Genomic DNA, 144,179 nt, shown 5'->3' with positions numbered 1-144,179 from the left:
TCTGAATAGTTTGTTCCTTATGCTAGGGTCACCAGTACAGTATTTGTACATTGATATCATATCCCCCCTCAATCGTCTCTTCTCGAGAGAGAATAGGTTCAGTGCTTGTAGTCTTTCCTCATAGCTGATGTCCTCCATTCCCCTAATTATTTTTGTTGCCCTTCTCTGGACTCTCTCCAGTTCCAGCACATCCTTCCTGAGGACCGGTGCCCAGAACTGGACAGCATACTCCAGATGTGGCCGGACCAGAGTCTTGTAGAGAGGGAGAATAATCTCTTTATTTCTGGAGTGAATCCCCTTTTTATACATGCTAGAATTCTTTTGGCTTTGCTTGCAGCAGCTTGGCATTGCATGCCACTGCCAAGCCTGTTGTCTACTAGGACCCCCAGGTCCTTTTCCATCCTAGACTCACCCAGAGGTTCCCCCCTAGTGAGTAGCTTGCTTTCGTGTTTCTGACGCCCAAGTGCATTACTTTAAATTTTTCAACATTAAACCTTTCAAAAGACTGAGCGCCATGACAAAGACCCTCTGTGCCATTGAACAAAAGTCTCTTAACACACTATGGGCTCCATTTACAAAGTGGTATCTTACAGCATCCGTGTATGTGTGATAAGATACCGCACAGCGTTTTTCAAAAAGTATTTTGGCATTCACTTAAAAATACTACTAAAATGCCGCATGAGTTTTTTTAAAGTCATGCGGTATTTAACCACTTAAGGACCAGGCCTATTTCGGACACTTGTTGTTTACAAGTTAAAATCAGTATTTTTTGCTAGAAAATTACTTAGCATCCCCAAACATTATATACAAGGCCTTGCGAAAGTATTCGGCCCCCTTGAACTTTGCGACCTTTTGCCACATTTCAGGCTTCAAACATAAAGATATAAAACTGTAATTTTTTGTGAAGAATCAACAACAAGTGGGACACAATCATGAAGTGGAATGAAATTTATTGGATATTTCAATTTTTTTAACAAATAAAAAACTGAAAAATTAGGTGTGCAAAATTATTCAGCCCCCTTAAGTTAATACTTTGTAGCGCCACCTTTTGCTGCGATTACAGCTGTAAGTCGCTTGGGGTATGTCTCTATCAGTTTTGCACATCGAGAGACTGAAATTTTTGCCCATTCCTCCTTGCAAAACGTCTCGAGCTCAGTGAGGTTGGATGGAGAGTGTTTGTGAACAGCAGTTTTCAGTTCTTTCCACAGATTCTCAATTGGATTCAGGTCTGGACTTTGACTTGGCCATTCTAACACCTGGATATGTTTATTTGTGAACCATTCCATTGTAGATTTTGCTTTATGTTTTGGATCATTGTCTTGTTGGAAGACAAATCTCCGTCCCAGTCTCAGGTCTTTTGCAGACTCCATCAGGTTTTCTTCCAGAATGGTCCTGTATTTGGCTCCATCCATCTTCCCATCAATTTTAACCATCTTCCCTGTCCCTGCTGAAGAAAAGCAGGCCCAGACCATGATGCTGCCACCACCATGTTTGACAGTGGGGATGGTGTGTTCAGGATGATGAGCTGTGTTGCTTTTACGCCAAACATAACATTTTGCATTGTTGCCAAAAAGTTTGATTTTGGTTTCATCTGACCAGAGCACCTTCTTCCACATGTTTGGTGTCTCCCTGGTGGCTTGTGGCAAACTTAAAACAACACTTTTTATGGATATCTTTAAGAAATGGCTTTCTTCTTGTCACTCTTCCATAAAGGCCAGATTTGTGCAGTATACGACTGATTGTTGTCCTATGGACAGAGTCTCCCACCTCAGCTGTAGATCTCTGCAGTTCATCCAGAGTGATCATGGGCCTCTTGGCTGCATCTCTGATCAGTCTTCTCCTTGTATGAGCTGAAAGTTTAGAGGGACGGCCAGGTCTTCGTAGATTTGCAGTGATCTGATACTCCTTCCATTTCAATATCATCGCTTGCACAGTGCTCCTTGGGATGTTTAAAGCTTGGGAAATCTTTTTGTATCCAAATCCGGCTTTAAACTTCTCCACAACAGTATCTCAGACCTGCCTGGTGTGTTCCTTGTTCTTCATGATGCTCTCTGCGCTTTAAACGGACCTCTGAGACTATCACAGTGCAGGTGCATTTATACGGAGACTTGATTACACACAGGTGGATTCTATTTATCATCATTAGTCATTTAGGTCAACATTGGATCATTCAGAGATCCTCACTGAACTTCTGGAGAGAGTTTGCTGCACTGAAAGTAAAGGGGCTGAATAATTTTGCACGCCCAATTTTTCAGTTTTTTATTTGTTAACAAAGTTTAAAATATCCAATAAATTTCATTCCACTTCATGATTGTGTCCCACTTGTTGTTGATTCTTCACAAAAAATTACAGTTTCATATCTTTGTTTGAAGCCTGAAATGTGGCAAAAGGTCGCAAAGTTCAATGGGGCCGAATACTTTCACAAGGCACTGTATATATAAATATGCAGTCAAGCACTAGAAAATCACCACCTAAGCAGCGGTAAACAAATATCATAAAACAAATAAAGAAATAATGAGTCCAAAATAGTATGTGTTAATGTGCAAGGAAATAGAAATCCTCCACCACAGTTGTGAAATTCTTCCTCCACGTTGTCAGAGTGCCAAGATCCCGCTAATGCGCTTATCAGATGGAATCTGCAATCAGGCGTTGGCAATAAACCATGGGGATTATGAATCCAATCAGCTCCAATGGATCCCTATCGCACCTCCACTGCAAGTCAGACCAGATGGTATACACCACGATGTATGGAAACAGCCCGGGCAATCAACTCTCTCGCAATTCACCATAAAAGGTAAGGGCCACCATAGTGAAGTATGTAATAAAGGCGTTTATTAAATGGGTGTAAAAACTCACATGTGTACGAACAAACAGCGCTTGTAACCGGCAGAATCCACAGGACGCAGCCGCCCGCCTTCCAGGTATCACGTGGTGACGTCAGCACGCCTTCCTGATGCGTTTCGTCATAGATGACACCTTCCTGGGGACCTGGTATTGCATACTTCACTATGGTGGCCCTTACCTTTTATGGTGAATTGCAAGAGAGTTGATTGCCCGGGCTGTTTCCATACATCGTAGTGTATACCATCTGGGCTAACTTGCAGTGGAGGTTCGATAGGGATCCATTGGAGCGGATTGGATTCATAATCCCCATGGTTTATTGCCAATGCCTGATTGCAGATTCCATCTGGTAAGCGCATTTGCGTGATCTTGCGCTTACCAGATGCGCTTACATTAACCACTTAAGCCCCAGGCCTATTTCGGACACTTTTTGTTTACAAGTTAAAAATCAGTATTTTTTCCTAGAAAACTACTTAGAACCCCTAAACATAATATATATATATATATATATATATATATATTTTTTTTAGCAAAGACTTTGGAGAATAAAATGGCGGTCATTGCAATATTTTTTGTCACGCGGTATTTGCGCAGCGGTCTTTAAAACGCCATTTTTTGGGAAAAATTACGAAAAATCACATTTCACTGCATTTAAAAAAGACTAAACAGTAAAGTTAGCCCATTTTTTTTTTTATATTGTGAAGGATGATGTCACACTGAGTAAATAGATACCCAACATGTTACGGTTTAAAATTGCGCACACCAGTGGGATGGCGACAAACGACGGTCAATAGAAATCTCAATAGGCGACGCTTTCAAATTTTTTAACGGTTACCAGTTTAGAGTTAGAGTGTAGCTCTTTTTTTAAAATTATTGCTCACTCTCTGGCCATTTCATTCGCGGCTCGACTTCCATATGTGTTTTCTTTCGTGCGCGAGCTAACGGCGACGGCTAAAAATTTTTTTTTCCTATTTATTTTATTTTTTTTTTACTTTATCACAGGTTTAAAAAAAAAAAAAAAAAATCTGATCACTTTTATTGCTGTCACAAGCAATGTAAACATCCCAGTGACAGGTACTCTTTATGGAGGGATCGAGGGTCCCTAGACCCCTCCACTACACTTCCATGTATTCAAAACGCCGCAAATGGCATTTTTGGATACACTCGTTTTTTAAATTTGCCGCCTTTAGCAGCAGAGTAACCTGGACTTGACGTCATGGACGTCGCCTCCGAGTTACGTCATCGGAGACCCAATCGAAGCTGCTAACGGCTTTGATCGGGACTCCATCCAGGCGGCGGACATGCCGGCTGGGTGCTCAGGTCTCCCGGTGGGACGGGAGACCCTGGCAAAGCCGTGGAAGGCGGCGGGAGGGGGGACGTCCCATTCCGCTCTCCGGGGTAACGACCGAGCGGCTCCCAAGCCGCATCGGTCGTTACCGCCGGAAAGCCGACCGCTGGCTCTAAACAACAGAACTGGGGTGATGCCTCTAGCTAGAGGCATCACCCCGGTATAACATCGCAAAGTCAGCAGACGTAGCCCTACGTCACGTTGCGGTAAGTGGTTAACAAGTGCCCAAACCGGCACTGAAAAAAACAAGGCGGTCGAATACTAGTTGCACAGCGCTGCTGCTCCACTCACTCCCCAGAGCCAGCATGTGTTATGTGTTGTGCAACCTCCTCAATGGTCCCCGGAGCAATAACCAGTATCCACTAAAACCAAACCCTGCTTTATGCTATGGACCAAGGGATCAATATTTGTTCAATAGGGCGCACATAGACATTGCACAAATATTTGTGGTTGGGTCCATTGCAGTCCATAAAACAGGGTTTGGTCCTGGTGGATAATAATATGTTCTATATACATATTCATTGTGTAAATTGTGATCTTGCAGATCTACTATCTTTATTGTACCTCCTGAAGAAGCAGATATAAAATGCATGTTCCCCTAAATATGGATTATGTTCTCGGTTTGTGATCACTATGGGCTGTGTGTTCGAGTCGCACGTAAGAACACACAAACAAATGAGAAGTGCGGCCGCCGATGAGCGCCCAGTGTTGCCAACCCATTAGATTAAAATTTTCTGACACGACACCCAAAATTTACTGGCACAACCAAGTTTTTACTGGCATTTCCAAAACTTACAAAAATGTAATTTTTAAGTGCAAATTTCAGTATTTATGTTACAAACACATACAATATGCAATTAACAATGTGATTTAGGGGAGATTTCAAGGTAAAAGAATATGTATGTTATTTTTGATATAGTAAGAGCGGGTTAATATAGCCCATCATTTTTGTCACCTGCAGTGGTTATAGAAAAGAATCACCCCCCTTTTAAAATAATCACATTTTGTTGCTTTGAAGAATTAAATGAAGACAGATGCAACCCTTTAGAGTTCCCCTTTACATTAAAGTTTCCTCTTACACCAGTCTTCCCCCAGTAGCATCCCATACACTGGTTGTTAGTGGAGAGCCCCAGCAACATCCTCTTACATTGGTTGTCAGTGGGGAGGGAGCCCCAGTAACATCCCCTCTTACATTACCTGCCAGTGGGGAGCCCCAGTAACATCCCCTCTCTTCTAACCTTCAGACGACTCACGCATCTGTGGGTTCCAGGGTTGTTGTGGCCCTGGACACTCACAAGGCTTTTGATTCAGTCGAATGGCCTTACTTATTGGAAGTGCTGGCGAAATTTGGTTTTGGGCCTGGGTTTATAAACTGGGTGCGACTTTTATACTACTTACCCCTCGCTCGTATTAGAGTGAATAATTTTGTATCGGAATCTTTCCCCATTTTTCGTGGTACCAGACAGGGATGCCCCCTATCCCCGTTATTTTTCGCCCTTGCCATTGAGCCACTGGCTGCACAGATCCACCTTTGTGCGGGCATTGTGGGCTTTGTGATCAATGGCTTGGAGGAAAAGGTCTCTCTATACGCGGACGATATGTTAATATATCTAGTGGATCCCTATCAATCCCTCCCCAGTTTATTAGCAGTAATTGAACGGTTTGGGAATTTCTCGGGCTTCCGGGTGAACTGGAGTAAGTCTACTCTGCTCCCCCTGGATCCCCAGGCCCTGCCCCCTTCTCTTGCCTCGTGTCCTCTTCAGGTGGTGGATAGGTTTCGATATTTGGGGATTGAAATTCAACTCCCCTTGTCTCGTTTCTTTCCGAACAATCTGGATCCCCTGATTGCCCACCTTAAGACCTCGCTGAGGCTATGGTCTTCGCTTCCACTTACGGTATTGGGTAGGATTAATATTTTTAAAATGATCTTCCTCCCACGCTTTTTGTACGTACTGAGTCACTCTCCGATCTATGTCCCCAAGCATCGCTTTCAGGACATTGACTCGCTCCTGCTGACCTCCTTTATCTGGGGGGGGATGCCTTAGAATTACCGGTTGCCGCGGGGGGGGGGGGGGGGGCTTGCGGCGCCCAATCTTCGCCTTTATTATTTTGCCTCTCAATTGCACACTGGTGGTTCCATCCGGAGGATAATAATGCTGCGGCAGCTTTGGAGGCGGCCATTCTTACCTCCTTTGAATCTCTGCAAAACTTAATACACCGTAGATCTACCATGGGCAGGCCGAATACTACTATTGTTTCTGTCACTTTGCGCTTTTTTGCGGCTGCAACCCTGAATGGTTCCGACTCTCCAGGGGTGTATTCCCCTAATGCCCCCCTTTGGCACATTCCCAAACTGCGGTCGTTTTTTCGGCGGGATGATGGTCTTTTCTGGGCCCGACTTGGAGTGAAATCTATTTCCCATTTGTATGGCCGGGGAGCCTTTCGGTCCTTTGCGGACATGCAATCTTCCTTTAACTTGCCTTCTACTGCTTACTATCATTACTTGCAGTTGAGACATATGGTGGCCGCGCAATTTGGCCTCCGAGATGTCTCGCTGGAGCCGTCCCCTTTGGAGAATCTCCTTTCTGACTCCTCGCACGAGAAGCTGGTCTCTACATACTATTCTAGGCTTCTACATTCTAAATCTAAGCGTTTGGCTGTGGTTGAGTCTCAGTGGAGAGAGAATGTTCCGGACTTGTCGGAGGAGGTGTGGCACGACATCTTTCCTGAACAAATACCTGTCGTTATTTCCTCCAGGGATAGGGTTATACAACTAAAGTTCCTTTATAGAGCATACTTTACTCCTCAATGTTTGCATAAAATAGGTAAATTGCCTTCTCCACTGTGTTCCAAGTGCAATGTAGCAGATGGCTCCTTTTTCCATATGTTTTGGGAATGTCCCCCCATTCGTACCTTCTGGTCGGAAGTCACGGCCTTTATTACTAATATCTCTCAGTTGTCCAATGTTTGCAGCCCCCTCCTTTGTCTAGTGGGATATGTAGATGATGAGGACCCTCCTGCTCGTACTAAATTGTTTTTACGATTGACTTTCTTCTACGCTAGGAGGGCCATAGCTACCCGTTGGAAGTCTTCTGCTCCCCCTGACATTCCATTCTGGATTTCTCTTGTTAACCAAGCTTTGCCTTTGTATAAAATGACGTATGAGGCCAGAGGCTGTCCTAAAACGTTCCGTAAAATTTGGTCTTTTTGGGTGGACTCTGACCTAACTGCATCTTCGGTTCCTGACTCTACCTAAGCAATGATCAGTGCAGATTGTGTTGTTCTGTGTATGGTAATATGCTATATCTGTTGATGTTTTCTTCTCCTCTCTTGCACTGGTTGTCAGTGGGGAACCCCAGTAACTTCCCCTCTTACACTGGTTGTCACTGGGGAGCCCCAGTAACATTCTCTCTTGCACTGGTTGTCAGTGGGGAGCCCCAGTAACATACCCTCTTACACTGGTTGTCAGTGGGGAACCCCAGTAACATCCCCTCTTACATTGGTTGTCACTGGGGAGCCCCAGTAACATTCCCTCTTGCACTGGTTGTCAGTGGGGAGCCCCAGTAACATACCCTCTTACACTGATTGTCAGTGGGGAGCCCCAGTAACATACCCTCTTAGAAGATGCCATCCAAAAACACAAACATGTTACCAAAAAATATCAAAGAGAAGCACTGAGTTGTAAAAAGAACCACCCCTTTGTGTCATTTTGTTGGACCCCTTTTGCTTTAATTCCAGCCTTTAGTCTGTTGGGATATGTCTCTCTACTAACTTTGCACATCTAGACTATTGACACAAGGGGGTGTGCTATTTTTTCCAACTCACTGATTCTGTTTTATTTTCGGACATGCTGGTGGTATATCTTTCACTTAGATGCTATAAGTAAATAATACAGCTGGATACAACAAAAACTGACTGTATTCAAAGCAACAAAAATTTGATTTTTAAAGAGGGGAGATTATTTTCTATACCCACTGTATGTCCAACTGGAGAGATTTCCCCTTAATTTCTGTTCCATGCCATGGCCACCGCAGAAAGTGAGGTGAAATCTCTGGTAGCCAACGGGATCACCAGTATTTATGGCCACAAATCTGTGAAGATTCACCTCTATGTCTGTTCTGGAATCAAGTTTGCTTTTGGTGATAAACAGGACAAAAATAGAGAATAAATCTCCCTAATCTGGGTCACAGACAGCAATAAACACAAACAGTCTTTTCAACATATCAACTTGCAAAAGTAATGCGTTTTTAGAAAAAAAAGCAAGAAATCATAGGTGTGCGCAGCCTATTGCATTAGGGTGTGCACCCCAAAGCTCAAACACATATGAGTGCCACCTGCTTTCACAGGGAGGAGGTTCTGGTGGTGGGAGGCAGTTGATTAGGAGCATATTACTTTACCCCCTAAACACTGGTGTAACATGTTCCTAAAGTTGAACCTAGCCTTTAATATAATGGGACATTTACACTGGCCACTGGCACCCCCAACCACCCACCTGGTGCCATCCCTGGATAAAATTAATGCACATGGGGTGATTAGGGTGTGCCCAGGCACACCCTGTGCGCACGCCTATGCAAGAAATAATGTACTTTCTACCTTACAGCAGTGGACAATGGAACAGGTGTCCCCATGTGAAGGTTTTCCTTCACCTCCTGTTCCACTGACAACTGCTATTTTGTAAATGTGTGATTTTTGCCCCTTTGACAAAAGAACAAAGTGTGAACTTTCCTAACATAGTGACAGATAACAGATAACTGCTTCGAAAAACGGAAGCAAAATTACTTGTTTGCAAAGACACATTTAGCAGCTTTTGTGGAGACAGTTATGCCTATAATTTGTACAATGTAAACAGTAATCCATGTTTGAAAAAATGTAACAGAACAGAATATTCCTGTCTTCTAAAATGTGTTGTATATCTGAAAGGAATCAAATGGATCTTCTTCTGCAGTCATCCTTCTTCCTCCACCACCAAATCTTTGTCCTTACCAGCAGCAGAAGACACACGCAGTGGCTTACGTTTACGGTTTAATAAAGTGTCAACCTTGTGGTCATACATTGTGACGTCAACCTTTTCAATCATGTGTTGAGTAATCTTTCCTGGGTGACTCTTTACTGACAGCAATCCTTCCAACATTGGAGTGGAAAGTGTTATTCCTGTGATCAGTTTTCATTAACTTTACAGATGAGAACACACGTTCTATCTCAGCTGTCCCATGGGAAAGGAAAAGCAGAGGTTTTGCAAATGTAAGCAGATGTGGGAATTTAGGTATTTTCAGACTGTCCGGATCGATACTACAGCTTTGTCCTACCATGACTGTGCCAATAAGAATCACAAGTGTGAGTGTCAGGATCATCACTAAAATCTGTCGCTTGGTATTCTATAAATTTAGTATGCAGTGCATCAAACTCAGATGGAGGAACAATTTGTGGAAAATACTTTGCAAGTTCTAAAATGTCTCCAGAATTTACAGTAGACCTGTTTGAAGGTTTTAGTAAAACCAACAGCTGAATGATTCGGTTTCGAATGGACATCCGTTTTTTAAGTGCAGTTACAGCTCTTGTGTAAATCGTCATCACTTGCACCACGAACAGGTGAACAGCTGACAAATCATCTACTGTAGATAAATGTTCTCTTGTTTGGTATCCAATAAAAATGTTTGCACTATTAGTGTGGTCAAACTGAATCAGTGCATCATTTTGAATGGAAACCAACAGGCCTGGCCTGATAAAGCAGCCCATAAGACTTTTCAGCAGTTGGCAGTAAAGTACTTAAAGCGGAGTTCCACCCTAAAAATTTTTTTTAACAAAAGATACCATTAGGACAGTCAGGCCTAGTGCATTTAAGCAACGATAGCCTCTGAACTGTCCCCTGTTTAGCTTACCTGTAAGAAGAAAAACGTACCTTGAAAATGTCTTGTCCAGCGCAGCCATCTCCAGTGTGGGCAGCTGAAGCCAGTGCGTCCCTCTTCATGTCCTCTTCCATGATGTTGGAGTCCCAGAATGCCCTGCTCGTCACTTACGGGGCAGGCGCGTCATCCCGCAGCTGGTTCTGCGCATGCCCAGAAGCTGTTCTAATCCATCGGCAGAGAATGACGCGCCTGCACCGGAAGTGAGGCGCATTGACTCCTGGGATTGATGACGCTCATCTCCCAGAAGTCAATGCAAAGGATGAAGTGACGTTGGGGGCCGCGGCCGTAGAGGGAGGAAGTGGAAGGAAGGTGAGTTAATTTTCAGAAAAAATAAGGTAAGTGAAACAAAAAAAAAAAAAAATAACTATCCAATTCTTTTTCAGGATCTTTTAATCTAACAGAAGGTGCAAAGTTAAAAAATAGGGTGGAACTCTGCTGTAAAGTACAAGTCAGGTAACATAGGTAAACTGCTCTGGGAAATTTTATTGAACAGTGTGAAATTTGGTAAAACTGCTTGAAGAAACAAAAAGTAGCACTTAGTGATTGGATCTTGTAGCTTAATGCTTATTCTGTCCACAGTTATCAAGCGATCAGTATCATCACTTGACTGAAAATAACTAAACAGGGCATCATATTGATTCAGAATGCGGTTGACACAATCAAGCATTGAAAGCCATCTGGTAGAATAAAGCTGTAGAATCTTTAGAAAATCTGCATCTACAAATTCCTGAAATTCATGATACAACTCTAAATGTTTACAACTATGTGCAAAGTGGCTATGTATGTCTCTGGAAAGTTGCTCAACAGTTTTTGGTATGACTTTACAGGCATCTGCAGCACACAAGGCAGCAACATGAAATGTACAGTGAATGTGAAAAATATAAGGCTGCTCTACTTTGAAGCGGGATAGTACAGAGTTTCTTGGACCAACCATTACACTTGCACCATCTGTACCAAGAGCTATTACATTTCTTAGGGGTATACCATCTTCCAGAAAAGATTGTTTAACATGCTCAAAAATAGCATTAGCAGTTGCTTCAGTGAGATCAAGGAGGCGGTAAAACTGGTATTGGGTTCTACCAGCTTCTTCATCAAAATAAATGACAACCATAGCTATTTTTTTGTAATGTGTTTACCTCCTAAATAAACAATGCTGGTAAACAGCGGCACATGACAAACTGACACCCGTGCACAGAGTGATAAAAAAATTAATAACTGGATAAAAAAAGTCCAACAATAAATGTAATTAACAGTTCATAAAAGAGCCTCTTCTGAGTCAGGATATCCACCACTCCACGTGAATGTGTAACACCGCTCCCTTTTTGTTATTAACTCACCAGATGATTATCAAATGATCGCATATCCAGTAAAAACAGAATCACTTCTCACAGATTTACTGATTCTCCAAAATGATAATCACCCAATTTCTTGATTGCAGAAATCTCTGATAACTCTCGAGTGACGTTACAGATGTTTGTAGAGAATTATTGGAGACACGGAGATTTCTGCATTTGTCTCCACCGCAACCACGATCTGTCAGCAGCATCTGTGGAATCTTTTCTGCTATTTTATCGTTCAAGAAATTGGGTTATCATTTTGGAGCATCAGTTAATCTGTGAGAAGTGATTCTGTTTTACTGGATATGCGATCATTTAATAATCATCGGGTGAGTTATTAACCAAAGGGAGCGGTGTTACACATTCATGTGTTGTGGTGGATATCCTGACTCAGAAGAGGCTCTTTTATGAACTTTTATGAACTGTTAATTACATATTATGTTACTTCACGTTGTCTATGTGTTGCCCATTTTCCATAAAATGTGTGTGGTGTTAGTATAATACAAAAACCACTTACAGTTTAGTAGATCATTTTCTCTAATTTGGTGGTGGTGGTGGTGGTGTCGGCTATAGAGCCATACAGTTGACTATGTTGTCAATATGTTGATCTCTAAAAAAAAAAAAAAAAAAAATCAACACAAATTGATCGGTGTGTAAACCAAAAAAAAAGGCTTTCAAATTGACATGCCAGTCCACCAGTCCAGAAGACGGCGTTGGGAGTCAATAGCAGAGGTCATGGTGGTGGATGAGAGTTCAGTTAAATCAACCTATACAAAACCGGAAGGGGAAAAACCTGAAATGTGACATAGCAACTAAATGCTAAAAACCAAAACCAAAACCAAAACGAAATAGTGTACATACCATAAGATGTAGCTGTAGTGTATGCCCACGAGAGTGTAGCTGTGGAATTTGTAGGCAGGTAGCCAACTCTAACTTGGTCCAAGATGGCTGGAAGGAGCAGGCTGGTCCAAGATGGCTGGAAGGAGCAGGCTGGTTGTCCAAGACACCTGGAAGGAGCAGGCTGGGGGTCCAAAATGCCTGGAAGGAGCAGGCTGGTGGTCCAAGACGCCTGGAAAGAGCAGGCTTCTGGTCCAAGATGCCTGGCCTGGAAGGAGCAGGCTGGTCCAAAACAGCTGGCTGGAAGGAGCAGGCTGGTGCAAGATGGCTGGAAGGAGCAGGCTGATGCAAGACGGCAAGTCTAGTAAAATTTACCTATACAAAAACAGGAGGGAGAAAACCTAAAATGAGAATATATCACCTAAATGATAAAAAAAACACCCCCACAAAACAAAAAAAGACCGGCAATTTTGAAAAAAACAAAACAAAACAATATTTTATATTTTCTTCTATAAAACATCCAATATAAAAATGTAAAAACAATAACATTTCTTCATCAATTTAGGCCAATATGTATTCCACTACATATTTTTGGTTAAAAAAAAAATCCCAATAAGCGTACAATATTTGTTTGGGCAAAAGTTATAGTGTCTACAAATTATGGGAATTGTTTTTTTATATTATATATTTATATATATATTTATTTATTTATTTATTTTTTACTAGTAATGGCGGCAATCAGCGACCTATAGCGGGATTGCGATATTGCCCTTCACCCCTGGATTTTTCCATCTCCACACCTCTGTAAGCTGGGCAGCAGAGATCCAGAACACAAGGTCTGAAGAGGATGTCCTCAAGGGGTCAGAGGTGTCCAAGTCTCCATCCAAAATGGCATTATAATCTCTAGCCAGGAGTAGAGAAAGATGCATGTAAGGAGCCAACTTCACCGGGAGATCATACCAGATCTGCGAGTGGAAAGGTGGGGGTATATATACAGTATATACATACAATTACCATAGTGACATGTGAGATGTCCAAAACCACAATAAGATATCTCCCTCCTGGGTCAGAAATCACCCTCTGGAGGGCACAGGGTACACCTTTGCCAATCAAAATGGAGACTCCCCTGGCATAGGACGAAAAGGGTGCATGAAACATGCGCTGTATCCATGGCCTGCGAAGGGCCAGGACCCTGCTCCCATCCAGATGGGTCTCCTGTAGGAGAACAATATGTGGCCTAGCCCCCTTTAGATAGGTAAACATTGCAGCTCTCTTAACTTTATTGTTAGGGCCCCTGATATTCCAGGAAATTTTTTTAACCGACATAGCCATAATAATTTCCTACTTCATGTAGACGACCCCGAGGAGTCCTAGATGTGTAATACTGTTTAACTCTATACTTCGAGGGACAATATAATAGCAGATATACATGATAAAAAAGAGACATTGCCCTGGACACGGGGGTGCCTGAACCCCCACTAGAACCAACCCTGCTGTAATACCTAAACTCAAAACAAAAGAAAAACTGGCATCCAGCTTTTACCCAAAACCTTTAGCCAAAGACTTTGTAGCATAGCTAGTACTGTACATGGAAGTTACCTGATCCAAAAAGGAACAAAAAAAGAAAAAGAGAAAACAGGTCTCCCCCTTAGGGAGAAGTCTTTCAAGTTGTAGGACCATTGTGTACGGTCAACCCCGGAGCTCCTGTCATGTAACCTCCGATATTCGGGGGCAGGCCTACCACCACCATTTGGATTATGAGGGAAAGGGTCAGTGGGCTTATCCAGATACACACGGGGAGCAACAGAAAAGTTAAGCAGGATAAAGGGTAACAAAGTAAAAATGAGCAATAGATGAAGAAGCTCACGAAAACCAACTCACAAAAGACTGGTATCCATATCCCAAACAGCGTAGCCAATAGCAACAAGGGAAAGGATAGTGCATGTAGACAATGCTAGATGGAATCGAGGCAATCATCAGCATCTCCAGAGGACTCAAAAAATGTAACTGTGCCTTGATATTCCACCCGCAACTTGCTTGGTCATAACATACTGTATTTCAGGCCCCTGTTGCGCAGACGCTTTCGGATCTCGGTGTAGGAACGTCGCTTCTTCTGTGTCTCCACAGCAAAATCAGGAAAAAGCAGCATAATCTTTGAATGTTCATAGTGTAACTCTTCCTTCTTACGCGCCTCTGCCAGGATCTTATCCCTGTCACAGAAATTTAGGAAATGCACCAGAAAAGGCCGTGGCGGTGCCCCTGGCGGCCTGGAGCCCGTCGGGACTCTGTGGGCCCTCTCAACCACATATGTGGGAGAGACATCCAGCAGTTGTAGGAGATCTTCAAGAATTGCCCTGCAAATAACGTGGGTTGAGTCCCCATCACCTTCTCAGGTTGGCCCACCACTCTGATGTTGTTGCGGTGCTGCCTATTTTCCGCATCCTCCATTTTTGCTGCCATCACGCTCACCTGGGATTGAAGCTCTACTATTTCATGTTCTGTTATGTATAGCAGCAGCATCTTCCACCTCAGAAATCCTTTCCTTAGCTCCCGTTAGACGGCCTCAAATTTTATCAAGATCATGCCTGATGAGAGTGTACAGATGATCTATGCGGAGCATCAGGGCAGCCTTACAGCCATCAATAAACTCCAGAATAGGTTTTGTAATATCTGCAACCTGTGGTTCCCCCTCTCGAGGAGCAGACACTGCAGCAGAGTGCGAGGCCGGATGAGAGGGCTGAGCAGCACCTCCAGGAGACTGGGCACCGACCTCCATCCCCGCAGCCTGCTTACCAGACGTGGGGGAGGGCAGCCCACGTCTTGGCAAAATGGCAGAGGACTCACACGCTCCCCTGGTCTTCTAAATCCTCTGCTGGCGTGGAGGCTGCGGAACGGACACTGATTTCCGGCCCGCCATGAGCCCGCTGTGTTCCCCTGTCAGCGGAGAAGTGAATGTGCTGCTTCGGGTGAGTATCTACCCCGATCTGGAGTCAGATATTGACCGGATGAAGAGGAGCTTTGAGGGAACACATCCGATCTCGCTAACATCCTGGCCACGTCCCCTGTGGTTTAGTAATCTTCTCTCAGCATGGCTCCACCCCAGCCTCTAACATGAAACACTATTTTAACCTGCTCACTGGAAGCCAGCCTTGCCCGAGCAACAATTGTGTGAAGGCTTCCCTGGGTGATTCTTGCTGTGTTCTCTACGTCTGATTTCCGTGTACCCACTTTGGCTTGTTCGCCTGACCATCTCTGTCTGCTTGTTGCCCCAACCTTTGGCTCGTTCTTCTGACCATCCCTGTCTGCTTGTTGCCCCGACCTTTGGCTTGTTCTCCCGACTATCCATTGTTGCCCTGGACTACTGCTTCCTGGCTCACCAGAGCCAGCCGTGAGCGTGAGCTGGGAGACCCTGGGGGGCCGCGACTTGGAATCAGCTGCAGCTCCATTCTCACCATCAGAGGTCCTGGTGAAAACCTGCTGGATCTTAGACTCCGCGCCCTGGGGAATATTATGCTCTAGCTCCCTGTCCAGGACCGTGGCTGCGACCCTGTGTAGCTGCTTCTCAGGCCCATCGACCTTCAGCAGTCAGCCATTGGGTCCACAACCTCCGCGGTGTGCTTCCCGTCACTTGGTCCCACAGGTGACCTAACACCACAATAAATGGTGTCAGGATAGAGAGCGGAAGATCAGGGAACGTCGGATCTATAAACTCAGAAGTGCTCAGCTCTGAGTATTTCCAGGTTAATTTCTGTCAGAATCCTGACTAAACAGTCCCGTTCTTGATCATCTTGAGTGGGGATTAGGGGACACTTTATTGGCTTAACCACTTAACCTTAGGTCCTTAGGTTGAAGTCGAGATATCATTTTTTTTTCTGCTGGTGTTTCCCTGCAAAGTAAAAGCAATTATAACGGCAGTTCAGCCACTTGATTGCTTTTACAGGCGGTAGAAGAGAGCCGGAGAATGAATCAGCTGGTAGCAGCTGTTTACCATAGAGCTGACCAGTGAGTGGGCCAGATGGTCCCCGGGTCATCTCCATGACCCTGAGAGGCTTGGAGCGACATTCGTCACTTCTGGCGCCGCAGATTTAAACACTGCTGTTTTTTTTAGCTGTAAAGCCTGAGATCGTTTTTTTTTTTTTTTTTTTTTTTTATCTCAGGCTTTCCAGCATAGAGGAGAGATGTGGGGACTTATAGACCCCAGATCTCTCCATACAGAGGACCTGTGATGCCTTATTGTTATCGCAAAGGATGTTTACATTCCTTGTAATAGGAATAAAAGTGATAAAAAAAATAAAAATAAAAAAAGGGTAAGTGTAAAAATAAAAAAACTTCCGGACCGCTCACCGTGTATTTAGGTTGCTATTTTGAGATTAAATATCAGATTTATGGCTGCAGATAGTTGCCATAACTCCAGTATTTTCTTACATAGCCAGCTGTCCTCTTTCACATAAAAGTGGTCCCAGCGGCGGATTCACCACGGGATCACTTTTATGGGTGGTGGAAGAGGTGCTCACCCCCCTCCTGCCGCTTCCCAGTCCTTTTCCCAGCTTGCCGGAGCCGTCGGTAGTGGGGAAAACGATCCGATCCCCTCGCCTGATGTGCAGGAAGTTGACTGAGGGCAAGATGGCCCCCACTCCACTCTATGCCCTTGGAGGACCGGAGCGACGTCAAACATCAGTTCCGCCCCACGGCCTTTTTTGAATAAAAAAAATTATATATATATTTTTTTTAATTGCTTTTAAGGGTATATAATAGAGGTCTTTTTGGATTCCACATCTAAAGAGGACCTGTCATACTTATTTCTATTACAAGGGATGTTTACATAAATAATAATAAATAATAACTAATTATAAATCATAATAAATAAATAAAAGTGATAAAAAATATTTTTTAAAGGGACAGTGCCGTCCCTCCGAGCTCACGCGCAGAAGAGAACTCATACGCAAGTCGTGCCCACATATGTAAATGGTGTTCAAATCACACATGTGAGGTATCACCGTGATCGTTAGAGTGAGAGCAATAATTCTAGCACTAAACCTCCTCTGTAACTCTAAACTGGTAACCTGTAGACATTTTTAAAGTGTCGCCTATGTAGATTTTTAAGTACCAATGTTTGTCGCCATTCCACGAGCGTGCGCAATTTTGAAGCGTGACATGTTGGGTATCTATTTACTCGGCGTAACATCATCTTTCACATTATAGAAGAAAATTGGAAAAACCTTACTCTTTTCTTATTTTTTTATTTAAAAAATTTAATTTTTCCAAAACAAATTGCATATGCAAGACCGCTGCGCAAATACGGTGTGACATAAAGTATTGCAACTAGCTCCATTTTATTCTCGAGGGTCTCTGCTAAAAAAAAAATTATATATATATATATATATATATATATATACACAGCATATATATATATATATATATATATATATATATATATATATATAATGTTTAGGGGTTCTAAGTAATTTTCTAGCAAAAAAAAAAAATGATTTTAACTTATAAACAACAAATGTCAGAAATAGGCCCGGTCCTTAGGTGGTTAAAAGAAAAAAAAAATATGTTTAAAAGAGCCCCTGTTCCTGGTAACTCGCACACAATAGGGAACATATACATACGTAGGTCGCGCCCGCTTATGTAAACGACATTCAAATCATACATGTGAGGTATCGGCACGAACGTTAGAGCGAGAACAATAATTCTAGTGTGTGACCTCCTCTGTTACTCTAAACAGCTAACCTGTAAAAATGTTTAAAACAACGTCTATGGAGATTTTTGAGTACTGATGTTTGGCACCATTCCATACTGTAAGTGTGTGCAATTTTAAAGTGTGACATGTTAGGTATCTATTTACTTGGAGTAACATTATCTTTTACATTATACAAAAAAAAAAAATTGGGCTTACTTTATTTTTTTTTTTTTTTATTTTATTTTTTTTTTTTAATTCATAAAAGTGTTTTTTTTCAAAAAAAATCACGTTTGAAAAATTGCTGCGCAAATACCATGTGACGTAGGGTCTCTTTTAAAAAAAATATTTATACTGTTGGGGGTTCTGAGTAATTTTCTAGCCCAAAAAATTATGATTTTTTTACATGTAGGAGAAGTGCCAGAATAGACTTGGGCTGAAAGTGGTTAATAGTAGCGATCGACCGATATCGGTTTTTCATAGCCGATACCAGATTGTTTGGCCAATGCATATCAGTATCGGCCGATATGTTTGTACATTTAAAAAAAAATTTTTTTTTTTTTTTTTTTGACAGGAACTTTTATGGAGAGATCTGGGGGTCTAAAAGACCCCAAACCCGTCCTCTGCACTTAAAAGCATTCAAAACGCCAAGTTTGGCTGTTTTGAATGCTGTCAGTTTTTTTAATCTGGCGCCAGACAGTATCCGGAAGTGATGTCACTCATGACATCACTTCCAGGTTTTTGCATAGAGAACCGATCAGAGCCGAATGCGGCTTTGATCGGGTCTTCGGCAGCCATGCTGGCTGGATGCCCGGGTCTCCCGGTGGGACAGGAGACCCGGGAGAGCCGCGGAAGACGGCAGGAGGGGGACGTCCCCTCCCGCTCCTTGTAATGACAGCCGAGCGGCTTCTCAGCCACATCAGTTGTCATTACAAGACAGCCGACCGTCGCCTATGGACGCCAGTACCGGGGTGATGCCTCTAGCTGCAGGCATCACTCCGGCACAAGCACTTTCCCCAAATATCGGCAATATCTGTAACCTCCGGGGCCGATTCCGATATATCGGGGAAAGTGCATATCGGCCCTTGATATGTCAGCTTTGCCTATAATCGGTTGATCCCTAGTTAATAGACCCCTGATGTCTCCATAAAGAGAACCTGTCACCTGCCAATGCCATCACACATGGTGCTCGATAGCAATAAACAACAATAAAGTGGAGTGAAACGAAGTGTTAAAAATTTTTATTTCTAAATAAATTTAGAAAAAAAATAACAAAAAAACAAGTTAAAAGCAACCCTGTTGCCCTGGAAACACAAACAAAGGCAAACATTTGCGCAGGGCATGCACTTTTACGTGAAAAGCAATTGCACCACACATGTGATGTATCACTGTGAATGCCCGAGTGAGAGCAATAAATCTACGGCCATCATTCATGGTGAACTCTAAACTGATGACGCATAAAGGCTTTGAAAGTGAAAGTAAGCCCTTTTTTTGCTACTTGTACCTACAGGTAAGCCTATAATAAGGCTTACCTGTAGGTACTGTGAATATCTCCTAAACTTTCACAGTTTAGAAGATATTCACACTGAAGGCAGCCAGTGAGGTTAGCGGCGCTTGCGCTCTGAAGGGACGGCATATGCATGCCGTCCCTTCAGAGCCCTGTGCCGCAGTTCGTGACTCCCGCACGCATGCACGGAAGTGATGTCATAGTGGCGCGGCAAATCAGATGCCGGAGGACGCTAACCCGAACGGAAGACCAGGTGAAGATGGAAGCCCTCCCAGCGGTGACGGTGCTTTGTTCTAAGGTAAGTCTTTCATAATGTGCTAGTATGCGATGCATACTAGCACATTATGCTATTATCTTGCAGGGCTTTAGGCCGGTTTACTACTGCTTTAACCGCTTCCGGTTTGCCTGCTGCAGATATACTGAGACAGGCAGCCCCTCCTGCACGAACCGACGTAGGGCTACGTCGGTCGTGCGCCTGCAGCTAGGGAGCGAGCGCACGCCACCAGCCACTCGGCAGCGGGGACTTCGATGCACGGGGCAGGTGGCTCCAGTTGCCGACGGCCACCCGCAATTGCTCCCCACTGAGAGAGAATGAGGGTCTGTTGTTGTAAGTGAAAGTGAAAAATATTGTTTTTTTTTTTATTCAGAACTGTCGCTCTTTTTTTGTTTATAGCGCAAAAAATAAAAAAATTGCACAGGTGATCAAATACCACCAAAAGAAAGCTCTATTTGTGGGAAAAAAAGGACATCAATTTTATTTGGGTACAGCGTCTCATAACCGCGCAATTGTCCGTTAAAATAACGCAGTGCCGAATTGCTAAAAATGTCTTGGTCATTAAGGGGGCAAATCCTTCCGGTCCAGAAAGCATCACCTATGGGTAGATTTGGGTACCGTTTATCACTATTTCATAGGCATGTGCAATATTAAGGCTTGTCATGTTTCGTATCTCTTTACTTGACGCAACCCAATCTTTTATAGTTCACAAAAAACTTGTATTAACGCCGGTTCACATATAAGCAATGACAGACATCGCATGTGATTCGGAGCGCACTGCTCTGCAAATCACTTGCGATGTCTGTGTGATGCGAATTTAGCCATACAGATTGGCTGAATTTGCATCGGATTCAGACACAACTCGCACAGGACCCTTTTTTGGGTCCGCACCAGAATCGGATTGCATGGGTGTCACACCTATGCGATCCGATTCATGTCCGAACTGACAGATCGCACTGCGATATGCAAACTGATCTAAAGGGTGTCAATATTTTTGTATTGACACCTCCCAGCGATTTGCATATGGCAGTGTGAACTGCCTGCGAGTTGAATGCGATGCGGGAACCCGCAGTGGATTTGCAGGGTTCCCGCAGCGCATATGTGTGAACCGGGACTAAAGTTCATCCCTTTGATCTAAAAGAACAAAATGATACTTTGTTTATGGTTATAGTATGAACCGGGACTTACGTGGTGTTGGTGTGCAATAAAATTTGTTCAATTGAATGTTTTGCTGAAAATATGCATTTGATAAACAGTTGTGCAAGTTTTGTTCAACTAAAATTGCAACAGCCACCATTTTATTCTCCGGATTCCCCGCTTTGTATAACTGCTTGGCGGTTCCAGGTCATTTTCTAGCCAAAAGACGCTGATTTTTACACGTGAAAAAAAAAAAAATGACAAGAACTGCCCTGGGGATGAAGGAGTTAAATTCCTCTGGAAATAATATCTGATACATCTCCATGATTCTTCCATCTTCTCCAAACAGCCACCAGACTCCGCCCCTTTCATGAATCGCTTCCAGCAGAATTGCCACAGAGTCCTATACGTTTTACCGCTGCATACGTGAACATGTTGCGTGTTCTGCCATGTGCAAAACAGGTTTCTGAAGTGTATCTGCATTCTGCAACACTTTTTCTGGACTTCAGGGATCCGGTTATACCTGGAGTCTCCAAACTACGACTACTATTTTATCTGGGATTCAGCTGGGACCAGTGGGGTCTCCTCAGACTCTGTGTACAGATGGAGGATTCAGATCACTTGGTCTCCACTTCCCCCCAATCCTCAACGCAGGACCCCTAAATCTCCCTCTCCCCCCACACTCCCTGAAGACTCTGATTTATAGGGGGAATCTAAGGGAGACCCTGATGTAGGGGGGCTCTTTTGGGGACCCCAATGCATGGAGGACCTTGATGTACGGGGGAAGAACTTGGATGGGGACCCTGATGTAATGGGAGCTCTGATGGGGACCCTGATGTTAGGAGGACTCTTATGGGGACTCCATGTAAGGAAGGCTCTAATGGGAACCCTGATGTAAAGGGGGACCCTGCTGAGGACCCCAATGAGTCCCCCTGATGTAAGGGGGACTCTGATGAGGATCCTGATGTAAGGGGAACTCTGATGGGGACCCTGATATAAGGAGAGCTCTGATGGGGACCCTAATGTATGGGAAATCCTGATTTAAGGGGGGCTCTGATGGGGACTCTAATGTATGGGGGACCCTCATATAAAGGGGACTCTCATGTGGACCCTGATGTAAGGGGGGAGCTCTGATGCCGTCCCCGATGAAAGGGGGGCTCTGGTGGGGTTCCTGATGTAAGGGGGCTCTGATGGGGACCCCGATGTAAGGGGGGCTCTGATGCAGACCCTGGTGTAAGGGGGGCTCTGATGGGAACCCCAGTGTAAGGGGGAACTGATGTAATGGGGACTCAAATGGAGACTCTGATATAAGGGGGACTTAGATGGGGACCCTGATGTAAGAAGAATCCTGCTGTAATGGGGGGATGACTCTGATGAGGACCCATATATAAGGAAAGCTCTGATGGGGACCTTAATGTATGGGGGACCCTGATGTAAGGGGGACTTTGATGTGGACTCTGATATAAGGGGGGAGCTCTGATGCGGACCCCGATGAAAGGGGGGCTCTGATGGGAACCCTGATGTAAGAGGGGTCTGATGGGGATCCCGATGTAAAGGGGGGGGGGCTCTGATACAGACCCTGTTTTAAGTGGCGCTCTGATGCAGACCCTAGTGTAATGGGGGCTCTGATGGAAACCCCAGTGTAAGGGGGAACTGATGTAACGGGGACTCAAAAGGAGACTCTGATATAAGGGGGACTTAGATGGGGACCCAGATGTAAGAGGGATCTTGCTATAGAGGGGGATTCTAATGTAATGGGGAGCTCTGATGCAGACCTTGATTTAAGGGGGGCTCTGATGCAGACCCTGGTGTAAGGATGGCTCTGATGGGGACCCCAGGATAAGTGGGAACTGATGTAATGGAGACTCTTATATAAGTGGGACTTATACGGGAATCAGATGTAAGAGGGATCCTTCTGTAATGGGGGAATCAGATGTATTGGGGGGCTCTGATGTAGATACCGATGGAAGGGAGGCTCTGATGGGGAGCCTGATGTAAGGGGGGGGGGGCTCTGATGGGGACCCCAGTGTAAGGGGGAACTGATGTAATGAGGACTCAGATGGAGACTCTGATATAAGGGGGACTTAGATAGGGAACATGATGTAAGAGGGATTCTGATGCAAGGGGGAGCTCTGATGCAGATTCAGATGGAAGGGAGGCTCTGATAGAGATCCTGATGTAAGGGAGGGGGGGGGGGCCTCTGATGGGAACCCCAGTGTAAGGGAGAACTGATGTAATGGGGACTCAGCTAGAGACTCTGATATAAGGGGGACTTAGATAGTGAACCTGATGTAGGAGGGATCCTGCTGTAAAGGGGGGCTCTGATGTAATGGGAACTCTGATGGAGACTCTGATATAAGGGGGACACTGGTGTAAGGGGGGACTTTGTAGGTGAGTATTATATAAGGGACTCTGATGTAAGGGAGGGGGCTCTAACTAAAACTCTGATGGGGACCCTGATGTAATGTAGGATTCTGATGGGGACCCTGATGTAAGAGGGTCTCTGATAGGGTAAGCCAGAAATTCTGATGTAGGAGGGGGGGGGGGGGTTTGATGGGAACTCTGATGTAAGAGGGGACTCTGATGTAAGATAGGACTTTGATGGGAACCCTGATGTATAGAGGGACTCTGGTGCAGGGGGATTTTTCCGGGTCGGAAATATTTGTAAAATACACGCCGTGGCCCTCGTAGAGAAAAGTTTGGGGCCCCCGGGGTGAGACGGTTGCAGTGTATCGCTTATCTTGAGTCGCTCCTCTCTGAGCCGCCCTGCGTGGACTCTGCTAGAACAGCTGATTTCACGGCGCTGATAAGCACTGCCAGATAATAACGTTCGGTCGTCGTCATCTAGAACGCCTTCTTCCTCCGACTCTCCACCCCCCCCCGGTAGAGCCACAGGAAGGGGTTAATAACTCTGTAGATGTTTTATCGCCTGCAGGATATATAAGGCGTCCTGAAAATACAAACCTCGTGCTACGACCCGCCTTCCAGCCTTCAGAGTGACTAACGCTCGCGGTCGGGGGGAATGTGGCATTCGTTGTGACGGGGACGCTGTGACTTCAAGTTACGACTCGTCTGGGGAGCGATCGGCGCACAGGAATTCTTCTTCTCCGGAGCGAAGGTTTTTTCCACGGCGAGGATGCTAATATTTTCCTTTGGGATTAATAAAGTATTCTGAATCTAAAAAAAAAAAAAAAAAAAAAAGGCGATGCGCAGTCCGCATCTCCGCTGAACGTGGATCGCTCCGCCGCAATGCCCATCGCCCGGCTGGCAATGCCCATCGCCTGGCTGCCCCTGTTCTGCAAAGTGCGCTACAAGACTTTCCGGCAGGTTCTGCTGCTGCTCTGCGTGGTGTCGCTGGTCGGGCTGCTGGTCACTCACAAGAACAGAATCTTGGCCGGGGTCTATAGCAGCCAATACGAGGAGAGGAGGTAAGATTGGGCCGACGTGGGGATATTTCTAATCCGAGGATCGCTCCGTTCTTGGTGTTATGGGGGCCATACATAGTTACATAGTTACATAGTTAGTCAGGTTGAAAAAAGACACAAGTCCATCTGGCTCAACCAATAATACTACACATTTCGATAAACGATCGATGTCTTTTCTGATCAATCTCTTCCAATAGGCATAATCAATCTATAGTTGACCATCCCAATCATTCAACGGGGAAGTAGATTCTGATCAATAGTTGAAAGTTATCGATTGCGTCTCTGCATCGACAAACCCTTTCAGTGTTACTGATCTGTTTTGGCGATTTTTCTACCACCTCACTTATTCGCTTAATGATAAATCTTATAAGGGATTACAACCTTTTGTCTATAAAAGAAACCAGCCAATGCTGTTGCGGCTATTGCCAATAACGAATGATAACTACTAAAAAGTAAAGATCCGATTTAAATTTTACAGAAAAGAAACTTTAGATTAATCAATTATCAATATTCAAATATAACGTAGATGATAAACTCTTAGGCTACGTAGCGGATCACAGGCAGAATCGCCGCGATTCTGCCCGCGGTCCGGAAATCATTGCAAATCGCGTGACGCCCGTGATTTGCAATGGTACCCCAAACGCTGCGCGATGTTGCCGCGATTTCCGCCTGCCGAATTGCGGTAACATTGCGCAAACAGAATCGCGGGACGCATGGCGCCCAAAAAAGGTACAAGAGCTTCTGTTGTGCGTCATGCGTCCCGCGATTCTGTTTGCGCGATGTTACCGCGATTCGGCAAGCGGAAATCGCGGCAACATTGCACAGCGTTTGGGGTGCCATTGCAAATCACGGGCATCGCACAGGCGTCACGCGATTTGCAATGATTTACAGATGGAGGGCAGAATCGCAGTGATTCTGCCCGTGATCCGCTACGCCCACATGTGAATGTAGCTTTAAAAGCAGTGATGTTACAAATACAGTGTTGCCCTCATTTTCTACCATGGTCGATCGGATTAGTTTAACCGAATCTGATCTAAAGTTCTCCTGAAATGTGCTGATATTTGTTCGACCAATCAGAATCAATAAATTTCCACCAAATTGATCAAGAGTTCACTAAATCTGCAATTCTCTATCAACTCGATCAGTTTCATGGAATGATCGATTGTATCAAATTGATTAACCACTTCTGGACGGGAAGATTTTCCCCCTTAACAACCAGGACATGTTTTGAGATTCAGCACTGCGTTAATTTAACGGACAATTACGCGGGCGTGCGACACTGTACCCCAATAAAATCGATGTCCTTTTTTTCCCCACAAATAAAGCTTTCTTTTGGTGGTATTTGATCACCTGTGCAATTTTTTATATTTTGCGCTATAAACAAAAAAAAAAAAAATATTTTTCACTTTCTGCTATATAACATTCCAAAAAAAATAAATTTTAAAAATCAAAATTTTTAACATTGTAGGCCAATTTGTTTTCTGCTACCCATTTTTGGTTAAAAAAATAATAAGCTTATTTTTAATGGTTTGCACAAAAGTTGGCGCATGTACCCCAATAAAATTGATGTCCTTTTTTTCCCACAAATAGAGCTTTCTTTTGGTGGTATTTAATCACCTCTGCAATTTTTTTTTTTTTTTTTTGCGCTATAAACAAAAAAAAGAGCGACAATTCTGAAAAAAACAAAAAAAACATTTTTTTCTGTTATATAACATTCCCAAAAAGAAATTTTAAAAATCAAATTTTTTTTTTTTTTACATTTTAGGCCAATTTGTTTTCTGCTACATATTTTTGGTGGGAAAAAAAAAAATCGCAATAAGCGTATTTTGATTGGTTTGCACAAAAGTTATCACGTCGACGCTGTACCCCAATAAAATTGATGTCCTTTTTTTTCAACAAATAAAGCTTTCTTTTGGTGGTATTTGATCACCTGTTCAAATTTTTTTTTTTTTTTTTTTGCGCTATAAACAAAAAAAGAACGAAAATTCTGAAAAAAACAAAAAAATCTTTTAAATTTCTCTATATAACATTTTAAAAATAAAATTTAACATTTTAGGTCAATTTGTTTTCTGCTACATATTTTTGGTTAAAAAAAAAAAATTGCAAAAAGGGTATTTTAATTGGTTTGCGCAAAAGTTATCGCGTCTTCTAACTAGGGGAAAGATTTATGTCATTTTTATTGTTTTTTTTTTATTTATTTTTTTACTAGTAATGGCGGCGATCTGCGATTTTTTTTGCGGGACTGCCACATTGCGGCGGACAGATCGGACCCTTGACTGACATTTTTGACACTTTAGGGGGGACCAGTGACATTACTACAGTAATCAGTAATCAGAATAAATACGATTTTTAAAGCGCAGACTCCCGGCTCGATTGAATTAGTGAGCAATTAATCAATTTTGGGGGATGGCAAATCAGTCAGCTGAGGTGGAACTTTGTCTAATTGATCGAACAAATGAACATATCAGACACTCGATTGTAATGTTAGCCATACATGTAACAATCTGATAAAACATTTCTTCACAGATCGAACATATGAATTATTAAAAAGATACATTCTTCATCCATCAATTTTGAGCAAAACTGATTTAATCAAAATGATTGTGATCGCTCTGAAGGGAAAATTTGATCGTAGAAAAAGTAGATCGATATGATTGCGATGTGTATGGTGCGGCGAACAGTTTAAAAAAATATATTTCTATCATATTTTTCTCGCTGATAATCGAACGACAATACGATTTTTCATTTATTAGAGGTAGTTATATAGATCTGTCAATTTGCACAGCGCTTCACATATATTGTACATTCACATTAGTCCCTGGTCTCAGGAGCTTACAATCTAAGGTCCATGTCTCACAAACACACATGTACTAGGGCCAATTAACCTACCAATATGTCTTCTAGTGTGGGAGGAAACCGGAGTACCTAGAGGAAACCCACCCAGTCACTGTGCTGTATATAAGGGGGGCCCCCGAACTCTCCCCCTCCATCCCCTTCTCCCCTCCCTACAGTTTCCAGCCAAGGTTCCCAGGAGTTGGGGGCAGAGGAGACATTGGGGGGTCTAATAAAACCCTGATGTTTCTATAAGGAGAATCTGTCATCTGATCAATACCGGCTTCTTATATATCTTGGATTCTCCAACAATGAGATCTCCCAACTATAATTCCCGACTCTGCGACTGCCCACCTGGGATTTTTTGGTGATCCCATCTACCATTCTGTGTCCCAACTCCATAATATTCTCTATATTATAAAATAAATTCAAACATCCAACAGGGATGGTGGGAGATTCCCATAATGGGCGCAGCAGGTGTACAGACATGGGAACTCAGCACAGGGATGGTGGGAACCCCTCATAATGGGCACAGCAGGTGTACACCCCGGGAACTCAGCACAGGGATGGTGGGAACCTCTCATAATGGGCACAGCAGGTGTACAGACCCGGGAACTCAGCACAGGGATGGTGGGAACCTCTCATAATGGGCACAGCAGGTGTACACCCCGGGAACTCAGCACAGGGATGGTGGGAACCTCTCATAATGGGCACAGCAGGTGTACAGACCCGGGAACTCAGCACAGGGATGGTGGGAACCTCTCATAATGGGCACAGCAGGTGTACAGACCCGGGAACTCAGCACAGGGATGGTGGGAACCCCTCATAATGGGCACAGCAGGTGTACAGACCCGGGAACTCAGCACAGGGATGGTGGGAACCCCACATAATGGGCACAGTAGGTGTATAGACCCAGGAACTCAGCACAGGGATGGTGGGAACCCCTCATAATGGGCACAGAAGGTGTACAGGCTCGGGAACTCAGCACAGGGATGGTGGGAACCCCTCATAATAGGCACAGCAAGTGTACAGACCCAGCAACTCAGCACAGGGATGGTGGGAACCCCTCATAATGGGCACAGCAAGTGTACAGACCCAGCAACTCAGCACAGGGATGGTGGGAACCCCTCATAATGGGCACAGCAGCTGTACAGACCCGGGAACTCAGCAGAGGGATGGTGGGAACCCCTCACAACGGGCACAGCAGGTGTACAGACCCAGAAACTCAGCACAGGAATGGTGGGAACCCTTCATAATGGGCACAGCGGGTGTTACAGACCTGGGAACTCAAACCACAGGTTGGGCAGCTTACATATCTGGAAAGGCACATCAATGCTGAAAAGGTATATCCAAGTTCTGTTACAGGGTGCACAATTTTATTCTCAGTGGTCTCACTATATGTAGGAATGTAGCCACCCTGTCTTGGTCCCACTGTATGTAGGAACATATCTACCCTGGCCTCGTCACACAATGCAGGAATGTAGCCACCCTGTTATTATACTACTGTATGTAGGAACGTAGCCACTCTATCTTGCTCCCACTGTATGTAGGAATGTAGCCACCTTGTCTTGGTCTCACCGTTTGTAGGAATGTAGCCACCCTCTTATGGTCCAACTGTATGTAGGAATGTAGCCACCCTGTCTTGGTCCCACTGTATGTAGGAATGTAGCCACCCTGTCTTGGCCCCCCCTATATGTAGGAATGTAGCCACCCTGTTCTGATCCAACTGTATGTAGGAACATAGCCACCCTGTCTTGGATTCACTTTATGTAGAATGTAGCCACCCTGTTATGATCCTACTGCATGTAGGAACGCAGCCACTCTATCTTGGTCCCACTGTATGAAGGAATGTAGCCACCCTGTCTTGGTCCCACTTTATGTAGAACGTAGCCACCCTGTTACGATTCCAATGTATGTAGGAACTTAGCCACCCTCTTATGATCCTACTGTATGTGGGAACGTAGCCACCCTCTTATGATCCTACTGTATGTAGGAACGTAGCCACCCTCTTATGGTCCAACTGTATGTAGGAATGTAGCCACCCTGTTACGATTCCACTGTATGTAGGAACATAGCCACCCTGTCCTGGTCCCCCTAAATGTAGGAATGTAGCCACCCTGTTCTGATCCAACTGTATGTAGGAATGTAGCCACCCTGTTTTGCTCAATCCTGAGAGGGACTATGGGATGGGTAGTGAGCCTAGACCACATGACTGCAACTAACATGCACTGCTCATTCCAAACACATGAAAAATGAGAGGTCTGGATGTTACAAGGAGGCAGATAGTCATAGCATGGAACAATGTCAATAAATACAGATTACAGGGCTATTAAAGTGTTACTAAACCCACAACAGTAAAATCAGTCTGTATGTGCAGTAAAGCATGCTTGTTACACTCACTGTGGAACCTAAAGGATTAATCCACTGCATTGTGTATAAAAGCTGTTTGATCCTGTCTGATCTGATCCTCTTCTTCTTTCACTGTCTCCAAAAAATAACCTGATATTTACAGAGCCAGGGGACGGCTGCGCATGCTCAGTTTGGTGTGCATTGCTAGAGAGGTTTTTCTTTCTTCTTGGGAGAGTGCATGTGATCAGCACAGGGCCAATCAGCACTGTCCAGGTCGAGGAAATTGAAAACTCCTCCTACAAGCTTTACTAGGAACTGATAAAAAACACAAGACTGCTATATACTGCTTATTGGAAAAGGTATTTAGCAGTTTATATTTACTAAAACAATTGCATTTCCATATTCTGTGTACTGTGGGGGATGAAATATAGTGAATGCAGGCTCCTGGGGAGACCAGATAGAGTGAATGCAGGCTCCTGGGGAGACCAGATATAGTGAATGCAGGCTCCTGGGGAGACCAGATATAGTGAATGCAGGCTCCTGGGGAGACCAGATATAATAAATACAGGCTCCTGGGGAGACCAGATATAATAAATACAGGCTCCTGGGGAGACCAGATATAATAAATACAGGCTCCTGGGGAGACCTGATATAGTTAATGCAGGCTCCTGGGGAGACCACATATAGTGAATGCAGGCTCCTGGGGAGACCACATATAGTGAATGCAGGCTACTGGGGAGACCAGATATAGTGAATGCAGGCTCCTGGGGAAACCAGATATAGTGAATGCTGGCTCCTGGGGAGACCAGATATAGTGACTGCAGGCTTCTGGGGGGACCAGATATAGTGACTGCCGGCTCCTGGGGGGACCAGATATAGTGAATGCAGGCTCCTGGGGAGAGCAGATATAGTGAATGCAGGGTCTGGGGGAGAAAAGATATTGTAAATGCAGGGTCCTGGGGAGAGCAGATATAGTGAATGTAGGGTCCAGGGGAGACCAGATATAGTGTATGCAGGCTCCTGGAGAGACCAGATATAGTGACTGCATGATCCTAGGGAGACCAGCTCTAGTGACTGCAGGCTCCTAGGGAGACCAGATATAGTGACTGCAGGCTTCTGGGGGGACCAGATATAGTGACTGCCAGCTCCTGGGGGACCAGATATAGTGAATGCAGGCTCCTGGGGAGACCAGATATAGTGACTGCAGGCTCCTGGGGAGACCAGACATAGTGAATGCAGGCTCCTGGGGGGACCAGATATAGTGAATGTAGGCTCCTAGGGAGAGCAGATATAGTGAATGCAGGCTCCTGGGGAGACCACATATAGTGAATGCAGGCTCCTGGGGAGACCTGATATAGTGAATGCAGGCTCCTAGAGAGACCAAATATAGTGAATGCAGGCTCCTAGGGAGAGCAGATATAGTGAATGCAGGCTCCTGGGGAGACCACATATAGTGAATGCAGGCTCCTGGGGAGACCAGATATAGTGAATGCAGGCTCCTCGGGAAACCAGATATAGTGAATGCCGGCTCCTGGGGAGACCAGATATAGTGATTGCAGGCTTCTGGGGGGACCAGATATAGTGACTGCCGGCTCCTGGGGGGACCAGATATAGTGAATGCAGGCTCCTGGGGAGAGCAGATATAGTGAATGCAGGGTCTGGGGGAGAAAAGATATAGTAAATGCAGGGTCCTGGGGAGAGCAGATATAGTGAATGTAGGGTCCAGGGGAGACCAGATATAGTAAATGCAGGCTCCTGGAGAGACCAGATATAGTGAATGCAGGCTCCTGGAGAGACCAGATATAGTGACTGCATGATCCTAGGGAGACCAGCTCTAGTGACTGCAGGCTCCTAGGGAGACCAGATATAGTGACTGCAGGCTTCTGGGGGGACCAGATATAGTGACTGCCAGCTCCTGGGGAGACCAGATATAGTGACTGCAGGCTCCTGGGGAGACCAGATATAGTGACTGCAGGCTCCTGGGGAGACCAGACATAGTGAATGCAGGCTCCTTGGGGGACCAGATATAGTGAATGCAGGCTCCTGGGGAGACCTGATATAGTGAATGCAGGGTCCTGGGGAGAGCAGATATAGTGAATGCAGGCTCCTGGGGGGACCAGATATAGTGAATGCAGGCTCCTAGAGAGACCAAATATAGTGAATGCAGGCTCCTAGGGAGAGCAGATATAGTGAATGCAGGCTCCTAGGGAGACCAGATATAGTGAATGCAGGCGCCTGGGGAGACCAGATATAGTGAATGCAGGCTCCTGGGTTTAGCAACACTTTAATTTTCCAGAACAAGAGAGGAAATATCTCCAAAGTGACGTGAACTTCCTTATTAAACAGCTGTCACCGCAACAGGTGTCCCCATTGGAAGATTTGCCACAATAAAAGGAACAGTAAATCACGGACACTATAGGGCACTGCCAATCAAGAAGCAGAGTCTGTATATGTAATGTGGTTGAGCCTGCATACAGTGGATATTAAAAGTCTACACACCCCTGTTAAAATGTCAGTTTTCTGTGATGTAAAAAATTAGACAAAGATAAATAATTTCAGAACTTTTTCCACTTTTATTGTCACCTATAAACTGTACAACTCAATTGAAAAACAAAACTGAAATCTTTTGGGGGGGGGGGGTAAAAATAAAAAACTAAAACCATCTCACAGAGCAGGTAAAGTATAAGGCTCTGTTCACATGTAGGCGTTTTGGGGCGTTTTTGGGGAGTTTTTCTGCTCTAGGATTAGCTTCCAAAACGCCCAACAAGACAAATCCTATTCATTTCAATGGCCCCTGTTCACATCTGAGCGTTTTGACGCTGTGAGCAAAACGCCCAACGCTCAAAAAAGTACATGAGCTTCTTTTTGGGCAGATTACAGGCGTTTTCCATTGGTCTCTATTCAATCTAAAAACGCCTGCACAAAAATCGCGGTAAAAATCGCGGTAAAAAACGCGCGAAAACGCTACGCTCAGGTATGAATGTAGCCTAACATGTTTGTTATTTTTAACAAGAAAAAAACAACAACAACAAAAAAAAAACAAAAACTAGAATTTAGTATAGAGCTGCACGATTAATCGTAAAAAAAAAAAAAAAAAAACACAATCTCGATTAAATTCCCCCTCAGGATCTTAACCACTTCCGGACCATCTGCCGCCTTTTTACTGCGGCAGGGTGGCACAGACAGGCAAAGCGTCATAGGTCTACGTCACTCTCCTGAGAGCCACTAGGGGGCGCGCTACCGATCTTCAGCGGGGAAGCCGATGCGGGTGTCAGGCGGCTCCGATTGCCATCTGACAGCCCTGATCGCTCCCCACTGAGAGAGAAGGACGGTTGGCTGTTGTAAACACAGCTGACCGTTCTTCTCCCTGAAATGATCACAGAGCTCATGTGATCCTTCTATATAGGATCACATGTCTCTATGGTCATCTCAGAAGCCATGCCCCCCCCCCCCCCACAGTTAGAATCACTCCCCTAGGAACTGATCTGGGGATGTCATTACCTTTGTATTGACACCCCCAGCGATTTGCATATGGCAGTGTGAACTGCCTGCAAGTTGAGTGTGATGCGGGAACCCGAAGTGGATTCGCAGGGTTCCCGCATCGCATATGTGTGAACCGGGACTAAGACACAGTGGGTTGCTACCTTACACTGCGTTTTTAGCGCCCCCAACCTTTCCCGATGTAGCACCCTCCTAGGTAGGTGCTAGGCAAAGCATTTGTGTGGCTCTATTCTGCTTATCAGGAGGACCTGATCTGTTAGTTAGCCTGTCACATGCTTCCAGGTGTGACCTGTTGAGTCTGGGGAGTCTCCCCACTGTATCCAATGAGGGACCATGTTGGACAGTGGAGGAAACTTAGCAAATAGCACACTAGGGTTTATGAAGTGCATTTTACCCCAAAAAATTGCGTTTGAAAGACTGCTGTGTAAATAAAGTGTGACATAAAATATTGCAGCGCAATTTTATTCTCTAGGGTCTCTGCTAAACAAATATATATAATGTTTGGGGGTTCTAAGTAATTTCACAGTGAAAAATACTGATTTAACTTGTAAGCAACAAGTGTCAGAAAAAGGCTTAGTCTTTAAGTGGTTAAACTGACCTCATTTACAGACAGAAGTTCATCCCTTTGATCTAAAAGAAGGAAATGATACAATGTTTCTCCTTATCTCTCGCTGAGCAATGTTGTAACACAACTTTGCCAGTTGCTTTTTTTCTCTTTGACAGCTGTGAGCAGAGAACTGCTCTGCCCCTAATCGAGGGAAATGCCGGATTTGGATCGTGAGGGGAGTTGTATCAAGATTTGCGATTTTTTAATGATTAATCGTGCGGCTCTAGTGTACACTGTACAGTATTTTATCCGATCACTGGTGTCACTATTGATGTTAGTGCCAGTCAATTTAGCCAGCCATAGATTTCAAATTTAGCAGGGACTGGCTGAGATTCGAACCATCTATGTGCAGGCTGATTGTACCCAAGTGATAGATCGACTTGGGTGTAACCAGCCTGTCCTATGCGATTATTGTCAGCGGCTATAACCACTAGGAATAGACTGATATGTTTTTTTCAGGGCCGATACCGATATTTTGGTCACAACGTATCGGTATCAGTCGATATGGGCCGATATTTTGAACATTTAAAGTTTTGAAAAATAAAGACAATTTTTGACACAAATCTGGTACTGAACATGTTTATTTTTGTTTAATGCTTAATAGCTGGCTTGCTGGCACCCTGTGTTGGGTGGCTGGCTGGCACTCTTTGGTGGGAGGCTGGCTGGCACCCTGTGGAGGGTGGCTGGCTGTCTGGAATCCTGTGGTGGGTGGCTGGCTGGCACCCTGTGGTGGGTGGCTGGCTGCCTGGCACCCTGTGATAGGTGGGTGGCCCCACAGGGGTTGTGGGTGGCTGGCTGGTACAGGGCCTGTGGGCGACTGGCTGGTACAGTGTCTGTGGCTGGCTGGTACAGGGCGTGTGGTTGGCTGGCTGTCTGGCACCCTGTCTGTGGTTGGCTGGCTTTCTGGCACCTGTGGTGGGTGGCTGGCACAGGGGCTGTGGGTGGCTGTCTGGTTGGTACAGGGCCTGTGGGTGGGTGGCTGGCTGGCTGGTACAGTGCCTGTGGCTGGCTGGTACAGGGCCTGTGGATGTGGGTGGCTGGCTGGCACCGGGCTGCTGTGGGTGGGTGTATGGCTGTGATACACTCCCGCTAGGCTAGTCCCGACTCCAGACAAGGCTGTCCAAGGCGAAGGAGGTGACCTAAGAATGCAGAATGACGTCGCAAAAATATCGGCAATATCGGCCAGTTCTGGGGCCGATACCGATATATCGGGGAATGTACATATCGGGGAAAGTGCATATCGACCCTCGATATATCGGCCTTGCCTATAATCGGTCTATCCCTAATAACCACTACCAATAATTATTATGTTTTCAGCTCCCCACATCCCCCCTTTCCCCGCCAGGAGAACACAATAGCTCCACAGGGGGTATTCCCCCATCAACACTGACTATGTTGATGGGGGAATCAGGTGATTTTCTTTGGTTGCAGGGAAAAAAAATACAAAATCGCATCATGTATGGGCTGAGGGTTGGATCCAAAGAGGGCCCCATTAGGTAGGCTGTACAGGGCCCCATGATTTTTATCAGAGGCCCTGATAAGTATACATAGTCATAAGCAAAGCCCGCAGATGTAATATAGATGCCAAATATAACTATACATAGACACAAGCAGATCCTCTATGTAGTATGGCTGCTCTTGTCCTTTTGGTATTGGCAGCTGCACATGGTTCATCCTTGGCAGGAGCCTTACAGGAATGCCGATGCTATTTATATTCTTGTGTCCTGGGGTTGGTCTCAGGCTTGTCCCATGTGAGTAGTCACTATATTACCAAAAGTATTGGGACGTCTGCCTGAGACGCACATGAACTTTAAAGCGGAAGTTCAGCCTAATACCTTAATTTCTCCCATGCAATCATTATGGTGAGCGGAGTTCAGTCTTATGTGTCAAAATTAAAAAATCCCTGAATTCTGCAGTATTTAGTGCTGTCAAATGACTTCAGTTCCTCTTCCTGCTGAGTCCAAGAGAAGCAAGTGGGTGTGGTTACTGAAAGCCAGTGACCTCACTTCCAGGGAGGGGCACTGTTCCTGTGTAGCCAGTGGGTGTATATAGGATGGGAGGAGCTAATCTTAGGTTCCCGCCCAGTGTTCTCTCATCAGTAAGCATGCATTGTACATGCTAATGCATGAGAAAATGAATAAATAATTCACACAGGACCCAGAATGGGGGGAGAGGGAGGATGAGGGGGAGGGGCACATATACAGTACAGCTGTGCTGGATGAGGGGCACATATACAGTATAGCTGTGCTGGGCTTTGAATGAAGACTACCATAGGAAAAGGAAGCTGGACACTGGGGGGAGGGGGAGGGGGGGTACGGTCAGCGTAGCTGGAAGTGCTCGGGGGTCTCGGAGCTCACAGTCTACAATGATCATGGTAGAGTTAAACACACTAAGGCTGGCCATACATTAGTCGAATTTCGAAAGAATTTTCTTTCGAAAATCGTATCGAAAAAAATTTCGTTCGAATTTCGCACCATTAGTGGGCCGCAGCAATGGCCGATTTTCGTGCGGTCATCGAATTTGCGTGATCGGGCATTTTAGAAATTTTCTGAAAAACAAACGATTTTCTAATCAATGATGGGAGAATCGTGCGAGAAATATAATCAAAAAAGAAATGCGCATTTTCGCAAGAAAAGAAAAATCCTGGAAAGAACAGAAGATTCCCAGCCACGAAAATTCTCAACCCCCCCCCCCCCCCCCCCCGCCTCTCCCTCTCAGGAGACGCTGCTGGCCTAAACAAGGCAATGAAGACAGGAGGGGATCATGGTGAAAAATATAAGGGATGGGGGAGGGGCTGGGCAAATCTAGGCATGCCTGTCCAAGAAAGACCAGCAACCTTATCAGGAAGTGAAAGACGGCTTATCAAATTCAGATAACAGGAAAAAGTGTTGTCGGTGCCGAACAGGGAGAAGCTGTTTGTCCAGCTTAGATAAGACTTTCTAAGGTACACAAGCAGCTAGCCAGAAAATGAATAATATCAAAGATAAAGATATTTAACGTAGTACTAATAGGTAAAATTTCATTTTTGACTGGAGTTTCCCTTTAATGGCATCCCAGTCTTACTCCGTAGGGTTCAATATTGAGTTGGCCCACCCTTTGCAGCTATAACAGCTTCAACTCTTCTGGGAAGGCTGTCCACAAGGTTTAGGAGTGGGTCTATGGATATTACTACAGAAATAAAGTGTTGCGCCAATGAAAATAGATTGATAATACATCATTACTAAATTAAGTGATATTGAAAATGAAACACATACATACAGTATACAGCCCATATATCATATGTGCCTTATAATGAATTTCATCAATAAGACACCCAACCATGCAGTGCTAGCAAATGAACAAATGTGCTAGTGCAAGAAATAGATAATGAAGTGCTGGTGCTCACCTTCACCTGTACACACAGGCCGCTCACTTTATAATCTGACCCCTGGGTTCATAGGCGTGCGTACAGGGTGTGCCGGGTGTGCCTGGGCACACCCTAATCACCTAGGGCACATTAGCATTATCGCTCTGTGAGGAGATGGGAAAGATCTCCCTCGGACCTGCTCTGCCATAAGAGAAGTGCCACAGACTTCTATTTCACTTTGCCAGCAGGGAGAGTAATGTACCGGGGCCATATACGTGTAGGCAAACACATGCATGTGTATTTAAACTTTGGGGTGCACACCCTAATGCAATAGGCTGCGCACACCTATGCCTGGGTTACCAGTGGGCCAGACAAAGCAGTTCCCTTCTAGGCATATACTAAAACCGGAATGTTGCTGGCTCCTCTCCACCTTAATCTCCCTCTGATTGGCTCACCAGAGCCTCGGTGACACTCCACGGTATATAAGGGGACAAGAAAGTAACACCATCTAGTGCTCTCTGTTAAGCGTTTTTTTATTGTACATATAAAACAAAGTTAAAACTCACAAAATATAGCACTTGATAAATGTGGGCTCAGGCTTTGACCATGCTATTCCTTCCTCGAGATGGCCGTGATGTGACATCAGTGCACAGGCTCCGCCCCCCTATATGTCTGGACATAGACTTCATCAGTAGGGGTGGAGCTAGAACGTTACGGAGCCCTATTTATATTCTCAACCCAGACACCGGCACCACCTACCTATTGTGTTCTCAATCTCCCTCAGGAAAAGCGATCAGCCGCTCACCGTTCGTGAACTCCAGGAGGGCGTCACAAAGAGGAAGGGGTCACAAGACCAGAAAGCACTGGGGACACTAATCAATCTTAAAAAAACAATGCTAAAAATTAACATAAGAAAAGTATTATCCTGGAAGAAGCTGCTATTGCTTGAACATCATACTAAAGAAATTAAAGATAAGTTAGAGCCATTAAAGGACACACCTGAATTCACCAAATGATCTGGTGAATTAAAGAAAAAATTTGAGAAACTGGATAAGGAAAACAGGAAAAGAAAAGACAGAAGTTTTTGAGAGACACTGGAGATTTAAAAAAATAAAGATTGTTTTTAAATGGCACCATTCTTTGAAGGAAGAAGTGGGGATACCCTCTCGTAAGAGCACTCCCCTAGAGAGGAGCCTAATTTACCCCCTGTTAATTTACCCCCCCCCCCAGTAAGATCGCAAGGGAATTATGAGGCACCCAGGGAAGCACCAAGGAATATAGGCTACCCCCAGTATACTCAACCCCCTTATAGGGGAAACTTGAGAGGTAAGAGACCCTTTAGAGGGGGACCACAGAGGGGAGGGGGTGGCATTCATTGTTACTTTCGGCAGGAGACCTACCCAACAGGTGATCTGCAATGGGACAGGAGAGTTTATGAACAAAGTGACCACAATCAAGGGAGTGAGTACAAATCCTTTAGAGACCCCCAATATGCTTAGACTCAGGGCCAATATAATGGAACGACAGGGACTAGGTTCACCCCACCCTATAATCAATCTGCGGATTATCCCTCCAATGTTTTTTTTAGGGGAACCTGGGGGACCATGGAACCATCAAGGGCCAACTGGAAGTACCCCAGTGGGCAAAAGAAGAGAAAGAGAGGGAACAGAGCAGGGAGAAGGGCCCAAAAAAATAAGGTACCAATAGGGACCAGGATTTTTAATATCAGTGGCAAAGAGCCTAATGATCAGGAGATTAGGGTTTTGGATAAAGGCCTCAAGTATGCCCCTACTAAAAATCTTAACAAATTTGATACGTATGTACACATCCAAAAATTTGTACGCACACTCAATCAGAAAAAATATTTTCTGTCTAAACCAGATAACAGACCCCCTGTGGTGGAAGTGGGCCAGCACTACAACCTAAAAAATAAATCCGTGTTTCACCCCCAGAATACTGATAATAAATTAATTGAGGTTTTCCGTAATATGGTAACTGATGATTTGGAGAACTTAAAAATCCGTAAAATCCCTCACCCCTAGTGGATTAAAAAGGTGTAGAGGATATAGGACAGGACAAGGATGTGATAATACGCCCCGCGGATAATGGGGAAGAATTGGTGGTTATGAGTAAGGTATATTATAGGGAAGAAATGGAGAGACAATTGTCAGATTAGGAGACATCAGTTGTTGATTATGATCCCATTAACCCCTTTACCACCGGAGGATTTTGCTGTCTTACGTCCAGGCCACTTTTTGCGATTCGGCGCTGTGAGACTTTAACTGACAATTGCGCGGTCGTGCGAAGCCGTATCCAAACAAAATTTACGTCCTTTTTTTCCCCACAAACAGAGCTTTCTTTTGGTGGTATTTGATCACCAGTGTGATTTTTACTTTTTGCGCTATAAAACAAAAAAAGAGCGTTTATTTTGAAAAAATAATATTTTTCAAATTTTTTATATGAAATTCCCCCCAAAAAAATGTAAAAATCAAAAATTTTTTTTTAATTTTTGGCCAATTTGTTTTCTGCTACCTATGTTTGGTAAAAAAAATCACGATAAGCGTATTTTGATTGGTTTGCGCAAAAGTTATTGCGTTTACTAACTAAGGGAAAGATTTATGTCATTTTTGGTGTTTTTTTTTTTAACGCGTAATGGCGGCGATCTGCGATTTTTTTTGCGGGACTGCGACATTGCGGCGGACAGATCGGACCCTTGACTGACATTTTTGACACTTTTGGGGGTACCAGTGACATTACTGCAGTAATCAGTGCTATATATATATGTACTGTTACTGTAAAAATTACACTGGCAGGGAAGGGGTTAATTTTATTGGAGAGGGAGGGTTTAATGTATGCCTGGTGCTTACTAACGTGTGGGGGGGGGGGTGACTGAGTGACACAAGGACAGATCGGATGTTCAGTTATGCTGAACACTGCGATCTGTCCCTGCCTGTCACTTAGAAGATCCGCCCGCTCTGTTTACACAAGCGGGCGGATCTCCTCACTCGATTCCCCAACGATCGGGGAATCGAGTGAGGAGGCCCGACTCCCGCTGTGACTGAAAACAGTGGGAGCGCGCCTCCGGCGGCACGCGAGCGCCGCCTACAGGGGGAGGAGTCCAGCGACGTAGGTCTACGTCGCTTGACGATAACGAGCCACATTGCTGCAGTAGCAGCAATGTGAGCGGTGGGAAAGTGGTTAATGAATGCAAAAGTAAATTAGAGAAATTAGTTTAAAAAAAGGTGTTGGGAGGGAAATATTGACTAAAAGAAGCACAATACCTAAATCCGGTAAGATGCAGGACCCCCATCATTTACTTCCTATCGAAGATTCATCAGGATGCAGTTTGACCCCCGGACACACACATTATTAATGGCCTTGAATCTGTCTGCTCAAGACTGGGATAATAAATTGATTTTTTTTTCCTGCAACCTCTGGTGACCCGGACAGAAGCCTATATCAAGGATACCAAGCATATTATACAATGACTGGAGTCACTAGAGGGGCCGGAGACCTGCATTTTGGCCACTGCGGATGTGGGCTTATTGTACACCATAATTGGACATGATGAAGCCCTAGAATCAGTTAGGTGGGCCTTGCAGAGCTTAGATCTAACAGGGAGACACACAAAGTTTTTGTTGAAATGTTTGAAACTCTGTCTTAATCATAACTATTTTTTGTATAAGGATCAGTATTACTTACAAGTGAGAGGCATAGCTATGGGCGCTAGGTTCACCCCCAGTGTAGCGAACCTCTTCATGGCCTGTTGGGAGAATGAAGAGGTCCTGAGAGAACGACCAGCGGAACTTCTATGTTACAAAAAGGTTTATTGATGACCTGATAAATGTCTGGAGTTTAGACATAGGGTCCTTCAATAGGTTCAGGGACAAAATGAATAGCAATTTGAAAAATGTACACCATAACTGGACACGATGAAGCCATAGAATCAGTTAGGTGGGCCTTGCAGAGCTTAGATCTGACAGGGAGACACAAAAAGTTTTTGTTGAAATGTTTGAAATTCTGTCTTAATCATAACTATTTTTGGTATAAGTATCAGTATTAGTTACAAGTGAGAGGCATAGCTATGGGCGCTAGTTTCGCCCCCCAGTGTAGCGAACCTCTTCATGGCCTGTTGGGAGAATAAGGAGGTCCTGAGAGAACGACCAGCGGAACTTCTATGTTGCAAGAGGTTTATTGATGACCTGATAAATGTCTGGAGGGGAGACATAGGGTCTTTCAATAGGTTCAGGAACAAAATGATTAGCAATTTGAAAAATATTAAAATTGACCTGGAAGGTTAGTGATGAACAGGTTGTGTTTCTGGATTTAGAACAAGGAAGGTTGAGGACTAGGAATTTCTTTAACTCTAGGGATAGGAATTCCTACTTCCCTTTGGATAGCTGCCATCAAAAAACATGGCTCTGTAACATTCCCAAAGAGCAGTTTATTTGAGTACGCAGAAACTGTTCCAAGGAGTCAGATATATATACTGTATATATATATATAATCAATCAGAGATTCTAACGAATAGATATTTTAAAAAAAGGGTATGCTGTAGATGCTATTAAATCAGGTAAAAAGGGAAGTGTTAGAAATGGACAGGGGATTCTTGCTATAGGATGTAAAACGACAAGAGGTACAGGACTTTGAATTTAAGTTAATATTGGACTTTAATGTCCACTTTAGACAGGTTGAAAAAATGTTGAACAAACCCGGGAATATTTTGAAAAAAGGATAGGATACCGGGACCCGTTTTTCCTGGATCAATGGATATGTTTGACCATTCTTCCAGAAGCACATTTGTGAAGTCAGGTGCTGATGTTGGAAGAGAAGGCCTGGCTCGCAGTCTGCACTTGAATTAATCCCAAAGGTGTTCTATTGGGTTGAAGTTAGGACTCTGTGCAGGCCAATCAAGTTCCTCCATCCCAAACTCACTCATCCATGTCTTTATGGACCTTACTTTCTGCACTGGTCCAAATCATTTAGTGGAGGGGGGATTATGGTGTGGGGTTGATTTTCAGGGGTTGGGCTTGGCCCCTTAATTCCAGTGAAGGGAACTCTTAAGGTGTCAGCATACCAAGATGTTTTGGACAATTTCATGCTCCCAACTTTGTGGGAACAGTTTGGGGATGGCCCCTTCCTGCTCCAACATGACTGCGCACCAATGCACAAAGCAAGGTCCATAAAGACATGGATGAGCAAGTTTGTGGTGGAAGAACTTGACTGGCCTGCACAGAGTCCTGACCTCACCCCGATAGAATGGGATGAATTAGAGTGGAGAGTGCGAGCCAGGCCTTCTCGTCCAACATCAGTGCCTGACTTCACAAATGCGCTTCTGGAAGAATGGTCAAACATTCCCATAGACACACTCCTAAACCTTGTGGTGAACAGCCTTCCCAGAAGAGTTGAAGCTGTTATAGCTGCAAATGGTGGGACAACTCAATATTGAACCCTACGGACTAAGACTGGGATGCCATTAAAGTTCATGTGCGTGTAAAGGCAGGTGTCCCAATACTTTTGACAATATAGTGTATATACCAGTGGCGGCTGGTGCTCCATGGGCCGGGGGGGGCGGCAGGCCACACACCATACCCCCCCCCAGGACCACAACAGGACAGAGGACAGGACCCCCCTCCCACTCACTCACCCTGCCTGGATATCTGCAGAAGCAGGCGGCGGCTTCTTCCTCCTGTCTTCTGCGTCTCCTCCCTCCTCCCCCATGCCCAATGGCATTGCTTCGCCTTTCGGCCAATCGGGAAACGGGTCTCAAGACCCGCTTCCTGATTGGCCAGGAGGAGGATCCATGTAACAATAGCAAATTTTCATTCGCTATTGTCACACAACTGGGTGGGCTCAGGGCGCAGTACTCTGCGCCCCAAGCCCACCCTTTTTTTTAGCCTATTAGAGCCTCTGGCTCTAATCACATGGCTGAAAAAAAAAAAGCCCCATTGAAGTCCATGCGTCCGGCGCCCCGCATCTAGATTAGGGGGCTGGACGCATGGATAGGGGGGGGTGGCGCCTCTGCGCCCCTAATGCACCACTGGTATATACATACCTGATAACTTTTTGGGGATGGGAACGAGTGACACCTATTAGCAAAACTTTGTAGGCATAGGACACACCCCCTGCCACGCCCCCTTAAAAGAGAATTATAAAAAAGAAAAATGATTAATTAAACCCATAAGTGCTCTTTTTTTACCACTACTATTCCTTTATATTGGCTTTTTAAATTTACAAATGCAGCAATTTAGAAATTGGATGTAAGGTTTAGCACCGGGAAACACTTTTTTTTACAATTATATAGATCAGACCAAAATCAGGGACAAAATGAGGAGGGAAGAAGGACAGCGGGACTTTGTTCCGAATCAGGGACAGTTGGGAACTATGTATTATGCCACCCTGGATGGCTCCAGTGAATTTTTAGCTACAGATTTGGATGATCTGTTTTTAAAGCGGTAGTATCCCGCTTTTTTCACTTTTACCTACAGGTAAGCCTATAATAAGGCCTACCTGTAGGTACAAATAATATCTCCTAAACCGGCACGGTTTAGGAGATATTTACAGCGCGAGCGGCGCATGTGCTCTGAAGGTCCGGGGGGACCTTCAATTAAGTTGCCGGGAGCTTGCCGGAAAAAATCACTCCCGCGCGCATGCGCGGGAGTGACGTCATCGCGGCTCCGGCCAATCAGCGCGCCGGAGCCATCTCTTCTGGCCAATCAGCGCGCCGGAGCCGCCGAACCCGGAAGAGACGACGAGGGATCATGGCAGCGCCCTCATCGATGTCCGGGGGTCGTTTTAAGGTGAGTTACACATAATGGGCTAGTATGCGATGCATACTAGCTCATTATGCCTTTGTCTTGCAGGTTTTTTTTTTTATTTTTTTTTTTTTTTTTTATAGGGTTTACAACCGCTTTAAGTCATGGCTGAGTTCCTTCATGAGCAATCCCCTTTCCCTGCTGAATAATGTAAATTAAAATGCATTGGAATTTCGGGCTGGGCTCCACCCAATGAAGAAATCCTTTCATGGGAGGCATTATAATCGAGTCCAGGCTAGTTTCGTATGAGTTTTGTTTTTGTATTTTGGGATTTCATGTCATTTTTTTTTTTGTTGTATAAAATAAAAATAAATACTTTCCTCTCGTTAAAAATATTGTTTTACACAAAGTTTATGATTTCATGCCACTAAAACTTTTATTGTCTAGATCTAGGTAAGTATTACTCTTTAAAAAAAAAAAAAAAAAAACCCTTAGGCTCGGTTTACACTGACGCAACGGTAAAATCACGCGACTTGATTGCCGCTTGCTTGCAACTTAAAGTGATTGTACACAATCGCCTTGTAAAATAACCAATTCAGTTTAAAATATAAATGAAAGGCAAAACATTTGTCTATAGCTATAAAAAAAAAACAAAAAATGCTCACTCTCCTTGTGTAGGGGGGACTGATCTGGTCTCTGCCCCTTTCTGCAGCTTTCTTGGGTAGGTGGAGCCTGCTTGGCCCCTCCCACAGCTCTGCTCTCTCTCCTTGTGTAGGGGGACTGATCTTGTCTCCGCCTCCTCCTGTAGTTTTTTTTGTCATGGGTGGAGCCTGCTGGACCCCTCCTACAGCTCTGCTCTCCTTGTGCAAGGAGATTGGTCTTATCTCAACCCCATCCTGAATTTTTGGCAGGCAGCCTGTAGTGGGTGGAGCCTGCTGGGCCCCTCCCACAGCTCTGCTCTCTCTCCTTGTGTAGGGGGACTGATCTTGTCTCTGCCTCCTCCTGTAGTTTTTTTTGTCATGGGTGGAGCCTGCTGGACCCCTCCTACAGCTCTGCTCTCCTTGTGCAAGGAGATTGGTCTTATCTCAACCCCATCCTGAATTTTTGGCAGGCAGCCTGTAGTGGGTGGAGCCTGCTGGACCTCTCCCACAGCTCTGCTCTCTCTCCTTGTGCAGGGGGACTGATCTTGTCTCAGCCCCCTCCTGTCATTTTTTTAATAGTGGGTGGAGCCTACTGTACCCCTCCCACAGTTCTGCTCACTCGCTCGCTCCTTGTGCAGGGGGACTGATTTTGTCTCTGCCCCTCCTGTAGTTTTCTGTAGAGGGTGGAGCCTGCTGGACCCCTCCCACAGCTCTGCTCTCTCTCTCCTTGTGCAGGGGTCTGATCTGGTCTCTGCCCCCTCCTGTAATTTTTTGTAGTGGGCGGAGCCTGTAGGACCCCTCCTACAGCTCTGCTCTCCTTGTGCAAGGTGATTGGTTTTATCTCAACCCCATCCTGAATTTTTGGCAGCCTGTAGTGGGTGGAGCCTGCTGGGCCCTTCCCACAGCTCTGCTCTCTCTCCTTGTGCAAGGGGACTGATCTTGTCTCCACCCCATCCTGTCATTTTTTGTAGTGGGTGGAGAATGCTGGACCCCTCCCACAGATCGGCTCTCACTCTCCTTGTGCAGGGGGACTGATCTTGTCTCTTCCCCATCCTGTAGTTTTCTGTAGAGGGTGGAGCCTGCTGGGCCCCTCCCACAGCTCTGCCAAAACTAGGTACCCGCTCCCCCCCCCCCCCCAAAAAAAAAGTCAGGCAGGAAAGGAATAGATGATGCTGGATGTCTTCCGGCCAAGTAATGAGGCAAGCTCTATCTGGCTGCAGAGTCTAATGCACACTGAGGAAGAACACAGTGTGCAGTGAAATCTGAGGAAGCAAGAGCCCAAGAGGGGAGCCGGTACAACTGTGCAAGACTAAAAAGGGAGGCTGGAGATAAGCTGTAAATACTTCACACATAAATAATACTATAAACATTTCTTGCAGAGTAATTTGGCTTTAAAAGCAAGAAATGTGTAACTTGGAATCTGAAGATATTGGCACTGAAATGTCCTGACCTCAGGGTTGTACGATACTTGGCATACAAAACATTAATAGTGTTAACTAATCCTTACCCAGAGCAAAATAAGATTGTTAAAACGAATTACAAAGGGTGACTTGTTTCATTCTGGTTCTATCTTAATGAAAGTGATTGTGAAATAATATGGCTGTTTTAAGCATGTGAGTCACACGGGCCGTGCCATAAACATGAGATTGTTCATGTGATGTGATCACAGAGAAGACAGTTCATGTGAGGTGATCAAGAAGAGTATCCTTCATGTGATGGGATCAAGGAGAGGATCCTTCACGCGATGTGATCAAGGAGAGGATCTTTCAAATAATGTGATCAAGGAGAAGACGGTTCATGTGATGTGATCATGGAAAAGATCCTTCATGTGATCAAGGAGAGGATCCTCCATGTGATGTGATCAAGGAGAAGATCCTCCATGTGATGTGATCAAGGAGAAGATCCTCCATGTGATGTGATCAAGGAGAAGATCCTCCATGTGATGTGATCAAGGAGAAGATCCTCCATGTGATGTGATCAAGGAGAAGATCCTCCATGTGATCACGGAGAAGATCCTCCATGTGATGTGATCACGGAGAAGATCCTCCATGTGATCTGATCACGGAGAAGATCCTCCATGTGAAGTGATCACGGAGAAGATCCTCCATGTGATGTGATCAAGGAGAAGAAGATCCTTCATGTGATGTGATCAAGGGTAAGATCCTTCATGAGATGTGATAAAGAGAAGTTCGTCCATGTGATGTGATCATGGAAAAGATCCCTTATGTGATGTGATCAAGGAGACGTTTGTCCATGTGATGTGACCAAGGAGAAGATCCTGCATGTGATATGGTCCTAGAGAAGATCGGTCAAGTCATGTGATCAAGGAGAAGATCGTTCATGTGATGTGATCAAAGAGAAGATCCTCCCTTTGAAATGATCAAGGAGAATATCCTTCATCTGATGTGATCAAGGAGAAGATCCTCCATGTGATGTGATCAAGGAAAAGATCCTTCAAGGGATGTGATTAAGGAGATGATCCTACATGTGATGTGATCAAGGAGAAGATCCTTCATGTGATGTGATCAAGGAGAAGATCCTTCATGCAATGTGATTAAAGGAGAAGTTCCTCCATGTGATGTGATCAAGGAGAAGATCCTTCCAGGGATGTGATTAAAGGAGAAGATCCTCCATGTGATGTGATTAAGGAGATGACCCTCCATGTGATGTGATCAAGGAGAAGATCCTACAAGTGATGTGACCAAGGAGAAGATCCTACATGTGATGTGACCAAGGAGAAGAACCTTCATGTGATGTGATCAAGGAGAAGATCCTACATGTGATGTGACCAAGGAGAAGAACCTTCATGTGATGTGATTAAAGGAGAAGTTCCTCCATGTGATGTGATCAAGGAGAAGATCCTTCCAGGAATGTGATTAAAGGAGAAGATCCTCCATGTGATGTGATCAAGGAGAAGATCCTACATGTGATGTGACCAAGGAGAAGAACTTTCATGTGATGTGATTAAAGGAGAAGTTCCTCCATGTGATGTGATCAAGGAGAAGATCCTTCCAGGGATTTGATTAAAGGAGAAGATCCTACAAGTGATGTGACCAAGAAGAAGAACCTTCATGTGATGTGATCAAGGAGAAGATTGTTCATGTTGTCATATGACAAGAGGCTAAAAACACTGCAACATTCTATTCAGATTCTATCATCTTTGGATACAATTGGGCAGTAAAGGCAGACTGCTACATTACAGAGAGCTCTATGCGAGAACCACAGAGACTGCCATGTTCAGGTTCATGTGCTGAGATCATGTACAAGACTCTTATCGTGTAATAAGCTACTAAAATCACTAAGCTACATGTATACAGATTGTCACATCCTTGGTTACACTTTAACAGAGAAAAGCAGACAGTAACATTACAGAGAGTGCTATGAGGCAGCCATAAAAAAAAGCTGTGTCTAAGTTCAGGTAATGATATAAAAGAAATAAACAAATAATTAAAGGTAGCAAGATCTGGTTATGATTGGACAGCGAAGGGCATACTGCTATGTAAGAAGCAGAACCAGAGGGTGCCAGGTGAAGCGTGCCATGCACAGTTTAGATTTCCATCCATGGGTGGCCCTACTAGCCCAACAAAAGCAGATTTTTCAATGGAATTGAAGCTGGAAAGAAAAAACTGTTGGCTGAACAGTGACTGCATCAGTCGTAGTAGTAGATGCTTCCGACCGCCATAGTACATTGGATATTTCACCATCTGTGCTGTTTCGTTTGAATGGAGGAATCTATTATATTCTATTACATTACTCTGGTTCAGCCTGCGGGCCCAATGAAAAAAAAAAAAAAAAAAAACTGTATGCATATGGCTGACTTTAGAGCATAGGTGTGCACAGCCTATTGCATTAGGGTGTGCACCCCAAATCTCAAACCATCTCACTTTCGGGACAATGAAAGGGACTGAGGACAGAGATCCCCCATGAATGGGAAGTAAATGAATGGGAAGTGCTCTGTGCTGAGCAGCTTCCAGTTTACTATGCTTCAGTTACGAATGAACACAGTGAGTGATCGTTACCAATATATATATATATATATATATATATATATATATATATATATATATATTGTGACACGTTGGGGAGCTCAATGGTAGTGCAAAAACAGTAAGTCTTCTCCACGCCACATATCGTTTATTTAGAGCTTTCCTGCTCACTTTTGTATAAACCAACATCACAACTTCCCACACAGGGGGTTCCCACCATCACTGCAAAAACATAACATTCAGGCTACGGGCTCTCTAGTGGCAGCTTTACTGCTCCAAATACTTCTTCAGGGTCCCTCCTGAACTTTAATACTTTTTTGGTTCTCTTGACCAGTGGTCCTCAACCCTGGTCCTCAGGGCCCTCTAACAGGCCAGGTTTGCAAGATAACTGAAATATATCCCAGGTGATGTAATTTGCTGCTCAGTGATTGCAGTATTCTAGTCTGCATCTCCTCAAGGTAATACTTAAAATCTGGCCTGTTAGTGGACCCTGAGGACCACTGCTCTTGACCATGAAACACGTTCCACTTCTGGGTCTTTCTTACAGCTTCCTAGCTGTTTCTGTCCCACCTGGTCTCTCTCTACAGCTTCCAAGCTGCTCCGTCCCATGTGGACTTTCTCTTTGGCCCTGGACTTCCCATGTCCAGACCTGGACACCATGGTGCATAGCAGCACCTCTCAAGGCTCCCTTCAGACATTCAACTCCTGGAGGGAGTGGGGCTCTGAGCTCATTCTCTAGCTCTCATTTGAATGCAGAACACACCCGAGCCATTAATGTGCCCACTTCTTAGAAAATATGGCCTAAACCACCGTTTTACAGAATAGCATGAGGTCACCCTGCTAAAATATACACTATATTGTCAAAAGCATTAGGACTCCAGCCTTTACATGCACATGAACTTTAAGTGCATCCCAGTCTTAGTCCGTAGGGTTCAATATTGAGTTGGCCCACCCTTTGCAGCTATAACAGCTTCAACTCTTCTGGGAAGACTGTCCACAAGGTTTAGGAGTGTGTCTATGGGAATGTTTGACCATTCTTCCAGAAGCGCATTTGTGAGGCCAGGTACTGATATTGGAGAGAAGGCCTGGCTCGCAGTCTGTGCTCTAATTCGCCCCAAAGTGTTCTTTCGGGTTGAGGTCAGGACTCTGTGCAGGCCAGTCAAGTTCCTCCACCCAAAACTTGCTCATCCATGTCTTTATGGACCTTGCTTTGTGAACTGGTGCGCAGTCATGTTGGAACAGGAAGGGGCCATCCCCAAACTGTTCCCACAAAGTTGGGAGCATGAAATTGTCCAAAATATCTTGGTATGCTGACGCCTTAAGAGTTACCTTCACTGGAACTAAGAGGTCAAGTCCAACCCCTGAAAAATAACACCACAACCTACTCCCCTCTCCACCAAATGGTTTGGACCAGTGCACAAAGCAAGGTCCATAAAGACATGGATGAGGGAGTTTGGGGTGGAGGGACTTGACTGGCCTGCACAGAGTCCTGACCTCAACCCAATAGAACATATTTGGGATGAATTAGATTGCAGACTGCAAGCCAGGACTTCTCGTTCACATTAGTACCTGACCTCACAAATGCGCTTCTGGAAGAATGGTCAAACATTCCCATAGACACACTCCTAAACCTTGTGGACAGCCTTCCCAGAAGAGTTGAAGCTGTTATAACTGCAAAGGGTGGGCCAACTCAATATTGAACCCTACGGACTGAGACTGGGATGCCATTAATGATCATGTGCGTATAAAGGCAGGTGTCCCAATACTTTTGGTAATATTGTGTATATTACTATCAATAGCTAGATATTCACAACATTGACTAGATGGGCCGAGCCTTTTGGTTGTAAAAGTTTAAAGCAGAGCCAGGTTTCAATTGCAAGTTACATTGTATTTGTTTAATGAAGGAAGTCACTGTTTGATCGGAACAATCGTGTTTTCTCAGATTCCTTTATCACAAAAAAGATAAGAAAAAAATCTCCCGACAACTACCAACTGTGCCATGAATACTCGGGACAGCCGGCACGTGTCCAACTTTTCATGGATTTATTGTACCTAATTTATAACCTAACCTTATAAAAACTGCTACCCTAAATTCCAAAAACAAAAGGGTTTTTCGTTAATTTGGAATAGCGGGCAGAGCATGCAGTCATTTCCTTGGCCGTGGTTCAGCTGTACATCCAGAAACTCTAGTTAATATTGGACTTGATCCCAAAAGTCCAATGAATTTCATGAAATAGACCATCCCAAGCAGAATCTGAATTCCAGTGGGGTTTTTTTTGGTAGTTTGGAGTCATAAAAAATTTCTGGGAGGAAAAATCATCGCTGGAGCTCCCCGAATCATCACTGACTGTGAAAACTTCATACTGGACCTCATGCAACTTGGATTCTGTGCCTCTCTACTCCTCCTCCAGACTCTGGGACCTTGATTTCCAAATTAAATGCAACATTTTCCCCAGTCAGTGATGATTTGGGGAGCCATGTCATCTACTAGTGTTGGTCCACTGTGTTTTATCAAGTCCAAAGTCAGCGCAGCCCTCAACCAGGAAATTCTAGAGCACTTCATGCTTCCCTCTACTGACCAGCTCTATGGAGATGCTGATTTCATTTTCCAGCAGGACATGGCGCCGACCACACTGCCAAAATGACCAAAACCTGGTCACATGATCATGATATCATTGTGCTTGATTGGCCAGCAAACTCTCCTGACCTAAACCCCATAGAGAATCTGTGGGGTATTGTCAAGAGGAAGAGGAGAGACACCAGACCCAACAATGCAGACAAGATAAAAGCCACTATCAAAGCAACTCTGGCTTCCATAACACCTCAGCAGTGCCACAGGCTGATCGCCGCCATGCCACGCTGCACTGATACAGTAATTCATCCAAAAGGAGCCCCGACCAAGTATTGAGTGCAGTACATGGACATACTATTTAGTAAGCAAATATTTCTGTATTAACCACATATACTGCGGCGGTCAGCCCCTCACAGGCAGAGTGACGTATCGGTACGTCACTAGCCTGTGAGGCTCTGGGGAGCGAGCGCGCGCCGTCGGCGGTGCGCTCCCGCGCGGTCATGGACCCCCCGCACGTGTGACCGGGGGACCCGATGTCCGCCGGTCACTCAGCGATTGTCGGGGGAGAGGGAGAAAGTCAGGTGGCTAGTGTAAACAAGCCGCCTGTCATTCTCCCCTGTGTAGAAACACTGATCATACGGCTCTACTATGTAGGACCGTTGATCATTGTTCCTACAGCTCAAGCCACAGCCAATCACAGTTAGAATCACGCCCCTAGGGACACACACAGCCCCTCCCTCTCAAATAAAGTTAACCCCTTCACTGCCAGTGTAATTTTACAGTAACAGTGCATATATATAGCACTGATTACTGTAGAAATGTCACTGGTAACCCCAAAAGTGTCAAAAATTTCAGCCAAGGGTCCGATCTGTCCGCCCCAATGTTGCAGTACCGCAAAAAAAAAAAATAAAAAAAAAAAATCGCAGATTGCCGCCATTACGCGTTAAAAAAAAAACAACAAAAATCTTTCCCTTTGTTAGTAAACGCGATAACTTTTGCGCAAACTAATCAAAATACGCTTTTTGCGATTTTTTTTTTACCAAACATAGGTAGCATAAAACAAATTGGCCTAAAATGTTAAAGCATTTTGATTTTTACATTTTTTTGGGGGAATTTCATATAAAAAAAATGTGAAAAATATTGTTATTTTTGTAAAATTGACGCTCTTTTTTTGTTTATAGCGCATGATCAAAAAAAAAAAAAAAAATCGCACAGGTGATCAAATACCACCAAAAGAAAGCTCTGTTTGTGGGAAAAAAAGGACATCAAATTTGTTTAGGTACAGCGTCGCATGACCGCGCAATTGTCCGTTAAAGTCACGCAGTGCCGAATCGCAAAATACCCCCTGGTCAGGAAGGGGGTAAAATCTTCCGGGGCTTAAGTGGTTAAGTAAGCCAGCATTTCTGTATTAAAAATCCTTTTTCTTATTGGTCTTATGTAATATTCTCATTTTCTGAGATACAGAATTTTGGGGTGTCACTCGTTGTAAGCCTTAATCATCAAAATGAAAAGAAAGAAATGCTTGAAATAGATCACTCTGTGTGTAACACCTCTATATAAAATATGAGTTTCAATTTTTGAATTGAATTACTGAAATAAATTAACTTTGATGATATTCTAATTTTATGAGATGCACCTGTAGATGAGGATCCGACTTGGAGGTGACTTCCACTAAAGTCTATGGGCACAGGTCGAATAGAAGTCACCTTGCAGTAGTAGTACAGGAACTTCTTCTAAAGTCGGAGTGAGTCCAGTAGTGCTAATTAAAGCGGAGTTCTGGCCACAAAATCGACATAACCGATTTTGTGGCCATCCGCTTGCTTTTCCCCACCTGAAACAGAATTGGATAGTTAGGATATTTTTTTTTTTTTTTAACTTACCTTGTAATTGTAGAAAGAAATACTCACCTGTCTTCCACTTCCTCCCTCTGCGGCCTCGGCCCGCGCCGCCACTTCCGGTTTGCAATGATTCCTGGGAGCTGAACGTCTTCGCTCCCAGGAATCAATGCAACGGCACCGGCCCCGCTCATCACTTCCGGTGCGACGCCGCATTCCCTGCTAAACAGCTTCTGGGCATGCCTAGAAGCTGTGGAGGAATGCGGCGCCGCACCGGAAGTGACGAGCGGGGCCGGTGAAGGCGCATTCTGGGAGAAGAAGACGCGGAAGAGGACGCAGAAGAGGATCGCGCTGGCTTCAGCTGCCCACAACAGAGATGGCAACGCTGGAGAAGAAATTTTAAAAGTGAGTATTTCTTCTTGCAGGTAAGTGCGAACCGGGACAGATCAGAGGCTAGCCATTGTGGAATGTACTAGCCCTGACTGTCCCGGGGGTATGTTTATTGAAAAAAATGTTTTTGTGGCCGGAACTCCGCTTTAAGACCGATCTCAGTGACTAACATGGGATTTCACATGTCATGCCACTTGGGGGTATCACAAGTCGGATTCCAAGTCGTCGCAGTGTGAACCGAGACTAAGCTCTGCCTCAGAAGGTAAATGAACCTTTCATAACAGGTGACTGGCCTGGGAAGGGTGACCAAGGTTTCCGCAACCTGAAGAATGCGGCTTATCTCCAGCTGTTGGTAACGTGGTGAACATGGAACAATACTGACAAGGCAGGAGGCACGTATCAGTCTCTGAAGATACAATAGACTTATTTTCACTTATTTACTTATCCAGCGATAATCTTCTCAGGAACACAGAGGGAGGAGATCTTACATAAAAGAAGGTTATCGGTGTGATTGCAGGTCTCAGGTTTCCTCTACAGCCTTGTTTCTTAACTAGGGTCCCGTGGAGCCTTAGGGTGCTGCATGCACGGGACCCAGTATGCCCTTAAAAAGCATCATGAGTTGTCAAGGTGCAAGTGGACTTGCCGCCAGCACCATAACAACCAATGACACTTTAGGGCCAAGATGGGAGGTGTCTATCATTGCTATGGTGGCTTGTTGGTGGGGCTGGCTGTGAAAACACAGTAGGCACATTCGGAGATTCATCCATCCACGCTGTGCAGTATGGAAGGAGGAGCCTGAACGATAAAAACTATCCGTATATAAGTGTAGTGTGATGGACATTAACACTGGCTGATCATGGAGTGAGAGGCTACAGGGGGCTGATCTGTAAAGGTGTAATGGACTGTAACATTGTCTATTCATAGGATGAGAGGCTACAGGGAGCTGGTCTGTAAAGGTGTGATAGACTGTTACACTGTCTGGTCATAGGGTGAGAGGCTAAAGGGGGCTGATCTGTAAATGTGTGATTGACTGTTACACTGTCTGGTCATAGGGTGAGAGGATACAGGGAGCTGATCTGTAAAGGTGTGATAGACTGTTACACTGTCTGGTCATAGGGTGAGAGGCTACAGGGAGCTTGTCTATAAAGGTGTGATAGACTGTTACACTGTCTGGTCATAGGGTGAGAGGGTACAGGGAGCTGGTCTGTAAATGTGTGATAGACTGTTACACTGTCTGGTCATAGGGTGAGAGGCTGCAGGGGGCTGATCTGTAAAGGTGTAATGGACTGTTACACTATCTGGCCATAGGGTGAGAGGCTACAGGGGGCTGATCTGTAAATGTGTGATAGACTGTTACACTGTCTGGTCATAGGGTGAGAGGCTGCAGGGGGCTGATCTGTAAATGTGTGATAGACTGTTACACTGTCTGGTCATAGGGTGAGAGGCTACAGGGGGCTGATCTGTAAATGTGTGATAGACTATTACACTGTCTGGTCATAGGGTGAGAGGCTGCAGAGGGCTGATCTGTAAATGTGTGATAGACTGTTACACTGTCTGGTCATAAAGGTGAGAGGCTGCAGGGGGCCATGTATTTAGACAGGTTAGGCTAGTATATAAACAGGCTAAAAGGTAATATTTATTTATTTATTTATTTCAGTTTCTTATATAGCGCTGTCAATTTACGCAGCCCTTTACATATACAGTACATTGCACATTCACATCAGTCCCTGTCCTCAAGGAGCTTACAATCTAAGGTGTCTAACTCCCATTCATACATACATATATGGACAGGTTAGGGTATTCTATACACAGGCTAGGGTAGTATATACACAGGCTAGGGTAGTATATACACAGGCTAAGGTAGTATATACACAGGCTAAGGTAGTATATAGACAGGGTCGGGTAGTATATAAACAGGCTAGGGTAGTATATAGACAGGCTAGGGTAGAATATACACAGGCTAAGGTAGTATATAGACAGGCTAGGGTAGTATATAGACAGGCTCGGGTAGTATATAGAAAGGCTCGGGTAGTATACAGACAAGCTAGGGTAGTATACGGACAGTCTAGGGTAGTATGTGGACAGGCTAGGGTAGTATATAGACAGGCTTGGGTAGTATACAGACAGGCTTGGGTAGTATATAGACAGGCTAGGGTAGTATATAGACAGGCTAGGGTAGTATATAGACAGGCTTGGGTAGTATACAGACAGGCTAGGGTAGTATATGAATAGACTAGGGTAGTAAATAGACAGGCCAGGGTAGTATACGGATAGGTCAGGGTAGTATATGGATAGGCATGGGTAGTATACAGACAGCCTAGGGTAGTATATTGACACGCTAGGGTGGTATAGAGAAAGGCTAGGGTAGTATACAGACAGGCTAGGGTAGTATATAGACAGACTAGGATAGTATATACAGAGTTTCCTTATAGTGTGTCCCTCCCTCTCTTCCCCAGTCCTCCTCCAGTCCAGGCTTTCCAAGTCACCCCTCCAGATCACTTTGCTCAGTTTTGGGGTGACAGTGGAAGATTAGAGGACCTCAGTGCTGGATCGAGGGGTAGATGTAGTGTGTCCACAGACAGCCGCTTCAGAACAAGTCCAGCAGGAATCAGTAACCAAAGCCATGTCAGATATGCACCCCCCCCCCCCATCCTCCATGGAGTGTCTCTCTAGTCTCTACACACTTCTCTCAGACCCCCTCCCCCTTCCATGACCTGCACTCACCCCTCCTCAGCAGATGCCAGAGATCGTGGGAGAAAATTCCTCCATGCTCTATCATATAGGCGGAGGAGACTCGCTCTCACACTGATCCCCAGCTGTCAGTGTCACTGAAGCATCGGGTGCAGATTCAGTGGGGATGCTGCGGCTGTGCGGGACAGCACTGTGTTAGTCTTGTTACTCTTTACAAGTGTTGGTGGCGCCCCCTTTTGGCAGGGCGCTCTAGGCCGGCGCCTACCTCACCTATAGGTAGCACCGGCCCTGTCTGTGTGCCACACAGAGCATGCAGAAGAGGAAAAAGCAGCAAAGAATTTTGAGGATTTGAGAACAAACATTGTAGAAGGGCATGGACAATCTCAAGCTTACAAGTCCATCTCCAGAGATCCTAATGTTCCACTGTCCACTGTGCCCAACATTGCCAAGAAGTTTAAAGCCCATGGCACAGTAGCTAATCTCCCTGGACGCGGACCAAAGAGAAAAAAATCATCAAAGTTTGCTAAAATTTACCTGGGACCAAAATCCTTTTGGGAGAATGTGATGTGGCCAGATGAACCCAAATCACAGCCTTTTGGTAAAGCCCATCATTCTACTGTTTTCAGAAAAAGAAAAAAGTGTGATCACGCTGTCTGGTCATAGGGTAAGGTGCTACAGGAGGCTGATCTGTAAAAGGGTGATGGACATTTACACTGTCTGTTCATAGGGAGAGAAGCTGCAGGGCAGAGGAGGACTGGGCCAGGGGGCAGGGGGGCAATTGCCCCCTGGGCGCTCTGATGCCCTGTAAAAAGGCTGCACCGCTTCTGCTACAGACACGCCTAAAGGATTCCTGGTGAAGAGAAGTAAAAAGCCCCTGCTGAGTGCAGGTTGAAGACAAGGACAGAGCGCAGCCCCCCCCCCCCAGCATGGATGGTGTAAACTGTGTCTGAACAGAGGCCGGTTTAATGCCCCACTGGAGACTCTCCTCCTCAACCAAGCTGTCCTAGCTCCCCCCCAACTGCCCTCTGCTGGCCAGGTTGGAAACCCGGGACTCAGCTGGTAAGCAGAGAGTACCGGGAGCGGAGCTTCAGCCTAGAATGAAGGTCAGGAGGAGGTTAGGAAGAGGGAGAGTGGGAGCAGGGCCGAGTCCCTGAACCATGGGCCTCTGGTTTGTACTTGGGGCTGTAAATTGCTAGTCTACCCCTGGGGCCAAACTATAGAAGTGTGATTACACTGTCTGGTCATAGGGTAGGAGGCTGCAGGGTGCTGATCTGTATAAGGGATAGGGATAGGGACCTCAACACTTGAGGGGCCAAAGGTGAAAGGCAGCAGGAGACTGATCTATGAGAGTTTTGCAGATAATTAATTACACTGAAAAAATGCAAAAAATGACCGCGCCTAGGTGATGATTAATATTACCTGGTGCTGCTGCTATCCAATAATTCTCAATCACTGATGCAAACTAAAAAGTGACAGCGCTGTATACAGGTGTATAAACAATGTGACACCTTTACAATCCTCAAAGTGCTAATATCATAAACCGCATTATATTAATATCATATTAAAACGCTAAACAAACAAATATTATATAGTTACATATATAGTTTTTGAGTTTGAAAAAAAAAGACATCAGTCCATCCAATTCAACCTATAAAGTGTGTGTGTGTGTGTGTTTGCTGTTAACCGTACATTGTATACTCCTGTATGTTGTGGTCTTTAAGGTGCCCATCTAATAGTTTTTTTAAACTATTGTATCAACAAAGTGTTTCAACAAACATCTCATGTAACAAAGTGTAACAAAAAGTGCGCCAAAGATTGCCACATGTAAGACAAATAAATAATTTGTGTTAACTGTTCAATATATCATTATATCAACGTTCATATAAAAACAATGTGCCAAAATTGGTGTAAAAATCAACGTGAAAAAATTGTATGTTGCTCTTATCTTCAAGTGCTGTTACCACACCAAGTGAATTGTCCACCACCACTTATGTTCAAAATCACTCACCAGATTAAATGGCTGGTAATATTATAAACCAGTGAACGGGCGTTTTCCCTTTAGGGAGTAATCATCTGCCAGTTTCTTGGTGGACCATCTTAAACAATCTTCCCTTACCCCCAACCGATGTTTCAGCCTAGGAAAAAAAAACAATAATGGAGAGAGAACTCAACCTAGCATAAAATCTTTTTAAAATTGTTCCCACTTTATTAAAAAGATAATGCACTCACATTTAAAAGTGTCTCCACTGACACAAGTATAACCTGCAGGTAATCAAATGGGGGTAGCTCCAACTCCTCAGCTGCCACGAGCTTAACTAGAAACAGTGTATTGGCGATACGTCCAACTCACACCCTACGTACGTTTCGTCATTGGAGGACATAGGACGTGCCCTGTGAAGATGTCCAATGACGAAATGTACATAAGGTGTGGGTTGGAAGTATCGTCAATACACTGTGTCGGGTCAGATCGCGGCAGCTGAGGAGTTGGAGCTAACCCGCATTGGATTACATGCAGGTTATACTTGTGTCAGTGGGGACACTTTTAAATGTGAGTGCATTATCTTTTTAATAAATTGGGACAAATTTGTATGCTATGTCAAGTTTTCTCTCTTTTATCATTTTTTTTCCTCGCCTGAAACATTGATTGGGAGTTGCAGCAGATTACTCCCTAGCAGCTATGTCCATACTATGGCCCTCCAGGTGTTCAGGAATTACAATTCCCATCATGCCTAGTTATGTCTGTGAATGTCAGAGATTTACAGTGCGTCATGGGAATTGTAGTTCCCGAACAGCTGGAGGGCCGTAGTTTGGACATCCCTACCCTAAAGGGGAAAACGCCCATTCACTGGTTTATATTACCAGCCATTTAATCTGGTGAGTGATTTTGAACATAAGTGGAGGTGTACAATACACTTGATGTGGTGCCAGCACTTAAAGACATAAAGGAACATACAATTATTTCACATTGATTTTATACACCAATTTTGGCACATTGTTTTTATATGAACGTTCATGATATATTGGACTGTGAACACGAATGGTTTATTTGCTTTACATGTGGGAATCTTTGGAGCACTAGAGCACTTTTTGTTACACTTTGTTACATGATATGTTTGTTGAAACACTATTTGTTTAGCACTTTATTATGATATTAATATAGTGTGGTTTACGATATTAACACTTTAAGGATTGTAAAGGGATCACATTGTTTATACACCTGTATACAGCGCTGTCACTTTTTCAATTGCAGATAATTACACTGGCTGATTCCAAAGTGAGAGGCAGCAGGGTGCTGAGCTGTGCAAGTGCGATGGATTTTTACACTGTCTGGTCATAGGGCAATAGGCTGCAGTGTGTTGATCTATATAAGTGTGATTACACTGGCTGATCATAGGGCGAGAGGCTGCAGGGGGCTGATCTGTATAAGTGTGATTACACTGGCTGGTCATAGGGCGAGAAGCTGCAGGGGGCGGATCTATACAAGTGTGATTACACTGTCTGGTCATAGGGCGAGAGGCTGCAGGGGGTGATCTATATAAGTGTGATTACACTGGCTGGTCATATGCTGAGAGGCTGCAGGGGTTGATCTATATAAGTGTGATTATACTGTCTGGTCATAGGGTGAGAGGCTGCAGGGGGCGGATCTATACAAGTGTGATTACACTGGCTGGTCATAGGGTGAGAGGTTGCAGGGGGTGATCTATACATGTGTGATTACACCGTCTGGTCATATGGTGAGAGGCTGCAGGGGGTGATCTATACAAGTGTGATTACACTGTCTGTTTATAGGGTGAGAGGCTTCAGGGGCTTGATCTGTAAAGGTGTGATGGACTGTTACACTGTCTGGTCATAGGGTGAGAGGCTGCAGGGGGCTGAACTGTATAAGTGTGACTGACTTTTACACTGTCTGGTCATAGGGTGAGAGGCTACAGGGGGCTGATCTTTAGAAAGGTGACATACTTCAACACTTGAGTGGCCAAGGGTGAGAGGCAGCAGGGGGCTTATCTATGCAAGTGTGGCAGATAATTACACTGGCTGATCACAAAGTGAGAGGCAGCAGGAAGCTGAGCTGTGCCAGTGCAATGGATTTTACACTGGCTGGTCATAGGGCAGGAGGCTACAGGGGCTTGATCTGTAAAGGTGTGATGGACTGTTACACTGTTAGTTCATAGGGTGAGAGGGTACAGGGGGCTTGATCTGTAAAGGTGTGATGGACTGTTACACTGTCTGGTCATAGGGTGAGAGGCTGCAGGGGGCTGATCTGTAAGAGGTGTGATGGACTGTTACACTGTTAGTTCATAGGGTGAGAGGCTGCAGGGGCTTGATCTGTAAAGGTGTGATGGACTGTTACACTGTCTGGTCATAGGGTGAGAGGCTGCAGGGGGCTGTTCTGTAAAGGTGTGATGGACTGTTACACTGTCTGGTCATAGGGTGAGAGACTGCAGGGGGCTGGCCTGTGATACAGCGATGGCTTTATACATGTACAGGACATAGAGAGGCAGCAGTAGAGTGACAAAACTGTGTGGGAGATCCTGTATGCACACTGCTAAGAACATAAAGGCTACTATACAGGCAAAAGGATTTATAGAAAAGGCCAGCATGATGCCCAAACAAAAATGGTGCTGGTCCTAAAGCTGATAAAGCCATAGTCAGTGGGAATGCTGGGATCTCTTTGACAGGTGATACAGTATATACCTATACAGGTAAACCAGACAAGACAGAGTATGCTATAAAGTCAGTTTTTTAAGTAACTAACATGTAACTGAAGCCGAGCACACAATGCCAATGTGGTGATGTTAATTTCTTGTATTATAAAACTTAAAAAATTTTCCAAAACCGCCCCCCCCCCCCCTCTAAGGAGTGAACCCTTCCCTTCTCTCACCCTGTTTACAGTGTTTATAGAATAGGAAGTCACATGACAGAAGCCATCTGGAAAATAGACGCTTCTGAGTCATTTAGTCTCATATAAACAACATTGTATCTGACGGATCTGTGTGTTCTTTGCCCCCAGGGTGCCACCTATTATACAAGTCATATTACAAGCATCATAAAAAGTACGCCAGCCCATAGTGTTATTAAAGATTAAGGACACACACCATCTGAAATCTGTCATTCAACCCATTATATATACAGGTGCATCACATAAAATTATCATCAAAAAGTTTATTTATTTTAGTAATTTAATTCAAAAAGTGAAACTCCTATATTTTATATAGATACATTACACACAGAGTGACATATTTCAAGCATTTCTTTCTTTTACGTTTGAGGATTATGGCCTAAAGCTAGTTGTAACAGAACTGCCGACCCACACTGTTTGTGGGCTTCCGTCAGTATACGGCTTCCCTACAGTCTTGAACATATATACCCGATTTTCCCAACCGCCCTACATACAAAGCTAGCCGACAACTTAGCTTGTACTGGAATCACTTATTTATTGAATAGTTTCACACTCAATTTATACACATGAGTATATCCCCCTCCTGATCAAATTACCCCATCAGGTCAGGGTTTGCCTGATTACATTCCTAGGCAGATAAAATTGTATACAGAAATATAATTAACATATCTAAAGAACAACCAACACAAAAAGTATACTATTTACACTCAGCAACTAACAGATGACTATTATTCAATCATCCTGAGCCAATTAAGTACCAGATGGCCATCCTCGAGCTCCTTAAAGCTGAGTTCCGGCCTCAGGAGTTAGTTTTAGCTAAAAATACCCCCGGGACACTCAGGGCTAGTACATTCCATAATGGATAGCCTCTGAACTGTCCTGGGTCGCACTTACCTGTAAGAAGAAATACTTCCCTTGAAAAGTTCTTCTCATCTCAGGTGTGGGCAGCTGAAACGCAGCGTCCCTCTTCATATCCTCTTTCGTGACGTCGGAGTCCCACAATGCACTGCACCGCCCCCCGCTCGTCACTTCCGGTGCAGGCGTGGCATCCTTGCACATGAATTAGAGCAGAGACTGCGAGCCAGGCCTTCTTGTGCAACATCAGTGCTTGACCTCAGAAATGTGCTTCTGGAAGAATGGTCAAACACTCCCAAAGATACACTCCTAAATCTTGTGGACAGCCTTCCCAGAAGAGATGAAGCTGTTAGAGCTGCAACTGGTGGGCCAACTCATAACCCTACGGACTAAGACTGGGATGCCATTAAAGTTCATGTGCATGTAAAGGCAGGTGTCCCAATACTTTTGGTAATTGCTTTCAACACAGCTTGAAAGAGTCCCTAGTCCTATTGGAGCGCAAGTTAACCTGGATTATGCTTCACGAAAAGATTGTGAGTGTTCTATAGGATAAACAAAAAAAATTTTGACAAGCTCTGGAGACCCTGGCTTTCCTATTTACAGGTCCCAGACACCTGAAAGCATAGGCTTTATTGAATGGTGCAATATTCCTGGACAGGCAAGTTCTTTCTCTTTTTCTTCCCCCTTCCTTTTTTTTTTTCCTTCTTTATCTTTCTAATTTGTCTACTTTTTTTTAGTGAAATTAAATATTGCACTATGGCTAACCTGGTTTAGGAACGTAAAGTACCCCAATATTGAGGTACTTCGAGAGGATACCCAATGAGTGGGGCCGCTTTACATTGGGCATTTATGAGCAATGATGAATCCTGTCTCAGTCTTTTGTATTTTGCTACCATTTGTTTATTGGCTTCTACGCTATTAATAAGCTGGTTTTCCCAATGGTTGAGCATTTGCATTTACATTACTCAGGGAAGATATGCAGCAGTTGTATATATCGTGCCAGATGTTGTTTTGGTAACCCCCTTGTATGTTGTTGAAATTGTTTTGCCATAGACTACTTGGCTTTGTATTTTGTACCTATTTCCTTATTCCTTACTTCCAAATTATTGAAACAGAAAACACAAACTAGGGTTTTGTGGGTATTATTGGACCCCAGATCTTACCCCCTTGTAAGGCAAGTATTTTTCATAATTCTTCAGGTCAATGGGGGCTTGTGAAATATACCCTAAAAAGAGGGGCCTTCTCATTTCTTGTCAGTCTCTGATTTGGTTTTCCCTTAAGTCGTTGTTTCCTATTCTTAGCTTCTACTTTCTCTAGCTCTTTTTATCCAACTTTACCGTATCCCTTTTCTTCAAAGTGCTTGGTCCTCATAAGAGAGAGAAAGATGTTTGTGAAGTTTCTACCTAATCTCAAAAATTGGGTAGATAGCTAACCATTTATACAGTTGTCCACTAGTCCACATGAATGAACTATTACTATCTACTGGTTTTCATAATTTGTTTCCCTTTTTTAAAAATGTGCAGATTCCGAAAGTAACATTTCCTTTTAACTATATGTAGGCGTAAAAACTAAATGGAAATCATCAACATTTAATACTAGATAACAAGATAAGCATCTAAATCTGCTTGGGAACCCTTCCAAAAAAAATATATGTCATCTATGTACCTTCACCAAAGAACAAGGTCCGCACCCAGCTTATCAAACTCCTAGATGAAAATGAGTTCCCAACATGCCATAAACAAGTTGGCAAAGCTAGGTGCAGACCTCCTTCCATGAGCTGTGCCAACCTTCTGCATAAAGAATGAGCCATCAATAATAAAAAATAGTTTTGTTGTCGTTTAACTGAATACTATGCAAGATAAAAATCTAACTTTTTTACCTTGTTAAAATAACTTTCTCCATCAGCAAACATTCCAATATCTAATAGCCTTTCTCATGAAGTCACATATAATGGGCCTAAAATCTGGGCTTCTTCCCATTTGACCTCCCACAATGCCTTTATGGTGTGTAGCCGATGTTTATGTGCTGAGAGCCCACTCCCTCAAAAGACAGATCTAGGTCCCGTTTAACAGGCCACTGATCATATGACCAATGTGGCAACTAATCACAGTGGGCAAATAATTGTCGATTCTTTTTCCCCTGGTGTATAGACCCTAATAAAGGGACGCCGCAGCTAGGAAGGAAGAGGTTAATAAAAGAGGGGGAAGTTTAGACATATGGCTGTACATCAACAAACTTTTACAAATTTACTGTCTATGATCTGATCCCAACTGGACGTCTTGGAAGCAGCCTTGGATTTTTTATTTATCTTAGGTAAATTAATTCACTCATTGGATATTCACTGCATTCAAAATTGAATTCTTGTTTGGTCAACAGACCCCTACATTTTGAAAGGTGAATAATATAGGACTGAAATTGGCACCACAACACAAAGCTAAAGGGTCTAGTATGGATTTTATTGGGGGGAGGGAGGCATGACATTTTTACAAGCATAAAAAAGCTAGCCAGGAAATTATTTTTAGTAGCAATGTCACATTTGCTGACCTATATTGTGCAGATGCACAATTTCCTTCCCTCTCTGCTTTTGGGGGTGGTCCCTCTGCGTCATTATGTACAATGCAGGGTTACTAACCCTTCACTGTGTGTGGAGGAGGCAGATGTGTGACCACGGCTGAGGGTGCATTAGAGAGGAGGCTTCATGGAAGTGGTGTGGGGGGCCCCAGTAAAAAGATAATTTTTTTCCTGGGGTTGGGGTTTAATTTCGTCTTCCCTATTGCTCCAATATAGTTCACCAAAATAGGGAAGTTAAATCGAAATCCTCTGCTTTTCAAAGACATTTTGGGAAAACGAGAACTCTCCGTTTTAGTCATCCTTTCCTTTCCTATCTTTCTGATGGAGATTCTGCTGTGCGGTGTAAAAAAAAAAAAAAACAATTGTGACGCAACAGAGCGATCCCCTTGATAAAGACCTTCTGGTATGGGACGGAAATACAAACTACTGCGGGGAAGTTACACTGCCAACGTATCAAGAGTGATAGAGAGATTTTTTTTGTTTTTTTTTCTGTATCAAATAGATACATTTAACATTAATTAACCAGCAACCCCCCTCATCTTTTATTTTTTATTTTTTGCAGTATTAAAGATCTGAAGGACTACAGCAATAAAGACATCAACTATGAGAACGTGAAAACTAAAAATCTTTATACAAAATCTTTAAAACCCACTGCCATCACTGTGGTGCCTTCCAAAGCTCCAACGCCTTCTAAAAAAGCTGCTAATGTTACAAAGTCTACACCACGGACTACAACACGATCATATGCCTCAACCAAGTTGCCCATTAGGTCCAGAAAGCCATTGACGACTAAAGGACCACCACCTGTGACCACCAGAAAGATGAATGCCATCACATCTCTGAGTTCCAGGCCACAAATTACTCTAAAAATAATCTCAACTACCTATTATTTGGGGGACACGTACGCTACAGACGACATGCATGTCAATTCTGTAAGTCTAAATTTTTTTTTTTTTTTTTTTTGGGGGGGGGGGGGGGTGCAGTTTGTAACTATCAGGGCAATGATTGAAAGATAAGAGTGCGAATTATATGTGATGGTTAAAAGGTTGCAGCATTGTCCTTTCTTGGCTTGAAGATCCCTCTAGTGATCTAAAGATCTATATAGAGGAATCAGGACGTCCCCCTGCTGCTGATCACTCTAGTGATATAAAGATCTTAAAGCGGAGTTGCACCCTAAAAAAAAATTTTGCAGCATCAGTTAGCAAAAAAAAAAAAAAAACATGAAAAAGAATTTGATAGTTAATATTTTTTTTCTTTTTCACTTACCTTGTTTTTAATGAAAATAAACTTACCTTCCTTCCTCTTCCTCCTTGTGCGGACACGGCCGCTGACGTCACTTACTCCTTTGCATTGCGTCCTGGGAGATGAGCGTCATCAATCCCAGGATGCAATGGGAGCAGCCCTGGCCACTACTCTGATTGCCGATCGCAATCTACCGCGCATGCGCGAGATTGCGATCGGCATTCTGGGTAGCCGAAACCAGGAAGGAGGACACAACGGGGGACACATCGGCTTCAGACGCCCACACCGGAGATGGCCGCGGTCTTCAATCAATTTTAAAGGTAAGTATTTATCTTTATTTAATAACTGTAATGTGGAATCTGTATGGCTGAATTTGCATCGCACAAACATCGCATGTGATTTGCAGAGCAGTGCGGTGCGAATCACATGAGATGTCTGACATCGCTATAGTGTGAATCTGCTCTTAGGGTCTGCTGCTCAGATGTCCCAGTTCATGGCATCTCGAGGTTCCCCAAGCTGGGTCAAGGTCATCTAGAGCCCAGAGAAAACATGCAAAATTACCACCACAACCTCCCCCCCAACCCCACACCAAAATGTATGAGCATTATATGTCAGAGAAAATCCCCTATCCCTCAACAAAAAAAAAATCTAGAACTAATCTGGATGCTAACCCCTCAAGCATAAACTTCCCCTCCTCCCAGTACAAATCCACCCTTGTGTTGAAATCCCCCCTCCCAGCACAAATCTCTGCCCCTCACCCCCTGAGCTCGAATCCTTTCTTCCCCCATATGCCCCCAACACAACATTCCCCCTAAACAAAACAAAACAATTCCCCCCTCGTAGCACAAATCCTCTACCCCTCAAATGTCTGCTCCAAGTGAAAATCCTCTCCCCCCAATCCAAATTCCCCCTGCCAGCATAAAGTCCCCTTCCCCAATCCCCCAACCTAGCACAAATCCCCCTCACAAATTTCCACTCATAGCACAAATCCCCCCCAATTATCCCTACTAGCAACCCCCCCCCTACACAAATGCTCTACAAAAATCCCCCCTCCAATCTGCTTGGGGTGCACCCTCCCCCCCACCTCACATGATACCACAGTGCCCAGGGCAGCCACCCTTCCTGCCCACCCCTTGTCCCTGCCCTGCTTACCAGCCACAAAACAGGTGAGGAATGGCACTGATCTGGGAAGCCCAAGAAGAGCAAACTGTTTCCGAGTATGTTTTATTCTCCGTGTACAATGACTCTCCCCTTTAAACATGAGCGAATTACTTCACTGATCTGTGAAGAGTCCTCTGTAGGAGAGAGATATAGGGAGCAAGGAGCTGCTGAGCACTCAGGGTCACCAGAGTTTATGTTCTTCACTGCTGGGTAGAATGTCGATGTTCTGCTCTATATTACTGCTTTTGGTAACAGAGAAGAGAGATGTATCCTTCACTACATATTCAAAAAAATGATTACACCTCCAGGTTAAGAGTTCAGCTAAGACAGGAACTCAATTAATTCAAAGTAGTGTTTAATAGATGGTTATTATGTACCTGTCACAACCCTGGGAAACTAAACCTGATGAAAAAGTGCCTGCCCCTGCAGTGTGGGCTACGGATATCCCTGCATTGATAATGGCCATCTAGAGCTCCCTCCACTTTTTAAGAGTATTTAAACCCCCAAAACAAAATATAATACATTGTAGGAGATTTTTTTTCACCTTTATGTCTGTCCTGTGATCCTGCCAGTAACACACTTCTTGTCCCTGGGTGACAACGCTCACTCACTGTACTGTATCTATGAAGGGAAAAGCATTGTCATCCTTGGAGGAAACTACTGCACACCGTATGTTCTCCAAAACAAGGGTGGAAGTCTTCTGAAGTCGAAAGAGGCAGCTAGAAACAATGTAACTAATAGAAGGTCAGCAGGAGCAGAGAGAATGGGAAGTTATCAACGCACAGGATTTCTGGTAGGATCAACAGGGTTTTTTATTTGCACAAACAGAAGTTCACTGTAAAGCTGGTCATACATTGTTCCAGATAAAGTGGCCGAAATTCGTTCAGTGGGTGGCCCTGTCAGCCAACTCTTGTCCGACATCCTTGATTGAAAAATTGTCAGATGGAGCCAAATGGAAAATTCTGGTGTAAAAATAAAATATATATACACACTCAGTGGGTACGGAAAGTATTCAGACCCCCTTACATTTTTCACTCTTTGTTATATTGCATCCATTTGCTAAAATCATTTAAGTTCATTCTTCTTCCTCATGAATGTACACATAGCACCCCATACTGACAGAAAAACACAGAATTGTTGACATTGTTGCAGATTTATTAAAAAAGAAAAACTGAAATATCACATGGTCCTAAGTATTCAGACCCTTTGCTGTGACACTCATATATTTAACTCAGGTGCTTTCCATTTCTTCTGATCATCCTTGAGATGGTTCTACACCTTCATTTGAGTCCAGCTGTGTTTGATTATACTGATTGGACTTGATTAGGAAAGCCACACACCTTGGGGAACTAGAAACTTTAAGGAATAAGCATTTCTCATGAAATAGGGAAAAGCATTGCAAGATGGAGTCATGGAGGCCCCTTCAGTATGCACCAGGGAGTGTGTGGCAAAAGATCGTTGGAAAAAAAACGCCAAGGCTGAGACCTGGCCCTTGATGGTACTCAAGGCCAAATTCTGTTCAACCCGCAGTTAAAGGAAGGTTAGGATACGAGCCACCGAGAAGGAGCGAGGATGAACCCCAAGAGACTCACACCACGCAATGTACGTCTTCCACATAAGATGGTAGATCTTCCTAGAGGTAGATTTCCTAGCTCTTAACAACGTAGGAATCACCCACTCAGACAAACCTCTATGCTTAAGCACCTGGCGTCCAACAGCCAAGCCATCAAAGCCAGCGACTAAAGCAGGATGGAAGATTGGTCCTTTGGACAGCAGATCCTCCCTTAGAGGAAGCTTTTAAGGAATGTCGCCAACCAGCCGCACTAGATCGGTGTAACAGGCCCAATGAGGCCAGTCCGGTGCCACTAGGATGACCGGAATTCTTTCTGCCTTGATCCTGCAAATGAGTCTGGGCAGAAGCTTAAGATGAGGGACGGCGTAGATCAGTCAATACTGACCCCACGGGGCCACCAGCGCGTCTGTGGCATCTGCCAGAGGATCCCTTGACCGAGCCGCAAACCTCTGCACCTTTCCGTTAAGCTTAGACGCGAACAGATCTACCTCGGGGTGCCCAAACCGGAGACACCTCCGGATACAGGGACCACTCCCCTTGGTCCAACACCTGCCGACTGAGGTAATCCGCCTGCCAATTTTCCACCCTGGGAATGTGTAAGGTGGATAGGGCTGGAACTAACTGTTCTGCCCACCTTAGAATGCTGGCTATCTCCAGAGCCATCAGGGCACTTCTTGTGCCCCCTTGGTAAATTACATAAGCCACCGCCATGGCATTGTGCGATTGAATGCGCACTGGGCATCCCTGAAGACGATCTGTCCCATGATCCAGACACAGTCTGATCGCTCGAAGTTCCAGGACATTGATTAGTAGTCTGGACTCTTCCAGTGTCCAGATCCCCTGAGCAGAATGCTTGCCGAGGACGCCTCCCTAGTCGGACAGGCTGGCATCCGTGGTAAAGGAGAGTGTGCTGAGTCTGAAGCAGTATGGGTTGAAATATACATGGGTGTGCATAATACAAAGAATACCATTGGAGTTTGTTATAGACCTCCCAGTATTAATGAGGAGGTGTAGACTCAGCTCCTGGCACAGATAGAAAGGGCTGCAAGGGCTGGGACAGTGTTAATAATGGGGGATTTTAACTACCCAGACATGGACTGGAGTAATGGCACTGCTGGAACAGTTAAAGGGCAAAAATTTATAAACCTATTACAAGACAATTTTATGGTGCAGTTTATTGAGGCCCCCACTAGAAATGATGCTCTGTTGGACCTGGTAATCTCAAACCATGCAGAGCAGGGTAGCAGTGACCATAACATGATTTTATTTAATGTCAGTTGTAAGCAAAAAATGCATTAAGGAAATAAAAAAACACTTAACTTTAAGTTAATTTTCTGAGGATGAGGGCTGCTCTCCAGGATTAAGACTGGGAGAGAATATTGGCATTGATGAGCACAGAACAGAAATGGGGACATTTTCAAAAAGACTTTATGCAAACTCACTGCAAATTATATTCCCATGGGTAATACGTTTAGAAGGCTAAAAATAAAACCTATGTGGCTCACGGCCAAAGTTAAAAAGTTAAAAAAGTTATAAAAAGAAAAGCTTTTAAAATTTTAAAAATGAAGGAACACTATCATTGTTTAATTGTTACAAAGAATATAACAGAATATGGCCTCTTTCACACAGTCCGCCTCCGTAGGCGGATCCGTGTTGCTCAGCGGGGATCGATCCGCGATCCCCGCTGAGCCGGCGGATGACAGCTCCGTCTCCGCTTGCAGAGCGGAGAGGGAGGAGTCTCAGCCCCCGCTGCCCTCTATGGGGGATCGGATGAGAGCGGACCGCCTGTCCGCTCTCATCCGATCCGATCACTGAACGGATGGAAAAATAGGGTTTCCATCTGTCCAGATTTCACGGACAGGATCGGATACGGAAGGCAGCGGGTGTCAGCGGTGACATCCGCTGCCCCATAGAGCTGCATGGAGGATCCGATCAGATCCGCCTAAAAAACTGACAGGCGGATCTGATCGGATTGCCCGTGTGAAAGAGCCCTATGTAAAAAGCAAATCAAGGATACAGAAATTCAAAATGAACGAGTGATTACAAAAGATAGTAGGACAAACCCCATAAAATTCTTCAAATATATTAATAGTAAAAAGGTTAGGTCTGAGCATGTAGGCTCTTTACAAAATAATCAGGAGTGTGTGGGGACAAAGGGAAGGCACATTTATTAACCACTTGCCGACCAGTTGACTGTACTGCGGCAAAGTGGTTCGTTATCCTCTGGCGACGTAGACCTACGTCACCAGACGATCCCCTCTCTCGGCGGCGCGCGGCGCCGGAGGATCGCTCCTGCTGTATTCAGTTACAGCGGGAGTCGGGCATGGGGAGGAGCGGCGGTGATCACCGCTGTTCTTCCCCGATCGCCGGGGATCTAGTGTGGAAATCCACACAAGCGGGCGGATCTCCTAAGTGACAGGCAGGGTCAGATTGCAGGGTTCAGCATAGCTGAACCTGCGATCTGTGCCTGTATCACTCAGTCACCTCCCCCCACATACGTTAGTAAGCACCAGGCATATATTAACCCCTCCCTCTCCAATAAAAATGTATTTATAGCACTGATTACTGTAGTAATGTCACTGGTACCCCCAAAAGTGTCAAAAATGTCAGTCAAGGGTCCGATCTGTCCGCCGCAATGTCGCAGTCCCGCAAAAAAAAAAAAAAAAAAAACGCAGATCGCTGCCATTACTCGTTAAAAAAAAAAAACACCAAAAATGACAGAAATCTTTCCCTCAGTTAGTAAACGCAATAACTTTTGCGCAAACCAATCAAAATACGCTTATTGAGATTTTTTTTTACCAAAAATATGTAGCAGAAAACAAATTGGCCTAAAACGATAAAAAATTTAGATTTTTACATTTTTTTTTGGGGGGGGGGGGGGGGGGGGATTTCATATAAAAAAATATGTGAAAAATATTGTTATTTTTTCAAAATTTTCGCTCTTTTTTTGTTTATAGCGCAAAAAGTAAAAATCTCACAGGTGATCAAATACCACCAAAAGAAAGCTCTATTTGTGGGGAAAAAAAAGGACATAAATTTAATTTGGGTACAGCATCGCACGACCGCGCAATTGTCTGTTAAATTAACGCAGAACCGAATCGCAAAATATGGCCTGGTCAGGAATGGGGTAAAATCTTCCGGTCTTAAAGCAGTTAAAAATACGCTCATTGAGAATTTTTTTGTCTAAAGACATGTAGCTAAATACATTTTGGCCTAAATATATGACAAAAATTGAATATATTGGATATGTTTTAACTGTCAAAGTAGAAAAATATTGTTATTTTTTTCAAAATTGTCGCTATTTTTTTATTAACATTGCAAACAATGAAAAGCGCAAAGGTGATCAAATACCACCAAAAGAGAGAAAGCTCAGTTTGTGGGAAAAATGGACTTGATTTTGTTTGGGTACGGCATTGCATGACCGCGCAATTGTCAGTTAAAGTCGCACAGTGCCAAGTTGCAAAAAGTGGCCTGGACATAAAGCAGGAAAATCCTCCGGTGGTAAAGTGGTTAATATAAGTGGGCACTAAAATTTTGTTAGGTAAAGTTGATCCAGGGAATATCCAATTGCCTCTTTGGGGGATCAGGAAGGAATTTTTTTTTCCCCTGCTGTAGTAAATTGGATCATGCTTTGCTGGGGGTTTTTCGCCTTCCTCTGGATCAACTGTGGGTATAGGATTGTGTATATGGGATTGTATTTTTCAATACTGTTTTTTTTGGTTGAACCAGATGGACTTGTGTCTTTTTTCAACCTGATTAACTATGTAACTATGTGACCACTGTCCAATACAAGGGGAGAAAGGGTTTTCCCAGCCAAAGTGCAGGAGAGCGAAGCCATCATATCAGACCGGATTCATTCGTTCCCCGACTCAGCCGGATCGGATTGTCCAGAGACTGTGGTGTCTTGTCCAGTGTTGGGGAGTAACTAGTTACATGTAATTACAAAATAAATGTAACAGTAATTTGTTACAGTTACTGAGAAAAAATGTGTAATTAAATTACAGTTAAGGGCCGTACACACTTGACGGAAATTGGACGAAATATCCTCCGATTTCTCTCTCTCATGCTCAGTGGTCATAACCGTTTTTAGTAGAGAGTGCATAAATGTTCACGAAATTTCTCGTCCGATTTTTTTTTTGGGACATTTTTTCCTAGACTTCCGGGTCGTCAGCAACTTCAGATCATGCGTGGCCTTTCGTATGCGATTTTTCACAGACGTACTGCATACACATTAAACGAAAATTGGTTGTCTGGGGACGGACGATAAAAATTTTGGTGTTTGTCCCTCCATTTTTTTTTCGTTGAAAATGTCGGGATCGGCTGCTGAAGGTTGTGTGAACACTAGCCGAAAATCTGACGATTTCACCTCGGGCGGGAATTTTCGGCAGATTTTCTGCTAGTGTGTACCCCACTTTACTTGTGAAAATGTTAAAGATTACAAATAGGGCTACACCTGAATATTTCCTTTAAAAACCTAGGATATGTTGAATAATAATAGAGGATGTGGGGATAAGGAGAAGAGTGTGCTCCTCATATGACTCACGGTCAGATGAGAGATGAGATGATAGGAACCACGGGGCAGTACCATGATCACAGAGCCAGAGTGGGGGATCAGAGAGACCTTCTACTGCTCTCTTCTACTACCAGTTGACACAAGGACGTTCATCCGCACCGGCGGGCGTAGCATCATGAACCGCCGGCCTCACACAGGGACGCGCCGCACCCGGAAGTAAGACATAAGTAAGATATACAGAAGTGCCATGGCTAAATGCTCATCTATCTGGAATAAAGCACATAGATCTTCATTGGCCACAGCAGTGATTCAGTAGATTGCCAATAAGCATTTTACTGTCCCATCAGTCACAAGGTGAAACTCAGAGCTCAGGGCTATCACAAAACTTGCAGGGCTCCCAGAAGAAAAGCCGAGGGAGATCTGTGATAAACTTGATGTGCCAAAGCTTCATCCACAAGAGTCTGCATTCCTTAACCACTTTACCACTAGAGCATTTTGCTGTCTTACGTCTGGGCCACTTTTTGCGATTCGGCGCTGTGCGACTTTAACTGACAATTGCGCGGTCGTGCGACGCCGTACCCAAACGAAATTGATGTCCTTTTTTTCCCACAAACAGAGCTTTCTTTTGGTGGTATTTGATCACCTGTGCGATTTTTACTTTTTGCGCTATAAACAAAAAAAGAGCGTTTATTTTGAGAAAATAACAATATTTTTCACATTTTTTTATATGAAATTCCCCCCAAAAAAAGATGTAAAAACCAATTTTTTTTAAAATTTTTGGCCAATTTGTTTTCTGCTACCTATGTTTGGTAAAAAAAAAAAATCGCAATAAGCGTATTTTGATTGGTTTGCGCAAAAGTTATTGCGTTTACTAACAAAGGGAAAGATTTTTGTCATTTTTGGTGTTTTTTTTTTTAACGCGTAATGGCGGCGATCTGCGATTTTTTTTGCGGGACTGCGACATTGCGGCGGACAGATCGGACCCTTGACTGACATTTTTGACACTTTTGGGGGTACAAGTGACATTTTCTACAGTAATCAGTGCTATAAATATGCACTGTTACTGTAAAAATGACACTGGCATGGAAGGGGTTAACTTTATTGGAGAGGGAGGGGTTAATGTATGCCTGGTGCTTACTGACGTGTGGGGGGGGGGGAGGTGACTTTGTGAGACAGGGACAGATCGGATGTCCAGCTATGCTGAACAGTCCGATCTGTCACTCCCTGTCACTGAGGAGATCAGCCAGCTTGTGTTTACACAGGCGGGCGGATCTCCACACTAGATCCCCGACGATCGGGGTAGAGCAGCGGCGATCGCCGCTGCTCCTCCCCTGGCCCGACTCCCGCTGTGAATGAAAACAGCGGGAGCGCGCCTCCGGCGGCGCGCGAGCGCCGCCTACAGGGGGGGAGTCTGACGACGTAGGTCTACGTCGTCAGACGGGAACGAGCCACTTTGCCGCAGTACTATTACAGTACTTAGCGGTAAAGTGGTTAAAGAGTGCACAGAGGTTCTGAAGCATTTAGCTGTTGTCATTGACATTCTCCAGGGTGAAAGCAAATGTTACCTAGGATTTTTAATTCCTACTTTGCTTAACCTCAAGACAAAGCTATTTAAAAAGATGCCTCATTTGCTCTATAATGCACACATTGTCACCAGTATCAGTGAGGCCATAGAACAGCGCTTTGGATCAGTGTTAACCAGCCATGAAGCTGGTTAAGAAGAGATAAGAAGAGAGAAGACACGAGGAGAACCTTACTGCAGGAAGCTATTGCTCTGGAACCACTGCACAGTCCAGCTGCAGTGAGAGATGACCACTCTGTGAAATCTGATGAGTCAGAGGAAAACTTTTTTGTCTTTAACCGCTTGCCGACCGCCGCACGACTATTTACTGCGGCGGTCAGCCCCTCACAGGCAAAGCGACGTAGGTCTACGTCGCTAGCCTGTGAGGGTCTAGGGAACGGGCGCGCTCCCACGCAGTCACGGACCCCCCCGCGCGTGTGCCCGGCGGACCCGATGTCCGCCGGTCACTCGCGATCGTCCGTTACACCGGGAGAAAGGCAGGCGGCTAATGTAAACAAAGCCGCCTGTCATTCTTCCCTGTGTAAGAATGGAGATCAAACGGTTCTGCTATGTAGGACCGTTGATCTCTGTTCTTACACTAGTAGCCACAGCCAATCACAGTTAGAAACAAGCCCCTAGGGACACACTTAACCCCTCCCTCTCCAATAAAGTTAACTTCTTCACTGCCAGTGTAATTTTTACAGTAACAGTGCATATGTATAGCACTGATTACTGTAGTAATGTCACTGGTAACCCCCAAAATGTCAAAAATGTCAGTCAAGGGTCCGATCTGTCCACCGAAATGTCGCAGTCCCGCAAAAAAAAAAAAAACGCCGATCGACCCACTCGTTTAAAAAAAAAAAAAACAACAAAAATGACAAAAATCTTTCCCTTAGTTATTAAACGCAATAACTTTTGCACAAACCAATCAAAATACGCTTTTTGCGATTTTTTTTACCAAACATACGTAGCATAAAACAAATTGGCCTAAAATGTTAAAAAATTTTGATTTTTAAATTTTTTTTTTAGGAATTTCATATAAAAAAAATTTGAAAAATATTGTTATTTTTGCAAAATTGACGCTCTTTTTTTGTTTATGATCAAAAAAATCACACAGGTGATCAAATACCACCAAAAGAAAGCTCTGTTTGTGGGAAAAAAAGGATGTCAAATTCCCTTAGGTACAGCGTCGCACGACCGCGCAATTGTCAGTTAAAGTCACACAGCGCCGAGTCGCAAAATAGGCCCTGGTCAGGAAGGGGGTAAAATCTTCCGGGGCTTAAGTGGTTAATAATGCCAAATCAGCATCTGACAGCACAACTCATGACAAAGTCAGAAAGTACTTATAAGATTCTGATAACAACAACCTGACATCTCTTAAGGCATTTCCCATAGTTAAAAGACTTTTTATCAAGTACAACACCACATTGCCTTCTATTGCTCCTAGTGCTCCAGTGGAGCGTCTTTTTAGTCATGGAGGCAATCTTTTGACCTCATCTCGAAACAGAATGAGTGATGACCACACCACATTGAACAGGTCTTACTTCTCCGTTACAACAAACAGAACTGTCCCACTGACCTAGCCCAAGATGACTGATGTGTGATGTGGACACTTTATCTGTCGCTCTATTGTCCAGTTTGATTTTTGGAGAATAAAGAGCACACACACACAGACACCACCAGATTTAAATAATTTATTTCCCTAATTCCATTGATGGCTATGAGACACCAGTGTTTCTTATTTTATTAACTGTTTTATTGCCTATTTCGTTTTATGTATATGCTTTAAGTTTTTTTTTCAAGGCATTGTTACTTGCCAGTGTGTCCTGTTATAGCTATGCAAAGAGAGGATTCCTAAAACAGTATTAAACAATTTATTTTGTTATGAACTCTGGTTTTGTGATGGCTGTGCTTTAAAATAAATGAATATGATCCTTATTCAAGTGATGAAAGATTTTGAAATTCTAACAGTAAACAGAGTTGAGTACTACTATAACATTAACCCAACCTGTTATAATTGTTTGGAAATCGTTTAGTTGAAAATATATATTAGAAACTTAAAAGTAATTAAAAAGTAATCAAATGTAATCAGTTCCTTTACTTTTATAAAGTAATTGAAAAGTTACACTACGTATTACATTTTAAATAGGGTAATTTGTAATCTGTAACCCATTACATTTCCAAAGTAACCTTCCTAAGGCTTCTTTCACACGGTCCGCCTCCGCAGGCGGATCCGTGTTGCTCAGCGGGGATCGATCCGCGATCCCCGCTGAGCCGGGCGGATGACAGCTCCGTCTCCGCTTGCAGAGCGGAGAGGGAGGTGTCTCAGCACCCGCTGCCCTCTATGGGGGATCGGAGGAGAGCGGACCGCTTGTCCGCTCTCATCAGATCCCCTCCGATCCGATTACTGAACGGATGGAAAAATAGGGTTTCCATCCTTCCAGATTTCAGCACAGGATCGGATGCGGATGGCAGCGGGGGTCAGCGGAGGTGACCTCCGCTGACCCCCGCTGCCCCATAGAGCTGCATGGAGGATCCGATCAGATCCGCCTAAAAAACTGACAGGCGGATCTGATCGGACCGCCCGTGTGAAAGAGCCCTAACGCTGGTCTTGTCCCATTTGGTCAGAATCTCCCTTTGCAAGGACCTTGCATTGAACTGTGCAAGCGGAACCACCTAGAAGGTAGATACCATCAGGCCCAGCACCCGCATGCAAGCCTGGAGGGATGACCATTTGTTGGACAGCAGGAGATGAATTTCCACCTGTAATTTCTGGAGTTTGGAAGGAAGGAGCACTCTGGCACCTGCCGAGTCCAGAGTCAGGCCCACATAGTCCAGCTTTGTGGACGGAACCAGGGCAGGCTTCTGAAAATTCAGAATCCAGCCGAACTCCCACACAGTTCGTATTGTGATCTCCAGGTTCTCCATGTAACGAAATTGACACACACTGTGCTTGTGTGCTTCCATCAGAATACCAATTCCTTCCAGTCTTGAATACCTACCTGATATCAGATATTATAGCCGCCCCCATACAAAACTAGCCGAGACTTAGCTTGTATAAGCTCTGGAACAACTTTATTGAACAAGAATGCCAACTTTTTATAAACTTGAGAAGTAAACCCAAATATTTACTCAATATATCACACAATGGTTTCTAGAACGAGGTAGGGCTGACATTGCTAATCCTTCTCTAGCATTTACTTCAGCTGATGATATAATTAACATGCTTATTAACTTGGCACTTAAACCAGCCTAGGTGGAGTACACAGAATGCTAACAAGCAAACAACCATCTAGACAATCAGGATCCCATTCCAGGTCAGACTTGCCGCCATCTAGCTCCCAAAGAACAATACACATTATTACAAGTATAAACACATCCCCACGGAGTTTTCCCTGTTGCTCCAATGATTTCATCCTTTTATATCTCTCGTTTATGTTACGTAACTCCACTATGTTTTTTTTTTTTTTTTTTAACTTTCCTAAAATGTGAATTGGACTAGACGTTTGTAAGTTTACGATGTACCTGTATCACCCCTTTTTTTTACATTCTAAATAAAACATTATGGAAAAAAAAAAATAAAAAAATAAACACATCCCCACAGTAAACAACAGGTGAGTTAATTAGCACAATAAACAATGTGTAGAAGACAGGTGGTTGAGCGGATGATATTAGCATCTGCTATGAGTCTGACTGGAGCAGTCCTTACTGATAAACGTGCCATCTGGGCCTTTAACATGGTTACCTGGCCTAGAGTCCCGGAGTCTGTGTGTCTTGGGGAGACATGGACTTGAATCCAAAGTAACATTACTCCAAGGGCCCCCCCCAGCAAACACCTCACAAAGAGTAGTGTTCCTTTAAAAGTCAGGGCCCATAGTCAGTTGGCAAAAGGATAGCCTGCAGTCCCCTCCAAAATCCTCTGTCCTGAGTGAGTTTGTCACACTCCACCAGAGCAGAGGGAGACTCCGCTCGCAGAAGGAGATCATCCAAGTAGCCTCAATTCTGAATTTCTGTACCCGCACAAAGCAGTTTAGCACCTTGAGGTCCAGGATTAGATGCACTTTGGCTTCCTTCCTGGGGTGAACAGGTTTGAGTAGAAACCCTAAAAACATTCCGAAGTGGGAACCCATGGTTGTAGCCAGAAGTTTTTTCTGCCTAGTGTCCTACTCCTCTAGGGGGCAGCATAACCTCGCAGGTAGGATTCAAACCTTTTTTGTTTCATACGCATTGTTACAATTCGTTAGTTTCCTATCCCGCATCCCTTTCGTACTTAGCTGCCTCCGAGTTGTTGTCGGTTGTGTCCCAACATCGCACAGCACAGACGTAGTAGATTCGTAGGTTCCCTCTGCCTTGCTTGTCATCCCATACACACAAAAAAACTATCCTTTTACAGATCCAAGCCTCTGAGCCGCTGTTGGTCGTTGTCCTATATCACTTGACACAAGCTTCACTGGTTATAGGATTCACTGTCTATGGGGTGGCTGCCTCATCCATTTGGAGATCAATATGTATTGTTTGCAAGGGTTCTGTGGCTGATTGAGGTGGTAATTGGACCCACCTGGTGCCTTGTCTGCACTTTGATTAGCCTGGGGGGCTGGGTGGTTGGTATGTGTTTGGTTTTGGTGGAGGGGGTGGCACCCTAACACTCTACGATTCGAATCCCGGTCGTGACGGCGAAATAGGGTTTCGTATCCTTGGCACGACACACGTCGATTCCAGTTGTCACACACATCACAGCTTTCTGCAGCTGGGTCTCTCTCGTGAGGCTTCTGCCACAAGCAGCCAGTCGTTACTCAGACCATTCATACGGTTGCACTTACTCAAACACATACAATACCCTAGCTTCATAACTCGGACCAGAGTCGGCACGTTTTCGCCTCCCTGTTTAGGCTACTTTCTTACAATCATTGCAAGCACATCTCCAGTGGCACCCGATCCAACCACTCATTGTCTCCAGTGGCACACAATTCAGCCACTCACGTTTTCTTGTCTGTCGTTTCTCCCTTAGGTCAGTCCTGCTCAGGTTGTTCCATCCTGCACTAGCACTAGGTTGAACATGCTTTCTACAAAAAAAAAAAGGCGACCAAAAAAAACACCCAAAAAAATATATAATAATGATAAAAAATTATATATATATATATATATATATATATATATATATATATATATATATATATATATATATATATATATATATATATATATATATATATATATATATATATGTGTTTTTCCAACAGGCACCATGCTTCTGCAACACAGTCTCCCCCATAAGGCTCCTGCCACAAGCTCTCATTCGCCACTCATTTGCCGTTCACACTTACAACTCATGCAACTTCTTGGGTCGCAAACCCCGACATGCTTCAGAACGCCTCTTTTTAGTGTCAGCTCATTTATTTACGCCAGCATCAGGAAGGACATCCTGGAGGGAAAGGATGTTAACCTGGCCTCCCTGCTCATCTCAGTCCATGATCTGGCTGAGAATAAGTCCTATGCCTGGTGGGACGTGTCCGAGGTTCTGATGGCCAAAGACCCCAAGCTCAATCGCACACTGTCAATCACTGAGTTTGTGCTGGCCTTCTGCAAATTTACGGACATGTTGTGCTCAGCCAACCCCAGCAGGAGGGAAGAGATGGATTTGTACCTCCATGTCGTGGTTGACTTGGTAGGCAAATATGGAATCTCTGAGTTTTATGACTACCACCGATCGTTTGCAGCCAGATCCTGCAGCCAAACTTGTCCAGTTCCAAACCAGCACAAATTGGAGCATTGTGGATACTGAGTTGTTCTGCCGCCATTTTGCGGGTCTGCGTTCCCCGCTTTGCAGTCCTCCACGCACACAGCAAACTGGTGCTCCAACATGGACGCCAGATGTTCCTTGACCTTCCCCTCTACTTCAAGTTTCCGCTTAAGGCATGCTTGCCCCTATGCAACATCTTCAGGTGGACAAGTTGGGGCGACCTGTCCGGTTACTAGGCAAGACGCCTATCTGCAACAACTTCAACTATGGCACTTTCAGCTCCAACCAATGCCGACTGGTCCACATTTGTGTCAACTGTCATAGAGTTTATCCCAAGCTCCTCCCAACTCATCCTGATTGAGCCAGGTGAACGTACGATGGCTGGAGTGCTACCTTTCCTCTCACCCATCACCCGCACACGCACTATTTCTGGTGCGCAAGTTCATCTCCGGATTCCACATCGGGCTCATCACCTTACCCCACACCACTGATGAGTGCCGGAACCTCTGCTCAGCCTCAACTGACGAGCAGGCTATTGACAATCTGTTGCAGACCGAGCTGGTTCGGGGATTCATTATCGGCCCCTTCGCTGAGTCGCCATTTGAGACATGGAGAGTTAGCCCTATTTGGGCTTGTCAAGGGCAAATTCTCAAATAAACAACGTTTGGTGTAGGACTTGTCCGTGCCTCATTCCTCCCACATCCCCAGTCTTAACTCACGGATTCCTTCTGAAAAGTTCTTTCTTAAGCATGCGTTCATTGACTTAGCTATACAGTCAATCATTAGCGTAGGCACGGCGCATGGCTGTCTAAGGCAGATATTTCAGATGCTTTTAAGCTCTTACCCATGGAACCTTCATTGTGGCAAAAGCATGGCATCATATGAAGAGATTAATACTACTTCGCTACCAAACTGACCTTCGGCTCAAAGAGCAGTCCATGGCTCTCCGATACGTTCACTCAGTCCCTCACCTGGATCCTAACCTACGAGGCGCAGTGCCAGAAAGTTATCCATTACCTGGACGACTTTGTGCTGATCGAATGGCACGATGTGCCCCTCTAAGAATTAGACAAATTAAGGGTAGTGTTCGGCAACCTCAACGTGCCCATAGCTGAGCATAATGTGGAAGGCCCCATGCAGTCCATTTCCTTCCTAGGAATCACCCTTGACACCTGCTCTATGCAGGCCAGCCTACCCCCTGACAAGCTGTCCTAGATTAGGGCGGTCATTCACGCCTTCACCACCTCATGAAGTTGCACCAAGAGACAGCTGCAGTCCCTGTTAGGCATTCTGAACTTTGCCATGAGGATTGTCCCTCAGGGGCGTTCCTTCATTTCTCCCCTCCCGGTCTTCCTTTCCCACACACAGGCCCCAGATTAAAACATCAGGCTAGACCAGGCAGCTGCTGCAGATCTAGCAATGTGGGACAACTTCCTTGAGAACTGGAATGGCGTACTCATGTTCATTAGAGCAGTTTCAGCTTCCTCACCTCCTATAGTAACAGATGCAGCAGCCGCCACAGGCTTCGCTGCCATTTTTGGCACCCATTGGCTTGCAGGTCCATGGCTGCGGGAAATCCTCCTGGTCCCCGGGCTCAGCCAGACGTCCTCATTGTTTGAGCTTTACCCTATCGTCGCAGCAGCTCAGGTCTGGGGACACACCTGGGCGGAGCAGACCGTAGTCTTCTCCACTGACAACTTAGCCACGGCTGAGATTGTCAACAAAGGCAGGTCCAAGTCCCTGGCCATCATGTCCTTCTTACTAAGGCTGGTACAGTTATTCCTTCACTATAATTTCAATGTGCACTGTACTTACATACCTGGCAAGTGCAATCTCGCAGAAGATGCACTGTTCCGCCTCAATTTTCCTTGTATTTCTTACAGAGACCGGGAGCCGACTCTACCACATTTCCTATCCCAATTTGGTCATAACTAATGATGGGCTAAAAGACCACCTTCACAATGCTAGACTGCTCATAAACCGGTCACTGTCACCCAACACATTGAATGCCTACCGCACCGCCTGGAACGCCTGCGGCAAATTCCTAGCCAAATGCCCCGGGATGGGCACAGGTCACATCAAGCACGTCCTGGCCTTGGTGTCTTACTGCCACACTCATTTGAGCCTGTCCCACAACATTGTCAGACTGTACCTAGCTGGCATCCAGCATTTCCTCTACCTACAAGCCCCTGGGTCATTGTTCACGACCCATGCGGTCAAAGCATTGCTGCGTGGCATCCAGAAACATCAGCCCATAGCCAGTAGCAAACGCTTTCCCATATCAAGTTCCATGTTCTGGGGCATGTCAGCCATCCTGTCATGGTCCCCTTTTGGGTTGCTCCCCAGCCTGGTCATCCATGCAGCTATGCACCTGGCCTTCTATGGCTTCCTACGGCCCGGTGAGTTCACTTACAGTGGCCCCGGTTACCAGTTACGCAAGTGCAATCTGGCCCGCCTTCAAGACCATTTTGTCCTACATCTGGCAGTGTCAAAACTCATCAGTCCAGGACCTGGGTCGACATCAAATTCTTCCAGACCCACAACGAATGGTGTCCAGTAGCGGTCCTGGACCAGTTGTTATCACACCTGCCAAGCCAGTCTAGCTCCAGCCCATTGTTGCCTTTTCTTTTCAGCCCACTAACAGCTAGCCAGTTCAACAGACTTGTTTGCATCCTCCTGGCCAGAGATGTATAGTAACTAAGTAGAACTACTTCACTACTGTACTTAAGTACGGAAAGGCGGTATCTGTACTTTCCTAGAGTAGAATTTTTTTCTCCTACTTCCACTTTTACTTCACTATATTTTTCCAATGATTTCAATACTTCTACTCCGATATTTTTTTTTTGTGCTGCATAGTTACTCGTTACAAATTATAAAAATTACCACTGCCAGAACAGTAGATGGCAGGTTTCATGAAGCTCAAAAAAATGTGTATAATGTCATGTGTACTTTTGACTTCTTTCTTTAATAACTTTAATAAACTTTTGACTTCTTTAATAACTACATAACACAGTACTTGTACTTTTACTTTCAGTACTTGAGTAGCAAAATATTAAAAAATAAATATAAATATTAAAAAAAACTACTTGCAATACTTAAGTACAAAAAATGTTGAATACTTTTTGATCGAGCACTTCCACTTCTACTCAAGTCACTTTTTGATCGAGCACTTGTACTTTTACTCAAGTATGGGTTTCCAGTACTTTATACAACTCTACTCCTGGCTAATCTAGGCCTCAACCCTAACCAGTTTTCTGGGCACTCCTCCTGGATCCGAGCGGCAGGTCATGTCATCAGAAGATTAGGCAGATGGAAATCCACCTGCTTTCCCCGGTACATTCTAAACCTCCAGGTTGAGATATTGCAAGCCTTCACCAAGCTTGCCCAATAAAAGTGACCGAGGGTCATCATGACTAAGGGAGGAACACATCAGAGATGGGTTAAATAATTCTGTAGTGAGTGTGGTAGGGGCCTAGGTTACCTGATTGGTGGCTGAGGGTTAGACGGGTAGGGTGGAGCCGCAAGGCTGGTCCAGTGCAGGGGTTGATGGGTAGTCATTACGGAAAGTTCAGACACGAGAAGACTTTACAATTTTTGACCTCTTACAACTAGTGGTCCTTGTGGATGGCCCCGGTGGTGGCAGCTTTTGAAATTGACCTCTATACCGATGCTGCAGGCAGCTTTGGTTTTGGGGCATATTTTCAGGGTGCATGGCCTGAAAAATGGTGATTCGCAGGGTTCTTGAGCAGCCTAGTGTTGTTGGAGCATTGTGGTAGCGGTAGATATTTGGGGATCTAAGTTTCAGGATCGCTGGGTTTTCTTTCATCTATATATATATATATATATATATATACACACATACACACACACATATATATATATATATATATATACATACACACACATACACACACACACACATACACACATATATATATACACACACACATACACATATATATATATATTTTTTTTAAATAAATATATATATTACTCACATTCTTCTGTACGCATCTACCTCATCTGACGTTTATGCCCTTCATCTGCCCGAACCTTTGAACATGGCTTTGCAAATATGGACAAAGGATGTGGTCTAAAGGGACCATTAAACATTTACTTGCCCAGAATGACATAATGACATAAAGAAAGGTGTCACTCTCCATTCAATAAATAAAGCTGGATTGTTGGAGTATATATATTCAGTCACAGATGACTTATAGGTGGCCTTTGTTGCTGTAGGTTTTGTCCTCATGTGTATAAAAAAAACACAACTTTACAAGAAGTTTCCACAAGAAAAAGAATTTCAATATTTACCTAAAAGAAAAACTAGAGAGTATTTTTAGCAAGCACAGGGAGCTATTTGTAAGCAATTTTTAAATGTCACATTGTAACATCGTATACAAATAGTGTGTATTGTATCATATTGTATAGACCAGGCGGTCGGGAACCTTTTTGGCTGAGAGAGCCATGAACACCACATATTTTCAAATGTAATTCCGTGAGAGCCATACACTATATTTCAGGGGTCAGGAACCTTTATTTAACCACTTGCCGACTGCCTAACGCCGATCTACGTCGGCAGTCAGCCCCTCACAGGCAAAGTGACGTAGGGCTACGTCACTAGCTTGTGAGGGTCTAGGGAGCGAGCGCGCGCCCCCGGAGGCGCGCTCCCGCTCCCGCGTGGTCACGGACCCCCCCGCGCGTGTGACCGGCGGACCCGATGTCCGCCGGTCACTCGGCGATCGGCGGGGGAGAGGGAGAATGTCAGGCAGCTTGTGTAAACAAGCCACCTGTCATTCTCCTTGCTGTTAGGATACTGATCACTCGGATCTAGTATGTAGATCCGTTGATCAGTGTCCATACAGCTCAAGCCCCAGCCAATCACAGTAGAAAGCACGCCCCTAGGGATACACACAGCCCCTCCCTCCCAAATAAAGTTAACCCCTTCACTACCAGTGTATTTTTACAGTAACAGTGCATATATATAGCACTGATTACTGTAGAAATGTCACTGGTAACCCCAAAAGTGTCAAAAATGTCAGTCAAGGGTCCGATCTGTCCGCCCCAATGTCGCAGTACCGCAAAAAAAAAAATCGCAGATAGCCGCCATTACACGTTAAAAAAAAAAAACAACAAAAATGACAGAAATCTTTCCCTTTGTTAGTAAACGCGATAACTTTTGCGCAAACCAATCAAAATACGCTTTTTGCGATTATTTTTACCAAACATAGGTAGCATAAAACAAATTGGCCGAAAAAGTAAAAAAATTTTGATTTTTAAATTTTTTTTTGGGGAATTTCATATAAAAAAATGTGAAAAATATTGCTATTTTTGCAAAATTGACGCTCTTTTTTTGTTTATAGCGCGTGATCAAAAAAATCGCACAGGTGATCAAATACCACCAAAAGAAAGCTCTGTTTGTGGGAAAAAAAGGACGCCAAATTCGTTTAGGTACAGCGTCGCACGACCGCGCAATTGTCTGTTAAGGTCACGCAGTGCCGAATCACAAAATACCCCCTGGTCGGAATGGGGGTAAAATCTTCCGGGGCTTAAGTGGTTAATATTCATATTCATGGGCTGCAGCTATACAGTGAGTAGATGGAGCCGTGTGAAAGTGCCTGGAGTCCGGTCGGGAAGAGAGCAGAGCGGGCAGGTATGCAATGAGGCCGGAGTGGTAAAGCGCCTGCAGGCCTGCGAGTGATGGAGGCGAGTATAGGCCCTGAGAAAATGGCGGCCGGCCGCTGAAGGCCTCAGAAGTGGATGCGAGAGGCAGCTCCCGCAGGTCCCCAGGTGTCAGAGGGGGGAAGGAGATCGTGTCTGTTGGGGCACAGGGAGTGTATGGCAGGTCTCCTTACTGGGCGGTGATTGCCAAGGTTCACAGATGCACCGCACACGAGCTGGCGGCGGTACCGCGAGTAGGCCGCGGGGTCCGTAGCGCGGCAATCCAGTCACCCAGAGACGAACTGAGGGTAGCGGTGGGTAGCCCACAAAGTGAACCATCGATGGGTGCAGAAATCTCCTTGCCACCGGGCACAGCTATGCGGATGGCACTGGATTGAGTGGTAGACGTGGCGGAGCTCTGGGACTACACGTCCGGCGCGGCTCACGTCCGGACACGCCTCCCCTTTATTAAAGATTGGTCTGCGAGTCAGATGCAGCCATCAAACAGAGCCACGTCTTGCTCGCGAGCCATAGGTTCCCTACCCCTGGTATAGACTATGAACAGGTGGTAGTTCTTCTAGTAGTTCTTCTAGTGGGCACTCCAATCTCACACAGTATAAACTACATCCATGCTAAACATCGGTTGCTCTGTCATTTATGGGGTACAATACATGCAGCAAATTTTAGTCCAGGGGCACATTTCGACATTTCTAGAGAGAACCATTGCGAATCACACCATCCAAACTGTGCCCTCTTCTGCCAGAATACGAAACATCAAGTGCCCAAGATGTGCATACAATGCAGCATTTTATGTAAAGGTAATTACATACTATTATGCATATTTGCATACTAGCATCCATCTTTACACTGAGCATTACAAAAAAAATACCTTGGTCATAAAGTAATATAACATACTCAGATACAAAGCAGATTCCAAAGCAGATTCTAATTTGGTGTTATTAAAATCAAAGTCAATATAAAATTCTTGCAGCAACTAAATTTTCTTAAGCTTCTAAAAGTAGTTTGCTTCCTTGCAACCATGGTAATAGTACTCAGATACAGGATGCTAGAAATAAAAATTCCTCTCAGTAGACTTGCATTTAATCAGAAACCTGCAGAGAAATTGAGGTCAGTTTCGGACATCTCTGGAAGTGACTTTAGATTAACCGCGCTGAACCTTTCAACTGTACCATAAATACACTTTGACATTTATTATTTCTAGAATTTTATGAGTAGAAAGCCCAAATCACTTTCAAATAGCTCCACCCTTCCCATTTAGCCCAACTACATAGTCTCCGAGGTACATAGGCCAGGGACTTCTATCTCCCAAAGGCAGTGCCTTCATATCTTACTTCCCAGTGTATTTAGCTCTCTTTGGCCAAAAATTCTACAAAACTCTAATGTATTCTTGTTTCTCACTTTCTACACATCAGCAGAAATGTCCCAACCGTACCAGGGAAATGTTCCGGAAAGCAGAGAACTTAAAGAAGAAATATTTAGAGACGGTGCCGGTGCTGCAGTGGAAGAAACATGCTCAGGAGTCTGAATATGAAAGACTTCGGAAATTTTCTGGAGCCCAGGGTTGGATGGGTGTCACGTGGCAGAGTAAGTGATGGACACTCCCGGATTGTCCCTGTAAACAGATTTTCCATCCAGGAGACCCTAATTAAAAGGCAAGCAGATTAGGCAAGACTTTATGATGGCCACAAAATCCATGTTTCCAAGCCTGTGGGGAGAGATAGTTTGGCGAGCATGGATTTGCCCAAGGGCTTCATTTTCGAGCTGGAGCTGCTCCAGTGGAGAACCTGTGCAGGATGCTCAAACCACCTCAGGCAGGTCCAAGGTTTATACACAACAATATCTCTCCTGCGCTCAAGTGGTATGCGGGAAGGTGAATCTTCTAGGCGGTTTTATGACACAAATGAAGTGGTCTTGCTGCCCCCCTCAGGACCAAGGGTATCCAAAAGGCACTACAAGAAAACAACAAGAGAAGGGAGCACCGAACTTGTGCATTACCACTTAAAAGTTTATTAAAATCAAAGAAGGGTAGCGTACAATATACTCACAAACGTAGCATATGAATAGGCATATAGGAAATGGGCACCGCTCGCTTCCAGGACACTTCTCTACTGCTGGATAGCGTGATGGCATCCTCAAAACCTGATGTGTCTTACGCGTTTCGGCTCCGATTTTGGCTCTGAGGAAGAGGGTCCTCCCTCAAAACGCGTAAGACACATCAGGTTTTGAGGACGCCATCACGCTATCCAGCAGTAGAGAAGTGTCCTGGAAGCGAGCGGTGCCCATTTCCTATATGCTTGTTCATATGCTACGTTTGTGAGTATATTGTACGCTACCCTTCTTCGATTTTAATAAACTTTTATGTGGTAATGCACAAGGTCGGTGCGCCCTTCTCTTGTTGTTTTCCAAGGTTTATACACACCTGACCATTCCATCTACCCATATGGCCATGAGTTTGTACTGGTTCAGCTAATAAAATTAGAATATTATTCAAAAAGGAAATTTATTTCAGTAATTCAATTCAAAAAGTTAAATTCATATATATTATATAGATGCGTTGCACACAGAGTGATGTATTTCAAGCAATTCTTTCTTTTAATTTTGATGAATATGGCTTACAGCTGGTAAAAAAACAAAATTCAGTATCTCATAAAACATTACATAAGACCAATAAAAAAATGTTGGCTTACTGAAAAGTATGTCCATGTACAGAATAATATGCACTGAATACTTAGTTGGGGGTTCCTTTTGCATAAATTACTGCATCAAAGTGGCATGGAGGCGATCAGCCTGGGGCACTGCTGAGGTGTTATGGAAGCCCAGATTGCTTTGATAGCGGCTTTCAGCTCATCTGGATTGTTGGGTCTGGTGTCTCTCATCTTCCTCTTGACAATACCCCACAGATTCTCTATGGGGTTTAGATCAGACGAGTGTGCAATCAAGCACAATAATACCATGATCAATAAACCAGGTATTGGTACTTTTGGCAGTGTGGGCAGGTGCCAAGTCCTGCTAGACTATTAAATCAGCATCTCCATAAAGCTGGTCAGCAGGGGGAAGCATGAAGTGCTGTAGAATTTCCTGGTAGAGGGTTGCGCCGACTTTGGACTTGATAAAACACAGTGGACCAACTCCAGCAGATGACATGGCTCACCAAATTATCACTGACTGTCGAAACTTCACACTGGACCTCGTGCAACTTGGATTCTGTGCCTGTCCACTCTTCCCCCAGACTCTTAGACCTTGATTTCCAAATAAAATGCAAAATTTTGCACAGTCCGTAATGTTTTGGGGAGCCGTGTCATCTGCTGGTGTTGGTCCAGTGCGTTTTATCAAGTCCAAAGCTACCGCAGCCCTTTAGCAGGAAATTCTAGAGCACTTCGTGCTTCCCTCTGCTGACCAGCTTTAAGGAGATGCGGATTTAATTTCCCAGCAGGACTTGGCACCGACCACACTGCCAAAAGTAGACACCTCTCCAAATTATTGAGTCCAGGTGGCCCTAATGAAGGGTGCTGGTAATACTCCATCGTACAAAGACATTGTAGACAATTGTGCTCTTCCAACCTTGTAGTAACAGTTTGGTGAAGACATTTTCGGTTTCAGCATGACTATGCCCCTGTGTACCAAGCCAGTTCCATAAAGACATGGTGTGACCAGTCTGGTGTGGAGGAGCTCGAGTTTTTGCACTTGGGGACTAAAAACATAAAAACACAATACACACTAGGCGGGGAACCCTTGGGGGAATCAAAAATGGAGAAAGATCTCGGAGTCTTGGTAGATGATAGACTAGGCAATAGCATGCAATGCCAAACGGCAGCTGCCAAAGCCAGCAGAATATTAGCATGCATAAAGAAAGGGATGTATTCCAGAGATAAAACTATAATCCTTCCACTTTATAAAACTCTGGTCCGACCACATCTGGAGTATTCTGTCCAGTTCTGGTCGCCAGTCCTCAGGAGGGATGTGTTGGGAGCTGGAGAGGATCCAGAGAAGGGCAACTAAACTAATTAGGGGATTGGAGGACCTTAATTATGAAGAGCGTCTGCAATCGCTTGATTTATTCTCCCTGGAGAAGAGACGCCTGAGAGGGGACATGATAGCAATTTATAAATATCTCAATGGTGATCTCGACATAGAAAAAAAGCTATTCAGTCTTAGAGAGTGCACGAGGACTCGAGGGCATACATTGCGATTAGAGGAGAAGCGTTTTAACACCAGGCAACGTAGGGGGTTCTTTACTGTTAGAGCTACAAGATTGTGGAATTCTCTACCACAAGAGGTGGTTTCTGCGGGAAGTATGGTGACTTTCAAAAGACTCTTAGACGTACATCTCAAGGATCAGAACATTCAGGGGTATGTGAGATGACTACAGCCACCCACACCTACACAGGATGAACTGGATGGACTATTGTCTTTATTCAATCTCACCTACTATGTAACTATGAATGTCCTGCGCAGAATCCTGACTCTAACCCTACTGAACACCTTTGGGATGAATTTGATTCTTAGGGAGTCTGAACCTAAGTGCTGACCTTATTCCGGACTCATCCTGGTGATCTCATGGTTTCTATATCTACAGTAAGAAGCATGTTTTTTTCTTACCTGGTTTTTGACATCTCGCGTTTCTCTATCTCTGCAGTTCTGAATGAAACACTTAACTTGATGAACTCCACGGGTAACGGTTATATGTTCGACACTTGGAATGGGACTTCCCCTTGTATTCGTTGTGCCGTGGTGGGCAACGGTGGAATCCTGAATGGATCTAGAATGGGCAAAGAGATTGACAGCCATGACTACGTCTTCAGGTATTTCTGATTTCTGTGAAAGCTTGGATCTACCCTTTTAGAGCCAAAATAAATTTCTTGAGCATCACTCCCGGTGTCTATGACATTAGGACATAAGATGGGTGAAATGTTTACCATGAAGATGGAAACTTTGGGAGAGATTTACTAAAACTGGAGCACACAGAATCTGGTGCAGCTGTTCATAGTAACCAGTCAGCTTTCGGGTTTTAAGTTAGAAGCTGATGGGCTACCATGCACAGCTGTACCAGATTCCGATTGCTCCAGTTTTAGTAAATTTCCCCCATTGCGTCAAGTTCTAACCCACTTCTAAAAAAAAATTGTTTTTTTTTTTCTTCCACGCCTCCACTCCTTCTTTGCTCCATCGAAACAAAAATAAATGTTTTTGGCTAGAATTTGGTTTTAAAGCCAAACTTTTTTTTAAACTTTTCTCTTGTGTTTTATTGCCATCTATGTCCACATTGGGGAGACTGATCACATTCGTCTTGGTGACTATTGTCACAGGGAGGGGAAATTATGGGAAATCCATAATGTTACAAATGTTAGCAGTGCCGGTGTTCTAAAATTTAGTCGGACCCGTGAAAATTCCGGACCCTCGTCACTTCTCCGTTCTCCGTCACCACCAGCTGCTGCGAGTCCCGGTGCGCATGTGCACAAGGCATTTTGAAGGTCCGATGAAATTCTAAGACTTACGAACAGCTGACTGAGAGGAGGAGGGGCTGAGGTGGGACGCACACACCGCCGCGTCATCGAGCAAGGAACATGTTGCAGAGCGGACTTAGAGGAGGCGGGAAGGAAGAGAATACTCATAGTAAATAGTAATGATAACAAATGTTTAGTATTTCTTATTTTTTTTCTTTATCATTACTATTTAGTATGAGTATTCACTTCCTTCCCGCCTTCTGTAAGTCCGCTCTGCAACATGTTCCTTGCTCGATGACGCGGCGGTGTTGTAACATTTTCCCGCGGTGGTGTGTGCGTCCCACCTCTGCCCCTCCTCCTCTCAGTCAGCTGTTCGTAAGTCTTAGAATTTCATCAGACCTTGAAAATGCCTTGTGCGCATGCGCACCTGGGCTCGTATCAGCTGGGTTATGACGTAGCGTCACCGGAAGTGACGAGGGTCCGGGATTTTCATGGGTCCGATTAAATTTTAGAACATCGGAACAAGGTCCCGTGACACCCAAGGTGAAGATGCCAAAATGTTCTCGTATCTATTTTTATTGGGATTACAGTTCAAACAACAATACATTTTGAGATGGACTCTCCCAGTGTTATAAATGGAGCTTGGTATCCATAAAACAGATGCCCTCTGCTTATCAGGAGCTTCTGTCAAGTGCAGGGACTGCCTTCACATGGACAACTGGATTTGGGAATGTGAACCATCAGTAGGGCTTATCTGTATTTTGACATATCAGAATTGCAGGTGACAGCTGGAGATCAGAGTCAGGGAAGACTCCCACCCTCACTGCACCCTCTCCACCCTGGTTTTATTGCCTCTGGGTCAGCTGGAAGCAGGAGACTGCACCCTGCCCACCCTCTTCATCCGGGTTTTATTGCCTCTGGGTCAGCTGGAAGCAGGAGACTGCACCCTGTCCACCCTCTTCATCCCGGTTTCATTGCCTCTGGGTCAGCTGGAAGCAGGAGACTGCACCCTGTCCACCCTCTTCACCCTGGTTTTATTGCCTCTGGGTCAGCTGGAAGCAGGAGACTGCACCCTGTCCACCCTCTTCACCCTGGTTTTATTGCCTCTGGATCAGCTGGAATCAGGAGAAAAAGGAAAATCTGTCCGAGACTGAGCTCACTTTGGTGGGAGTTCTTCTCACTTCTTCTTGTGTCTCAAGGTATAATTGAAGGGAAATCTCTTAACAAGGATTCAGACAGCAAAAAAAAAAAAAAGAAAAAACCCTGATGGATTTAACCCTTCTCTTTTCTATCCAAGATTACAAAACAAAGCTAAAAAACGTTTAAATAAAAAATTAGACTTGTCACCTTCTCCTAGTCCTCAGGCCTCGTGTGGGAGAGATGGCAGCTATGAGCAATTCCCTCGTATCCAGAAGTGGAATGCAACTAAAGCCAAGCCTCAACCAAATGAACATTTTAGTTTTCTACGGTTGATGACACATTAAATCACATGTGGTTTTCATTAAATCTCTCAAAAGGAGTGCAGCAACAACATAGTCCCACCAGAATTTGCAGCTCTCTGCAGGCATGACAAAGTCCAGCAGTGTCAGCCTTCCTTGATGGCCAGAGAGGAGTCACTTTGACACAGTTGGTCAGAGAGGGATCACTTGGATGCAGTTGGCCAGAGAGGGATCACTTGCACGCAGTTGGCCAGAGAGGGATCACTTGCACGCAGTTGGCCAGAGAGGGATCACTTGCACGCAGTTGGCCAGAGAGGGATCACTTGCACGCAGTTGGCCAGAGAGGGATCACTTGCACGCAGTTGGCCAGAGAGGGATCACTTGCACGCAGTTGGCCAGAGAGGGATCACTTGGACGCAGGTGGCCAGAGAGGGATCACTTTCATGCAGTTGACAAGAGAAGCATCACTTTCATGCAGTTGGACATAGAAGCGTCACTTTGTCGTAGTTGGCAAGAGAGGGGTCACTTTGACCCAGTTGACCAGAGAAGGATCACTTTGATGCAGTTAGCCGGAGAGGAATCGCTTTGACACAGTTGGCCAAAGGGGGATCACTTTCACACAGTTGGCCAGAGAGGGATTACTTTGACAAAGCTGACCAGAGAGGGATCCCTTTGGCGCCGTTGGCAAGAGAGGGATCACTTTGAAGCAGTTAGCCAGAGAGGGATCACATTGACACAGTTGACCAGGGAGGGATCACCTTGATACAGATGACCAGGGAGGGATCACATTAACACAGTTGACCAGGGAGCGATCACTTTGACACAGATGACCAGGGAGCGATCACTTTGACACAGATGACCAAGGAGCGATCACTTTGATGCAGTTGGCCTGAGAGGGGTCCCTTTTATGCAAGTGGCCTAAGAGGGATTACTTTGACGTAGTTGGCCAGAGAGGGATAATTTTCACACAGATGATCAGGGAGGGATCACTTTCATGCAGTTGGCCAGAGAGGGGTCATTTTGATGCAGTTGGACAGAAAGGGATCACTTTGACATAGGTGGCCAGGGAGGAATCACTTTGACACAGTTGGTCAGAGAGGGATGACTTTGACGCAATTGGTCAGAGAGGGATCACTTTGACGCAATTGGCCAGAGAGTGATCACTTTGACGCAATTGGCCAGAGAGTGATCACTTTGACGCAATTGGCCAGAGAGTGATCACTTTGACGCAATTGGCCAGAGAGTGATCACTTTGACGCAATTGGCCAGAGAGTGATCACTTTGATGCTATTGGCCAGAGAGTGATCACTTTGACGCAATTGGCCAGAGAGGGATCACTTTGACGCAATTGGCCAGAGAGTGATCACTTTGATGCAATTGGCCAGAGAGGGATCACTTTGACGCAATTGGCCAGAGAGGGATCACTTTGACGCAGTTGGCCAGAGAAGGATCACTTTCACACAGTTGGCCAGCAGGAACATGTATTGCACTATATACCAGCTAAGAATCCCCGTTTTTCTACAAAACTTTTCATAAATGATGTATAGCAGTGTGCAGAGGGATCATTCAGACTCATGGTTTTTTACATTCCCCTTCTAACCAATGGGGTGTCCTGGCATGCTGGGTATTTTCTAACAACCGTGTGTTACCTGCAGGGTGAACGGAGCCATTACAGATGGCTTTGAGGAGGACGTTGGCAGTCGCACTTCCTTCTATTTCTTCGGCACGAACACCATGATGAACTCATTTATGGCCTATGGGCACCGAGGGTTCAAGAGCGTACCACGCACAGAGGTAACCCCAAAACCTGGAAAAATAAATAATCAAATCTGTAATTTTTATCTCTTATAACTAGCAGCATTTTGTTATAGATATCTGCTCCACCCCTACCCTATTCTTTACGCTTCAGGTATCCCACATATGGGCCTATTACTGATCCACCAACCCCTCTTTGTGTGAAAGGAAGCTCCGGTATTTTTTAGGGATCGGTTCTATGGAGCAGAAACTTCTATTTCTGAAAAAATGTTCTGGAAATAAATATATCTATTTTACACTTTTATTTAGATGGAGTTGTTGGTAGTTTGGTTTTTGTGTTGGTGTACTAAGCTAGTGTCTCCCCAAGTTGGAGGTTCGTCACTCATAAGAATAATAATATGAATCAGGAAAATTATAGCCACTAGGTGGAGCTGACAATCAGAGGAAATAAGCATTTACTTCCTCTGATCATTGGCTCCATTTAGTTTCCATAATGCAGTATTTTCCTAATTCACTGTATGGTATATAAATGAAACATCTGACCTATATAGGAAATACAGTTGTGCTCAAAAGTTTGCATCCCCTGGCAGAAATTGTAACATTTTGGCATTGTTCTTAAAAATATGACTGATCGTGCTACAAATCTGTCTTTTATTTAAAGATAGTGATCATACAAAGCCATTTATTATCACATAGTTGTTTGGCTCCTTTTTACATCATAATCAGGGCCGTCTTTAACACAGGGCAAAAGGGGAAGCTGCCCCTTGAGCCCGTACTGCCTGCAAATAGTTAATAAGTGGTTTTGGGAGGGCCCAAGAAAAAATTTGCCCAGGGTCCTATCAATATTAAAGATGGCCCTGATCATAATGATAACAAAAATCACCCAAATGGCCCTGATGAAATTTCCATCTCCTGGAATGTTTGGCCTTGGTACAGACACACAAGGTGACACACACGGGTAACAATGGCAATTAAGGGTTAATTTCCCACATCTGTAGCTTTGTAAATTGCAATTACTGTCTGTGTATGAATAGTCAATGAGTTTGTGAGCTGTCACTTGGATGCACTGTGCAGGCTAGATACTGAGTCATGGGGAGCAGAAAAGAACTGTCAAAAGACCTGCGCAACCATGTAATTATAAAGAAGGAAAAGGATATAAAAAGATATGCCAGTCAGTACTGTTCAATCAATTATTAAAGGAGTTGTAAAGTCAGGAAGGTTTTTTTACCTGCATGAATTCTTTGCATTAAGATAAAAAGCCTTCTGGGTGTAGCAGCCATCCCACGACCCCCTAATACTTACCTGAGCCCCATCTCGCTCCAGCGATTTCCATGAGTCCCTCGGCCCCTGGGAATCTCCCTCCTGATTGGCTGAGACACAGTAGCGGCACCATTGGCTTCTGCTGATGTTAAACAAAGTCAGATAGCCAATCAGGAGAGAGAGGGGGCGGGGATGAATGGCAGGTCCGTTTCTGAATGGACACACGAAGCTGCAGCTGGGCTTGGGTTCCCCCATAGCAAGCTGCTTGCTGTGGGGGCACTCGACAGAAGGGAGAGGCCAGGAACAGAGAAGAGGAGGATCCGGGCTGCTCTGTGCAAAACCAAATGAACAGAGGAGGTAAGTAGAACATGTTTGTTATTTTTTGTATTATTATTATTTTTATTATACAGGATTTATATAGCGCCAACAGTTTGCGCAGCGCTTTACAATTTGAGGGAAGACAATACAGTTACAATACAATTCAATACAGGAGGAATTAGAGGGCCGAGCTCGTTAGAGCTTACAATCTAGAAGGGGGGTCAAGTGAAACAAAAGGCAATAACCGTGGGGGATGGGCTGATGGAGAAAATGGAAGTATAGTTAGGTGTGTTTTTTTTTTTTAAAAAAACCACGACACTTTACAATCACTTTAAGAAATGGAAAATAGCCCTGCATTAGACATGAGGACAGTCGATCACCAGGGGGTAGGGAAGAAGGGGCCGGCCCAGGGGATGGGGGAATCAGGTAAGTAAAACTGCATTTTTTTTTTTTGGACCCTGAATTTAAAGTGGTTGTAAAACCTTCCATTTACCCAGTGAAGTCACTGGCCTCACCCGTGCGAATATGTTACAATAACATTTTAAAAAGTTACTTAATATACTTGCCGTTCCACCAGCAGGGGGAGAGATCACCATCCTTCTGATGAGTTCCCAGAAGATACAGAGTATCCCAAATCCTGGAAGATGATTGTCCAGCACAGCCTGGGAATGCCTTCTTGTGGCATTTGGGTTGCCCAGCACAGCCTGGGATTGCCTTCTGGTGGCATTTGGGTTGCCCAGCACAGCCTGGGATTGCCTTCTTGTGGCATTTGGGTTGCCCGGTATTCCCTGGGATCTCCTCAGAAGGATGGTGGTGCCAACCGAGTCGAAAGTTGGAGTAAGGTTGAAGGTCAGGGGGGGGGGGGGTATCTGAGCATGCATTGCCTTTAAATCTTGCTTTCACATGTTGTTTACCATCCACAGGAAACCCGCTTCGTCCTCTTACCAGATCACGACAGAGATTATTTATTAGTAAGAGCCGCTCTTACCAACAGCGTCATCGACCGAGGCCGGGATAAGGGCAAAGAGTAAGTAGACAGACTTTACCTGCAATCGTCAATTCTCTAAGGCTGCCCATACACTATGGGGGACTGATTATAAAACATTCATTGGACGAATGTAATAAGCACTCCTGCAAGGTGAACAAAATTTATCAGTATTTATTCTAATATATTAATTCCTGTATCATCAACTCCATCTAGTGCCTAAATGCGGTATGTTTTCTCATTGAGGTATTTCAGGAAAAAAAGCAAAAGAATGATTTCGGACTGTACACCACCACACAAGGAGTAAACAAGTTGTACTAAAAAAGCATTCAATTTATTAGGTAACAAATGGTAAAAAAGAGTTCATACAATATGTATGCATTTGAATAATTAAAAGCAATAATGGTGCTAATAGAGTTCCATGTGTAGAATCATACATCAGAAGAGAATGCTGGTAAGGCAAGTCTTCATGTGCCTACGCGTTTCGCCAGACTCAGCTTCATCAGGGCTTATGAAGACAATACATCACTCATCTCAGCCCAGCGTAACACCAGCACTAATAATGTTTTTAAAATGTTGTTATGTTCTCCTAATGTCATTATACTTCCAGTCCTGTAGCTTATCCTGTCCCTGTGCCTCGTCCTCTATTGGCCGTTCAATTGCTCGATATTTCTATTTCCGGTCCCATGCTCCCTTTAACTTCCAGGCATCTTCTGTTCCTATCACTGGTCTGACGAAGGAGCACTACTGCGCATGCTCCAAAACACGTTACCGCCCCCTGATGTCACTTCGTCTTGTGGGGTCCACAGGTGAGGCGTGCGTTCCATGGCAGCCTCAGACTGAAGAACTGCCCCTGGCTGGGCTGCTTTACTCCACCATCTCCCCTCACTGCTGGATGGCCTAGGAGGATAGGTCGGGAATGGACCCCGAGTGATGAGGTCATATTCGCCCATCTTATATGTTTTTTGAATCTCCATGTGCAAATAAAGGGATTACTAGCTGCACTTAGAGGTGCCCTCTCCTTTTTCTTGCTTTTGTCAGTTGGAGTCGCTTCTACCAATTCAGAAGACCCGCCCCAGTGTCAGAGTGGTACCCCCTGCATGATCACAGAAGCCTATTCATCCCTCCCCCCCCCCCCCCTTTCTCCATCACCATTGAGGATTGATTTTCCCAACAGATGCGCCCCATGTTCCATGTACTGTAACTCCCTGGGTGGGCGTTGCAACATCAAGGGAAACCCACCAACTACAGATAAACCACGGATGGTAAGTAAGGCACATGTGTGTAGGGACACCCTAATATGTATCAAGAGGATAGAGAGAGAAGTCCTTGGTATCTCGTGTAAGCCCACTATTGATTCACAGTGTGCAATTAATTCATCCATAGGATACAAAGAATTGTCAAAACTGAATTTGATTTGGAAAAGTCAAGGGATGATTGAACTTGAGGCTCCTTTAGATGTCCTCAAATCCTTAGATCAAATGTGGCCATCTACATGCCCACGCTGTAAAATGGTCCCAGCGTCCAGGTAGCTCGGTGGTCTTGACAACGGGACCATTTTACAGTGCAGGCATTAGCCTCTAGTCCAATCATCCCTTGACTTTTCCAAATCGAATCTGATTTTGACCCTAATTCTTTGTATCAGATAAATGAATTGCACACTGCGAATCAATAGTGGGCTTACATTAGATATCAAGGACTCCTTATCTTATCCTCTTGATGCATATTAGGAGGTCCTTACACACATATGCCTTACTTACCATCCGTGGTTTATCTGTAGTTGGTAGGGTTCCCTTGATGTTGTAGCTCCGACCACGGAGCTATGGTGCTGGTGTTGCGCTTGTGCTGAGATGAGTGCTGTATTGTCTTCATAAGCCCTGATGAAGCTGAGTCTGACGAAACACGTAGGCACATGAAGACTTACCTTACCAGCATTCTCTTCTTACCAGCATTCTCTTCTGGTGTATGATTCTACACAGTGAACTCTATCAGCACTATTATTGCTTTTAATTATTCAAATGCATACATATTGCATAAACTCTTTTAACATTTGTTACCTAATAAATTGTATGATTTTATAGTACAAATAGTTTGCTCCTTGTGTGGCGTGTACATTACGAAATTGTATTTGTTTTTTTCCAAATAGATACAACGCAGATAATCCCCATGAGCGGCACATAATTTATGGTATTTCAGAAAACGATACCACCGCTCGGCCACTAGATGGAGCTGATTATTTAGGAATTCATCTATTAGAAAAATTACAGGTGCATTTCGTCCAGCTCACAGCAGGAATGCTTCTGACATTCATGCAATAAATGTTTTTAAAAACAGCCCCCTCCCCCCTTTTATATTCTGATTGTAAAATTTCCTTTAGCTTTATCAGTATAAAATGAGGACAAATATAAGCACTCTTTTCAATGAATATCGGGCAAGCTCCTGCTCTATGTAGTTGATGGCAGATAGAAAGCTTCTGTAATGCAGAACATACATGCAGCGATTTTTAACGCTGATGCAGCCAGCGCTGGGATGCATGTAGACAGGAAGTAGCTGCAAAGGGGCTGCAGGAGGTCAGCAGCACTGAAATAGCCATTGCGGTTTGCTGTTTATGTGGAGCTCTGAATGAAGGTTGTGAATGATTTTTCCCATCTGATCACTGACATCCGTCTTCTCTTCCACAGTCCATTGCGCTATTTTGGGACAAACCTGACGACGGAACATTTCAAAATTCTGCACCCGGACTTCATGCGTTACCTGAGAAACAGGTGAGTCCTCATCCAGCCTGGGGTCTGGACTGTCTGAGAGGGGCATCCCGAGGATCAGCTGACCTGTACCAGCCCCCGCCTCTCTCTGCGTGTCTCTAAGACACAAGGGACATTTTCCCTTCAAAAAATAAAGTTGGCTCTAACTCTTCCCTAATCTGTTCAAAAACTAAAAATGTTGGCCTTGGATACAAGCATAGGGAATCTGTTACAATAACCATCTTCTGAAATTCGATTTTTGAATTATAAAAAAAGAATAGAACAATAGAAAAGAATAGAATAAAATAGAAAGAATATAACAAAATACAAAGAATATAACAACATAGCTGTTTTCCGAAATTCTAATTTTGAATTGAATAAGTTAGAATAGAAAAGAAAAAAATAAAATAGAAAAAAACTATAGAATACAATGGAATAGAAAGATTAGAACCATCTTCTAAAATTCGAATTTCGAATAGAATAAATTGGATTTAGAATGGAATTCGATTCAAATGCAATATGAATCGATTCGAATTAGGGATCGACCGAAATATTGAGGACCGATATGCACTTTCCCCGATATATCGGAATCGGCCCCTAAGGTTACCGATATTTGGGGAAAGTGCTTGTACCGGAGTGATGCCTGCAGCTAGAGGCATCACCCCGATACCGGCGCCCATAGCCGCTCGGCTGTCATTACAAGGAGCGGGAGGGGACGTCTCCCCCCTGTACCAAAATCCCTCCTTTACCTTTAAAAGCAAAAGAATAGTAAAAAAAATTTTTTTTACTTCCACCCTGGACCAGAAGTGACGTCATGACGTTGCTCTGGTCCTTCAAGACCATAGAGGCGATCAATGAGGATCTAGTCTTATCACCTCTGTGACCAGCTGGCCGCACCGTTGGATTGTTTCTCAGATGCGAAAGTGGAAACAGTAATCCCCAGAAATACCGGGGTCCTCTCCCGCTGCTTTTAAAAGCATTCCAGCCGCTCAGAGTGCTTTCATTATAAAACGAGCCGCCGGCTAAAAAAAAAAAAAAAAAAAAAAAAAATACCACAGTTATGGCTGATAGCTTCAGCCATAACCCCGGTAAACCACTTGCGAACCGCAGTGTATGTATGTGTAGAGGATCTGCAGCATTGTCCTGCATTCAGATACTCACCTCCAGCAGATCCAGATGCAATAGCTCAGTTCCTGCAGCACCATCTTGGTCCTCTTCAGTCATCAGTAGCCAGCTGCCTATTCAGCCAGCCCCCCCCCCTGATGATGCGACCACCATGTGTTCTCCCGCTCCTGAGGCCTCCTGAGATACATGTCGGGTGATCCAAGGAGGCTGCAGGAAGAGGGACACCTCATCCTCCCCTGGGTAAAAATGGTAGTGGGGCTGGCAAAAAACAAAGGGGGGAGGGAAGGGAGTCCATGTTGCCAAAATATCTCTGGAGGAGGGTGAAGGTCCGCTTTCAAAGTTCAGTACAATAAACAATCAGATATGATAACTATCAGCCATTTACAGTCTCTATTCAATGAAAATCAATAGGCTGCCATGATCCTCGGCCACAAGTTGGGCCATTGATATTTTCTCTACACAGACACAATCACTCTGAACTTTCCGAGGAACCTATTATCACATAGAGAGATTTTACAACTTCTTAGAAAATATCTGCAATCAGACTGCAAATCCCTGCTCTTGTCACTCAGCACAAACCCGCCCGGGGCATACCAGCTGGTCCCAGCATGTTCCAGCTCTCCTTGATTGACATTGTCTGCAGAATCCTGCATCTGTCAGTCTATGGCGACTCTAAACATACCAGAAATAGTTGCCCAAACTTGAGTAGTGCCAGGCACCCCCCCTCTGGTTGATGTTCATGTTGGACCAACCTGGTATTTGGCAATGGCTCCCTCTCCCTCCTCCACAGCCTAAAGCCCCGGCACCAACTTATCAAATGAGAGGGAGGTCAGTTTGTACCTGATAGAGCAACCACCCCCAGTATTTATGACGGTTCTAAGGTAGTCTTCAGACTTCAGAGTGGAATCAATATATAGAGCACCAAATGATCATCTAATAATCATTTAATATTGGTTACAATATGACAACACTACGAACAGTGCTATTCCAACGTGTTTCAGGGGCCAAGTAATCCCCTTCATCAGGGCTTGGACAAAGTTTCTCATTTTCTCGGAATCGGATACCAAAATCTTGAGTAAACACCAAATGAGACGCCACGGTTAGCTCTTCTGAGAGATTGTCCTCTAAAAAATGGGTCTGAGAAACTTTGACATTGATCCCATTGAAGGGGAATTACTTGGTCCCTATTTAAAATACTTTGACATTGATCCTGATGAAGGGGGATTACTTGGTCACTATCTGAGATACTTTGACGTCGATCCCAATCATCCCATTGAAGGGGGATTACTTGGTCCCCATTTAAAATACTTTGATGTTGATCCCAATGAAGGGGGATTACTTGGTCCCTATCTGATCTAATTTGACGTTGATCCCAATGAAGAGGGATTTCTTGGTCCCTATCTTGGTTCTTCCGCCATCTTGTATTAGCTAGCGCCTCACACTCATATTGTACTTGAATTATAGACTTCAGAGGGCGTTCGGTTAATAAAGCTTGACCAGTTGGTCCTTCCACAGATCCATGGAATATGCATGTTTTGACCGCATACTAGCTCATTATGAAATACTTACCTTAGAACGAGCCCCCGCCGTGCCGCCCGCTTACCTGTATGACGGGCGACATGTCCAGTCGCCCGTCTTCCGGGATTGCGGCATCCGGCCATCTGATTGGCTGGAGCCGCGGTAACGTCACTCCCGCGCACGCGCACGGAAGCTGACGGTCACGGGCACGGGACTCTGAAGGATAAATATACGATCCTCAGCTCCAGATTCCCTCAATCGCGGGGTAAGCTTTGAGACCAAATACAGGATCTGGCTGATGGTGTCCTGTTCTGGAGGTTGATGTGGAGCTCCTCTGGTGACTCTTCTATGGTTGGGTGACTTCTCACTCTTCCCAGCACGGTGACCGGACATGAAGGGGGAAATCTCTCCCAACTCTCGGCTTCTCTTCCTCCTGCTCACAAGTGTCCACAATCAGGGGAAAGCTCCCCTTAAAGTGTCATTCCACCTTGTGGGGGGTCCTAGGCCTGCAATGTGTAGACTGTAGACATGAAGCTGATTCTGCTCTGACCTGTGTGAGGATCTTCTCTATCTCTCCTCCGTGTCCCCGATGGAAGATGGAGGCTTCTTGTCCTGGGCCCTCACACCTCTCAGCCAGGACAAGAAGCCTCCATCTTCCATCGGGGACACGGAGGAGAGACGGAGAAGATCCTCACACAGGTCAGAGCAGAATCAGCTTCATGTCTACAGTCTGCACATTGCAGGCCTAGGACCCCCCACAAGATGGAATGACACTTTAAGGGGAACTTTCTCCTGATTGTGGACACTTGTGAGCAGGAGGAAGAGAAGCCGAGAGTTGGGAGAGATTTCCCCCTTCATGTCCGGTCACCGTGCTGGAAAGAGTCAGAAGTCACCCAACCATAGAAGAGTCATCAGAGGAGCTCCACATCAACCTCCAGAACAGGACACCATCAGCCAGATCCTGTATTTGGTCTCAAAGCTTACCCCGCGATTGAGGGAATCTGGAGCTGAGGATCGTATATTTATTGGATCAATATGCCTATGTGACCCCCTATAATCAAGGGGTCATATACTTCTGGTAAGAAGTACCTTGTATGAAAACTGGGTGAAAGTGTGGAGGTGGAGGCTCTTAACACTTCTATCAAGTCTATGCTTTTATCATATTCATTGTCGCTGCTTTTATGGACTTTTTATTGATATTAAGCAATCTCAGAAACTTTTAAACTCCTATATATCCATATTGATATTTATATTTGCACTAGCACTTTATTTATCATATGTCACATGTTGAGCGCAATATACCTACCTTTTTAAAAATTGTCACAGCTTTTTAGCTTTTTGTTTGCAGCTCACAGTGGGGAAGAAGTTCCTCAAAAAATCCAATTTATTGTGTTTTCACGTTTCACTATTATTTATGTGGCTATCTAGCCTTATCACATAATTATTCCTTTGTGCAGTTTCCTTTGGTTTTCACCATTTTTTTACATTAATGGCTGTGTGTTGAGTTATTTTGAGGGGACAGCAAATTTACACTGTTATACAAGCTGTACACTCACTACTTTACATTGTAGCAAAGTGTCATTTCTTCAGTGTTGTCACATGAAAAGTTATAATAAAATCTTTACAAAAATGTGAGGGGTGTACTCACTTTTGTGAGATATTGTACATGGATGGTTCAGGCAGCCTTTTAATGATGGAGTTACACTTTCAGAGGTCAGGGCTGATGATATTCTGCTGTTGCAGGTTCACATTAGGGTCACCTGGGTGAGTCATGTTTTTCAGGTACAAAGTTCTGGTCCCATCAGGAGTTTCCCGCAGTCGCATTGTAATATTTGCACTGGAGAGAACCTCCCAAATACTACAAAGGCTTTCTGCTGTAGGACTGAGGCGTTGTAGGAGGAGAAGTCTCCACGGCCACTCATTGAACCTTCACACACATTTGTGAGCCTCAGACTCCGTCTTGAAGCCAACTAAAGAAAACCGCCACCAAGTTCTGCATGCCGCAGCATCTTGTCCTCATATCAGACTACCGGGAGACAGAGGGCAAGAAGTGGGGGGCAATGGGGCAGATGTGCAGGGGGAGGGGGGTCTGCAAACTAACGAGAGCCCCAGGATCACATCTGGCCCAGTACAAGAGTCCACCTAGCCCACAGCAACTTGTTCCATATTTGAATATTGTGTTTCCGGGAAGCAGTCGGGCCGGCCACCAACACCTTCACAACCAATGAGCGTCCATGACACCCAGCGTCAAAACTTTCTTTGGTGCTGGCGGTCAGCCGAACTATAGTAACACATGGCGTTGATCTAGGGCCACCCCAACATTTAGAAGTGAACCTGCTCTGCATCCATCAAGGCCTGCTCCACCTCCTGCCCTCTGCCATACATAGGACAGGGAGAGTGAGAACACTAATGTGATTGGGGGGACATCTCTGATTGATGAAGAACCACTGATTGGATGGGGAGGACCTCTGTTGTGATGGGGGGAGGGGGGGGGGCTCTGATGTGATGAGGAACCTCTGATGTGATGGGCAGGTGTACTGAGGACTGTAAAGTGATGGGGAGGACCTCTGATGCGATGGGGAGGACCTCTGATGCTATGAGGGAACTTCTGATGCAATAAGAACATTTCTTATGCGATGTGAACCATTCAGAGTTGTATAAAGTACTCGAAACCCATACTTGAGTAAAAGTACAAGTGCTCTATCAAAAAGTGACTTGAGTAGAAGTGGAAGTGCTCGATCAAAAAGTGACTTGAGTAGAAGTACTAAAGTATTCAACATTTTTTGTACTTAAATATTGCAAGTAGTTTTTTTTTTAAATTTTGCTACTCAAGTACTGAAAGTAAAGGTACCAGTAGTTATGAAAAAAAATTGCTACTCAAGTACTGAAAGTAAAAGTACAAGTACTGTGTTATGTAGTTATTAAAGAAGTCAAAAGTTTGAACATCATATTGTTTTTTATTATTTCAAATGCAGCTTTTATTTATACATACAGTAGCATTTATTTTCGTATGCGCTGATAATACATGTTTTGAGCTTCATGAAAACTGCCATCTACTGTTCTGGCAGTGGTAATTTTTATAATTGTAATGAGTAACTATGCAGCACAAAAAAAAAATATCGGAGTAGAAGTATTGAAATCATCGAAAAAATGTAGTGAATTAAAAGTGGAAGTAGGAGAAAAAAATTCTACTCTAGGAAAGTACAGATACCGCCTTTCGGTACTTAAGTATAGTAGTGAAGTAGTTCTACTTAGTTACTATACATCTCTGGAACCTTTAATGTGAAGGGGGGACCTCTAACATGATGGGGAGGACCTCTGATGTGATGAGGAACCTCTGATGTGTTGGGGGGGGAACCTTTGATGTGAAGAGGGGACCTCTGATGAGGAACCTCTCATGTGATGGGAGGACCTCTGATGTGATGAGGAACCTTTTATGTGATGGGGGGGGGGGGGGGACTCTGATGTGAAGTAATGGGGGGGGGGTCTTATGTGTTGTAATGGGGGGGAGACAACTCTGATGTAATGGGGGGACGACTCTGATGTGAAGAGGGGACCTCTGATGTGAGGGGAGGGGATCTCTGATGTGAGGGGAGGGGATCTCTGATGTGATGGGGGGACCACTTTGCCCCATTCCCCGTTGGATTTTCCATTAATAGATTCTAACGCTGCTTTCTGCTCTCTTTTCAGGTTTCTCTGGACCCCCATCCTTAACACGAAGAACCGGGATATATACAGACCCTCCACTGGAGCTTCCATTCTTCTAGCTGCTATACATACTTGTGACCAGGTGAGGGAGCTCTTCATTAGGACCATTCCTCACTAGAGCCAAGAAAACCAATTCCTGCCAACCGAAGATCTCACCAAAATCACAACATCCAGCCAACATCTGTCAGTTTCTGTTTCACAGAATGTTTCAGTTATTCAGTTAAAACAAAAAAAAAATAAATTCACATGTGCACAATTATTAAAGCCCCATAAACAATAAGCATGAAAGGCCAGTTTAAATTTGCATATTAGCTTGTAGAGTTCTTCCATAAATTATAATCTAAATGTATGACTGAAGACTGGATCACAGACAACTTTTCACCTTTAGATTAGGCACAACATGAAACATGAAGCATGAGTGCCAACTTGTGGCTGCATTTGGTACTGCAAGAAAACACTGATTTTCCCCATGATTTATGGTTGCAGACAATAATTCTCCATCATAAAGCACTTCCAAGTGTAGCAGATACATTTAGGTGATGACTTCTCACCCAATCACCAATGGAAAAGAAAACGGCACCATGGAGCCCTGTTGCGTCAGCTGGCCTAAAGAGGGCGTGACCTGAAAGTCGACATTTACATTTTGAGCTCAGATAGCTGAAAGTTGTATTAGAAAAATGCTACTGTAAAAAAAATAATACAGAATTTATGTCATCTTGTGATCACATTACCTTTGCCGCAGTCTAGGTCCATAGTTGCCAACATTTGAAAAAAAATTCCAGGGACACTTTTCAGCACAGCTATCAATTACTTACCACACCCACTTCCCTGAAGCTCCACCCACTCCACATAATTAATCTGCGCCTACTTATCAGATTATAGGGTCTACTGAAAAAAGAGAGAATTACAGGAAATTGAAAAGGGAATTTTAAACTTGAGGCCAAAGCAGCAGAGTTTGAATAATTCTCCCATTCAGCTGCACTACTTCTGCCTAAAGTTTAAAATTCTCATCACAATTCCCTGCAATTCTAAAGTGTGAAATGCGCTCAGGTGTGACCGTACAAAAAAATGTAATATGTAAATATAAATAAAGTGCAAAGTGTAAATAAGTACATTGCCGGGACAATGTAAATTACCCGAGACAGGCTCCTATTTGCCGGGACCGTCCCGGCAAAAACGGGACAGTTGGCAAGTATGAAGGCATTATGAGCTTAGTATGTATCGCATTGTAGCTCATTATGAAAAACGTACCTTAGAAAGAAGCCCCCGCAGCGGCGCCCGCACACCAACATGTTCACCCGTATTCCTTCCAGGTCATCCCTACTAGCATAACCCCCCCCCCCCCATAAAAATGTCCCCTCCTAGCACAAAATCCCTCTACCATATCACTTCTTCCAGTACAAATCCTTTTCCCTCATCCCCCCTCCCAACCCAAATCATCTTCCCTAGCACCCCCCCCCCTGCATTTCCCCTCCTAAAACAATTCTAACCCCCTGCTTCCCCCCCCCCCCAATTCCCCCACCCGACACAAATCCCCTCCCCCACATCTCCTTGTGGTGCCACATCCTCTCCCTCCACTTCAAATCTCACCAACCCCCTCCCCCCCATTTCCCCTCCTAGTACAAATACCCTCTAATCATCCCTACTAGCACAATTCAAACTCCCCCATTAAAAATGTCTCCTCCTAGCACAAAGTCCCTCTACTATATCACTTCTTCCAGTACAAATCCTCTTCCCTCATCCCCCTCCCAACACAAATCACCTTCCCTAGCACACACTCCTGCATTTCCCCCTCCTAAAACAATTCTAACCCCCTGCTGCCCCCCAAATTCTCCCACCCAGCATAAATCCCCTCCCCCACATCTCCCCGTGGTGCCCCCCACCTCACATGATGCCACATCCTCTCCCCCCACTCCAAATCCCCCTCCCAGCACAAATCTCACCAACCCCCTCCCCCCCCCCCCCATTTCCCCTCCTGGTACAAATACCCTCCAATCATCCCTACTAGCACAATTCCCCCTCCCCCATAAAAATTTCCCCTCCTAGCACAAAGTCCCTCTACCATATAACTTCTTGCAGTACAAATCCTCTTCCCTCATCCCCCCTCCCAACACAAATCACCTTCCCTAGCACACACCCCCACATTTCCCCTCCTAAAACAATTGTAACCCCCTGCTGCCCCCCAAATTCTCCCACCCAGCATAAATCCCCTCCCCCACATCTCCTTGTGGTGCCCCCCACCTCACATGATGCCACAGTGCCCAAGGCAGCCACCCCTCCTGCCCACCCTTTGTTCCGGCCCTGGGAGCCACATCACTGCGGGTCGCTGTTCAGAGAGGCGGCAAAGTTTGACGCCCATATAAACTGAGCCAATGGGTGATGACTCCGCCTCCTGAATAAAGAGGTTCCTTTATGGGGGGTCCTCAAAAAGAAGAAGCCTCTATAGGGTGGCACCATCATGCAGGTCTGCAGGTGGGACAGCAGAGCCCAGGAAACATGGCGGAGGGTTCTTGTGGAAGAGGTGGGGGGAGGCATGAAAGTGATTGGTTGGCCGTACATATACGCTTCCACCTGACAGCCAACAGTTGGAAATGTATGCAATACCCCTCCCCTGCTGTTGCTGACGTATGAGATATGTCAGAAGCTCATAAAAGGTTGAAGAGTTTTGGTAGCTCTGGAGGAGATTGTACAATCAGATTGTATAATGTATGGGTCTGCTGGTATTTGATTATCTAGCTGATAGTTGTCACCTTCTCATTAACCTTCTCTCTCCCGTTTCAGGTCAGCGCCTTTGGCTTCATGACCCCCAACTACGAGAAATTCTCCGATCATTACTATGACGCCACATACCATCGAGTGAAATTCTACGCCAACCACAATTTTCGGAAAGAGATGGAATTGTGGCAGGAACTGCACAAAGCGGGCGTCATCACCCTCTACATGAGGGACTGAAAACTGTACTGTACACCCAGGAAAGTCCCAACCTGGGAAATGGAAGAGCCTGGAAGACACCGAGCATGTGTCACCCCCCCCCCCCCTCCCCAACCGCCCAGATTTATGACCAGCCTCATCACCCGGTGACTACATTGTGCTCTTTGTGAGGAGCTGAGGGCTCATCAGCCGACATTCCGTCACTGAGAAGAAATGACTGCTGGATACTCTCAGCTCAAAACAGTCAGACCACCCCAAAGTGAGATTATAGCTTCAGGTGAGCCTGGTGGGCTGCATCAGTCCCTGGCTTCTCATAGGACTTCCACCAGCAAGATCTCCTCATGTCCTTCCTGACTCCTCTGTGTGTTCCCCTCCTCCCGATTTATCCTCCAGACCCAGGAATTAATCCCAGGGATGGTGGGAACCCCTCATAATGGGCACAGCAGGTGTACAGACCCGGGAACTCAGCACAGGGATGGTGGGAACCCCTCGTAATGGGCACAGCAGGTGTGCAGACCTGAGAATTCATCACAGGGATGGTGGGAACCCCTCATAATGGGCACAGCAGGTGTACAGACCTGGGAACTCAGCACAGGGATGGTGGGAACCCCTCGTAATGGGCACAGCAGGTGTACAGACCTGGGAACTTAGGGATGGTGGGAACCCTCATCATGGGCACAACGGTTGTAGAGTTTCAGAAACTTAGCACAGGGATGGTGGGAACCCCTCATAATGGGCACAGCAGTTGTATAGACCAGGGAACTCAGTGCAGGGATGGTTTAGAACCCATTATAACGGGCACAGCAGGTGTACAGACCTGGGAACTCAGGGATGGTGGGAACCCTTCAAAATGGGCACAGTAAGTTTACAGACCTGGGAACCCCTCATAACTCAGCACAGGGATGGTGGGAACCCCTCATACTGGGCACAGCAGGTGTACAGACCTGGGAACTTAGGGATAGTGGGAACCCCTCATACTGGGCACAACGGTTGTAGAGTTTCAGAAACTTAGCACAGGGATGGTGGGAACCCCTCATAATGAGCAAAGCATATGTACAGACATGGGAACTAAGCACAGGATGGTGGGAACCCCTCATAATGGGCACAGCAGGTGTATAGACCCGGGGATTCAGGGATCACATTTAGCTGCTCTATAAAGAATGAAAACGTGTTTCCTTTTCTCTCCTGGAAGACCCTCACCACCAAAATGATGCCCTTGAATTATTCCACACAATGGTGTGTGCAGCAGGAGGAGTAAGACTGTAAAGCTGAGAAGGAGTAGAAAAGGGGGCAAAGGTCAAGGCTCCATTGTATGGAGATCTCGGCTCCGGAGTATCTATCAGCGGCATCCAACGAGAAGTGAAATATTGGACTTTCTAAAGACAAAAATAAAATGCAACAGAAAATCAACAGAATAACTGACAACCAATCAGAGACGGGTGATCAGCGGGATTCGGTGTCCTCCATGATTTCCTCCAGGAGGAAAGATTAATTTATTGCACTTTTGGGAATAATTCTGTGAATGATCAGATACTTTGTATCACTTTTGTATTATTTATGATTAATAAATTCTATTTTTTGTTTTTTCGTACTTAGCTTCATTATGGCAAAGCATTGTGAATCCACATTGATGAATTCAGGAAGATTGTTCGGTCTGTAGGACAGAGAGCTAAACCTTCCCGCTCCATAAAACTTCACATACCAGATTTCTTTCATCTCAAATTTATTAGAACAAGCCAGGTGAAACTACAAATTGATAAAAAATAAACACAAATCAGTACAAAATTGCATACAATAAAGAAACAATGATCTAAAATAAGGGATAGGATAACAAGAACTCACTTTTTAAGCTCTCTCAGGGGTGATGGCGACATGTCTTGCTTGCCCTGCTGTATCTTCTCAAAATAGTGGCCGATTCACTTCCAGTAGAAATCCTACCCAGAATGCACTGGTTCCTAACCACTTTATTAAACACATTTTGATTTTGCAATTATTGTAGAACAGCTGAAGCTATACCAGAAAGGAACAGTAGATAACGCCTGGGCTCTGCATATAACTAACTTATGTGAATCAAGAAAACCCAACATGTTAGAAATACCGCGGCAGGCTGGCCCTCCAGTGTGAAGGTAGGTATAATTTGGTTGCGTGTCTGCAGCTAGGGGGCGAGTGTGCACTGCCGCCGAATCGTTCCCGCCCCCACTCAGCAAGCGGGGACTACGATGCACGGGGCAGGCGGCTCTGATTGCCGCCTGACACACGCGATCGTTCCCCGCTGAGAGAGAAGGACGGTCGGCTGTTGTAAACACAGCTGACCGTTCTTCTCCCTGGAATGATCACAGAGTGCCTGTGATCCTTCTATATAGGATCACAGGTCTCTATGATCACTTCAAAAGCCACGCCGCCATACAGTTAGAATCACTCCCCTAGGCTCACATTTAACCCCTTGATCACCCTGTGTTAACCCCTTCCCTGCCAGTATTATTACAGTAACCGTGCATATTTTTATTACTGATTACTGTAGTAATGTCACTGGTCCCACCAAAAGTGTAAAAAAATGTCAGTTAGGGGTCCGATCTGTCCGCCGCAATGTCGCAGTCCCGCTAAAAATCGCAGATCGCCGCCATTACTAGTAAAAAGAAAACAATAAAAATGGCAAATCTTTCTCGTAGTTAGTAGACACAATAACTTTTGTGCAAACCAATCAAAATACACTTATTGCAATTTTTTTTTTTTTTTACTAAAAATAGGTAGCAGAAAACAAATTGGCCTAAAATGTTAAAAAAATTTCGATTTTTAATTTTTTTTTTATTGGGAATGCTATATAGCAGAATGTGAAAATATTGTTTTTTTTTTTCAGAATTGTCGTTATTTTTTTGTTTATAGCACAAAAAAAAAAAAAAAAAAAAAAAAAATCGCACAGGTGATCAAATACCACCAAAAGAAATCTCTGTTTGTGAGAAAAAAAGGACTTATATTTCGTTTGGGTACAGCGTCGCACGACTGCGCAATTGTCCATTAAAAGAACGCTGTACCGAATAGCAAAATAGGGCCTGGTCAGGAAGGGGGCAAATCCTTCCGGTCTTAAAGTGGTTAAACACATTCTGAGTTTACAATTATTGCACAACAGTTGAAGCTATACCAGAAAGGAACAGTAGATGGCGCCTGCCCTCTGCATATAACTAACTTGTGTGAATCAAGAAAATCCAACATGTTATTTTAAACAACATAAAACACAAAATATACTGAATGTAAGTCTGGTGGACAGAACAAAGATCACATGGTGGATCAGAACTGGTGGATCAGGACTGGTGGATCACACGGTCGCAGAGAAGAGGCAACAAACACCGAGAAAGAATTAAGGAGGAACCCCAGACAAGTAACCAAATACTGTAGCTGCTGACTTTTATTATAAGGACACTGACCTGCAGTGCTGGGACAAGTTCATCTAGAGCCCAGGGCAAACATACCAAAATGTGCCCCCCTCCCTCCAAGATGCATGAGCATTATGTGAAAGCAAAAATCCCCCCTCCAAAAAAAAAAAAAAAAAAAAATGAGCATTAATCTCTATGCTTACCACCAAACATAAATAGCCCCTCCTCTCAGTATAAATCTGCCCCCTGCAGAAATCCCCACTGCCAGCATAAATCTTTGCCTCCGCTCACCCCCCTTCCAAGCTCATATCTTCTCGCTCTCCAAATCCCCCCCCCAAAAAAATGTACCCCTGAATCCTAGCATACATCATCTACCCCCTCAAATTTCCCCTCCAAGCATATATTCCTTCCTCCCACTTTGAATCCCCCCTCCCAGCACAAATCCTCCCCTTCTAATTTTCCTTCATAGCATAAATACCCCCCCCCCAATCATCCCTACTAGCACAAATCCCCCCCCCCAAAAAAAAAAATCTCCCCTCGTAGCACAAATTCCCTCCACCCCCTACCATATCACCTCTTCTAGCACAACCCCCCCCCCCCCCCAAATCCTCTCTCATAGCACAAATCCTCTTCCCCCTCCCCACCCCAAAACAACTGCCGCAAAATCACCATTCCTAGCGCACACCCCTAATTTCCCCTCCTAGAACAACTCATATCCTTGGCCAACCTCCAAATTCCCCCTCTCAACACAATTCCCCACTCCAATCTCCTCAAGGCCCCCCCCCCCCTCGTCACATATTACAGTGCCCAGGGCAGCCATCCCTTCTGCCCACCCCTTGTCCCGGCCCTGTTGACCTGTCCAGGGATCCCGCAATGTCGGCATCCCGAGCCGATTCGTCAATTCGCTTCGGTTGCAGGAGCTGGCATTGTAAGTAAGGGAAAAGGGAGCTTTCAGGCTTCAGGGCCGTTTTCCTACAGCGAATGTGCCAGCCATGCTGCCCTTTCTGAATGGTCCCGCCGACTTCTGGGACCTGGGTGTGTCGCAGAAGGCAGCAGGGAGGGGGGGGGGTCAAGAATCTGCGATCTTACCGTGACGTAGGAGTGGGGTACCTGCTAAAACCAGATTCCCCCTCCCCCCCCAAAAAAAGCGGCAAATGTGGCAGTGGAGGGTGCAAGAAAGCGCAGCTGCCCCCTTTTGGGTGGAACTCCTCTTGAATGTACTCTCTTCATTCTCTGCTTTAACCACTTGCCAACTAGCTCCAGTGTATATATGGCAGCAAAGTGGCACTATTGCGCGAAACAACGTACCTGTACGTCGTTTCATTCAATAGCCACTAGATGGCACCATTGCGCTGCCAGAGGTGCAATCGCTCTGTAATTGCCTAGCAGAGATGTCAATCAACGGGTCTGGCAAACCTGATATCCGCTGGCCACCCGTGATCATCCTCGGGAGAGGCAGATCGTCGTTCTGCAACGGGGCAAGATGGAGATCTTGTGTTTCTGCTAAGCAGGAATCAGGATCTCGGTCTTCCCCCCAATCAGTGCAACCCCCATACACAGTTAGAAAGAACCCCCTAGGGACAAATTTAACCCTATGATCATCCTTGATGTTAACCCCTTCCCTGCCAGTGTCATTAGCAGGGCTTTTTTTCTCAGAGAATATGGCAGGAACTCTCCCCTTCTGAGCCAGCCCCCCCCCATATGTCTGCCCCCCTATCCTCCTCTGAGCACCGTCCCTTGATTCCACCCCCTACCCTCCTCTCAGTACTGTTCCAAGAATTATTTTGTGGTGCTAAATAATTTGTATGGAATTTATTCTGGTCTAATAACAAGAAAAGCAGTAAAACAGATCCCCCCCAGCAAAATTAGACCCCACCACAGCAACAATAGATCCCTCACACAATAATAGACCCCCCCAACAATGGACCCCACCCCAGAAACAAACCACCCAAAGCAAGAATAGACCCTACCCCAGCAACAATAGTTTCTCCACACAACAATAGACCCCCACGCAGCAACAATGGACCACCCACAACAAAATACCACCCAGAGAAACGCAAGATCCACCCCAGCAACATAAGACCCTCCCAGCAGCAACAACAGATCTAAATACATTCCGAGGACATCAAAGCAAAAAGCTGCTCAATGTCTTTGTTTCCTTTCTTTAGAAAACAGCCACAGCCTGAGTAGAAAAGCCTGTCTCTTGCCAGCATACAGAGTAGAAGCAGTGGCTTCTCTGCAGAGGTCCAACACACCCTGGTCAGAACCAAAGCTCTCCAATCAACAGGAAGCATGAGCAGCGCTGATAGGAGCTTATAGGTTTTACTCAGCTCAGCATGCTGTAGAGCAGGCGTGTCAGACTCAATTTAATCGCAGGCCGCATCAGCATTATGGTTGCCCTCAAATGGCTGGTTGTATTTGTAAGACTAGATCTCCAGAGAACTCCACCCCCCGTACATCAGATGTTAATAGCCCCTCCCCCCACCTTCAGAAGTCAAGAATCCCCCCACCCTCCCTTATATCACAGTGCACCCTCCTTACATTGCGTTGCGGGCAGAGCTCAAAATCAGAAAGTGCAGAGTCTGGAGGAGGACAACAAATCTTAAGTGGCAATGTACCTGTGAATCCAGAAACTGACTATACATAGTTATTGTATGGAAGAGCCCAGGGGCCAGCATAAACAAAAATTTTGAAAGATTTCTGAGCCTAAAATTTTTTTATTTTATTTTTACAGAATACTGAGTTTGAAAGTCAGAATTATGAGATCACAAATTTGGACCATGCTGACATTTATTAAACACAATTCTGAGATTAAAAGTTAGAATTTAGACTTTGAAAGTCAGAATTCTGAGATTACAAGTTTGGACCATGTCTAAATTTATTAAACACAATTCTGAGTTTAAAAGCCAGAATTCTGAGTTTAAAAGCCAGAATTCTGAGATTAAAAACCAGAATTCTGAGATTAAAATCCAGATTTCTGAGATTAAAATCCAGAATTCTGAATTTAAAAGTCAGAATTCTGAATTTAAAATCCAGAATTCTGAATTTAAAATCCATAATTCTGAATTTAAAATCCAGAATTCTGAACTTAAAAGTCAGAATTCTGACTTTTAAACTCAGAATTCTGACTTTTAGGGGTCCATTCAGACTAGCGCGACTTGTCAGGCGACTTGGTCGCCTGACAAGCAGGGCCGGTGCAAGGATTTTTGGCGCCCTAGGCAAAATAAAAATTGCCGCCCCCCCCCCCCCCCCAAAAGCACAAAAAGTCATAATGTAAAATAAAGTGCAAATTTTAATAGTTTAATACATAAACATTCTGAAAGTGCAATAAAACATACACACTGCCATATGCGATACGCTGGGGGTGTCAATTAAAATTAAACGATGCCCCCAGATCAGATTGCATATCGCAGTGTGATCTGCAAGTTCGCACAGAATCGGATCCCACTAGTGTGAACCACTATGCGATCCAATTCTGCTGTGGATAAAAAAAAAAAGGGTCCTGTGCGTCTTTGGTGCGGATGCGGTGCGAATTCAGCCATACAAACTGTATGGCTGAAATTTGCACCGCACATGAGATTGCATGTAATTTAGGAGCAGTGCGCTCCGAATTACATGCGATCTCTGTGATCGCACAAATGTGAACCGGCCCTGGCACAGGACCCTTTTTTCAGCCGCATCAGGATCGGATCGCACAGTGGTTCACACTTGTGCGATCCGATCCTGTGCGAACTGTCAGATCGCACTGCGATATGCGATCAAACTGGGGGTGTTGTTAAAATTTAATTGACACCCCTAGCGTATCGCATATGGCAGTGGCTCGGTTCACACTTGTGCGATGCGGGAAGGCTGTGAATTCGCAGCCTGTTCCCGCATCGTACCCGCACCTCTGGCAGTTCACACTGCCATATGCGATGCGCTGGGGGTGTCAATTAAATGTTAACGACACCCCCAGTTTGATCGCATATCGCAGTGCGATCTGACAGTTCGCACAGGATCGGATCGCACAAGTGTGAACCACTGTGCGATCCGATCCTGATGCGGCTGAAAAAAAGGGTCCTGTGCGTCTTTTGTGCGGGTGCAGTGCGAATTTCAGTCATATAAAGTGTATGGCTGAATTTGCATCCGCACATGAGATCGCATGTAATGAAGGAGCAGTGCGCTCCAATATTACATGCGATCTCCGCAGCCGCAATAATGTGAACCGGCACTAGGCAGAATACAAATAGGGAGCACAAGAGAAGTAGAAGATTTTTTTCAAGAAAAAACAGCCACAATAAAACAATTATACATACTCCATCCTAAGGATAAATGTAATGTTACCCCTCCCTCCCTGAGCTCCCTCACTGAATATACCACCAATTACAAATGCCCATTTTCACTCACCATAAACTGTGTTTTTATAATGTGTTCAAAATGGCACATTGGCACCAGCACGGCAGGCTGCACCAAGTCGGAGTCGGACAGGTCCTCTTCTCCTGGCTGGATGGATGGATCTTCCTGATCCTGGATGGCTGGATCTGGGGACCGTCTGGGGACGGGTCCTTCTTGCGCAGCGCTGGCTGATTCAAAATGTTCTTCCCGCTCCTGCTGGATGCAATGCGCCCGCCCGCTCGGTCTCCGAGTCCTCCCCGGGTGACGTCATCGGCAGAGCAGGGGGAACCTCCTAGTGCGCATGCACGGCCACTGACTGATGCAAAGCCTTCAGACGCTGGAGGCTGGAGCGGAGCCAGCCAGCCAGGAGAGGAAACCCACGTCACACGCTGCCCACACAGACATGCTGATTGAGCCGAGCCGAGGGCGCCGCCGAGGCCGAGCCGACACACACAACGTGGTTAGCACAGCAAGAGGGGCGCCGCGCCGCCCGGCATACAGTCATTGCGGACAGTGCAACAAGTAGGTTGCTGGCGCCCCCTGCTGTCGTTGCGCCCTAGGCAACTGCCTGGGTCGCCTTACAGGTAGCGCCGGCCCTGCTGACAAGTCGCGGTCGGTCGCTCACCATTGAATAGTACAGGACCCGTTCTAATAGGAGAGACACAAGTCGCTCCGATTTAGAAAAAGGGTCCTGTACTACTTTGGGGCGACCTGGAGGCGACTTGCATTGACTTCAATTATATGAAGTCCATGCAAGTCGCGCCGAGGTCGCTGTGGACCGCGACGTCACAGGTCGCCCCACAAAGTCGTGTCGCGCCAGTCTGAATGGGCGCTTAAACTCAGAATTGTGTTTAATAAATTTTAGCATGGTCCAAATTTGTAATCTCAGAATTCTGTAAAAAAAAAAAAAAAATAAAGCTCAGAAATCTTTCAAAAATTTTTTATGATGGCCCCAGGGCTCTTCCATAGTATTGTATATAAATCCTGAATAAAATAATAATAATTTTCATCATTATTACCAGGACCATTGTACCACTTTGGCCAGAAAGTGATGCTAAAATGCTAATGTACCGCCCTCTAGTGTTGGAATAACATTATGTCCATTACCAGCTGGGTAGGCAGTCAAGTTGTGACCGTTCCCAGAGATTCAATACAATGAGCTGCACCTTATATTGAACCCATCATAAAAACACAGTGGCTGACAAACAAGACAGGAAATTTTTAGGCATTGATCCAGTTCGGAGAATCTTTAACATTCCCACTTTGTATACTGGCCCCACGACCCAAAGTACTAAAGGCGTTGAACAGCCAGGTAACTAGCATTTACTGAAAGAGGTTGGCAAAGGCTGTCCCCTTGTTTGTCTTATGATCAGTCCAAGGGAATTTAAAGCTGAACTCCGGTTATATACTTACCTCCCCTGACCTCTAGGTGACAGAGCCCCCCCCCCCGAGGGTGCTGACCTGGGCTCAATGCTGCACAAAACAATGCTCGCCTCTCCCATAACTACAGGAGATGGTCAGAGACTGCACACATACTGCAGGAGAAAGTCAGACTGCAGACATGATACAGGAGACGGTCAGAGACTGCAGACATGATACAGGAGAAAGTCAGAGACTGCAGTCATACTACAGAAGAAAGTCAGAGACTGCAGACACACTAGAGGAGATGGTCAGAGACTGCGGACATACTACAGGAGATGGTCAGAGACTGCGGACATAATACAGGAGAAAGTCTGAGACTGCAGTCATACTACAGGAGATGGTCAGAGACTGCGGACATACTACAGGAGATGGTCAGAGACTGCAGACATACTACAGAAGATGGTCAGAGACTGCAGACACACTACAGGAGACAGTCAGAGACTGCAGACACACTAGAGGAGATGGTCAGAGACTGCGGACATACTACAGGAGATGGTCAGAGACTGCGGACATAATACAGGAGAAAGTCTGAGACTGCAGTCATACTACAGGAGATGGTCAGAGACTGCGGACATACTACAGGAGATGGTCAGAGACTGCAGACATACTACAGAAGATGGTCAGAGACTGCAGACACACTACAGGAGACAGTCAGAGACTGCAGACACAGTACAGGAGATGGTCAGAGACTGCAGACACACTACAGGTGATGGTCAGAGACTGCAGACATCCAACAGGAGACGGTCAGAGACTGCAGACATGATACAGGAGATGGTCAGAGAATGCAGACATACTACATGTATTTTATGATCCCTAAACTCTTCTCAAAAAATGACTAATGCCATATTGGATACTAAATATGTAAAAAAAAAAAACAAAAAAAACAAACACACACACACACACACACACACGGCTTTAGTGACCCAGGGGCCACACAATAAGTGCCAGAGGGAAAAAAGTAATGGCTCAGAAAATGGGAGTCTCAATCTTCAGGATACACTATCACACAGCCCATAGACGCAGGAGATCAGATGCTATACAAGGTTTCTTCTCATGTCAGAGAAAGTTCTGACTGCCGATAGAAAATTGCGCCGCCCTCTGTCCTCCGCTCTCTATTTAGCACAGACGGGACCTGGGACGGTTTATTTGGGTGGAATAAATGGGGATTAGCAGGTCACAGGAATGGCAGTAAGCTGCAGGGACATGGCTGGCAGGGTCTGTGGCGCAGACAGAGCTGCCGTCAGGATTATTCGCCGCACATACGCCGGAGGAGGGTCAGTTCAGGTCCTGGATTGCTGTCTGCGGGTCTCTTCATGTGAGGATTTAGAATCAGATGATCTGTTTGGCTAGTCAGCCCTCTATGTGTTAGTAATAAAGTTATAGGAACCAAAAATAATTAAATAAAAAATAAAAAGATACAAATAAATAAAAATAAAAATGTTCTGGTATATGGATTTGTGTGCAATGCGGAATCTTTGGCGCAGTTTGCAGCTCACACATCTTCTTATAGGGGTGATTAGTACTGGATGTGTCTTCACATTTTCTCATGTTACATAAAAAAATAAAATGTATTTTATTGGGATTTTATGTGATAGACCGACACAAAGTGGCCATAATTGTGAAGTGAAAGGAAAATAATAAATGGTTTTCAAAATTTTTTACAAATATATGAAAAGTGTGAGGTGCATTTATATTCACCCCCCTTAGTCAGTACTTTGTAGAACTGCCTTTCCCTGCAATTACAGCTGCAAGTGTTTTTGGGGACGTCTCTACCAGCTTTGCACATCTAGAGAGGAACATTATGGATGCATTATTCAGGCTTTTAAAGGAGAAAAAAAATCCAATACAAGTAGATTCCCCAGGGCAAAAGGGGCAGCTGCCCTGGGCCCAGTCTTTGTGGTAGTGCCCAAAGCAGCTGCCACTTGAGCCCCCACTGCCCACAAATAGTTGATAATTGGATTTGGGAGGGCCCAAGAAAATGTTTTCCCAGGTACCAATCAATATCAATATAAAAGACAGCCCTGAGATTCCCCCACCCAAATAAAAAGGGGAGGGGTTCACGGGGCCCTGTACAGCCTACCAAGACAATATTTTCACTAAAAATACACTAAAATTGTTATTAGCGGACACAAACATAACAGAGAGCCTGTGTGATTAAGCCTATTATTTTTCATTGTTTTTTACATTTAAAAGGGGAAAATAAAATGTATATATTTTTTTTAACTAACAATTTTTACAATTATTTTATTTTACAAGTTTTAAAAATGATTTACTACAATGTTTAATGATTATTTTTTTACAATTTTTTTTTTTGCTACAGGACAGGGAAGCCTGCAGCGCTGCGGGGGGGGGGGGGGGGGGGTTGGATAGGTGGGCATTACAGTGAAAAGGGGGCACACGGGGGGGGGGGGTGGTTGGAATCAGAAGCAGGCAGAACAGGGAGGGGGAATCGGTGTCAGAGAAGCAATTACTGGATATATGCCTTGGGTCTGTGTCTCTCCCTGCAGCAGCTGAAAGCTTGCAGGAGGGGGAGAAACTGGCTTTTAGCTGCTGCAAGAGAGAGGAGGGGGGATAGCACAGTGAAAGGGGGGCACACTAGGGGGTTGGAATCAGAAGCAGGCAGAATAGGGAGGGGGGATCGGTGTTGGAGAGGCAATTAAATGATATATGCCCTGTGTCTGTGTCTCTCCCTGCAGCAGCTGAAAGCTTGCAGGAGGGGGAGAAACTGGCTTTTAGCTGCTGCAGGAGAGAGGAGGAGGGGGATAGCACAGTAAAAGGGGGGCACACGAGGGGGTTGGAATCAGAAGCAGGCAGAACAGGGAGGGGGAATCGGTGTCAGAGAAGCAATTACAGGAACGATGCCCTGTGTCTGTGTCTCTCCCTGCAGCAGCTGAAAGCTGGCAGGAGGGGGAGAAACTGGCTTTTAGCTGCTGCAGGAGAGAGGAGGAGGGGGATAGCACAGTGAAAGGGGAACACACAAGGGGGTTGGAATCAGAAGCAGGCAGAACAGGGAGGGGGAATCGAGTCAGAGAAGCAATTACAGGATATATGCCCTGGGTCTGTATCTCTCCCTGCAGCAGCTGAAAGCTGGCAGGAGGGGGAGAAAATGGCTTTCAGCTGCTGCAGAGAGCCGCACAGGGCTTCTTCTGTAATTAGCCTCTGCCCAACCGCACCGATTCCCCGTGCTGTTGGGGCCCCCCTATATGCCCGGGCCCCCTACAGGAGGACTGGCGGTCCCCCCCCTATCAGCGTCCCTGGCAATAGGGGACACCTCTGCTCAGCTCAGGCTGTATATTATATATTGATAATGGTCATCGGCTGACTCTCAGCAGACACAGAGTCGCACCGCCCGCACCAAGTGAGTCTCTGACCTGCACCCCGTGTGCGCGCCATGCTCACCGTGACCAGAGCACAAGCCCTGCTGTATGGCAGCGCCATGGCGAGACACAGCACAGCGCTGGGTGACCTCACAATCACTTGTCAGATACTAAATAAGAGTAACTAAAAATAACATAAAAGTCACAGAACTTCACAGCGTGGCACGAAAACGCGAGGAATCATCCGCATCTCCATAGCAACTGCAGAGACAAAACACTGATTCTGAATTTCTCTTCGCTTTAGGACATCCATCATAGAACATATACAGGATAGAGAACTTAGAACGTATATAAAAACACTGATTGCCTTCTGACACCCGCGATCGTTCCCCGCTGAGAGAGAAGAACGGTCGGCTGTTGTAAACACATCTGACCGTTCTTCTCCCTGGAATGATCACAGAGTGCCTGTGATCCTTCTATATAGGATCACAGGTCTCTATGATCATTTCACAAGCCCCTCCCCCATACAGTTAGAAACACGCCCCTAGGTACACATTTAACCCCTTGATCACTTACTGTGTTAACCCCTTCCCTGCCAGTGTCATTATTACAGTAACAGTGCATATTTTTAGCACTGATTACTGTAGTAATGTCACTGGTACCCTCAAAAGTGTCAAAAATGTCAATCAGGGGTCCAATCTGTCCACCGCAATGTCGCAAAAAAAAAAAAAAAAAAAAAAAAAAAAAAATCGCAGATCGCCGCCATTACTAGTAAAAAAAAAAATTACATAAATCTTTCCCATAGTTAGTAGACGCGATAACTTTTGCGCAAACCAATCAAAATACACTTATTGCGATTTTACTAACCAAAAATTTGTAGCAGAAAACAAATTGGCCTAAAATGTTAAAAAAAAATTTTAACATTTTTAATTTTAATTTTTTTTTAATTTTTTTCTATTGGGAATCTTATATAGCAGAATGTGAAATATATATATATATATTTATTTTTTCAGAATTGTCGCTCTTTTTTTGTTTATAGCGCAAAAAAATCAAAATCACTCAGGTGATCAAATACCACCACTATAAAGCTCTATTTGTGGGGAAAAAAAGGACATCAATTTTATTTAGGTACAGCGTCGCACGACCGCGCAATCGTTCCGTTAAAATAACGCAGTGCCGAATCGCAAAATATGGCCTGGTCATTAACCTCCCTGGCGGTATTCCCGAGTGTGGCTTGGGGGTTAACTTTCAGTACCAAAAGCGGTAACCCCGAGCCACACTCAGGATTACCCCAGAATCAAACTCACCTTCCCTGCGATCCCCCGCCGTCCTCCCCAGCGTCCTCCCCCGCCGTCCTCACACTCTCTCCCCGCTCTGTGCACGGCTGATGCCGGCACCTGTCTTCCGGTTCCCTTCCATGAGAGCGTTGCGACGCAGGGGGGTGGAACCGGCGGCAAATTCAAAAATGTAAATGCACCAAATGAGATGATACAAAGCTGTGATCCTAACGGATTACACTGTATCATCCCATTTCACCACAGGATTTCACCTGGGGACTTTTCCAGTGCCCTGCCTGTGCTTTTCCAGTTCTTGGAGCCTGGAAAATAGAGAACGACCATGGTGTCCAAAAAGCATTCTTTTTGCGCAAAATCGCTTTTAGATGAGCTGGAAAACAGCGACAGCGAAACGGAGTTACTAAAAGAACTGAGCGATAGCGATTCATGGGAAAATTCGTCATCCGGTACGGAAAGTGACGACAGCGATTCTGATGTCTCTTTCTGGCACATCGCTTGTGGAATTTGGGAAGTATATCAAATGATTCTTCAGAATTTCCAACGGAGCGATGTGCCAGAAAGAGACATCAGAATCGTCGCTGTCGTCACTTTCCGTACCTGATGACGAATTTTCCCACCAATCGCTATCGCTCAGTTCTTCAAGTAACTGTTTCGCTGTCGCTGTTTTCCAGTTCGTCTAAAAGGGCTTTTGCGCAAAAAGAACGTTTTTTGGACGCCATGGTCGTTCTCTATTTTCCAGGCACAAAGCACTGGAAAAGCACAGGCAGGGCACTGGAAAAGTCACCAGGTGAAATCCTGTGGTGAGATGGGATGATACAGTGTAATCCGTTAGGATCACAGCTTTCTATCATCTCATTTGGTGTATTTACATTTTTGAATTTGCCGCCGGTTCCGTACCCCCCCTGCGTCGCAACGCTCTCAGGGAAGGGAACCGGAAGACAGGTGACGGCATCGGCCGAGCACACAGCGGGAGGATGGCGGGGGATCGCAGGGGAAGGTGAGTTTTTAAATATAAAACAACAGATTTCCATGCAAACCAATGTACCGCTTTTAGCACAGAAATCCTGACATAATCAGACCGCCAGGGAGGTTAAGGGGGAAAATCTTCCGGTCCAGAAGTGGTTAACCACTTAAGCCCCGGAGGATTTGGCTGCTCAAAGACCAGGCCCTATTTTGCGATTTGGCACTGCGTGATTTTAACGGACAATTGCGCGGTCATGCGGAGCTGTACCCAAATTAAATTGACGTGCTTTTTTTCCCCACAAACAGAGCTTTCTTTTGGTGGTATTTGATCACCTGTGCGATTTTTACTTTTTGCGCTATAAACAAAAAAAGAGCGACAATTTTGAAAAAATAACAATATTTTTCACATTTTTTTTATATGAAATTCCCCCCCAAAAAATGTAAAAATCTAATTTTTTTTAACATATTAGGCCAATTTGTTATCTGCTACATATGTTTGGTAAAAAAAAAAAAAAAAAAACGCAATAAGCGTTTTTTGATTGGTTTGCGCAAAAGTTATTGCGTTTACTAACTAAGGGAAAGATTTTTGTCATTTTTTTTTTTTTAACGAGTAATGGCGGCGATCTGCGATTTTTTTTGCGGGACTGCGACATTGTGGCAGACAGATTGAACCCTTGACTGACATTTTTGACACTTTTGGGGGTACCAGTGACATTACTGCAGTAATCAGTGCTATACATATGCACTGTTACTGTAATAATGACACTGGCAGGGAAGGGGTTAACTTTATTAGTGATCAAGGGGTTAAATGTGACCCTAGAGGCGTGCTTCTAACTGTAAAGGGGCGTGGCTAGTGATGTAACCACAGAGACATATGATCCTACATAGCAGGATCGTATGATCTCTGCAGTTACATCAGGGAGAATGACGGGCGGCGTTGTTTACATTTTAGCCGCCTGCCTTTCTCCCTCTGCACCGGGAGATCGCAGGTGACCGGCGGACATCGGAACCGCCGGTCACTTGCGCGGACATGTCAGGGAACGAGCGGGGGCGGGAGCGTGCCTTGGGTGGTGCGCGCTCGCCCTCTAGAGGCTCGTAGGCGAGCAACGTAGTACTACATCACTTTGCCTGTACAGGGCTGACTGCCGCAGTAAATAGTCGTGCGGCGGTCGGCAACTGGTTAAGTGCACCGGCCCTAAGTGTTGGTTTACACCTACAGGTGTGCGCATTTCCGTGCATTCTGTGTAGGACGGCCCATTTATTTCAGTGGGTTGCCCTATGTGTGAGAAATGCAGAAAAGAATTCCCTGACAATTTTACAAAAAAAGTGCCGCACTGACCTGCGCAGTGCCGCAGCACCATGCGGGGTGACGTGTTTGCAGATGCATGGGGGGTGCCGTGAACATCCTAAATGGCAGCGCGTTTCTGTGTGCCGGAAAAGTGAGCATCTTCTTGACCTGCAGCACGGTGACCCCAGCCCTGGGACAGTCAGACATCAGATCATAGGATTTCATTATTTCTCCGGCACACTCACACTGCAGGGAACACAGCAGACAATACAATCCTCCTCAGTCCCCGTTCACACTAAGGCGACCTGTGAGGCGACCTGGTCGCCTCACAGGTCGCTGTAGGTCGCCTTCCATAGGGAAGCTGCGGACCCGTTCTAATAGGAGCGACACAAGTCGCTCCGACTTAGAAAAAGGGTCCGGAGCTTCTTTGGGGCGACCCGGAGGCGCCCGCCATAGACTTCAATGTTATGAAGTCCGTGGCGGCCGCTCCGAGGTCGCGGCGCGCTGCTCGCACCGCGACCTCGGAGGTCGCCCCCCCCAAGTCGGATCGCGGCAATGTGAACGGGGCATCAATGTACAAACACAACGTATACAATGTTTACAAACATCGCACATCTCAAAGAAAATGTGAAATAACATTCTCTGTACACAAGTCTGAGATACGCCGAGGTCAGCCGGACAGATGGGGGGGTTGCTGGACCCCATTACCCCCCCCCCCTTCTGAATTAATCAGTTCTGTGATTGGTGGAGGTCCCAGCTGTTCTCCGACTGATAAAACATTCACTTCCTTCTATTTTCCAGCCCAGAACTCCAGGAAATGTTTTACGGCTTCTTTTCTCCGGGATGAAATGTTGCAAATTGCAGTTCTTCGTAGTTTAACAGTGACGTTGTAACCTTTTCCTGGGTTGGGTGGGGCCCCTCAGTAGATGGGGGGGAATGAAGACACACATGGAGAAAAGTACAATCTCTATATGTGCACTTAGGGACTGTGGCTCCTCTGAAAAACGATCCGCACTCAGGTATCTTTTCAGAGGCATTTGACAAGCATAGAGGCAAATGTCACCATCTCAACTACTGTTTTTCTTTTTTGTTTTCATCATTTTTGTTGTTTTCTGGATAATTTGTACAAGCAAAAAAAGTTTTCATACAGAATTTGTCAAACAGCGCCTAAAATGGAAGATGGTAAATACAGTATGTGCGATCCATCTGGTAATAATCATTTGTACTCTTAGTGCCGGTTTACACATGCGATTCGGGAACCCTGCAAATCCATTGCGGGTTCCTGCATCGCACTCGATTCGCAGACAGTTCACACTGCCATATGTGAATCATTGGGGGTGTCAATACAAAGCTAACGACAACCCCCCGGATCAGATCACATATGGCAGTGCGAACTGTCAATTCGGACATGAATCGGATCGCATAGGGTGTGAACACCGATGCGAACCGATTCTGGTGCAGAGACAAATCCAAATACATTTCTTTATGTTTTCTCCAATGAATGGGCTACCCTGCACCCGACGCGCACCTTCATCGTATTCGCACGTCCATCGTACCCAAACCTCCATCCCACCCGCACTTCCATTGTACCCCACCCGCACCTCCATGCTACTCTGCACCCAACGCGCACCTCCATCGTACCCAAACCTCCATCCCACCCGCACCTCCATCACACCCTCACCTCCATGCTACTCTGCACCCAACGCACACCTCCATCGTACCCAAACCTCCATGCTACTCTGCACCCAACGCACACCTCCATCACACGCCCGCACTTCCATTGTACCCGCACCTCCATGCTACTCTGCACCCAACGCGCACCTCCATCGTACCCAAACCTCCATCACACCCTCACCTCCATGCTACTCTGCACCCAACGCACACCTCCATCCCAACCGCACCTTCATCGTATTCGCACCTCCATCATACCCCACCCACACCTCAATTGTAGCCGCACCTCCATCGTACCCACACCCGCACTTCCATTGTACCCGCACCTCCATCCTATTCTGCACCCAATGCGCACCTCCATCCCACCCGCACCTCCATCACACCCTCACCTCCATGCTACTCTGCACCCAACGCACACCTCCATCCCAACCGCACCTTCATCGTATTCGCACCTCCATCATACCCCACCCACACCTCAATTGTAGCCGCACCTCCATCGTACCCACACCCGCACTTCCATTGTACCCGCACCTCCATCCTATTCTGCACCCAATGCGCACCTCCATCCCACCCGCACCTCCATCCTACTCTGCACCCAACGCGCACCTCCATCCCACCCGCACCTTCATCGTATTCGCACCTCCATCTTACCCCACCCACACCTCAATTGTACCTGCACTTCCATCGTACCCACACCTCCATCACACACCCGCACTTACATCATACCCCACCTGCACCTCCATCACACACCCACACTTCCATTGTACCCACACCTCCATCCTATTCTGCACCCAATGCGCACCTCCATCCCACCCGCTCCTTCATCGTATTCGCACCTCCATCATACCCCACCCACACCTCAATTGTACCCGCACTTCCATCATACCCACACCTCCATTGTACCCAAACCACCATCCTATTCTGCTCCCAACGCGCACCTCCATCCCACCCGCACCTCCATCGTACCCACACCTCCGTCACACACCCACATCCTATTCTGCACCCAATGCGCATCTCCATCCGACCTTCATCGTACCCGCACCTCCATCCCACCAGCACCTCTATCATACTCTATCCGCACCTCCATCACACGCCCTCACCTGCATCCTACCCGCACCTCCATCACACACTTACACCTTCATCGTACCTTCTATCACACCCGCACCTCCATCACACCCATATCTCCATCACAGTCGTACTTCCATCACACTCATATCTCCATCACAGTCGTACTTCCATCACACTCATATCTCCATCACAGTCGTACTTCCATCACACCTGCACGGCGTGAACAGCGTCTAATCCACAATGAATGCATGTAAATGCAATAAAATGAAAAGTAAAGATATAAAAACACAAATAAAAAAAAAAAAAACAACCTAAAGCTGCAGACATAAAATGACATGCACAAGTTACATGCACTTCAACACGTTTTAATGCGTTGCGGGTGGGGTCACCACCACTTCCCTTTAAACCAGGACGCACATTCATTAAACAGGTTCTGTGGCTGATTAAATTGGTAATTAAACTCACTTAAGCCCCGTACACACGCACAGATTGTTGGCCCGACCGATCGGCCGTCTTTTGTCCAGTGTTGTTTGTTGGTTGAAATGTGCTCTAGACTTGCACTGGACTTTTGTTGGCCAACAAAAACCAACTTCAGAAGTGATGTCATGTGATGGTTGGCTTTCCCTGTGTTTTTTCTTCTCTGAGCATGCCCAGTCTTGCTCATCTGATTTTTGTCTGCCGAAATCTGTACTGACTGAGGAACAATCAGCCGTTCTTTGTTGGCCAACAAAAATTTTATAGCCTGCACACCAGATTTTTTTCGGCCGAAAATTCGCAGTTGGTTGTTGGAAGCATCATACTAACAAGCCTACAATCAGCCGATCGGACGTTGGCCGACAATTTACGGCCAACAATCTGTGCGTGTGTACGGGGCTTTAGGCTGGCCATACATGTTCTATTTTCTTGTACAATTTTCTGTTAGATTTACCAAAAACCATATAATAGGAGGTCAAAACTAAACCACACTTTCACTTGTATCCTATAAGGCAAGGCCTTTGTACTATATAGTTGAAGGTGAATTTCAAGAAAAATTGTACAGAAAATTGTATAATGTATGGCCAGCCTTAGTCATACATGTCCTGGCGTAAAGCTGGATACACACTATCCAACTTTTGTGGTTAGATTTCCTTCAGATTTACCTTTTCTATGTAGTGCAAGGGCCTGCCAGATTGCATACAAATTGAAAGTGTTTAGGTTTGACCTCCATATTATATGGTTTTGGTAAATCTAAAGGAAAAAGTCTTCAGAAAATTGTATAGTGTGTATGGCCCATTAGGCTCCATTCACACCTGAGCGTACCTTTTTCAGGTGTTTTTTTTTGGGCTTTTTTCAGGCGTTTGGAGGCAGGCATTGACATTGAACAAAAATGCCTGTAATCTGACAAAAAAGAAGCTCATGTACTTTTTTTTTTTTGCCAGATGTGAACGGGAGCCATTGAAATGAATAGGATTTGGCTTGTCGGGCGTTTTGAAACTTCAGAGATGAGCGTTTTACGAGCTGAAAAACGCCCCGGTGTGAACAGTGCCTAAAGGGGTGAGGTGGAAACCCTAATTTCAGGTTTCGAGTTTCATGTGCAGTTTTTGTGTGACGGAGATAAATCAGACTTACCAGTGACAGTTCTCTGTAAGCAGGAAGATGGCTCTGATCTCCCACCCCTCCCCATCCACTCCAGGTGCCCCCACTCTGATAATTGCAATCAGTTGTTCTATACTGGACTCTCCAATCTCAGCAGGAGGAGGGGGGAGGTCAGTTGATTGCAGAGGAAGGAGAAGATATAATCTCATGGAGGGCAGCGGACAGTCAGGTATGTCTCACCATACAATGTCATGTGTCACCTTACCGCCATCACACAGGGGGCTCATTCACATGACCCCCCCCCATAGCTCCAAACTGTCCCTGATTTGGAACAAAATCCCTAATTTTGGTCTGATCTTAAGTGCCGGTTCACACTATAGCGTGTGCGGCGATCGCATGTAATATCGGAGCGCACTGCTCCTTCATTACATGCGATCGGATGTGCAGTGCAAATTCAGCCATACACTTTGTATGGCTAAATTCGCACTGCACCCGCACAAAAGTCGCACATGACCCTTTTTTTCAGCCGCATCAGGATCGGATCGCACAGTGGTTCACACTTGTGCGATCCGATCCTGTGCAAAATGTCAGATCGCACTGCGATATGCGATCAAACTGGGGGTGTCGTTAACATTTAATTGACACCCCCTGCGTATCGCATATGGCAGTGTGAACTGCCAGATGTGCGTTTGCGATGCGGGAACAGGCTGTGAATTCGCAGCCTTCCCGCATCGCACAAGTGTGACCCGGCACTTATAGCTGTATGTAAAATGTACTTTACATATCTTTCAATAGTGCTAAACCTTCCGTCCAATTTCTACATTGCTGCATATGCAAATGTCAAAAGCCAGTAAAAAAAAAAAAAAAGCACTTGTGGGTTTAACTAATCATTTTTTTTTTTTTTGTATGATTTCTTCTTAACCACTTCAGCTCCGGAAGGATTTTCCCCCTTCCTGACCAGGCCCTATTTTGCGATTCGGCACTGCGTTACTTTAATGGACAATTGCGCGGTCATGCAACGCTGTACCCAAATATAATTTGAGTTTTTTTCCCACAAATAGAGCTTTCTTTTGGCGGTATTTGATCACCTGTGCGATTTTTTTTTTTTTTTTTTTTTTTTTTTTTTTTTTTTTTTTTCCTGCGTTATAAACAAAAAAAGAGCAACAATTTTGAAAAGAGAAAAAAAAAAAAAAAAAAAAAAAAAAAACAATACTTTTCAAATTCTGCTATGACATTCTCTGAAAAGTGATCCACCACAGCACTGACTTTGAACTAAACCTTACAGTGCAGTAATGGGCTGCCTATTGCAGCAGGATACATAGTGAATGATGCATGCACTGTACATTACAGTGTTAGGCCCCTTTCACACAGGCGGACCGTTCAGATCCGCCTGTCTGTTTTTTTGGCAGATCTGAACGGTCCCCCCATGCATCTCTATGGGGGATCGGATGTCAGCGGAGACATGTCCGTTCCCATCCGATTTCCCCCATAGAGATGCATGGGGAACTGACAGCTGTGTCTCCACACACAGCGCAGAGACACAGCTGTCCTCCTGCTGCTTAGCGGGGGATCGTCAGCTTGATCCCCCGCTGAGAAAAACGGAGTCCGGCCTTACTGTGTGTTGTGTGCTGAGAAGGTGTTCAGAATGAATGGCACCTTACTGCATCGCCATACATAATGTGTGCTGCAAATGGCACAAAGCTGGGCTCTCCATCTCAAATGACATGGAGAGTCCTGCTTTTGGGACCTTTCACATCGGGATGTCACAGCAATGGAACCCCATAGAGCTTCCCAGCTGACAATCATAGCTGGACAACCATAAGGCCCCTTTCTTGTGGGCTTTCCGATCCGGTCCTACTGTCAGTTTTTCAGGCGGACCTGATCGGATACAACTGTATGTGTGTGTGTGTGTATATATATATATATAGCTCCAAAAAAATTAAATGAACACTTCGAAAACACATCAGATCACAATAGGGAAAAATATCATGCTGGATATCTATACTGGTATGAACTGGGTAATGTTAGGATCTATACTGGTATGGACTGGGTAATGTGTTAGGATCTATACTGGTATGGACTGGGTAATGTGTTAGGATCTATACTGGTATGGACTGAATAATGTGTTAGGATCTATACTGGTATGGACTGGGTAATGTGTTAGGATCTATACTGGTATGGACTGGGTAATGTGTTAGGATCTATACTGGTATGGACTGGGTAATGTGTTAGGATCTATACTGGTATGGACTGGGTAATGCGTTAGCATCTATACTGGTGTGGACTGGGTGATGTGTTAGGATCTAAACTGGTGTGGACTGGGTAATGTGTTAGGATCTATGCTGGTATGGACTGAGTAATGTGTTGGGATCTATAATGGTATGGACTGGGTAATGTGTTAGGATCTATACTGGTATGGACTGGGTAATGTGTTAAGGCCCGTACACACGTACCGATCGTCGGCATACAAACGTCGGTGGACGAAGGATCTGCCGATTGTACGCGTGTTAGTATGGTGCCTCCAACAGATGTCTGCGCACAATCCGCGGACAAAAGTCTTTCGTGCAAACATGAAAATATTTGTATGCCGACACCAGAACGGACGATTGTTCGCCTGTCAGTACACAATTCGGCCGACAGACCGCAGATTTGCAAGACTGGGCATGCTCAGAAAATAGAAAACACAGGGAAAGTTAACCATCACATGACATCACTTCTGCAGTCGGCGGACAAAATTCTTGTGCTGTCCTTGTGCTGTCTTTGCACTTTTCAGCAGACACCGACATCCCGGGGAGAAAAGAGGAACATTTGTAAGCCGACCATCGGTACGTGTGTACGGGGCTTTAGGATCTATACTGGTATGGACTGGGTAATGCGTTAGCATCTATACTGGTGTGGACTGGGTGATGTGTTAGGATCTAAACTGGTGTGGACTGGGTAATGTGTTAGGATCTATACAGGGATGGACTGGGTAATGTGTTAGGATCTATACTGGTATGGACTGGGTAATGTGTTAGGATCTATACTGGTATGGACTGAGTAATGTAATAGGATCTATACTGGTATGGACTGGGTAATGTGTTAGGAAGGAAAGGATGCCACATCATTTGATGGAAATTAAAATTATCACCCTACAGAGGGGCTGAATTCCAAGACACCCCGAAAATCAAAGTGAAAAAATGAAGGCTAGTCCATTTTGCTGAAATTTCATTGCAGCAACTCAGAATGGTCCTCAGTCTTTGTATGGCCCCCACGCTTGTATGTATACATGACAACGTCAGGGCATGCTCCTAATGAGACAACGGATGGTGTCCTGGGGTATTTCCTCCCAGATCTGGACCAGGGCATCACTGAGCTCCTAAACAGACTGAGGTGCAACCTGGAGGCGTCAGATGGACCGAAACATAATGTCCCAGAGGTGTTCTATTGGATTTAGGTCAGGCGAGTGTGGGGGCCATTCAATGGTATCAATTCCTTCATCCTCCAGGAACTGGCTGCATACTCTCACCACATGAGGCCGGGCATTATTGTGCACCAGGAGGAACCCAGGGCCCACTGCACCAGTGTAGGGTCTGACAATGGGTCCAAAGATTTCATCCTGATACCTAATGGCAGTCAGGGTGCCATTGTCCAGCCTGTAGAGGTCTGTGTGTCCCTCCATGGATTTGCCTCCCCAGACCATCACTGACCCACCACCCAACCGGTCATACTGAACGATGTTACAGGCAGCATAACGTTCTCCCCATCTTCTCCAGACCCTTTCACGTCTGTTGCATGTGCTCAGGGTGAACCTGCTCTCATCTGTGAAAAGCACAGGGTGCCAGTGGTGGATCTGCCAATTCTGGTGTTCAATGGCAAATGCCAATTGAGCTCCATGGTGCAGGGCAGTGAGCACAGCGCCCACTAGAGGACATCGGACCCTCAGGCCACCCTCATGAAGTCTGTTTCTGATTGTTTGGTCAGAGACATTCACACCAGTGGCCTGCTGGAGGCAATTTTGGCGGCAATACGGGTCAGTTGGAAAATGGAGACCGGTGGCACATGAAGACCGTGTTTGCTATAAATGGCTTTTTAAAAAGAAACTTCTGAGAGGGTACAAAGGGTTGCCACTGCTGTCCTTCTGAACATGCAAGTTGCCTGGCTGCACTGCTTAACCAGAGGCTTCATTAATTTCCAAGCCATTGCCAGTATGCAGCCTGCACTATGACTTGTGTGCATGCTTGGCCCAGGTTGGTGCATCAAAGGACTGAGGACAGACAGCCAGAGACCCAGCATTTCCATAAGAAGGTCAGCGTTGGCCACCAACCTGCCTTTCTGATGACTGGTTTGCTTTATTGAAGATGGCGGGGTGTATGTGTGATTTCTAGGTGTTTGCACTGATCTCTGTCTTCAATATCTTATTTTTATCTGTCTTTACTGATACTGATTGTTGTACTCTGCAGCTCTACAGACTGTGAGGTGCCATGACCCCCCGAAATGTCCCCGCTCTCCTCCTGCCTCAGACTTGCGGATGCTTCCAGCCTGAGAGGGGGAGAAAGTTGGAACTCCGCCTCCAAACCTGACCTGTTCCGACCCCCGAGGAACAACACCCAGCATGAGTACGCTCCAAGGAAACCCTACATGGTGAGTGAAGTCTGTAGTCTAGTCCTTATACATTGTATCCTCTGCTCAGTCCCTACACATTGTATCCTCGGTCCAATCCCTATACATTGTATCCTCGGCTCAGTCCCTATACATTGTATCCTCGGCTCAGTCCATATACATTGTATCTTCGGTCCAGTCCCTATACATTGTATCTTCGGTCCAGTCCCTATACATTGTATCTTCGGTCCAGTCCCTACACATTGTATCCTTGGTCCAGTCCCTATACATTGTATCTTCGGTCCAGTCCCTACACATTGTATCCTCGGTCCAGTCCCTATACATTGTATCTTCGGTCCAGTCCCTATACATTGTATCTTCGGTCCAGTCCCTATACATTGTATCTTCGGTCCAGTCCCTATACATTGTATCTTCGGTCCAGTCCCTATACATTGTATCTTCGGTCCAGTCCCTACACATTGTATCCTCGGTCCAGTCCCTACACATTGTATCCTCGCTCCAGTCCCTACACATTGTATCCTCGCTCCAGTCCCTACACATTGTATCCTCGCTCCAGTCCCTACACATTGTATCCTCGCTCCAGTCCCTACACATTGTATCCACGGTCCAGTCCCTACACATTGTATCCTCGCTCCAGTCCCTACACATTGTATCCTCGGTCCAGTCCCTACACATTGTATCCTCGGTCCAGTCCCTACACATTGTATCCTCGCTCCAGTCCCTACACATTGTATCCTCGCTCCAGTCCCTACACATTGTATCCTCGCTCCAGTCCCTACACATTGTATCCTCGCTCCAGTCCCTACACATTGTATCCTCGCTCCAGTCCCTACACATTGTATCCTCGCTCCAGTCCCTACACATTGTATCCTCGCTCCAGTCCCTACACATTGTATCCTCGCTCCAGTCCCTACACATTGTATCCACGGTCCAGTCCCTACACATTGTATCCTCGCTCCAGTCCCTACACATTGTATCTTCTGGTCCCTAGACATTTGTATCCTCAGCTGGGTCCTCGGTCCGGGCCCTATGCACTGCGGAGTCCTCTTATAGCATGTCACAAATGTGAGAACACCCCTCACATTTTTGTAAATATTTTATATCTTTTCAGAAAAGGGCTCCTTTTTTGGGGGATTGGGGAATTTGTGCTGGGAGGGAGAATGGGGGGGGGGGGGGGGGAAGAGGATTTGTACTAGGGGGAGTGATATGGTAGAGGGGATTTGTGCTAGGAGGGGACATTTTATGGGGTGGTGGGGGGTGGAATTGTGCTAGTAGGGATGCTTGGTGGGTATTTGTATTAGGAGGGGAAAATGCGGGGGTAGATTTGTGCTAGGAGGGGGAATGGGGAGATTTGTGCTCGGAGGGGGGATTTGGAGTGGGGGGGGGGGGGGAGAGGATGTGTACTGGGAGGGGAAATTTGAGGGGTAGAGAATTTGTGCTAGAAGGAGTGTCCTGGGGAAGGGAATGGGGGTACTTGTGCTGGGAGGGGGAAAGGGGGAAGAGGATTTGTACTAGGGGGAGTGATATGGTAGAGGGGATTTGTGCTAGGAGGGGACATTTTATGGGGGGGGGGTGGAATTGTGCTAGTAGGGATGCTTGGAGGGTATTTGTGCTAGGAGGTAAAATGCGGGGGTAGATTTGTGCTAGGAGGGGGGATGGGGGGATTTGTGCTCGGAGGGGGGATTTGGAGTGGGGTGGGGGGGGGGGGAGAGGATGTGTACTGGGAGGGGAATTTGAGGGGTAGAGAATTTGTGCTAGGAGGAGTGCGCTGGGGAAGGGGGTGGGGGTACTTGTGCTGGGAGGGGGAATGGGGGAAGAGGATTTGTACTAGGGGGAGTGATATGGTAGAGGGGATTTGTGCTAGGAGGGGACATTTTATGGGGGGGTGGAATTGTGCTAGTAGGGATGCTTGGTGGGTATTAGTATTAGGAGGGGAAAATGCGGGGGTAGATTTGTGCTAGGAGGTGGGGATGGGGAGATTTGTGCTGGGAGGGGGGATTTGGAGTGGGGGGAGAGGATGAGTATTCGGAGGGGAAATTTGAGCTAGGAGGAGTGAGCTGGGAGGGACGGCGGGCGAAGATTTGTGCTGGGGGGGATTTTTGCTGACCCATAATGCTCATACATCTTGGGGGAAGAGGCCCAGTTGGTCATGTTTGCCCCAGCCCCCGCTCCGTAACAGAGGGGTGGCCCTTCTCTTCTGGGACTGGAGGACGTCGTCAATGGACTACAATTGTGATGTCACCGTTCTGCTGCCCACGTGATTTAAATGCGGATGGAACTTGTAGTCTTCCCATTCACAGTTACCTGTGATTGGATGATGCCGGTGTGTGGGCGGAGCCACACTAAATTCAAACATTAAATCACCTTGAGGAAGAAGCACCCCACGATTCAGGTAAGGGGGCATGGTTTGTGAAACAGTGCTTCTCCAGCAAGAATCCTCCTGTGATCCAGGTAGGGGGGCGTGGCCTTCTCATTTGAAAATGCCTGTGATTGGATGACTTGGCTGTCTGGGAGGAGCCATGCAAGTAATGAGTTGCCTTAAGCAAGAAAGACCCCATGAATCGGATAAGGGGTGTGGTTTGCATTTAGGGTTATATGTCACCGTTGGTGTAATATGAAAGTGGGCGGTTCCTTTAAGCAAGATGCTGTTGCATCCTAGGTGCTGCCATTTGCTTTTTTCTCTGGTTCAGAACGGCTCACTGGTGAAATTTTGAGGACCCCCCCCCCCATGAATTCTAGATTTTGTGGATTTGGGGGCTCATATACGTTAGCAGCATTGCCCAGTGCAGTCCTGATGCAAGAATAATGCGATTTTCATTAGGGGACCAAAAACTGACCGTAACATGTTCCGCAGCACATAGGATGGCACTGCAACTTGTGGCAGCGGGCGCACTGCCGTAATCTGGCGCTCACACACATTACTCGCGCAATACTGCAATCTATGTGATGTGAATGAGCCCCTATGAGCAATAAAAAAAAAAAAAAAAACACGCAAGCCCCTTTAGAAGAAATTGCGTTCTGGGGATTCCCCGCGCCAACCGGGTCCAAGCGCAATGGAATATTTATTATCCAGAAACGACGACTCTGCTTCGGAGATCCAATTAAAAATTCATAACGAGGTCGATACCTCGTCTATTTCTAAATGTACGGATGGCGGGGGAAGGAGGGGGGCTACACATGGCATCCAAAAAAGCCAGGTGGGGGGAGGGGGCCGTATATAGAAAGAAATGCGAGCGGCAGGGATGCAGCCAATAGTAACCAACCGGGTGCGAGCGTTCACTGCGTTCCAGAAATAGCGAGCAACTGCGCCAATTTCCCTTTCTAAGATTATCCCTGCAGATGGAGGAGGATGGAATTGCGGGATTGGATGTTCAGGCGCCGCGCCAGATATGAGGGACGTCGTAAAAAAAAAAAAACAATTTAAACGATACAAAAGTTGGCGGCTGCTCTGCTACAATGCAAAACTCTCCAATATTCAGTCTTTAAAGGACCAGCTCCTTCCTTTTCTGAATGGACAGAGTCATAGTCAGTGACATTGTAAGAAAAAATAAAATGATAAAAAATAATACAATTAAAGCAACAAAAAAATAAAAACTACTGACACCAGTGGGTGAACTTCCAGGATCACAAAGGTCACAATTGCAACCGGTCCCTGGAATTCCACCACCGTGGGGGAGGCCCCAAGATGGCAGGAAGGGGGCCCACTGCAGAACTTGTGAAAGGGCCCCGCTGCGGGACCGTAATAAAGGGCCCCGCAACGAGAGTAAAGGGCCCCAGGATCAGTGGGAAGAGCCCCAGGCTTGAAGGTAAGGGGGGTCCGGGGGGCCCTTCATGGTTTCTTGCACCGGGGCCCTGAAGGTTCTAGTTAGGCCTCTGAAAGATGCTCACATGTGTCTGCAAAAAATGCTGTGCGTTGCAGGAAAGTCTGCGATTTTTGTGTGCGTTCCCCCGCAAGGTAATAAACACAGGCAGCCATGAGGCATGCCGGGCAGGGACAGGACCTCGGCACACGCAGTGCTTGTAGAAGGCAGGCCGGCGGAGGAATGTTGGAGGTCGCTGTGTACAAAAGGCGAAGCGTTTCTCGCCTTTCATGTCCTCAGTGTGAATGGGAGGCGGCGAAGTCACGACGCGCTAATGACTAATCCAGCTATTAGGACAAAGCTTTTGAATGGAGCGACGGAAGATCCGCTGCCATTAATGCGTCCATCTCTCAGCTGGAAGAGGCGCGCGTTCCGAGGACTGGGGGGACTATAGCACAGAGGGGCAGCATGTACTACCCTCCGAGAACACATTACCCCCCCGGCTGACGGCGCATTATAATGAGGATCAGGGAATTCTAATAAGGAAAGCTACTAAAGGGCTCATTCACTCCACTGCGCTTCGACTTCCATGGATTTTGTAAGTTGTGTTAGTCAGCCTGTCATAGGAGTGCACACAGGGTGTGCCAGGTGTGCCTGGGCACACCTTAATCACCGTCTGCAGCACAGATTCCCCTTACTGCCCTGGCTTCCCCCGCAGCCCTGCCTGATTCTTTTCACTTCTTTCCCACTGGCTGTTGCTGCGGGCGCGCACACTGGGATATTTTAGGATGAGAATTCTATATTTTTTTGTGTGTATTGCGCAAAAAATATAAAAATAAATAAATAGCAGAAAGTAAAAAATATTTGTTTTTTCTTCAAAATTGTCGCTTTAGACCCCGTTCACACTGGGGCGACCTGTCAGGCGACCTGGTCGCCTGACAGGTCGCCGTAGGTCGCCTGCCATAGAGAAGCTGCGGACCCGTTCTAATAGGAGCGACACAAGTCGCTCCGACTTAGAAAAAGGGTCCGGAGCTTCTTTGGGGCGACCTGCATTGACTTCAATGATATGAAGTCCGTGCCGGCCGCTCCGAGGTCGCGGTGCGAGCTGCGCGCCGCGACCTGTGAGGTCGCCCCGGCAAGTAGCGTCGCCCCAGTGTGAACGGGGTCTTACAGGCCCCCCCACTCATCCTAAAACATTGCAGCAGCAGCGAGTGGGAAAGAAAAGGAGAGAATTCCCTTCCTGAATGAGCACAGTCAGTGATCAGTACCATGTGTTGGAGCTTTGGAGTTCACACCCTAATGCAATAGGCTGCGCACACCTATGCAGCCTGTTCATTTTAAACACTTCAGCTCTGGAAGGTTTTACCCCCTCCTAATGACCAGGCCATTTTTTGCAATACGGCACTGCGCTAGTTTACCTGACAATTGCACGGTCGTGCAATGCTGTACCCAAATAAAATTGAAGTCTTCCCCCTGCCCACACACAAATAGAGCTTTCTTTTGATGGTATTTGATCACCTGTGCGATTTATTAATTTATTTATTGATTTGTTATATTTTTTGCGCAATACAGAAAAAAAAGCGACAATTTTGAAGAAAAAACAAATATTTTTTTTTTACTTTCTGCTATTTATTTATTTATTTATTATATTTTTTTATATTGTGGGCAATACACAAAAAAAAACGACAATTATGAAGGAAAAAACTATATTTTTTTTACTTTCTGCTATTTATTTATTTTTATATTTTTTTGCGCAATACACAAAAAAAGCGACAATTTTGAAGGAAAAACAAATATTTTTTACTTTCTGCTATTTATTTTTTATATTTTTCTCGCAATACAGAAAAAAAAACGAAAATTTTTAAGGAAAAAACAAATATTTTTTAACCCCCGTTCACATAGGGGCGACGCTACTTCGCACCGCGACCTCCGAGGTCGCGGTGCGAGCAGCGCGCCACTACCTCGGAGCAGCCGCCACGGACTTCATAACATTGAAGTCTATGGCGGTCGCCTCCGGGTCGCCCCAAAGAAGCTCCGGACCCTTTTTATAGGTCGGAGCGACTTGTGTCGCTCCTATTAGAACGGGTCCGTAGCTTCCCTATGGGAGGCGACCTGCGGCGACCTGTGAGGCGACCAGGTCGCCTCACAGGTCGCCCTAGTGTGAACCGGCACTTACTTTCTGCTGTTTATTTATTTTTTATATTTTTCTCGCAATACAGGAAAAAAAACGACAATTTTGAAGAAAAAAACAAATATTTTTTACTTTCTGCTATTTATCTATTTATTTTTATATTTTTTGCGCAATACACAAAATTAAAAAGCGACAAATTTGAAGAAAAAACAAATATTTTTTTACTTTCTGCTGTTTATTTATTTATTGTTATATTTTTTTTGCGCAATACACGAAAAAGAAAAAGCGACAATTTTGAAGATTAAAAAATAATTTTTACTTTCTGCTATTTCTTTATTTTTATATTTTTCACGCAATACACAAAAAAAGCGAAAATTTTGAAAAACAAATATTTTTTACTTTTTGCTATTTTATTTTTTAATTTGTTTCAGGTACTTATATAGCGCCATCAGTTTATGCAGCGCTTTACATATACATTGTACATTCACATCAGTCCCTGCCCTCAGTCCCGGTTCACACATATGCGATGCGGGAACCCTGCAAATCCACTGCGGGTTCCCGCATTGCATTCAACTCTCGGGCATACAAAGTTACCGACACCCCCCAAATCAGTTTGCATATCGCAGTGCGAACTGTCAGTTCGGACATGAATCGGATCGCATAGGTGTGAACACCCATGCGATCCGATTCTGGTGCGGACCCAAAAAAGGGTGCAAGTTGTGTCCGAATCCGATGCAAATTCAGCCATGCAATCTGTATGGCTGAATTGGCATCGCACAGACATTGCATGTGTTTTGCAGAGCAGTGCGCCCTGAATCGCATTGCGATGTCTGTCATTGCATATATGTGAACCGGCGCTCAAGGAGCTTACAATCCTTAGATGCAATGCAATGCGAATTCAGCCATACAGATTGTATGGCTGAATTCGCATCGGATTCCCTTAGTCCCCAACTAACATTCATACATATACATACCAGGGCCAATTTAGACAGGAGCTAACTAACCTACCAGCATGTCTTTGGAGTGTGGGAGGAAACCGGAGTACCTGGAGGAAACCCACGCAGGCACAGGGAGAACATGCAAACTCAATGCAGGTGGTGTCTGGGTTGGGATTCGAACCAGCGACCTCTTTGCTGCTAGGTGAAATTGCTAACCACTACACCCATGTGCCGCCCCTATGCTATAAAACACATCCAATACAAAAAATGTTATAAATCTAATTTCTTCATGAATTTAGATCAATTTGTGTTCTGCTACATATTTTTGGTAAAAAATAAAAAAATCCCACTAAGCGTATATTGATTGGTTTGCGCAAAATTTAAAGCGTCTACAAACTATGGGATATATTTATGGAATTTAATTTTTTTTTTTTTAACATGCAGCACCCTCCTAGGTAGGGGGTGATAGTGAGTGAGTACAGTTTTTGGCTCTGTCAGCCAGGGGGGCTGCAGGTAAATCTATATTGCTCTCTGCCTACCAGAGAGCAGAATCTTTTAGTGAGGTCTGCTCAGTGTGCGATTCATTCAGTCTAGAGAGTGTTTACCACTGGTCCAATAGGGAGGCATGTTGGACAGTGGGAGGAAACCTTACCAATGGATGCATAGGCTTTGATACAGTCCCAGTGATTGGCAGAGACAGGCTGTCTCAGTGCATTGTGGGATACTGTATAAAAGCCAGGAGCACATGTGCTGGGAGGTCTTTGGCTGGAGAGCAGAGTCCCGGAGGGGGGCGGCCGCCCCCTCCTCTGTAGCAGTGCCATGCGGTCGCAGGAGGTCGTCCTGAAGGCCGGAGGAATGGATGAGCGGAGCTGAACCCAGTGGTCCAAGAGAGCTGACTGAGGGGGGACACTGGAGACCCTGGAAATACAGTATAGTGAGTACAGGGGCCTGACCTGAGGGGGGCCACCCCATGTGTAGGATATTCAGAGGACGGGTGTCAGCAGTAAAGGGAGAGAGGATGCCGAGGAGAGCATCCTGAGGACAATCGATAGTTCACCAAGTCGCCTTAGGAAAGAGACTTAATTCTAATTCACCTTTAGTGTCAGCCTGGCTGTACATGAAGATAAATGTCCTCAACCAATTGTGAATAGCTAATTTGGAGGATCACTCTATTCCCTTCTCCCATCCCTAATTTATCAATAAAATACAAAACTACTACTGGACGGATTATTGACTGATCCAAGAAGTAAAGTGATAGATGGATGTGAATGTCAAAGTTGCCATTGGTTACAGAGGGGGGCCCATAAGTGTGAGATCCAGCAGTCCTCAAGGGGGCAGCGCTACACCTGGGTATGTTTGGATTTGAGGAGCTTTGCCACGTGTTGTGAGCATAGATTTAAATCCGCTCTCGATGTAATGCAAGCGGACTACCTAGTGGTGTATTTTGGTTATGTGCCACCCTAGGCAAGAAAAATGCTCCCCCCCCCCCAATCTAAATTTGTCCCATCCCAGCCGCTTTAAAATTGCGCACGCCTGTGCAGCACGTGACAAATGATGCAAATTTTACTATTCATAGGCAACACTTTAAAAGCCTTTCCAGGTTACAACTTTAGATGTACAGAGGAGGTCTGGTGCTAGAATTACTGTCCATGATGTGACGTCCGCGGTGATACCTCACGTGTGGTACGATCGCTATTTGTGTGCGGGTTCACCTTTGCATGTGAGCATAGGAGGACAGAGGCACTTTAAAAAAAAATTAAAAAAATTTAATTCTTAAATTAATTTTTATCTTTTTATTCATTTTTTACTCTGTTGCTTTTATTATTTTTTATTTTTTTTAATCCTGGAAACATCTTTGTGACAGCAATAGGCATGTTCGCATTCACCTTTGCATGAGAGCAATTAATTATTCATTTTATTTTTTTTTTTTTTAATAATTTTTTTAACCCTGTTGCTTTAATTTTATTTTTTTTACATTTTTTTTTTATAATTTTTATTCCTATCACAAGAAATGTAAACATCTTTGTGACCCCCCCCCCCCCCCCACTAGGCATGTTCGCGTTCACCTTTGCATGTGAGCATAGGAGGACAGAGGCACTTTAAAAAAAAATAAAAAAATAAAAAAAAATGTAATTCTTAAATTAATTTTTATCTTTTTATTCATTTTTTACACTGTTGCTTTTATTATTTTTTATTTATTTATTTATTTTTTTTAATCCTGGAAACATCTTTGTGACAGCAATAGGCATGTTCGCATTCACCTTTGCATGTGAGCATGGGAGGACAGGGGCACTTAAAAAAAAAAAAACAGAAATTATAAATTTTGAGAGCAATTAATTATTCATTTTATTTATTTTTTTAATAATTTTTTTAACCCTGTTGCTTTAATTTTATTTTTTTACATTTTTTTTATTAATTTTTATTCCTATCACAAGAAATGTAAACATCTTTGTGACCCCCCCACTAGGCATGTTCGCGTTCACCTTTGCATGTGAGCATGGGAGGACAGGGGCACTTAAAAAAAAAAAAAAAAAAACAGAAATTATAAATTTTTTAAATATTTTTTTTATTTTACATTTTTTGATTTAATTTGTTTTTTATTGCTGTCACAAGGAACATCCTTGTGATCGCAATAGGCATGTTCGCATTCACCTTTGCATGAGAGCAATTATATATTCATTTTATTTTAATTTTTTTTAATAATTTTTTAAACCCTGTTGCTTTTTTTACATTTTTTTTTTTTAATAATTTTCTATTCCTACATTTTTTGATTTAATTCGTTTTTTATTGCTGTCACAAGGAATGTAAACATCCTTGTGATCGCAATAGGCATGTTCGCATTCACCTTTGCATGAGAGCAATTAATTATTCATTTTATTTTAATTTTTTTTAATAATTTTTTTTAACCCTGTTTCTTTAATTTTATTTTTTTTACATTTTTTTTTTTTTTTTTTTTTTATAATTTTCTATTCCTATTACAAGAAATGTAAACATCTTTGTGACCCCCCCACTAGGCATGTTCGCGTTCACCTTTGCATGTGAGCATGGGAGGACAGGGGCAGTTAAAAAAAAAAAAAAAAAAAAAAAAAAAAAAAAAACAATAATTATAAATTTTTTAGATTTTTTTTTTTTACATTTTTTAATTTAATTCTTTTTTTTTTATTGCTGTCACAAGGAATGTAAACATCCTTGTGATCGCAATAGGCATGTTCGCGTTCACCTTTCCATGTGGGCATGGCAGAACAGGGGCACTTAAAAATAAATAAATATAATTTTACTAGTAATAGCGGCGATCTGCGATAATTTTTTTTTTTTTTTTTTTTTGCCGGACTGCGACATTGCGGCAGACAGATCGGACCCCCTAACTGACATTTTTGACACTTTTGGGGGGGACCAGTGACATTACTACAGTAATCGGTGCTACAAAATATGCACTGTTACTGTAATAATGACACTGGCAGGGAAGGGGTTAACCACACCAGGGGCGATCAAAGGGTTAAATGTGTGCCTAGGGGGTGCTTTCTAACTGTGAGGGGGATGGACTT

General features: G+C 45.0%; 1 protein-coding gene across 1 annotated transcript; it reads left to right on the top strand.

Moving 5' to 3' along the window:
• Nucleotides 1-24,119: 24,119 nt before the first annotated feature.
• On the top strand, nucleotides 24,120-108,857 carry LOC309566871 (alpha-N-acetylgalactosaminide alpha-2,6-sialyltransferase 2-like; the record flags this gene model as incomplete). Its single annotated transcript, XM_082272219.1, has 9 exons — nucleotides 24,120-24,298; nucleotides 64,689-65,058; nucleotides 87,014-87,182; nucleotides 90,235-90,400; nucleotides 94,134-94,272; nucleotides 96,735-96,838; nucleotides 99,478-99,561; nucleotides 105,871-105,970; nucleotides 108,670-108,857. 9 exons carry the CDS (start codon nucleotides 24,120-24,122, stop codon nucleotides 108,838-108,840), a joined length of 1,482 nt encoding a protein of 493 aa, XP_082128345.1. The 3' UTR covers nucleotides 108,841-108,857.
• Nucleotides 108,858-144,179: the final 35,322 nt, after the last annotated feature.

The sequence above is a fragment of the Pelophylax lessonae genome (genome assembly GCF_965119305.1).
Source record: "Pelophylax lessonae genome assembly, chromosome: 11".
NCBI lineage: Eukaryota > Metazoa > Chordata > Amphibia > Anura > Ranidae > Pelophylax > Pelophylax lessonae.
This window is presented reverse-complemented; position numbering and strand designations above follow the sequence as displayed.